At 40.5% G+C, this 121,896-nt stretch overlaps 6 protein-coding genes across 13 annotated transcripts; 2 read left to right on the forward strand and 4 right to left on the reverse strand.

Moving 5' to 3' along the window:
- Positions 1–4,076: 4,076 nt before the first annotated feature.
- Positions 4,077–18,195, reverse strand: tsku (tsukushi small leucine rich proteoglycan homolog (Xenopus laevis)). Its single transcript, XM_063493846.1, has 3 exons — positions 17,955–18,195; positions 9,728–10,039; positions 4,077–7,238 (listed from the first exon to the last, which is right to left on the reverse strand). The coding sequence occupies exons 1-3, from the start codon at positions 17,967–17,969 to the stop codon at positions 6,498–6,500; spliced, it is 1,068 nt and encodes a 355-aa protein (XP_063349916.1). The 5' UTR covers positions 17,970–18,195; the 3' UTR covers positions 4,077–6,497.
- A 4,646-nt stretch (positions 18,196–22,841) lies between these two features.
- On the forward strand, positions 22,842–33,670 carry gucy2f (guanylate cyclase 2F, retinal). Of its 2 annotated transcripts, XM_063493516.1 has the most exons (20): positions 22,842–23,211; positions 23,323–23,483; positions 23,572–24,383; positions 25,317–25,618; positions 25,917–26,271; positions 26,373–26,457; positions 26,987–27,083; positions 27,222–27,347; positions 27,591–27,671; positions 28,217–28,393; positions 28,827–28,983; positions 29,069–29,218; positions 30,405–30,553; positions 30,657–30,820; positions 30,930–31,122; positions 31,235–31,409; positions 32,343–32,441; positions 32,531–32,625; positions 32,701–32,786; positions 33,481–33,670. In XM_063493516.1, exons 3-20 carry the CDS (start codon positions 23,642–23,644, stop codon positions 33,560–33,562), a joined length of 3,315 nt encoding a protein of 1,104 aa, XP_063349586.1. In that variant the 5' UTR covers positions 22,842–23,211; positions 23,323–23,483; positions 23,572–23,641; the 3' UTR covers positions 33,563–33,670. The 2 variants fall into 2 exon arrangements, with proteins under 2 accessions (XP_063349586.1, XP_063349585.1); XM_063493515.1 differs by having other exon boundaries at positions 22,842–23,483.
- Positions 33,671–36,322: 2,652 nt separating this feature from the next.
- serpinh1b (serpin peptidase inhibitor, clade H (heat shock protein 47), member 1b) lies at positions 36,323–40,204 on the reverse strand. 3 transcript variants are annotated; one of them, XM_063493520.1, is made up of 8 exons: positions 40,069–40,204; positions 39,380–39,411; positions 38,630–38,776; positions 38,343–38,535; positions 37,963–38,233; positions 37,770–37,868; positions 37,421–37,653; positions 36,323–37,313 (listed from the first exon to the last, which is right to left on the reverse strand). In XM_063493520.1, the coding sequence occupies exons 3-8, from the start codon at positions 38,746–38,748 to the stop codon at positions 37,011–37,013; spliced, it is 1,218 nt and encodes a 405-aa protein (XP_063349590.1). In that variant the 5' UTR covers positions 38,749–38,776; positions 39,380–39,411; positions 40,069–40,204; the 3' UTR covers positions 36,323–37,010. The 3 variants fall into 3 exon arrangements, with proteins under 3 accessions (XP_063349590.1, XP_063349589.1, XP_063349588.1); XM_063493519.1 differs by lacking the exon at positions 39,380–39,411 and having other exon boundaries at positions 40,069–40,203; XM_063493518.1 differs by lacking the exon at positions 40,069–40,204 and having other exon boundaries at positions 39,380–40,058.
- A 10,394-nt stretch (positions 40,205–50,598) lies between these two features.
- On the forward strand, positions 50,599–92,311 carry gdpd5b (glycerophosphodiester phosphodiesterase domain containing 5b). Of its 4 annotated transcripts, none has more exons than XR_010095512.1 (18): positions 50,599–50,975; positions 65,301–65,474; positions 77,240–77,343; positions 79,720–79,813; positions 79,979–80,038; positions 80,419–80,517; positions 81,332–81,425; positions 82,646–82,791; positions 83,941–84,023; positions 85,266–85,416; positions 86,245–86,466; positions 86,652–86,809; positions 86,920–87,067; positions 88,329–88,411; positions 89,051–89,065; positions 90,265–90,377; positions 90,585–90,858; positions 91,020–92,311. XR_010095512.1 is itself a non-coding variant. In XM_063493509.1 (17 exons), the coding sequence occupies exons 2-17, from the start codon at positions 65,358–65,360 to the stop codon at positions 91,100–91,102; spliced, it is 1,770 nt and encodes a 589-aa protein (XP_063349579.1). In that variant the 5' UTR covers positions 50,600–50,975; positions 65,301–65,357; the 3' UTR covers positions 91,103–92,310. The 4 variants fall into 4 exon arrangements, 2 of the variants coding, with proteins under 2 accessions (XP_063349580.1, XP_063349579.1); XR_010095511.1 differs by having other exon boundaries at positions 90,585–90,849; XM_063493509.1 differs by lacking the exon at positions 90,585–90,858 and having other exon boundaries at positions 50,600–50,975; positions 91,020–92,310.
- A 388-nt stretch (positions 92,312–92,699) lies between these two features.
- hspa13 (heat shock protein 70 family, member 13) lies at positions 92,700–98,176 on the reverse strand. The gene is made up of 5 exons (XM_063493893.1): positions 98,014–98,176; positions 97,581–97,921; positions 97,238–97,451; positions 96,895–97,062; positions 92,700–94,693 (listed from the first exon to the last, which is right to left on the reverse strand). The coding sequence occupies exons 1-5, from the start codon at positions 98,036–98,038 to the stop codon at positions 94,122–94,124; spliced, it is 1,320 nt and encodes a 439-aa protein (XP_063349963.1). The 5' UTR covers positions 98,039–98,176; the 3' UTR covers positions 92,700–94,121.
- A 474-nt stretch (positions 98,177–98,650) lies between these two features.
- samsn1a (SAM domain, SH3 domain and nuclear localisation signals 1a) lies at positions 98,651–113,433 on the reverse strand. Of its 2 annotated transcripts, XM_063493521.2 has the most exons (15): positions 113,271–113,433; positions 111,632–111,799; positions 111,267–111,313; positions 110,383–110,423; positions 110,005–110,088; positions 109,157–109,251; positions 108,011–108,134; positions 106,101–106,531; positions 103,000–103,080; positions 102,558–102,686; positions 101,917–102,034; positions 101,657–101,808; positions 101,332–101,544; positions 101,042–101,189; positions 98,651–99,420 (listed from the first exon to the last, which is right to left on the reverse strand). In XM_063493521.2, the coding sequence occupies exons 1-15, from the start codon at positions 113,292–113,294 to the stop codon at positions 99,266–99,268; spliced, it is 2,010 nt and encodes a 669-aa protein (XP_063349591.1). In that variant the 5' UTR covers positions 113,295–113,433; the 3' UTR covers positions 98,651–99,265. The 2 variants fall into 2 exon arrangements, with proteins under 2 accessions (XP_063349591.1, XP_063349592.1); XM_063493522.1 differs by lacking the exons at positions 106,101–106,531; positions 108,011–108,134; positions 109,157–109,251; ... (3 more) ...; positions 111,632–111,799; positions 113,271–113,433 and adding an exon at positions 103,877–105,024.
- Between the last annotated feature and the right edge of the window lie 8,463 nt (positions 113,434–121,896).

Raw genomic sequence — 121,896 nt, forward strand, 5'->3', positions numbered from 1 at the left:
TTTATAAGATAAGATAAATACTTTAGCTACTGTAATGAATGAGTAAATATAGTAGTTACGATCGTTTACCAGTTGGAAGGTTGGACGATCAATCTCCGACTCCTGTGTTGAAGTATCTTTGGGTCAGATACTAAACCCTGAATTGCCCCCAATGCTTCCACTGGAGTAAGTGCATGTGAATGCTAGATAAAAGCGCTTAGTCATAGATAAGAGTGCTGTATAAATATGTGTGTGTGACTGGGTGATTGTAGTAGAAAGCCTTTTGAGTGCTCAAATTGAGTAGAAAGCCGTAGACCAGTACTTGTAATCTATATAAGTAGCCATTTACCAGTTAAGTATAATCATGTTTTTTTTAAACTACTTTTATTTCAGACAGGAATAATCTAAAATGTTCCAATCATGGCTTTTAATTATTTGTATACTGAAAGCGAAAGAAAAAGTGCAGCTGTGGCTCTGGACGTAGAGTGGGGCTCGGTAGGAAGGTTGACGCTTCAATCCCTGACTGTGTTTCAAAGCATTCTCAGGCATGAGGCTGAACCCCAAGTCATCCATCGACATGTGAGTTTGAATCCTAGATGAAAGAGAATAGGTGGTGCAGTGAGTGTTTGGAGGCTCAGGCCTGGACTGGTAACCTGTCCAGGGCATAACCGTGATGATCATCGAGGAATGTTTCAAATATTTTGCACTGAAACACTCATAATACTTTGATTTAGTCTATATTCTTAAAAAATAATTAATCATCCATTTCCAAGTTCAGATACTATATGACCCTACAGCAATTACAGTTTCCGCACCAATAGTCCAGTGGCTGTAGATTTATAGGAGGAACCATCATCATGAATAAAAATATCTCAGCGGTGCATATAAATATGCGTCTGGGGTCACAAATGAGCTCGTACGGTCACTTGAAAATCAGACCTGTTCCGTGCACTGCTGACATGTGGACGAGTCCCACTGTGTCTGATGAGTGTGAAAATAAAGAAGGTATTTTTAACAGTCTGAGCGGCACTCACGTGGACATTTGCTGCGACTTTTCCGTCATCTGTTCAGCACAAGCAAAAATACATAAGAGCATCTGAAGATCTGAAGACAGCAGCAAATCACAGCTGCCTCATTGCTTCACGGAGGAGTGATTTAGAGGAAGCTTTACCTCATGCGCAAAAGGCTTCCAATCAACATGTAGGCTGCAGACCGCTGTTTGAAGCATTGCCCCTTTTTACATGGCAATCCAAGTTTAAATGTGATTTTTGTTGTGTCATTTGTGCACAATAATGCCGTGGAGCAGTACAAACTTCAGCAGCTTTAGTGGCTCTCAGAACAAAAAACAAGCAGCTCTTTGTGGCCTGTGACAAGTTGAGCGGATCTTTTGTTTGTCTGGAAAACAAAACCTCTGCAGTTCGCTGACACAGTACCTTGGTGCCTATTGTTACAGCAGCACAACAAGCCTGAGGGCCTTTCAAAGCATCCAAATGTCTCTGTTGTGACATGAAAACTTGAAAACTGAAAAAAGAGAGAATAAAGAGTTAAAACCTCGCAGCGTTCAGAGCAATATGGGCTCATTGATGAAGCAAAAGTGGATTAGTTGCTTGGATGGCTTGATTCTCTGGAGGATTTCTCCGGGAAGGTCAAATTACATTTGTTTGATAGTTGTTCAAGCAAGAACAGCGTACTTAATAAAAACACCCTGGTTCTGCTTGCCTGAATTAATTATTCACAGTTCAAAGCTTCCCTCTGCTTTGAAGTAATTACATCTCACAGCCAGACCACTGCAGAGAAGCAAGTCACTTCCTTTTGAATTCTTCACTCACGTGTTCTGCGCCACTGTGCCTAAAGTCAAATAAATATTAATTATCCTGCTTAAAGCCATTGTTTTACAACTTATGGGCTTTACAATGAGGAATAAAGAGAATGAAAAGTGGTAGAAGTGGCTGTGTCGAATCTGAGAGGCAGAATGTGAGATAAATCTGACAGCTGAGGGGAGGGTTGTTTCTCTTGATGACGTGACTTCAGACTACAGATTAGATGAGATAAAACATGTTTAGATAGGTCTGTGGGGTTTTTTGTTTCCTTTGTTTTGTTTTTTTTGTTTTTTTTTACCTTCATGGGAACTTAACTTTCTTTGTACCCATAAATGTCACCAACCTCCAGTTTATTTAATTTTTTTTACGTCAAACTGAAAGATCTTGGTTGCTTTTTGATCTGTGAGAATCTTTTGCGTTGAGAGCCGTCTTGATTTCTTTGTAGCATAAATTTGACATGGTGCTGGAAACATTCCTCCATTTTGGTCCATACTGACACAGCGTCACACAGTTGCTGCAGATTTCTGAGCTGCATGTCCATGATGTGAATTTACCCTATGCCACATCATAAAGGAGCTCTATTGGACTGAGATCTGGTGACTGTGGAGGACATTTCACTAGTGACGTCACTGTCATGTTTGATATGATGTGAGCTTTGTCACATGGCGTGTTTCCCTGTTGGAAGCAGCCATCAGACAATGGGTACACTGTGGTCATAAAGGGATGGACATGGTCAACATCAATACTGTCTGGCTGTGACTTTTACACATTGCTCAGTTGGTACCAAAGGGTCCAAAAACCACCACTAGCAGTCTGAACTGCTGATACAAGGCAGGATGGATCCAGGCTTTCATGCTGTTTGAACATCGCAGCAGGAATTGCAGACTCATCAGGCTGGGCAACATTTTTCTATTCCTTTACTGTCCAGTTTTGATAACGCCATGTAAACTTAGTGAACTTCATGCGCCGAGTTTCTGTCATGTCACTGGCTGATTATTTGCATTACTCAGCAGCATATGTTCCACTGTGCATTTCCTTCTGAGACAAGGATGTACTAGTCTGTGATGTATCTTACAGATGTCATGACAGCTCATTCCTGCTCTTTTTCAACACATCTGTGCATGCCCCTGAAGACACAGAGGAACATTGTTAGGCGTCCGGTGGAATGTGTAAACGGACACATGGTCTCCATCCAGGATAGCTTTCTGCTCAAGGTCTTATTCAGATTTTCACTCTTAAACATGTTATTACACTTCACACAAACATTTCTGGACACTGGATTATATGCTTAAAATAAGTGTTATGATTATAGAACCAAAGGGAGCTTTTTTGAAAGGGTTTAAGCTATTGTGCCACTACTGAATACAGCTGGGATTGCTTTCTTTTTCTTTTTCTTTTTTTGAATTGCTTCCTTAGGTATAAACACAACACTGCATCACACAAGACAGGGAAAAAAAGAAGAAAAAAAACATCTGGAAATGTTTTGTGCTGTGGGATCAATCCACTGAGGGTCCCACTCACAAGTTACAACTGCATGACATAAGCAAACTTACCCATAAACCCTCTGTATTCTCCAGCTCATTTTTCAAGATGTAACACATGTGGTCGGCCTCTGATGCAATCTCTGAAAATCCGTTAATTAGTCACTTTTCTTCCCCCTTTTTTTGTTTTTACTTGTAGTTTAAACAAAGTGTAACAGAACACAGGGCGCAGTGTAACGTTTTTCCATCTTGGATACCACTTGTTGCCAAACACACACACAGACACACAGAAAATCTGCAAGCTGCCGTGTCGGATACCCACTTCTCTTTCCCCCTTTTCTCCTTTCTCAGCTTGGCTCCTTTGCTGTCACCTCCTTGGCAGGTTACCAGCGCACTGTGGCATATAAGCCTGACAAACCTTTGTGCGTGTCCCAATTTTTTTTATTTTTTTAAAAAAAGCTATTCAGGAGCACAAGCGTGCCCGTATGTGTCTGTGAATGCGTGTAAATAAAGTTTCTGAGTTGTGAAAGCGACACAAACCGCAGAGATCTATGCTTTTCCTCGTGTCCTGCAGAGACACACCCTTTGCTGTGAGTCAGGCACATATTGCACACACTTTCTATGAAAAACTGGATTTCTGAGCAAAATGTTAAATGCGGCGCAGACACTGACACAATATTTCCCCGCATGTGGTTCAGTTTTGAATGTGTTTCATTTCCTCGGCCGGCACACAGAATAATTGTTCCCATTCTTACGTCACAAAGAATTAAAGCAGTCAAAGGATGTAAGAATAGTCAAATTTTATATAAAGTTATATACAGCATAGTTACATACATACAAATATAAAGTCTCTGCTAATCTTTCCTCCACTTAAACTGAAAAGACTGGATTTGCTTTCAAATATCGCGCCTTTACAGATTGCAGACATCAATAAAACCCTAATGTGCAGTCTTGAGGCTGCACTGAATGCCACAGGAATGCCAAGGTAAGCACAGCGTTGCTCGATGTTTAAACATTAACACATACCGGCATCGTTTCATCACCAAGTATGTGATAACAAGTGATAATAATACTGGATATGAGCCAATCTGCTATGAAACCCATCCCGCTCAGCTGGAGGACAACGTGACCGGGAGTAACAGCGACTCCAGGTCTGCACGGTCGAGGACGCTTACGTCCTGTTTTGTAGTGTAGCTGTGGAGAGGAACAGTTCAGCTCGGGCTCAATGGGCACAAAAAACAAACAAGCAAACAAAAAAATAAAGTAATGAAATGGTCATTTTGTGGGTGTAACAAGGAAAAGAATTTTACCCTCAGCATGTGTAACAAGACTTGACTTTGTTTCCCACGCACATAAAGGAATCTGCTCCCTGGATTCTAGAGTTCAATGTTTTTTGGGGGAGTTGTTTTTATGTGAAATACTTGCGTTAACCAGCAGCCACTGTTGGCGTAGCTTAACATTAAGACTGAATACAGGGTTATACGAAGACAGCCTGGTTCTGTACAAAAAAGTGAGAAAATCCAGCAAATGAACGGGTTGTATCTCTTGTAGGTGGACTGTGTTTCCATGGAATAAGCAAAGCAGGCAAGGACATGTTAAATAAACCTTACTTCAAGTGCTGCAATGATGGTGCTTGTGATTCTTAATCACCGGCTGACGATTAAATAGGTTTGAGCGCTGGAGATTGTTAGTGCTACGCAGGAATAGTTGAGTAATAATCTGTGGGATACTGACAGAATCTGTGAATCATCTAAGAATTTGTAGCATCTGATGTCATCAAGAGCGGTAAGAAGGGCAGTTTTGCTTGGCATCAGTCTCATTTCGGTGGGAGTGCGTGGAACCAGTTTTCGGATCAGGCACCGGTAGCTCGTCGGTGGAAAGCTGGTTCTTCCAACAGAGCTAGGCTGCTTTCTCTGCTTCCAGTCTTTGAGCAAAGATAAACTTCATTCTAAAAACATAAGAGTGGTATCAGTCTTCTAAAGAAAACCCTCCCCTAACCTTTTCTGTCAAGCGTCACATTCAATGTCACATGAAAAATCTTAGTGGTCACCGGTCAACAAAAGTCCGTCAGTGCTGTCGTTCTCAGCAACGCTTTAAAGGAATGATATTTTCCAAAGGTTTAAGTGCATTATTATAAAACAATACCGCAAATCTAATAAGTGCAATTAAATCGTAATGTGGTCCACTTTGAAGTACACTCAAGGGATTTAATAACACACCACTCTACTTTTGGCCCAATTTGGGAAGAGTTTTTCTCTATTGTGGGGTTGCTTTTTTGATAATTCCCAACATTTTATTTTAGCAAAGAGTGTCACAATGCCTTTACCCAAAGTACCCCAGATGGCCACTCCTCTATCAAACACACCCAACCCTATAAAAAGCCATCATAGGTTTGGAAAAAATCCCATCTGGGGCAACCTGACCATGATCGTCCCATTAGAATGACAGAGGCAGGGCGGACCGCCAGACAAGATGCCAATGAGCAATGAGCCCTGATCTCAACCACAGAAAACCTGTGGAGTTCCTCTCCACAGATTCAGCAGCAACTCTGGGCTGCACTGACTGAAGAGTGGGCTGCCTTCCCACAGTGTTCCTGTCCATGAAGAGGTGTACTAGTGCCACAATCAATGCAGATGGCACATTCATTATGGACTGTCTTTTTTCATACCTGCAGTTATGTCACTTCAGCAAAGTATGGTGCTTATATTTTTTGGCTTTTTTTGACATTTTTTGTTCATTTGGTCATTACTAAGTTAGGATATCCATTAAAAGCTAATGAGAAGCAATATACGAGCGGACATTTGCATACCACTCAAACTACACCAGCAAATTTACAAAGAAATGCAGTGGTGTGGTGTAAAATCCCTTGAGTGTACATGAAGTACACTCCAGTACTTTAAGTAATGTATAAACATTGCTTAAGTTGTGACTTCATGACAGGTTCTCTACCAGTTTAGACAACACTGCATTTTAAAGAAAATGTGCTACATAAAAAGAGACTGCGTTTTAAAAAGATACAGCATGTATGATATTTCATGAAGGCTACCTCAGCTCTTTAAAAGATACTCCAAAATATCCCCGTGACTTAATAAGAGCAACACACACACACACACACACACACACACACACAAATAAAAGTGTTTTCATCTCTAAGCAAATAAAGGCACAGCTCTGGTATCAAGGCTCCAAGAAGCAGTCCATTCCCTCAGATATGGTCTCACAGCACAATGCCGTCTGTGTTACAGGTCAGCACCTCGTTATGCTGGACCTGCCCCATCTGCCGGTGGAACAGTCCCTGTTTCTGGGTCCTCCAGCAATGGTTGTTTCGTCCCAGTGTGATACTCTTAATGCTGGGCAGATGGGTCAGCATGTTAGCTGGCAAGGATGCTACGCCAGAACCGGTCAAATTCAGCTCCTGCAGAGAGTCTAGCCCACTAAACACTGTGGGGCTCAGGTTCTTGAGCTTCGGGTTGTTTGAGAGATCCAGAACTTGCAGGCTCTGGAGACCTTTGAAGCTCATTGGCTGGATGTGCTCAAGTTCGGGGAGGCCACTCAGAGATAAATAAACCAGATCTTTCAGCTGAGCAAAGGCTCCTTCTGTGACTTGTCTGATGGGGTTTCCATCCAGATTGAGATACCTCAGAAGAAGTCCCGCCAGGCTCGGCACGCTCGACAGCTGGTTTGACGACAGAGTTAAGCTCTGGATGTGTAAAACTCGGCCGTACAAAGCAGCAGAGACTGAAACAAGCTTGTTTTGAGACAGATCCACACTAACAGGTTCACCGTGAACCTTGGAAGCAAACACCTCCAAGTCAAACTCCCGGAAGCTGTTGTGGCTGAGGTCAACTTCAACCAGGGGGAGCCCAGAGAAACAGCTCGGCGAGAGGCTCTCCAAGCTGTTGTGGCTCAGATCCAAAGACTCCAGATAACGCAGCTTGGACAGTGCGCTGGGGCTTATCTGGAAGTATGAAGGAAGGAAACAAGTTAACAAAGATAAAAAGAAGGAATAAACACTGAGCAGTGAGCTGCAAGTAAATATTTTCATTTATTTTGTGAGACTGGTGGAGCTTGCACCATAATGGGACCAGAAAGGGCAAATACTTGAGCTGTTATCACTGACACTAGAAGAGGTGTTAGCTACAGAGCTGAATGTCCATTGTGCTCCATTAGCGGTCCAGTGAACTGTGAAAAAGGTTTTAACTGGCTTCGTCTATCTCTCTCAACACTCCGCTCTGTGTATCAGACTCCATCAATTTTGTGTCCTTGTAAAAACTTGATATATAATTTAATGATTTGTCCTTTAGAGTATTTGGAGTAGCTAGCTAACCCGACCCTTTACAAAGATAACACTCCAAACTAGCTGGCAGTAGGGAGCAGGTCTGAGCTGCGTATGTCTGAATCTAAGTGAGAATAAGCTGGTAGAATTTATAAAACACTGCAGATTCAGCCCAAGTTATACATCTTTGTTTAAAAAAAAGGCATAAAAAATTAATATGCTAGAGAAAAGTGTAATAATAGCACAAGTAAAATTCCTGACCATGAGCGAAAAAAACGCAATTTTAGGATAGTAAGGAATGCAGTCACTTCCCGCCCAATAACCTATGCGTCATTAAGTGGTGAGCAGGTTACATTAAGGGCAAGGTGTGTAGGATTTGAGCAGAAATGGAATCTACTATTCATACCTATGTTTCAAATAGTCTCGAACTGCTTGACAATTAGAGCATTTGTTTTTTTATTACACAAGAACAAGAAATTTATATTTACAAAAGTAGCATGCCCATACAGAATAAACAAACACCACTTCTGGAAATGTTTTTATCTGTACTCATTTGCTCACCTCTACAACTTGACATGAAGATTTAGGTCCAGACTTTGACTAGGCCAAAAACCTTCATTTTGTTTTTTTTTTAGCCATTTAGAGGCTGACTTGCTGGTGTGTTTCAGATTATTGCCCTGCTGCATAACACAAGTGTGTTTGAACTTCAAGGCTTGAACTGATAGCTGGACATTCTCCTTCAGGATTTTCTGGTAAATAGCAGAATTCATGCTTGCTGTAACTGATTACGGCAAGTCGTCCAGGTCCTGAAGCAGCAAAGCAGCCCCAGACCATAACACTACTACCACCGTGTCTAACTGTTGATATGATGTACTTTTTATGAAATGCTGTGTTAGGTTTGTGCAGATGTAACAAGACTTTCCACAAAGTTCAGCTCTTCCTTCGTCAGTCCACAGAATATTTTTCCAAGTCCTCGGGATCATCAACATGTTTTTGGCAAATGTGAAACAAGCCTTTGTGTCATTGTTTATGGTCACCAGTGGCTTTCTCCTTGGAACTCTCCCATGGATGCACTTTTGCCCAGTCTCTTTCTTTATTGTTAAATCATGAACTCTGATCTTAACTGAGGCAAGTGAAGCCTGCAGTTCCTTAGATGATGTTCTGGGTTCTTTTATGATCTCCTGGATGAGTTATGGAAGTGCTCTAGATATAAAGTGGTCACCACCACTGTTCCAAGTTTTCTCCACTTATGGAGAATGGCTACCAGTATGGTTCACTGGGGTCCCAAAGCCTTAAAAACAGCTTAGTAACCCCTTTCAGACCGACAGGTGTCTGTAACTGTTTCTCAGTTTCTTTAGATAGTGATTATAATGTGCTGCTTTCTGAGATCCTTTAGCCTACTTGTCAGACAGCTTTTATTTAACAGATTTCTTGATTCAACAGGACTAGCAGCTATCAGGTGTGGGTGTGGCTAGTGAAATTAAACTCAGCTTTCTAAATATGTGGTTAATCTTTGGCAAATCATGATTTAACAGGGGACAAATCCCTTGTCACGCAAAGCCAGGTAGGTTTGGACAGCTTTTTTTTTCCTTAAGAAACATTCATTTAAAAAAAAAAATAAATAAATTAAAAAAAATAAATAAATAAAAAAAAGAAAAAAAAAAAAAAAGAAACATTCATTTAAAAACTTTATTTTGTATTTACCCTGGTTATATTTTACTAATATTAAAATTTGTTTGATGATCTGAAAGAAAAAATAAGAAATCAGGAATGGGGAAAATACTTTTTTTACAGCACTGTACCAGAAAATTATTACACTAGTATTATAATCCTCCCAATTGGAGCTTTGGCGTGCTCGACGGGTTTAGGTTAAACTTTTAGGTCAAACTATTGTAACTCTTGAACTACTGGCGCAATAACAAAAATTCCAATGGCTCCTGAAAGCAGCAACTCTGCTTTTCAGTGATATAAGGGTCATTACAGTAATCCCAGGCAAGATGCCACATCAAAATCTGGGCAAATAACACTGAAAACAACACAGCAAATGACAAAAACAAAACAATTTTAAAAAAAAAAACAGTAAAAAGAACCCAAATGCCTGAAAAACCACCAGTGAAAGTTTAGTCTTTAGTGGGTCAAGGACATATATAGGAGTTCTTTAAACTACTTACCTTTGTAATGTGGTTGCTGCTGAGGTCCAAACTGATGAGGGTGGTGTAGCCTGGACCAGCCAACATGGTGTCACTGAGTGGGCCCATTTCATTGGAGGACAGGTCCAAGTGAGCAGTGTCCAGCGGGATTGGTATGGGCATGGAGGCGCTGGGTCCCAGCCCTCGGCAGTCCACTTTGGTCAAGCTGAAGCTGTCAAAGAGACCAAAGCTTTCCACTTCACAGTGGCAACCAGGATGGCAGTTCTTAACGGCGCTGGACTGGGCGTCCGCCAGCAGCGAGAGACCGAGCCACAGCAAGAGAGCCATTATTCTCTGGAGAGAGAACAAATTCACTATTTACATTAAAAGCCCTCTTAACAACACTCCTGCCTGCCAGGTTAAAAACGGTTCCTGGGCACAGTTGCCATCTGGAGAAACTGCACCTCTCACTCACCATCAAATCCAACCTTGTCTGAACTACCGAACAGAGTACCTGGATTTTAGAAATTTGAGGAGCTGTGAAGGCTTTTGTATAGCTCTGAGAAAAAGACTTCACGCTTTTATTTGTGCAACTTGAGTAGCCCCAATTTCCCCCTTCTCTGTCTCTCTCCCTCTCTCTTTTGGCTTCCCAATGGGTGTGACCTAATTTCTTTGATCAATGAGTTCATTTGCACTTTCTTAGTCAACTCACTAGAATGCATACGCATAGTTATAAAACTGAGTGTATCGTAAATCTTTGATCCATTTTGAAATTAGGGAGAAACAAAAATAAGAGAGATGTGCCCACATCCTCTGAGCCTCGGTGTATTAAGAAGACACAGTCAGAAAAAATTTCTCATTCTGAAATGCTATTTCCATGTGACTGCACTGTAAAGCACAGCAAATACAGAAAGAAACTTTATAAATGAAATGACTGAAATTTAAAAATTGCTCCACAATTTTAAAAAGCTTTAAAAAGAGAATAAATTGCAGCATAAATATATAATCATCCAATAAAAATACTGCAAAACTGAACCAAGACCAAACCAGAGAATAGCCAGTCATACCTATATTCAGCTCTTGTGTGCTCCCTCTGCGTGTATCGGAATGAATGGGAGCTTAACAGTGTCTAGTCACGCAGTTCAACTAAGGCAACAAGTATACTCACAGACACACACACACACACACACACACACTCACACATACACACTCACACACACACTCACACATACACACACACTCACACATACACATTCACACACACTCACACACACACAAAGAAAATGGACAGAGGTTAAGAGTTGTGTAATAGCTAGAAGTGAAAAGTCATGGTGAAGTTGTTGCATGCGTTACACAGAAGAGTATGTGTTAAAAGATAAAACCTGCAGCTCTGCACAAGTATAGCTATCAGAGAAAATGACACCCTTGCCCTCCTGTTTTTAAATAAGTAAACTAGAATAACTGTCACGCTGTTACAAATTTAAAAAAGAAAAAAAAACTCTTAGAAGTTCCACTTTTTTATTGGACATCACCAAGAGCACAAAATCCAGTATGAATGCATTTCATTTTAAGGCTTTCCAATAAATGCAAAATGCATTTTCAGTAACACCTAGAAAGAGTTAAAATTTATTCCCCTTACATTACGTATGAGCGTGAGGACCGTAGTTACACATTACTTGCTGTTTAACATATTCATGCCGATTACAACAGGCTCAAAGTCTGCTCAGCCAAAGCCGCTCACCTCTGTGCAGTGTTTTGCTGTTTTGACCCCTGTACACACTGCTATTGGTTAATCTGTAAAAGCGATAGAAAGCCGTGACTGTGCGTTCCAAGTGCGGACTGTGCACGTCCCCCGAGCTGCACGTTTTGACCAGACATGAAGGGGCATGTTGGAACGCTGAGTTCTTTACAAGCAGCACAGTTCACATGCAACTTTTTTTTTTTTAACTAAAAGGCTCATTCACCCAATCACACACACTCACATAGATGCATCAGGAGCAACTTGGGAGTTCAGTATTTTGCCCAACAGTTCAACATGCAGACGCAAGTAGCCACAAATTTGATCATCCAACTTTCCAACTGGTAGACAATTTACCTCCTAAGCCACAGCCGCTAATGAATTCATTCAAGAAAGATCTCTCTGAGTCTACATTTAAAATCTTATGTATGACCACTGATTGTCATAAAGAATGGCTTAGGTCTACTGATTTTCCAGTTGAAGTGCATTAGCAACAGTGTTAACTTTCACGACTAACAATTTTTATCATTGTTTTTATCGATGGCTTTTTTTCTCCAGATGAACACGAGAAAAAAACTGAAAAAACTGTGATGAACTGTACTACACTTTTGTCCTCAAATAAAAACTAGATGAAAATATTTTGGAGATACAAAATCCAATCAGAACATTCTTTTTTTTTTTTTTTTTTTTTTTTTAAAATGTGAAATGTTACAGCTGGCTCCACCCATGTGTGGGCAGAAGAGAAGAGTAGACACAAGGACACAATTCACATTTAATATCAAGGAAAATAAGACTAGGACTAAAACCGAATCAAAATTCATTAACACTGGTTAGCAGACCATAGAGAGCTAGTTTCTATTAGTTTCAGATTTGGATTTAGTTTTTATTATTTATGATTGTATGGAGGACATATGTCAGAGGCAAGATTTCAGCACAGGTATTACAAAAAAAATGAAAGCAGTTGACTCTCAGTCTTGTAGACGTCTAAAGTCTCAAAAAGCAGTCCATGAATGTCTCATAAGGCAAGTTTTGATCAAATTTAAGGATATTTCTTCCAATTTTTTGTAGTTCACAGAATCCTTTCAGTTTATTTTAATTTTTTTCAAAAGGTCTTTTATATTTATTTTAGTTACCTAAAATGTTTTTCACATCCAGTTTTAGTTAACTAAAATGACCTTGGTCTGTTTTCAGATGGAGGCAGTGTCCAAAGTATGTGGTACCACCGGTCTGTGGGCTACTCGTGCTTGTGCTGTTGCTGGTTCACCAGCCAGGCGTGGAGAACAGTGAGGTTATAACACATAAAGTCCTCAAGTGAGTGTTAGAAGCAATGAAAGTCATCCACTGCTGCCACCGTCTGTGCTTTTCATACTGTATTTTTGATATTCAATGTTTTTTTTCCAATAAGCTCAATTACACAGGTTTTTTTTAGGAGTTTACAGGAGCACATTGAACACCCCTAGATGTAGGCTCTACGTAGGCACACGGACACAGAACTTTTACTTCACCCCAACCTGGAACTACAGAGAGGAATGCTATAGGCAGACTATGGCTACGTCCACACTAATGCGTTTTCGTTTGAAAATCGTTTTCTCATCGTTTTCTCTCCGTTTTGGCCTCCCGTCCACACTGAGACTGCGTTTTGAAAACGCTCTCGAAAACGAATACACTTGAAGACGGTGCTTCGCGTCACAGTGTTGACAGCGAAAATGGAAACTTTCGAAAACGATGACGCATTTTAGTCATGTGATGCAGTCATGTGACCAATTAAACAAAGATAGCGGAGGGCATTATACAGCAGTTGTTTTGTTTGCTCTCAATTTTGACAGCCCTATTAAAGATTGATATCAGTTTGTACATGCTTCAAATAATTTAATTCTCACTCTTTTGCAACTTTGTACTTCTGTGTTACTCGCAGCAACAACTCCACCTCATTGTTAGTCCATTTAAAAAACTCGGTGCTTTTCCTCGACATTTTGCCGTGATGTTTCAACGAGCCAGAAAGTAAATAAACGGCAGACAGAAATGAGGCAGGCCGAATCTTCTTGCGTTTCACGCAAGCGCAATGCTGGAACGTAAGCGTTTTCGGCCATTTCAATGTGGAAGCACAACTCTGTGAAAATGACTGAAAACGCTAGTGTGGACGCGGAGCGTTTTCAGACGAAAACGCCATTTTCAAATCTATCCGGGCTAGTGTGGACGTAGCCTATATGTGGAAAACTGTAAAACCAAGTGCTCTTCAGCAGTTTGTCACTTCTGTGGTTATCCAGCCACTTTCATCAACCCTTCTTCCCCTCCTCCACTGTTCGCTCCCTCTGCATTAGTGCTGAACTTTCTGCGCCAGGTGTGCTTCCCAGCTTCTTGCCAATAAATCTCAGCTAACAGCAAACCACTGCAGGCAGCGCCTCCAGATCAGACACATTCTAACTGCTGCAATTATCCAACAGCAGCACGAGCTACAAAAGCCCCCCTGAGAGGGCAATTGGCAAAGGACTGTGAAATCAGCCTCCGACATGTTCTCGCTTTCAGAGGTCTTCTCACACCTCTTCATCCCGTGAAAGCCGCACATTAACCTCTGCTGGCCCCTGAGGATTTATCAGCCATTAGTTATATATGAACGCATGCACAGTGATTATTTTTATGGGATCAATCTTATCTTTGCAAGCTACATGCAGAGTTTTGCAAAATATTATCACAGTGTTGCTCAATTTGCTGTAGTGTGATCAGACTTATCAGATAAATGTGTCAAAAGTCAATCAAAAAGCATCGCTTTTATTTGCCTGCAAGCAAAATCCTTGTGTAAGTTCAAATAAAAGATCTTCTACTGTGTCTTCTTTATCTAAATGTAATCAAATTTGTAGAATACAAATATACTGCAGGCAAATTTTTAAAGCGTTACTTATCTAACTATCTCTCTATTTAGCCCTCCCATTTAAAATGTATTCATTTCCACCTGAGTCAGACCTCTTTGAGCCCCCAATGTGTTTAGCATCCTCCGGTGCTCTGATGTATTCGTTATGTCACTGAGACTTCTCTGTCCCAATTTAATCTTCAAGCTGAAGACTAAAAAGTGTGTAATTAGAAGATGGATGCTGCACTAATCCTTTTAAGCCAAATTAATGCATGACAATGAGGTGGAGACGAGAAGTTTGAATTAAACCAGCACTGCTTAAGTGTTTTAAAACAATTAGGTGCCAATGAAACGCCAGCAGTTCTGGCGAATAAATAAAATCTGAGGCAAAGAGACTAATCACATTCATCCCAATGCACTCTGAAAAGCTAGCAGGACAGTACTCCAGAATAAAAATAACTCTCTGGATGTTTATCTGGATGGCCTGTATAAAAGTAACACTCTTTACGCAGGTAATGGTAGTATGTGATCATTTTATGCACATATATTAGTAGAAATAGAGCTGGGCGATATAAGATTTTTTCATATCACGATATGTTTTTTTCATTTCTGGCGATAACGATATATATCACGATATAAGCCAAATAACTATATTTGTAAGATTTAAATGTGCCGTTGCTCACAAGTAAAATGTGAAATAATTAGCAGCTTGTTTTAATTTAAATATTTATTTCCCATAATAAGTTTAACAGGGTAGATGTACTTAAGGAACATGAGACTTCAGTTTCAGATAAATAAAGGCAAATATTGCAAACTACACAAAACGCAGCCGCTAAAGCGTTTAAGTTTCAAAATAGAACAAACAAAACAGACTACTAAATTGTCAATTCCACTTAGAAACAAAATTTTAATTCTAAAAATAAATCTTAGTTTTACAGAAGAACAGACAAAATTGACTAACTTTTGTCAATATCAAATAAACTGAGAACTAAAAGGAAATTCTCAATCTCTCCTTGTTGTATAGCTTAGCTTTTCAAACAGTTTTAACAGTGACTTTAGTCTGACACAAGCCGAATGACGAATTAGCGCTTTCAGCCAGAGATTGAGCATGCACCGGTTTATTGTATTTCCAGACTTGCTTTCGGCACAATTTACAGTGCGTGCTACTCTGTTTTTTGTCAGACTTGAAATAGCCGAAATACCTTCGCACTACGGAACTTCTATGGCCCTTCCGTTCGACAATCTCTCCGGCATTGGAACCATCATCGGTTTTTTCTTCGGTAACCTTCGCTCACGCTCTCGGTTGATTTTTCTCTAGTCGGCAAACTCATTTCCTCCATTACCCGGGCGGCCCGGCTGCAAAAACAAATACACATATGCGCCTTGGCACTTGTGCTGTACGTAACAAGTCACGTGACGTGACACTGCGGCTGTGATTGGTTCGGCTCTGCGCTACTTAATGTGGATTGGTTGTTCTTTTTTTTTTTAAGAGGACAAGAGGGATGAGGCCTATCGCAATAGTTAAATTTTTCTATCGAGAAAAAGTTATTTCGCAATACATATCATTATCGTTCTATCGCCCAGCTCTAAGTAGAAATTACCAAAAAGTTTACAAGGCTGCTAGAATAATCATCAGCAGGTACAGCATGAAAATGCTGCTTACATAGTCATGCAGCAGTAATAGTAATCTAGTACTGTAGCCAAAACTAGCTGCCTGAGACATCAGTCCGTTAGTATCAGCCCATTCAACCAGGAAAGATTAACTCTGGGTAGTTTAGAAGTAGTGCCATTCTGCAGTTTTCATAGGTTTACATCACTTGACTAAGCAGGTACTAAACACTAAAATAGTCTTTATCCTGCCAGCTCCTTACAAGGTTGGTTTGATATTTGATAACACAAATATGGAGGAAAAAAAAAACACTGGATAACTCCCCCCCCCCCCCCCCCCCTGCATGTACTCCCCAGGTGGTATCCTCTCCTAGACCATCCTGACTATTTGGAGATGGTAATTTAAGCTGCTACCCCTTTTTCCCCCAACAGGTCACCACATCACATGGTCTTTTTGTAGTGCTTTTACTGCTTTTAGCTGTCAGTGTGAGAAAAGTGCTACAAAAAGCTGAATTCACTGCATCACATTACCTGTGCCTGATAAGATATAGCACTTCTATACTGCCAGAAGATGGCAATAATGAATAAAGAAATTAAGAAAAAATGAAAAAAAAAAAAAAAAAACTAAAACAACAACGTCAGTATGGAATTTCACAAACCTAAAAGGCTACGCCTTTGGTACCACCTGTGGATTTGTTGCTGCTATACAAATAATACAACCACGCAGGAGGACATGCAAAGGGTTGGTGTGCCAGAAGAGGATGCTAAGGACAGGGTGAGATGGAGGCAGATGAGCCATAACCAAAAGAAGAAGATGAAAACACAAATAGGAAAAACAGGCAAAGCCAAACACAATTACAGCAAAGGAATTTTGAGAAAAAAATTACTAATAATAACAAATAGGCGATCTAGCACAAACTTTACTGCTGGGTAGCGCTAGCATAAAAACCCAAAACTCTGCTACAACTGTGCACTGTTGGCCAAACAGTACTGTTGCTTGAATTGCCCATCCTGAGCGAGAAAGCCCAAATTTCTCCAACACTGTCCAGATTTAATCTTGTTTTGGCCTGAAGCTGAAATCTGTCAAATAGGCCAATATTTCCCCAGCACTAGCCCAATCATTTCCACCTTTCTAATGCAACTTCAATATACTGTTTGTTCATTTTTTGTTTATATATAGAAAAAAATAAAAATAAAAAAATAAAAATAAAGAATACTCACCGATTTAACAATGACAGTATTGTTGGAGGGGACATAATCAATATCCGCTCCAAAAAAAATATCGGTCAAGCTCAAAGGAGGGGATTTGGATTGCATCAGTAAATGTGAAGAAAATGTGAGTACAGAGCTTTTATTTGCTTCTATTTTCATCTATATATCCTCCTCTCTCTCATTTATGGCTTTCGGTGTCAGTGTCAGAGTTTCCCTTCCTCTTTTTCATCGTAAAAAGCCGACCAAACGCTCGCAAAAAGTGCCGCAGCTCTGTCAGCATTGCCACAACTTAAACCGTGGTGCCATGCCCTGCGAGAGGGGAGGCGGGTACCCACGCACTGCACGGACACCTCTGTCTGCAGATCAAATTTCCTGCAGCTGTACGTGGCAGAGCTGGGGGTGGGGTGGGTTGGGGGTCTTTTGCTTAAATACACTAGAATAACTTTAAAAAAAAAAACCTCACATGCTCATTTCCAAGAACAGTTTACATACTTTTATTGCCAACCCCGCCCCTCTCAGCTGTCACTGCAGCTCTGCGTGTCACCTCAGCGCGCATCGTTCACAGCAGACAAGCACCATAAAGTTTATTTCTCCCTCTGTGTCCGGACAGCACGAGCTAACGACACGCAAGAGCCCGGTCGGGTCAGTCGGGACACCAGGGGCGGTTTCTTAAACAGAGGCAAACGTGAAATCTGAGCTGGCCAGATGTCTCACCCTCCTCTGCTCAGGGCTCTCTGTCCGACAACATTTAACAGCTTGGAAGACAAAAAATAAGCAGACGAAGAAGGGAGAGGGGAAAAAAGAAGAGGGGGAAAACGCGACTTTGTTACTTTTCTCATTACTCTGTGTTTCCAGGAACTTACTTTGGTGCCTTCCATCCAGGCAGTCCGCTTTTCGGCTGCTTTTTTTCACTTCACCGCTCCCATTTTCCAGCCCCCCGCCGCTCTCTCGTGTCCCGCTGGCTCGTCTGTCTGCTAGTCTTCATGAGCTCTGCAAAACCCCTCTGACAGTGTGCTCTGCTCCGCCGCAGTAAACTATCAGGAGCTGGAAACACCGGGACACACTCGTCTGTTCCCATCCCATAAAGTCCTCCTCCGTTCCGCTTTAGCGCCCACTTAAAAAAAAAAAAAAGCTAGCTAGAAAAAAACAGCACTCTTCCTGTTTGTTACCGCCAAAACAAAATGTTTCAAATAGAGCTTACAGAAGAATTTATTCCATTTTATCGACTATATTAGAAGCACGGGCCTTCAGGATGGCTTTTAAGTTTTTATTAGCAATTTTGTTAATAGCGGATAGTCAGCTAGGTTATCTCGGCTCCTGTTGCCATGGTTCCTGTACAGGTTAAGATGTGCCCTTAGCTAGCTAATCTCTTTATACAGCAACATATCATATTCATCTTAATAAATCTATTTACCCATTTCGTATTAGAAACGGGGATAATTTACACACTGAAACTGTTTCAGAGGTCTCACCCAGGCTCGCTCTGAAAGAAATTTAAAAAAAAAAAGCTCACGTTTTTATTTTGAAAGGATCGCTAGTACGAGTTTCCGCATTCTCGATGCCGCGCTCCGTGCGCCCTCTAGTAGCAGTGGAGAAAAACAAACACGCGCGGAAAGAAACGCTGAAAGCATGGTTGCGCAACAAGGCGGTTTGTTTCATTTGGCCTCAGCCACACGTCTTGATGAAACTGATAAAAAAAATAAATAAAGAAGTAATAGTTCATGTGAACGGAAACCCAGACCTTTCCTGTCGCGCTTTTTTTCCTAGCGTTTTTTGATGTGCAGGCAAATAAGTTTGAGGCGTACAAGACAATGCCTACAGAAACGGTTATCTGTTTAATTTGAACATATTTAATAGATATTTACTTCCAATATGACAGGTGAAGTCTGATCGTCCAAATACAAGCATGACAACTAAATAAATAACTAAGTCAACCATCCTACACAGGCCAAATCTGTGGAGATTTTGTGTTACACCCTGTTATCCTGACATGGAACACTTCTCTCATAATGCAGGAGCAAAAACACAGAGGTCAAGTGTGATAATGAACATCTGTTGGTATGCAAACAATGCTGAAGGGCCCCCGGCTCTCTCTATCTGCACCCTTAAGGTCCATTGTTTTCCTCGTGAGAGCATTACAGCACCACGGCACACACCCATACAGTTACCCGCACACACACATGCACCAGCACTCCCAGGGGTGCACACAAACTGAGGCCAGCATTGAGGAACTGTACAACTATTGTTTTTTCCCCGCAAACAAAAAGGCACGTAGTACAGTAAGTTCTGCAGGAAAGCTGGTCATATTTTTTGCGCGTTTTGTGCAAACACTGTCACATGCATAGACCTCTTGCATCTTTTTTGGCAATAAAAGGGTCTTCAGGTTTGTCAAAAGATCAGAACTTGCTCAAGACCCTAACACTAATCCTAGTCTAATGAAATCATAAGTAAACCAGCTCTCTTTCTTCTTGTTTTTCTCCTGCCATGGCATACTGCTTATTAAAAATGCCACCAAAGGATTAGAGGCCTGCTAGACACAGGCCCCTAGGCCCAGTTGGTCGAGGGAGGCCTGGAGTACTGCTTGAAATGAAAATGAAACATACACCAACCAATGAAGAGATGCAAAATGTACCAAACTGAGACAAAAACATCTGCAATAAGAGACAAAACGACCCCAGAGATACACAGAATAGTTCAAAAAGACCGAAATGGAACACGAATGTGAGATAAACACAAGCAAAAGTGCAATATAGCCAAAGCCGAGCCACACAGTCGCTGCAAAGAGATTTCAAACAAGGACACACAAAGTGATACAAAATCACACAAAGTGTCTGCACAATACATCATTGGAGACACAAAGGAAATAGAAATCACTTCTGTGTGGTTTGCTCCCACTGCCAGTTCAGGTGTTTGGGTAATATGAGTGGGTGCCTTTTGTGCTCAGGGAGCATTGTTTCATAATCTGTCCATTGTACAACAGTCATAACAGCCAGAATGCACCTAACAACAAGTTTGTGATCGCTGGGTCGTTCTGTTATTTCAATGTCAGTGTCAACTGTGGAAACAGTGCAGGCTGTAAAATCCTCCTTGGTTACAATCCCAGTGTTCAGGGGCGTGTTACAGTATCTACAACTGAAAAACATTACTTATCATTCATGCTATTGGGATTTTTTTTTTTTTAAGATGACAAGAAAAACCTTTTTTCACGTGGCAAAATTCAAATAATAGATTATAGGGTAGGTAAATGATTTTAGCAGGTGGAGATTAAACCTCCTGAATAATGTTTGCAGAGGAATAAACCAGAAGGGTAAAACCAACATCGCTGCTCAGATGTTTGAAAAGAACAAACGCCCAGTTAGGTTTATTCAGAGCAACATGCTGCAAAGGCCAACCATTTAGGTTTTTCGAAAAATATTAATAAAAGTACAAGGACTCAGAAGCAATTGTAACAAGGCGTTACCAAAAGTTAGAGATCTTGCTCATTTCTTCTGTTAGTCTATTCCAGTTATACCTGTTTGAAGTTCAAATCATTCCAATTTTAGCAGTGTCCAGTAAAGACATCTGAGAAAAAAGTTACATATGACACATTTTTAAATAAAGTTAGGAAAAGAGATTTAAAAAAAATCCATTTACTGTTAAGTTATTCTGACAGCTTTAAAGTGCTTAATAAATTCATCAGAGCACCACCGAGTGTGAGGTTTGGTTAACAGTTAATTCACCAGTATACACAAGCTCTTTGATTGAAATCATACAGTTATTTTTAAATTCACTGAGTTACAAAAAAAGGGAAAAGAAAAAATAGTAAGCCACATTAGTACTATTTTTATATTACTTATAATACATATTTACTTGAATTTGTGAACAAAGACAGTAGTTTAAGTGGTTGAATGTTGTGCTTTGGCTAAAGTAATAATAATAATTATTATAATAATAATAATAATAATAATAATAATGATAAAGAACTAAAATATTTTTTTCCTGATTTTTATTTTATTTATTTATTTTTTTGAATAGGTGGTTTAATAAATTTGTACTGCATATGCGCCTAACTGAGCATGTGCAGAGGGAGTGCAATGCTCGGGCTTGATTTTGCCTTTTAGTGTTAAGTGTTATAAACCAGCCCGTGTTTCAAATGTCCGTGGTTTTCACTTTAAGACGGGTTTAACTGTGAGAGAAACAATAATTTTCTTTACTGAGCGGGTTAATTATATTAAGTTATATTAACCAGAAAGTCTTTTGATTTCAAGGGGGGGGAAATATGAACCAGCAGTGAAGGACTTATCCACTAGATGGCACCAGAGCTCGTTAAAAAACCACTATGCGCTTAAGTTTATTTTTTTTCTTTTTTTTAAATATTATTTTTACTTTATTATTATTATTTTATTTATTCATTTTTTCTCACTGAAATCACAGAAAATAACAGCTGCAGTTTTGCTGACCCCGTCACTCAAATATAACTTGGCTCCCTTAAAAAGAGAATTGTACTTTACCTTGCTAAATGAAGACTTTGGCATGACAGAACAGAGCTCCTAAAACTCAGAACAACTTCTTTAGCATAAGCAGCATTCAAGGCAGTGTTTGGCTTGTTAGTGGGAGTTTCTGTGCCTTGGACGACCCAAAAAGTCCAAGGCCTTTGAAAATACTCTCCTCCCTGGTGTCTCCATTACTTGTCTCCTCATTATTCTATTTTATCGGTCCAAGGGCATGTTTATTCATCCTTCTCCTTCGTGCCCACACTGCATATTGTGAGAATATTTCGTGAGGAGACGTATCGTCTGACTGTGCTGATATTTATTTACGTGTGTATTTATGTATTTTGACTTGGTTGTGAGTTTATTGTCTTTCAGATGCTTCACTGTGTCCCACAGAGCTGCACTCAGAAGCAGACCTGTGCTCGCTGCTCATTGGATGGACTTTGCGCTGTGTCATCATTTCTACCCTCTATTCCTGGATGGAGGACAGCGTTGTCAAGGTGTTACGTTTAAGAGGCTCTTCAGCTTATGTGGGATATGGGTCAACAAAGGTGGACTCAACTTTGCAGCTCTATGTGTGTGTGTGCACAATTCATATATATATGTATATATATATATATATATATATATATATATATACATATATATATATATATATATATATGGCACTCAATCTGTCTTTAATAAATGTGTGAAACCATCATGTCACACAGTTTCGTTTTGGTTTTCCCCATTCCGGGCTGTTCATGAAAAGTCATGTGATGATGTTTTACGTACCATCACCGTTGGTTTGTTTGTTTGTTTTCATTCATCCACCCTCTCCACATTTCGTGTGTGGATGTGGTGACAACCAGCTGCTTCTGCCAGGCACAGGCTGCTTCACCAGTGATAGAAGACCGAAAAAAGACTGACGCAGGCAGAATTCGTGAGACCCGCAGGGAAAGCCCTTGTTAACTCTAATTACTCCCACTTCGCCAGAGTTCAAATTCATTTAATCCAAGCTGCACCGTGGGCACATTAGGCCAATTAAAGCGCTGTTCACTTGCCTCGGTGCACCTTGGCTGAGTTGTCTTGATAATGACCAGTTTGCTTGCTAAATGTTTGTCTCTGTGTGCACACGGAGGACCTTCTTTTTCTCTTTTATACGAAGAATGAGGAAAAATGAATTTGTTATTACACTTCTAGGCTAAAAGGCCTAACCTGGACCACAGCAAGGCTTTCAGAGTGCACTAAGGCCTGCTGTCAATCCTCTTATATTGTGCCTCACTGAAAATGGATTAGTGAGTAACACTGGCCCCGGGTCACTTTGGAGGGATTTGATTGAATGGGCCTGTAGCTGATACTGACCTCCTATACTAACATACTAAATCATTTCCCCTTTAAATTATTACAAAACCAAAGAGTTGTAGTGTTTGGGGGAGGGAAATTGCGCTTTATTTTTATTTTTATTTTTTATCGAAAGGAGGAGTGCAGGATTTAAAAAAAAAACCTTCGATCTGGAATACATCAAATTTTCTTTTCACATTTACACGCTAAAGAAAAAAAAAGACACGAGTGGGTTTGCGTCCTTTTTTAAGAGACATGTTGCCTGTGAACAGAGCTGTTTGTGGAAACGCGCAGGAGCCTTCAGAGACGCTGCCTGCAGGACGTAAGTAGCTCTCCAGGGTGCTAAAGTTGTCTCCACACCCCCATCTAGGCGCTTTTCGTGACACTTTCAGCCCGTAATCCCCACACGATGACCGGCCTGTGTCTTCATCAGAGCGACACCGGGGCGAACAGGTAAAGGTTTCGGGGATGGTTAGTTGGCGAGTGTGTGTGAAGACAGAAACAAAGAAAAAAGAAAAGAAAGAACGCAGATCCGAGTGGGTATCTGTAAGATTGTCTCATCGGACCCTGTCCTGATGCCGTTACAGACATGTGGTGAGTGCTTCAGTTGTGCTTAAACATCTGTGAACGTTCAAATAATACTGGGCAAAATGGAGACTTGTGTCTGTACCCCGGTTTGCAGGTGTCAGAGGTGTGACTGATAACTGATAGTGAACGCAAGGCTTCACTATCTTGGTCACCGTGGGAGGACAATGCAACATATTGCTCCAAATTTCAGATGGCCGCTGTGGGAGTCCAGCCATCCGTGTGTGCCCGTAATTAAAAACAGACACACCTTACCGGCTCTGCCCTTTTACAACTTTCTGTTATGGGTCCTGCTGGGAGTGCTGACGTTCCCTTGCTGCGTCCGCTGTTTGATATTCAAAGTGGGGGTCCTGGGGCCCTGGAACTGCGACCCTGTCTTTTACAAGGCCCTGCCTGCTGCGGCGGCCAGGCTCGCCGTGAGCAGGATAAACGGCGACGCCGCTCTAGATCTGGGCCTGAAAATGGACTTCATCATCGTCCAAGAGCCGTGCGAAACCTCGAAAGCGCTCACGGCATATATTTACTACGAGGGCATAGCAGACGGACTCGTTGGCCCCACCAACCCCGGATACTGTGTCGCAGCGTCTCTGCTCGCCAGGAACTGGGACAAGGCTCTATTCTCATATGGTTGTGTCGCCTACGAGCTGGAGAGCGCCACGGCATACCCAACTTTTACCAGGACAGTGCCGTTTCCCACCGACGTGTTGTTCGTAGTGTTGAAACACTTCAGGTGGGCGAGCGTCCTGGTAGTGTCATCCAATGAGGACATCTGGATAGACACGGCTGTGAGGGTTGCTTCTGCTCTCAGGAGCAAGGGGCTTCCCGTTAGACTCGTCGGATCTATGGGCGTGAATGAGACGGAGGTGGAGAGCACGATGAGGAAGATCCAGGATGCAGGAGGTGTCAGGGGTGAGTGTGTGAGAAAAACAGTGCCCCATAGATGATTATATGCAGTCTGTGGAGGGACAGGAGAAAAGCACCCAAGGTACAATCTGTGCTGTGTTAAAGTTGTGAAATTGTGGTATGGTTCTAATGCGCAAAGGCTCTGATATTTTGGCCATGCATTTATATTTGTTATATAAAATCAGCAGTAAAACACAGCAGTGTAAATAAGTGGCATACCCTTCTCTTTCTCTGGTAATGGACCTCTATCTGTCATCTTTCACTTACTGCCAATATTCTTGCCCAAAGGGGAGATTTTCTAAGAAAAGGACATTTCGTGTGCTCAGTTTAGTCAAACGAGGTCTCAAAATAACAGTGGCCACTGATTTATTTATTTATTTATTTTCAGTTCAATTTTATTATTAAATCACAACAGCAGACACCTCGAGGCACTTTATATTGTAAGGCAAAGTCCCTACAATAACACAGAGAAACCCCTAACAATCAAACAACCCCTGCTTTGACCAACTTTTGTTACAAAACACTGGGAGCAAACATCATTTGACATTAAAGCAACTTGCAGAATGGCAAATGCCAAACCAATAGATCACCCAACCAGAGTACTGTCACACCTCAGCTGTTCTCCAACACCTGAGCCGGACGCCATTTAGTTAACTCAGGTTTGACCTTGTGCTTAAAGCGAAGAGTGGCACCAATTTAATTAGTCTGCTTTTTTTTAAAAAAGACTTTTATTTTGACAATAAGAAGCTGCAAAGGTTTCAGACATTTCCTCTTAAATTTCTGGCACGTTTACTGCAGTTAAGATGTTTCACACTCTCTCCATTCAATAAAAATAAGGTGCTTTTCCCAACACAGCATTTGTTCATAATAGTCCTGTTAGTGCACCACATATATTCATAAGGAATTTGTAATGCTTTGTGTCTTTGCTCTTCATTTCAGTCATCGTTATGTGCATGCACTCAGTCTTGGTTGGAGGTCAGCAGCAGGCTACTTTCCTCCTCAAAGCACGCAAGATGGGTCTGACTTCAGGGAAGTATGTGTTTGTGCCCTACGACGCTCTGCTCTACAGCGTGCCCTACATGAACGTCTCCTACCTCCCTCTGCAAAACAGCAGCAACCTGAGAGAGGCCTACGACGCCGTGCTCACTATCACAGTGGCCTCGGAGCCGCTGTCCTTCAACGAGGCGTTTGCTGCGGCCAAGAGGAGCAAAGAAGTGACGCTGCCCATGGAGCCAGAGCAGGTAGGAAGCCAATTCAACTGATTTCACTCACAATGTCCTCTTTGTTTGTTATTCCATCACACATTGTTGCATATCATGACATATATTGGTGCAAAGGCTGAGTCATTAGACAGTTATAATGTTTCCTGCTGTCTCCGCATGCATATTATAGAAAAACATAATCACATGCTTTTAATAATAATATATGATTTTCTATATTAATTATAAAATATCCCTTTTAGCAGCTGTAAATGACTGAAATAGGATGCCCGTCATGTTTTCTGTTACAACCTTGCTAAGCCTTCGCTTGAACCTGCAGGTTCATCCGCTGTTTGGGACCATCTATAACAGCATCTACCTGCTGGCCAAGTCCATCCAAAATGTCAGGAAAGCAGGCATGCAGCTGTCAGGGTCGAACTTGGCCTATTTCAAGCGGAACATCACTTTTAATGGCTTCAACCAGGAGGTCAAAGTGGACACCTCTGGGAGTGTTAAGACCAACTACATCATCCTGGACTCTGACAACAGGGGCAGCAAGCTGTACCAGACCTATGTAGTGGACCTAACATCAGGGGCACTCCGTTTTGCGGGGAGGTCCATAAATTTCCCCGGAGGGTCCCCTCCTCCCTCTGACTCCAGCTGCTGGTTTGACCAAGGCATCATCTGCACAGGAGGTATGAGGCTCTGGTGTGTTTGTGTAAAGAGGTGCGAGTTTACCCAAGTCTACATTTTGTCATTTATCCATCAGTCTAATGCATACCACTATGGTCCTTAGGTGTGGAGGTCACCTACATCATAATAGCGTTAGCAGTCATCTTCTCCCTGGCTGTTGCGGGGCTCACGGTAATTCTCTATATCAGGTAAATATCCAAAGTCTTCTTTTTTTTTCAACAAAGCTTCCCGCTTCCAAGCCTATATTCAGAGATTTGAAGTAGTGTGATCTATACCATGTGGTATGATGTGGACAATAACTAATATCAGCTCCAGAATCACATATAATTATGCCTCTTTGCTTGAGAAGACATGTCTCATGTATAAAAGTTTGAGAATTATAAATGTACTTTTAACTTAAAGCTCATCTCTGGATTAAAGACAGTCAGACACACCAGAAGAATCTACTCGAAGAACTATAAGCATTCTCCTTTTTTAGATAAAATGGTGAAAATTTGGGTTTGTTCAAGCCAATATTATTTTTACTTATTAAGTCATGACAGCAGGGAATATAAATTTGTAACAAAACAGAAGAAAAAAAGCATTTTTCCAGATGTAGACATTTGAGGGAGACATCACTACTTCCCCCTGTAACCTTTCTGAGATTCAGGGAATTTGTTGTACGTGTGCACTGTGGGTGTTCTGTGCTGTTTACCTATTGTAAAATTACTTTGGCAGGAGGAGACTTCATCAGATCCAGCTGGTCAGAGGTCCCAATCGGATCCTCCTGACCTTAGAGGATCTCACTTTTATCAACCCTCAGCTTAGCAAAAAGGTAAGTCATCACTAAATTAGACTAAAGCACACCGTTCCATCATCTGTGCGTTTTCCACATCGTCACATTTAATGTCTGCCAAGCACAGCATGGCTCTCATTTCTAATAAATCTTTAAATGGTGTTTGATGTCATGCAGAAAATCACTTTAGAAGATCTGAGCGAGTCCAGGAGCGCTCTGGAGGAGAAATCTGCAGACCCCTCACACTCTGTGAATAGCATGCAAACAGAAACTCATGAGACCACTAACGTAGCTGTGTACGAGGTAAGCTGAGTTTACATCAAATATTCACTAAAGCTTCTTAACGTAAGCTGGTGAGTAAGTGAGGAAGGTAAGGGAGATCCTTGTGTAACATAAGCTAATGTCTGGGCCAGTGACTCAAGATGCTTTATATACAAAATTAACACATTTCAGTGGAAGGAGGTTGGCTAAATAAGAACCCTTGATGACTCTATCAATGCAAACGTTTAATTTCGTATAATAATAATATCATGCTTTTGCATTTAGGGCGACTGGGTTTGGCTGAAGAAATTCGAAGAGGGCCACTTCAAGGAAGTAAAACAAAGCACCTCCAGGATTTTCATGAAGGTAGAGCAGCATGTCCAACTTGATGTCACTTAAATGCAGGAGGCATGTTCTGCTTAACGTGTCTTCAGATTTTTACAAATTTTTATGACAATTTGTGGAAGAGAGTGATCTGAGAGCAAGTTAGGGTTAGAGTCAGAGGACTGCACGTCAAAGTCAGAGTGAACTCTATTGTTGTCTCAGCCCAGTATGGATATACAGAGAGATGAAATGTGACGCTCCTGGTCGACAGCATACACAGAGGGCAAATAGCAAGACATTGTGCTCTGACACCACTAAATATATATAATACAAAATATAGTGTATACAAATATACAAAATATAAATGCAAAATACTGTGTTATCAAATGGTACAAATACAAATATAAACTATACAGTGTTATTGTCATGTGTCATTTCAACACAATATTTAGGTGACATGTGCTCTCCTGTGTGACCCAATGATGAATGAGAAAAAAAAAATGAATGTGTGATTCCTGCAAATATTAAGACTGAAAAATGTGTATGATTTTTTGGTCATCTTAACAAACTGCAGCTACTTTTCTCAGATGAAGGACCTGAGAAACGAGAATGTAAATCCGTTCCTGGGCTTCTTTCTTGACTGCTCCATGTTTGCAATGGTGACGGAGCACTGCTCGAGGGGCAGTCTGCAGGACCTGCTGAGGAACGAGGACGTTAAACTAGACTGGATGTTCAAGTCCTCCCTCATGCTCGATCTCATCAAGGTGATAAAAAAGTCTTTTAGAAAAGAACCGCTTGCCATTTTTTGAAGGGAAGAAAACAGCAAGAGTTTTATTAACCTCCTAGGACCTGGCATCCACATATGTGGACATCACATTTTGGGTTGTCTAGACCAAAATACCTAATTTTACTCTACAAGGGCCTGATATCCACTTACGAGGACATTATACTGCCATTGTTCAATCAAAATTTAAAACCAATGTCCTCATATGTTGATCTCATTTTTCTCAGAAACAAAAATTAGGTAAAAATCTGGTAATTCTTTGTTTTTACATTCATCAGGTCCCAATCAGCCCAAATAGCAAAGAAAAATTAAAAATGCATACCATGAAAGAGTTCGGGTCTTAGGAGGTTAAGTGTTTTTAGTTGTTTCTTTATGATTGAATCAAAGTGTTATTTGCATCTGAATCTTTCTAGGGTATGAAATATCTTCACCACAGGGACTTCCCCCACGGCAGGCTAAAATCTCGAAACTGTGTGGTAGACGGCCGTTTCGTCCTCAAGATTACTGATTATGGCTTCAATGAGCTGCTGGAGTCTCAGAAAGCTCCTTTAGAAGAGCCCCCACCTGAAGGTACTGTTTGCTGTGCTGTGTTTTACACTCAATATACTTTATTGAAACAATGCCAGAATCTAAATGTTTCCTTTGTTGTACTTAGATCTGTTTTGGACAGCACCAGAGATTCTACGCGACCTTGCAAATTCTCGCAAAGGGACATTTAAGGGAGACGTGTACGGTTTTTCTATCATTCTTCAAGAGGTGGTGGTGAGAGGGCCACCGTACTGTATGCTGGGACTGCCACCCGAAGGTGTGTATTCATCACAGAATACTCAAAAAATTAGTTATTTACTTATTTAGTAAGGAGAAGATGGAGATATCTGATTTTGGTTTGCCACCAAAAGCTGTCTTTCCACTTCAAAGTCAGTTAACAGTGTGTCGGTATCGAGATAAAAGTAATAATAGTTTTGTATTCTGTAATTTGTTTTTAATTCTGCTTAGTGTCAGTTAGTCTCCCGTTTGATTTCTTTCTTGTTTTAGTTTAATGTTCATTAGTTTTAGTGTTAGATCTGTTTTTTAATTATTATTGTATGGAGGGCATGTGTCAGATGCTAGATTTCGGAAAATCCACAGAAGTTTTTGAAAGGATTTGTACGGTTGCGCTGAGAGGCCAAACGGACTGCAACTTAAGAAAACACCAGCAATAAGAAAAACGCTGCAAAAGCACACAAAACACAACGGAAATAGAAAAAATGACAACGGAAATAGGAAAAAACAAAACACAAATAGGATAAATGAAAACAGAAATAGGAAAAATCAGATTTCCAAAAGCACAAAGGAAGTGTTTCTGGGGAGACAATAACCCGACAGACCAGTTGCAGGAACCAAGAATTGTGCTGGGAGACACTTAAAAGAAGTGGAGGATCTATCGGTTTTGTGAGGAAAGAAAAGATGAGAGGTAAGTGTGTTAGCCTAACTATTAGCCTAAAAATCCGTCATTAGTATTATATGAATCATGATGAAACATGCCTACCGTGTTTTGGGTTCCTGCAACTGGTCCGTCGGGTTATTGTCTCCCCAGAAACACTTCCCTTGTGTTTTTTCCTATTTCTGCTTTTGCAGCGTTTTTTCTTATTGCTGGTGTTTTCTTAAGTTGCAGTCCTTTTGGCCTCTCAGGGTCACCGTACATTTGATTCACAGTGTCGTAGACCCCACAGTCTCAATAAACAATCCCTCAAAGGTTTATCAGGGAAATGTACATACAATTTTATCAAACTAGCAAACAGTAAAATTATATTACCTCTATATTTTTACTGTTTACAGTTTAGTTCACAAAACTGTTTCAATTATTTTAAAATTTTTATTTAAGGTTTTATTTAGTTGCATTATTTTTATTTCACTTAATTAAAATGTTTGTTTTACAAACAGCTTTAGTTTTTAGTTTGGTTTTAGGCACCTGTAATAACTTTGGTATTTATTCATCCCGTGTTCTCCAGAGATTATCCGTAAGGTGAAAAAACCTCCTCCCATGTGCCGTCCTACTGTGGCTCCAGACCAGGCTCCGCTTGAATGCATCCAGCTGATGAAGCAGTGCTGGAGCGAACAGCCTGACCGCAGACCGACCTTTGATGAGATCTTTGACCGGGTTCGTTTTTGCAGACGACCTCGTGGCCTCATTTCTTTACTTCATCTAAACTATTTAATGTTAAACATATTTGTTTAACATGACGCCGTACTTTTTCCAATAGTTCAAGCTAATCAACAAGGGTAAGAAGACCAATATCATCGACTCCATGCTGAGGATGCTGGAGCAGTACAGCTCCAACCTCGAGGATCTCATCAGAGAGAGAACAGAGGAGCTGGAGGTGGAAAAGCAGAGAACGGAGAAGCTGCTGTCTGAAATGCTTCCACCGTCAGTCAACACTCTCACACAATCCTGCCAGCATGAAGTTTGGAAAATAAATGTACCCCTACTCCATGATCATCTCGTTCGTCCTTTTTTTTTTTCTATTTCTGTCCAGTTCTGTGGCAGAGGCCCTGAAAACCGGCGCCACAGTGGAGCCAGAGTTCTTTGATCAGGTGACAATCTACTTCAGCGACATTGTGGGTTTCACCACCATCTCCTCGCTCAGTGATCCCATTGAGGTGGTCGACCTCCTCAATGATCTCTACTCACTATTCGATGCTGTGCTCTCTAACCATGATGTCTATAAGGTCAGGGAATAATATCGCCTGATAAACACCCAGTTTCAGAGGTTACTGGTCTGAAACCTTTGACTTCCACTTGATTTGCCCTTTCACTGAATAAACTTCTTGATTTGTCCAGGTGGAGACCATCGGTGATGCTTACATGGTAGCATCAGGCCTGCCTAAGAGAAACGGCAACAAGCACGCTGCTGAGATCGCCAACATGTCTTTGAACATCCTCAGCTCAGTGGGAACCTTCCATATGCGACACATGCCGGACGTGCCCGTCAGGATACGAATAGGAATCCACTCAGGTGGGCGTGACAGTCTTTGGAGTCATTATCAGCCTGACAAGCTTATCAGGCAGAATCCAAAGATGAATGTGGGTCGCTGAAAGAGATTTTAGAACAGGAATCCAAATAGTAGTCCGATCGTATTTATTCATTTAGAAACAGTATATTTGGCTACTGTGGTGCATCGTACAAAATAACACAACAATTAAAAAAAACACAACAAGACTATGACACAGGTAAATGTACTGTGTAGTAAGTATAAGAGCTGCAGTCTTGGCAGTGGACTTTGCAGTGCTTTAGTCTTGATGCAGAGTCGATGGACAAGCATTAGTTCAGGTAGACACAGGCAGTCACAGCTCATTGCCATGCCAGCCCACATCAGCTGATATCTCATTGTATGCCTAAAATATCCTTCAGCAGGAAATCCACGTCATAGCTTACAACATAACCACTCCTAACCCTAAACTGTAACCTTCCACACCAATCAGAGGTGCTGCGGGCTGCATCAGCCTGATTAGTAGTTGCATTTCCTTGGAGGTGTGCATCAGGTTAAAGTTACCCCGCAGGGTTAAGAGGCATTTCCGGGTATGTTATTAAGTTATTTGCTGCTAAAGCATAATTCAGGCATTATAGTGCACGTTTTAAGCTGCTTTAGTTTGCCCACAGTTGCTGCACATCTGCAGTCCACTCCGCTGCAACCCACCTCTGCCTCAGGTTCTCAATTTCATGTTTAATTGATCTCGTATTTGTTGTTATTGATGCATGCTCTGTTATGAGGTGGGACTCTTAATGCTTCTCTCCAAGTGAGGGATGTAAAACACCTCAGATGCTAAAACTTTCCTAATTGAAACCATGGGTTTCATGGCTTTCAGCCTTTAAATTAAAGCACCACTAGTAGCAGACATTTTTCCATGAGTGAATGGAATGATTGGACTTCTGTTGTGTATTTTGCAGGGCCCTGTGTTGCAGGCGTGGTGGGTCTGACTATGCCTCGGTATTGCCTTTTCGGAGACACCGTGAACACTGCCTCTCGTATGGAATCCACTGGCCTGCGTACGTGCGATCTTTGCTGCATCGTGGAATGTTTAGGTTGACTCTTTTGTCTGTATATTGTCTTTATATGCGCTTTATCCTCTCCTCAGCTTATAGAATCCATGTAAATATGAGCACAGTGAAGATCCTCCGCTCTCTTAACGAGGGTTATAAAATAGAAGTCCGAGGAAAGACAGAGCTAAAGGTAACACTTTGGGAAGGATTTACTTATTTACTAAAAGACCAACTGCACAGCTCTGAGTTGTTCTTTTTGTTGCAGGGTAAAGGTATTGAGGAGACATACTGGCTTGTGGGGAAAACCAACTTTACAAAGCCTTTGCCAAAACCACCAGAGATTAAACCAGGGTAAGAGACCGAGTCTCGCTTTTCATTCGCTCACTGCACCGTCACAACAGCTGAATTTAAAGGGAGATAATGAAATGTGTGCAACTGTCACAATTTGCCATTGAAGTCAGATTCATGAGTCACTTGTAAACATCTTTTTTTTTCAGATATATTTTCAGAAATGTCGCTTTTCATTAGTGTGATGCACACATGTAACTTGTGTCCTGCCACTCATGCAAACTGCAACTATCCACATGTTGCTTCAGGCAAGACAATCACGGGCTGAACCCTGAGGAGATAGCTGCATACAGGGAAAAGAAAGCAGAGAAAAAGGCTTGATCTTCTTAGTCCATACACAGGAGGTATAGATCTGCATGCCAGCTGGTGTTGTGCTGTAAAGTGCTACCGTGATGAGATTGTGCGCATAAATTTCCCTTATAGATTTCTGGATCTCACAAATTGCTTGTGGTCTGGCAGTGCCACATTAATCTTTTGATCTTGTCGTATCTTCTTAAGCAGATTGGGGAAAGCCCTCTGTGTTTAGTGCATTCGTTTTCATTGTGGCTGGCTGGTGGTTTTTTGTTGTTTGTGTTTTTTAATTTACTGTGTTTGTAGCAGCTCTCGTTGTGTTTTTGTGGATCCTAGAGCACTCCCTAAAATTGACAACTGCACAAATTACAGCCATGATTTTAACACCTTACTCTGTGTCAACTAGGGACAACTGGCAAGAGATGGTGACAGAGGAGATCAAGACTCATTTCCGCAAGGCCAACAGGCAGGTGGACAAAAAGTTGTGAAGGCAAGGAAGAGAAGGAGAAATGTGGAGCAAGCAAAACTAGAGGAGAGGAAAGGAGAGGAGAAAGCATCAGGAGGAGTAAGCATCCATCCAAATAGAGACAAAGAGCTGGGAGGGGCACGCAGAGGACAGAGAGCACCACCCAGCTTCTCACTGTGGCTTAAGGCAGACTTCTTTAAGAGGATTGTCCATCGACCGGCTAATCTGCCTGCAGCCAGCACAGCAAAACACAACGGTGCTAATGTAATGAGAGTTACCTGCCTACGTACCTGCTGCCAGAATCACAGGGAAGGTGCACCACTCCTTCATGATGGATGCACTCGCTCGCTCCTCTCTGCACTCACCGGCCACTGCGTGGTCACCTATTACAGGGCAATCAGAAGCTCACTTGCTGGAAGATTTGAGTGCCCCAAACGCCTATTTCAAAATGAAATGTTATCTTTTTTTCTGGTGATTTTATCTGTTTTTAGTTTGTTATAAAGCTCATAATATAGTTGTCGAGACTGTTACTTAGCTGTGGCTGAATTCAAAAACTGGTTAGCCATCCAAAGTTTGAGGCAAAAGCTGCTACTGTATGAAAATAACAAGATGAGAGGAAAAAAAGAAAGGGGTCGATCAGTTTTTTTCTACTGTCTTGAAGCACATGACAAAGTAAGTTTAAGCCCATGCCTACAGTTTTTTTTCTTGAAATATTTAACAAGTATAAATAAGGAAAAGTATGACTCATTTTTATTTCTGTCATGAGGAGGAAAATGGCCACTTCCTTTAGTGAAACATGTCACTGTTTCTAATGTGCTCAGTGTCATTTTAGTATCTATTGTCAGCACTCAAAACTCTAGTTAAATGAATCCACCTTAATGTTCTGTTTCTGATGAGGTGCTCAGTAAGACGATACAAATAAGATACATGTTGAAAATCAATAACGGACCCAGTGAAAAATTCTCAATGACTGGGGAAAAATATAATTATTACACTAGATTAAGATCTCAGACATTTTAAACCTGTAAAGCCTGAATAATGAAAAACATCAATAAATAAAACTGGAGAGATTATTCAACCTTCTGACGAATTAACAGAAGACATTGAATATCAGTTTGCATATACGAGTTTTAATTTGTATCATGTTTAATACATATGGCGTTTTTGTGAAATTTATTGCTCACAGGCACACTGTATGTGTGTCAACTGTATATACATCAGGCTTTACAGGGGAAAAAATCAAAAATGTAGAGAAAACATTATGTTTTTATTCACATCAACCAAAATTCCAACCAAACTGTTATTATTATTTAATTATTATTAACACACATGAATTTGTAATCGTGTGTCAAGTGTCATATGGTTTCTTTAAAAGATAATGGTCCCACGTATATAACTTACACATATATATCCAGGACAGCAAGGAAGGAGTAACAGATGAACAGCACCACCTTCCGGTTCAAATTAAATTAGCAAGTAAATACAATTTATATATATATATATATATATATATATATATATATATATATATATATATACATAGTGCTTGTCACAGACATAAGAGCTAGAAAGCCCTGTACAAGAATTTTTTTGGGGGGGGAATTTGGGAATGAGCGCTGAGCAGATTTTTGTTTTTGTTTGTTTTGTTTTTTAACCTCTTATTTACTTCTTTTTAGATTAAAAAAAAAGAAAAGTAATACAGAAATGCAAGAAATGTCCCTGTGCACTGTAGTTTCATTGCGGATTGCATAAGGGAAAACCTTTACAAAGTAAAAAAACTGAAATAGATACAAAATGTTGTTTAGTAGAAATGTACCTCTTGTTGATGCATGTTTTGGACTCAGCCCTAAGTATGAAGTAATCTTATATTCACCTGCTGAACAATGAAACATATTTTAGCCGATTATAAATTTTGCAAATTCTCCCACTGATCACGTCATGTTATTTTTGAAAATAGAAGAAGCATTATTCATGCTCAGTATACAAATCAACAGCTAAGTCAGTCAGCAATATGTATATTGTGTAACTTATATGATGTTTATTTGTCTTGTATATTATGTAACTGTAATGCAATGTGTAAGATCTGTGTAAATATAAAGTAACTAAATCACTCATTTGTAACACCTTAAAAAGCTTGCTCTCTCTTATTCTCAGCAACCACAAGGTGGCGGCATGCTTCTCTGTAGAAGACGCACTTGTGTCTCACAATGAGATTCCGTCCTCTCTTATGAGAGGTTCTGGTGATTTTTATTGTAGCATTCTTTATTTTTATTTCTGTCCCAATGCGTATTTGACATGCATGAAACAAAAGCCCTACAGGAATACTGAGAGTCTATGAGGCGCTCATTTATAGATGTTTATTCTTTTGTCACTGTGCTGTTGTCTTGCAGCTACATCCTGCTATGCGCAAACATCTGGAGATTAGATTTCCCACTCACCATGAGAACCCTGCACTCCAGTTTTTAAACAATGCAGAGTCTGCATTGTCAGGAAGATCCCAACAAAAGATCCCACTGGTGTTATTATTTAGGCTAGTAGTGTTTAGAGAAATGGTCCACCAAATTCCCTTGAGGGTTATCACTGCATTCCAGACCTGGCAAGACTGTTTGACCTTCAGCCAGCTGGAAAGATTGTTATCCTTTAGAGATGTTAACACTAGCGTGCACACATTCTCCAGTTCAGCTCCCTATAGCACTCTATCATCTGTATTTGAATGGCATTCACGTGGTATTCATTCAGGAGATTCTCGACAAAGAAAAGAGCCACGCACAAATATGTTCTCTTCATTTTTTTTTTATTGAAAAAGGTCCACATTAATCACAAATCACACGATTCCAACAGATTCTTTGTGGAAAATACCTACAGCAAGAAAACGACACAGAAGATGGTTTGCAACTTAAATTAAGCACCAGACGTTTTGCCACCTTTCCCCTGCAAGCTCAGTTCGTGCAGGGGAACAGTTCAGTGCAGACTGGAGGCAAAATGAGAGGGGGAATGAGACAGCACTGTAAAACAGCTTGTGCATCGATCTTTTTTCTCTTTAAACATTAAAGATATTGCAAAAAAACAAAAACGCACACACAGGTTGTAGCCGAACACACGCAGGCAAAAACAGGATGTGAAAGAGGACTCGTACTTAATATAAGCATGCTGTCTGTTGTGCCGACTGCTGTTTGTTTGTGGAAGTCTTAAAGAAGGCACGTCCGTGTTCTTTTTTTTAGATTATTCAAACCAGCATGTTCTTAAGACGAAGCTATGTAAACAGATTTGCTCCCTGGGAAAGTCGAATGTTTCTAAGCTCGGATATTCAGTCCACAGATTGTCAATTGGAATGTGCTACTGAGGTAACAATCATACCAAAAACAACACATGCGCGCACATAAAATCACACACAATTACACACGTGCACAGTTTCCTGCCATAGTTTCACAAATAATAAAGCTACCCACCACGATTTATAACTTTAAACATTATAGCTCATCACGCATTTTGTCCCCTTTAGGTTTAACCACTCTGCCGATGTACAGGATGGAGTTGGTCTTGTTGTCCTTTACCAGGAAAATGAAGGGGTGATCTACGTAGAAGAGTTTGGGGTTCCTCAGCTTCTCAGTACCAAAGATGCTTGTGTCGTATGGGTTTCCTTCGATGTCAAGCTCCAGGGCTGATGCGTGGAAGACGCTGGAAAGGTAGAGATCCTTCTTTCCAGAGATGTTGGACAGGTCAGCCTTGGCTTTGTCCACAGCTTCTGTCAGGCCCAGCTCAGCCAGGTGTTTCTGCAAAACACAAATGAAGTTGCTCAGCGCTCTGGGTTCACAGTAATATTTTCTAACACTCCTAAACGTTACATTGCATTTGAGCCATCCAGTGTGCAAACATTTACCTGCAGATTGTGGCTGACTTCCACTGAGATCTTAGGCAGGGAAATGGCTACGGCTCTGTTCTCCATCTTGCTGAGCCAAGTGTCCACCTGCTTCCTTGTCAAGAGCTTCTCCAGGCGCTCCAGGGGCTCCAGGTGATAGGGCATGATAAGGATCATGGAGGCCTGTTTCTGGCCCAGAGGCATGCTCAGCACAAAGAGTTTATTTTCTGTGTCCTCGTAGAAATCATAAAGACCTGAGAGAGGGGCAGACAAAGCAGATCTTATCACATGTGTGTACTTGAAGGCAGGGTGGCTTATCAGCTTCTGGAGACATAATAAGATCAAAAAGAAAGATGAGAGAGAAACTCACCTGTGCGGTGCATCATGGGAACTCCGACAGTAAATGAGCGAGTAACCAGGAAACCACGGGTGTCCACCATTTTATCGTGGAATTTCTCCTCCCAGTGAGCTGTGAGGGGGAAAAAAGGGGGCATGAGGTCACAACTCTGCACAGGCGTCTGGCCTCACAAAGAACTTCAGTCAGGCGTTAACGCCATACTCACGCTTGAAGAACATGGCGTTGACAATCATGGCTCCGTCTGGGTTTTGCACGTCCTTGGTGACCTCGGGCAGCTTGCCGCCTGTGGATTTGGCAGCCCACTCGTTGATGGAGTTCACTGCGCTCCTCTTGTCCCTGAAATTGATTTTGGAGTGGTCGTAGTTGTAGTGCTTCTTGCTGTTCTTCACAAACTCGTCAGCGAAGGACACAGAGCTGGGGCCGTAGAGGCGGTTGTTGATTTTCCAGGTGGTGTTGCGTGTCTTGGCGTTGCTCACCTGAGAAGAAGTGGCACATGCACGCCATTAATTTGTGATATAAGGACAGCTCAGAGTCTATGGCCTGTGGTGATGGTGGTGGAATTATGAAACAAGGGAAGCTTCTTACCTCAGTGAGGAGCTCTGACAGGCCTGCGTGCAGATGCTCATCCTTGAGTTTGTCAGCGCTGAGGACTGTTTTCACCTGGGAGGCAGTGGAGGCTTTGCCACCAAGAGCCACCAGCCCCAGAGAGGAGGCCACCACCACAGGAGAAATGATGATGTTCTCTGTGTCTTTCTCCTTTGCCATGGTGTGGTACAGGCTAAAGTGAAATTTAAAAAATTCATATATTTATATATAAATACAGAGAATATTACTTTATGTTACAAGTGCGCCAGAATCAATAATATACAAACCTGAAGGCCAAGTTGGCGCTTTTATCAGCCAGCGTGGTGGCGTGGGTGCTCAGCTTCACATCCTCTGCAGAGGCCACCAAGGCCAGCAGACAAAGGCCTACAATGTTAGTCATCCACATCCTGTCTGTCTCCAACAGCAGCTGCACTCTGTGAAGAGGAAGCAAAGAGAACGATGATGACATTATTACTTAAAAAGAAGAAGAAGAAGAAGATGAAGAAGAAGAGCATGTTTGTGATATTCAGAAATGTATTCATTTATTAAAATATATCTCAGAAAGAAAATGCCAGGGAGCCGACTACACTTGGGCTGTGGAGCTGTGGAGGCAGGGCAGAGTTGACCCAGCCCACTCAGGAGCTCTGGAATGTCCCTAGTTTGAGGGAGACATGTTTCGTGCCACGTCAGCAGCGACCGTCGCCTGAGCTGAACAGCTGAAACTCGCCATTTACTTGGATTGAACTGGATCTCGCTTCTCCGGACACATTTTAAGTGATACAAATGATTAATAGTGTCTCCTCAGATGCGAGGATCAGAAATCATCACGAGACATACAGTGCAAAATTTTTTCATGTTGCCTGCAGAGAAAGAAAAGGGCGTATGCCTGTAGGCTGCACCCAAATGATCCGATCTCTGGTTCAAACAATGGGCTGAATGCACAGCCTCGGGCTCTGAATAACCAGCTGCACTGGCATACTGTTTCTCATGCAGACTTATACTGCGTCTGTTCCTCTGTGATTGCATGTTTGTGATACCTTGAGATGTTTTCATTTCTGCGATTTTCATTCTGAAAGACAAGAGGTGTATGTAGTAATCTCTGTGGAGCAGGCAGTGAGAACATATAGGCAGATTCTCATGGAGAGAAACTCTATGCAAAGTACAAAGTCTAACCTCTCTGTTCTAGTTTCAAGTTTTCAACCACTAGAATTTAAACATTAAATATTAAGCTGCCATTCTAGTTACCTGTTACCTGCCAGCTCATTCAAGATGAGGCACTTTTCACTGTTTGTTTCTCGACCCTGGAGGGGAAAAATGCTTTGATCCAATGAGCTTTGCCACAGTCAAAGTGATACTCTTCCTAGTGGAAAGACAAAGCTAAACTGGGTGCAGGCACACTACTTTCCTGCAAACCTTTTTTTGTTTGTTTGAACTGAATGCATTTAAACTGTTGTCAAAGTTCTGACATGGAAGCAGCAGAAAGCCTGCGCCACCCTGCCAGCTGCATGACAACTTTCAGCTCTGATAACAGGTCAGGATTTGTTCCCTCCTGGAAACAGAAGAAATACAAGAAGTATTCTCTGACAGACAGAGGAATCTCAGCTGCAGCTTTCAAACTGGTTAAAATGGAGGGTAGCTGAACTGCAGCTGTAACACATGAAAACAAAGCAGTCCTGCCGCCGCATTCCTCCCTGCGAAACAAAGACCATTATCTTCTGATCCTTACCTGGCACAGATTATCGCAGGGTTGCTTCTCCGAGCTGTGTCCGGTGGATAGCGTGGCTGTGACAGACTTCCCTGGCTCTATATATCCTAAAAGAGAATTTTCTAGAAGTTGGGAATGGGATATTCAAATGAGGGTGTCTGTGTTTCCTCAGGAAGCTGGGAACTGGGACGTCCCCTCTTGAAATCACAGGGTGGGATGAAAGCTGTGCCGACTGAAGTAAGTACTGGTCCTGGATCAGCGTTAAAACTTTCCCACAAAAGGCTCCTGACTACAAAATTTGAATCCTGGTCAGTCTTAAGTTTCTGCCTCAGTCCCCTCTGTTCTTAACACTGCTTGCTGACTCAATCTTAAACTCTAGTTTCATCACATGATTGGAGATAAAGATTAAGCTGCCACTGACTGTGAATTAAATGATTGTTTTGCATGCATATAAATACAGTGTTAAAGTTCTTTTTGCACTCTTTGGCATTTGTGTGTATGAGCTTCTCTTCAAGTATGGAACACCACCATGCTTCAAAACAGTCTCAGCAGGCAGGATGTTACTCAGTAAGCATTTTTACTCCAGAAGTTTTCAGAATAAAAGCTGTAACTTGTTCCCTGGCTGTTGTTAAGCTGCTGTTTAACTTCACATGGAAACATCCAGAAAGTTTCATGCAGCAGTATTCATGCTTCCCCAGAAGTTGCAGGAGCCTCAGCCCTACCCCCACTCCCACACTGCCACGTCTCAGCTGCTGATTGCAGGGTAGCTACTAAACGATGGGGGTTGTCTGGAAGACCACTGATGTTAAAAAAAAAAACTAAAAAAAAACAAGCAGGATCTGCTTTCTTCGGAAAGAAAAGTTTCATAAAACTGCTGAGCCTTTACTTTAGCACACAGATTAATGTTATTGTCTGTATTGTGATCTCAAAATCGTACATTTACATTCACAGGATTATCTGTCTCCTGTTTCATCTCTGAGGAATATACAGAACCGAAACCTGCCTCCAGTACAAAGAAAGACATTTCATGCTATAGCTTTGCTTATGCAGATAATAAAATATTGATCTGGGTGTCTGACACTGCAGGACTAGGACCAGAGGAATTCCATCTATCTCTTGACCCCCCTCCCAGTGCTTTTCTTTTACTGCTCTCTGCAAATTTCCCTGACATGCCAGCTGATGAGTGGCTTGACTTTTTAGTGATGTGTTGGGGGAGGCATCTAGAACTTTCAATGAAATTTTGAGGGACAAAAAAAGTCCACAAGCCACTCATAGCCATGTTTAGAACTCACAAGTACCTGAAGCTGAGTTACATACATGACTACCCAACAAATGAGCTCATTAACAGTTTTTACAACCCACCCCACCCCCATGTTTGTTTGTCCTTCTGAAGGCCCAAGAGTGACAGTTTACACTGAGATTCCTCAGCATGTGCAGGCTCGAGTTCAACCTGAGGCCAATTAATCAAGACTAAATCAATAAGATAAAAATGCTTTCACTGTCTGCCTTGTGTGGTATAAAGGGACATGCATAAGAAACGATGTGGGCAGGAAACAGTTACCTGTTGTTCCCCTCACAGTGCCTCATTTGTGTGGTCTAAATGTACACCACGTGTGTGTACGTGTCTGTGTGAGCACGCAGAAGCTTCCAGAGCTTTTCCCAACCAACATCAAACACACACAACTGAATAACTGTGACATAGTCACGTTCATCAGATAGAAGATGCCTAACCGCAACGTGATGCAATTTTTCACCATTAGAAAATTAAAAGACAATCTGCAGATTGCGTTTCATAAAAGTAAGCAAAAGTCAGGATGCAGGCACGTGCCAGACACGTTTTCTCTCCAGCAGAATCGGATGCAAGGGTGGGAATAGTCTTCAGAGGGTGGAGCAACTCTTACATAACTCCAGGGAAGAATTGCTATTCGAGGACAAGGAGCCTATGCAACATCTGGACGTCATTGCACCAGCCTCAGCATCAGCAATGACGGCAACTTCTTTCTGGAGTTTCTTCAGTAAACTCTTCTCTTGGATAATGCATTATGTGTATGGCTCACTTTTACTGACAAGATTTTAACAGTGTTAGTCCAGGCAGTGTGAGGTAATAATTCTTTTTTTTATGAGCTACAATTCAATTCAACCAATTCAAATGTAATGTGCTGTTTGTGCAGCTGCTCTGCTGTTAAGCTTAAAGACAGATATATATATGGAGGTTGTGAACAGAGTTCAGTGTCTTCAGTCACTCCTGACATCTGTGTTAGTTTATCAAACAAAACAAAACCTAAGAGAGGCTTTCTCAATGGTGAGCTTCCTGTTTATCTTTTTAAGATATATGCCTGTTTGGTTTCCTCCAAACGTACTTAATAGGGCCTGAAAATCTGTTTATGGATTCCAATATATACTCCATCCAGGTGGATTAGAGAGAAGAGGAACCTTTTTGTTAAAAAAAAAAAAAAAGTAATTTACCTAAGAAAAATAAAAATGCATAAAAAGTTTTCTGCATGATTCGAAGTTCCCACATCAAACTATAACGTTTTAAGCAATTTCAAGATGATATCCACACAAACTACTAAAGGTAGGATTCCAAACTGAGAAACACAAAGTTGTCAGTGAAGAACGTAAAGCACAGCTGCCAAGAAGATGACGCAAGACCAAAGAAATGTTTCAGCTGGACTGTATGATGTAACTGTGACGGGCCTAAGCTCACGGTCAGTATCAATGGTTGGGCCTGCTTTTTGCATTCTCCTTTTCAGGTCCAGGCTCCTCACATCTAATAAAGGACTTCATCTGCTTGGTAGTCTCTATAAGCTGAAATGTCCTTTGTCTTTTGAGCAGTTTTGTTCTTGGTCAGATTTACTACTTTTTTGCTACAAACAATAATCAAACCTTCAGTTAATGTATAAAATTTGTCAATCAGCCAGTTTAGTCCACTTTTATAAAAATACATATAGGCTTTTTAATCGGTCCTTGGTTTGTAAGTCTGAAATGACTCATATTAATGACAGATAGACATAGTGGTCACCAGAGATGGTCAGTAACGCGTTACAAGAAACGCGTTACTGTAATCTGATTACTTTTTTCAAGTAACGAGTAAAGTAAGGGATTATTATTGCAAAAAAGGTAATTAGATTACTGTTACTTTCCCGTGCGACATTCATGGCAACAGCTGTGTGCAGATCAAAAATGGATGAGCGTGCAGCGTTTAAAGCGTGGAAGTACTGACCTTACTTCCACTTTTCCGTAAAAAGTGACAAAAACATTAGCGTCCGCTGTTCGCTGCTTGGGAAGAAAACTTATTTTTACAGCGAAAAAAAACCCCTAAAGTCCGAGCAAGCACCGAGTACGCTGCCACGGAATGGGAAATTCACAGAGAAACTGCCGTATCCTTCCACTGACCGCTGCGGCACACCTGCACCAGGGCAAACCTCCACCTGCCCCACTCCTGCTATACAGGTGAAAATAGAGCAACAGGACCGCTGAGTGTTTGATTGTATTTATTTTCAGCTGTGTTTTACTTGCATCTATTTGAAAGACTGAGTGTAAACACAAAAACCTATTTTATTTTATGTGCAGAAAATAGGTTTAAATGTTAAATAAATTTCTTCCAGTCAGAGAATGTTGCATATAATTTAATGTTTGCTTGATGCATAAAGTTAAAAGACTAAAACAAATAAAACAAGTTTTAAAAAGAGACTTTTCCATTTGATTACATTTTATATGATGGATTATGCAGAAAAAGTAGAATTGGGCTGAAAGATCTATTGCTTTATTACCTATTTAGGGGATAAATCATGTTTTAAAAACTAACTAAGTAACTAATTACTTTTGAAAATAAGTAATCAGTAATGCAACGGGATTACTTTTTTGGCAAGTAATCAGTAATTAGTTACTGATTACTTTTTTCAAGTAACTTGACCAACACTGGTGGTCACTACAGTGGACAGCTATTCAAAGGCTGTTTTCTTGTATTTGTGTCAGTGTTGATGGTATACTTGCACATAAACCACTACATTGAACACTGATGTGACATGTAAAAATCTTTCAAAAGTACATGTTTCAAAAAATGATGTTCAGAAATCTTTTATTTCATGCCTAAAGATGAATAGATACTTGAATGATAATAGATACTTGAATAAAAAAAACTGATTGATTCATGAATGAAGGGGTTAAACAACTGATGATTATTTTCTTATGTGTTATTCTTTCTATTAAAGTTTATTAAACACTACAGAAGTAACCCTAAAACAACCAAAGATTTAGGAAATCAATAAAACTTAACTATTTTCTTCTTCTGACTGGCAAGAGTTTGGAGAACAATCATATTCTTGTAGCATAGGAGAAGTTTAGGGCTGATATTATCCACAGAGCTCCAGATCCCACAGGACCCAAACAATCAGCTGGTCCTAATCCCCATGCCCCAATGATATGACATGCTTTGGTGGCATTAAATGATGTGACTGTGTATCCACTATTGTTTTAAGGCTTTACAGTCATAATTGGTGATGATCCCAACCCAAGTTCCAAACATTAACCCTAAATTTGTAAATTACTTTTCAAACAAGCAAACAGAAAGAATTTTTTTTGTGGGGAAACAGAATACATATCCTATAGGGTTAAATTTAGGGCTAAGGTCATCACCAGTCACGGCTTTCTCTTCAGAGGGCCTATATAGGATGAATATGCCCCCTGGTGGGAAAAATGGAATGCTCCCTTAAAACATGACCATTTTGTTTTGTGTGTTATTGTTTTTTACTGTAATAAAAGTAGGAGATTATTTTCAGGTTTGAATTCTTTCTGGAGAAATTACTTTAAATTAATTAAAAATCTTTTTCTTAAAATAAAGGCAATGTACTGAATTGCAATAAAGCTATTGCACTTTGGCACTACGGACATTAAAAGAAGATTTGCACAGAGCCATATCCCTTCCCCCCAAGACATGAAGCAGGCATGGAGGAGATCTGGGCCCCAGACATCTAGAGGCCCCCCAGAGCGCAAGAGCACAAGGAGGAGAACTGAGGGCCCTCCACACCCCAGAAGGGACCTGACCAAGCCATGGGGGCGAGGCCCTGCCAAGCAGCCACTGAGAGTGAGCAATACATACCTGGGCATCCATCCCCAGACACAGAGAACCACCAATACAATGACAGGTGGGGGCATCAGCCACCGGCAGGGAGTGTGGTGGGGAGAGATAGGCCCCCATACCTGGGGGTGGGGGCTGAGATGTACTGAGAGAGGTGAAGTCTAAGACCCAACCTGACACATAGACACAGACAAACAGGTACACACAGACACAGAGATCCATTCCCACTGTCATGCACACATCCTGGAGCCAGCCACTGACCCTGGAGCCAGCTCACCCACTGACCCTGGTAGGCACCCCTGTTCCCCGAAATCCAGCAAGGTGAGGGGGCCCGGGCCCATCCAGAATGGGGCCCACAGAAGCAGCACCGCCAAGCCCTACAGAGCTTGAGGTGGCCCACCTAACCCCATTGCAGAGGAAAAAACACCCACCCCAACATTCAGTGAACTCCCACACTACATAAGACAACAGACACCTAGGATGAGTTCATCTTCCATCTCTGTTAGCCTCCGCGCATGCACCCACAACCCACAACCCCTGGCAACAAACCAACCAGGACCCAAGCCCCCAAGGCCCAGCCAGCCCAGCCACTGGCAATCATTTCAAATTTGAAACAAATGCTAATCAGACCCACAGATAAAATGTGTGATGTGAATTAACAACCACTAGATGGCGTAAAAACACAACTTACTACATCACACCATCACACCACTGCAGTTTTTGGCAGCATCCTCAGAAATAAATTGCCAAAGCTGTAGTTATTGCTTTATTTAACTTTTGCCTCTTTTGTGCATTTTAAATCATGTGCCAGTTTTTGGAACTGCTACTGATCTTAACAATAAAACCATCGGGGGGGGGGGGGGGGGGGGGGGGGGATATTTTTAAAATGATGTAACTGTTAAATCAAAGCCCCATCATCTCATATATTATATCTTTAAGAAAATGGGTATATTCTTACCCAGAACAGCCAAAGGGAACATAATTTTTTGGCATGTCTGTGCAGAGCAGCGGGGGAACCGCAGGGTGATGCTCAGAGCAGAGCAGCCATACTGCAACCATATCTCAAACATGCATCTCATGAAAGGTATCAAGTTGTTTTGAGCCAGAATGAACATTTAGCCTATGTACAATACAGTAAGGCAGGGTCATAAAGATACTTGCAAAACAGGTTATTTTTAACTTCATAACTCATCTTTATTAAAGCCTATTTATCAATATAACCAAAAATGTTGGAGATTGCAAAAGCACTGGCACTCACGTTTTGGTAGGCGATCAGTTCGGAACAACACCAGGCTGTGGACACACTTTTACTGTCATAATTTTACTGTAATTTAATTATTAAAATGTCTTCCTAATTTATTTATTTATTTATTTCGTTAGTTATTTGTTGCCAATGTGAAGCCATTAAAAAAAAAATCTAAGCTCTGTTTTTAATCCGTTCTTTATTTACATAATTACCACATATTATCCAAAATTAATTTTGAGCTTCCCCACACTACTCTTCTCCTCTGATAATTAACTTATTTAGATGTGATAGTGATTGTGGTGGTTGTTGCAGACTTTGTTTATTAGTGAATTGTTATCAAGTTTTAGTTTTAATTTGTAATGAAATCATTTATAAAACTAATTTAAAAAGCCAAAAACTTACTCTTAAGTAATTATTTTCTCTGATTTTCTCTGTGTCAAGCTGACCTGGCTGAATGAAGGACTCCATAGTATCATATTCTGTTCTCATATAATCTTTCAGTGCATGATATACACAACCATGTTTTGCACATAATGTTCTGACCGTATTCTGTGACCATGGCAGACAGATAACTTGTCTCTATTTGTATTATTATTATACTTAACCCCACCCCTTTTTATTGTTATCTTTAAAACTGGTTTGATGTGTCATACATTAATTGTCGTTCAAGCTATTCTTTTATTTTTATTTTGTTTAGGGTTAGTAACTTGCATGCATTATTTACATGCTTTAAACTGTACCTGCTTACATTTAATATTTAGTCTTGCATTATTTATTTTGTTTATGAATCCAACCTGCATGCGTCTCTGCATTTTAAGCAGCAAAATGTGCTTTGACCTGGAATCAAATACACTATATGCAAAATATTTTGCTTACTTTCTTTCATTTTTGATTTATTACATATCAGGTATAACCATGCATACACATGCTATATATAGTTCAGTTCAATTCAATTTAGTTTTATTGAACTCACTTTTATTTATATAGCACCAAATCACAACAACAGTCACCTCAAGGCCCTTTGTGTACAGTGTTGTGGAAAACTATTTGCCTGCTTCTTGATTTCTTTGTTTTCTGCATACTGGTCACACTTACACGACTCGAAGCTTCCAAAACATTCAACCTTTGTCTCGTCAGTCCACAGAATATTTTCCCAGAAGTCTTGGTAACCATCAAGATGTTTTTCTTGAAAATGTGAGATGAGCTTTGAACTTTCCCATGGATGCCAATTTTATCCAGTCTCTTTCTCATTGCTGAATAATGAAGCCGGACCTTAACTAAGGCAAGTGAAGCCTGCAGTTCCTTAAATTATATTCTTTTGTGAACTCCTGGATGAGTCATCAATGCACTCTTGGGGAAATTTTTGTAGACCAGCCATTCCTGAGAAGGTTTAGTTTTCCTCATTATAATAATTACATGTATAATTAATTAATAATTATAATAGCTCTCACCTGGTTCACAACACCTTAGAAATGGCGTTGTAGCTCGATTGATTGATGTCACTGACTTTGTTTCTCAGCTGTTCTTGACTTTCTTTAGACTATTTCATGAAGTGTTCCTTTTGGAGCTTTTTAAGCCTGCTTTAATTTGTCAAACAAGTTGGCATCAAACAGGTAATTTACTCAGGTTTAAATTTGCTTGATCTGAAACATATAATTATGCAAAGCTGTAAGTTTGATAGTCAAGGAGTAGCACTTTCTGTCCTAATTTTATTTACATATCAAAACAAAAGGGAAACTGAAAAATCCTCCCAAAAGCATAAACCTTCAAGAGCTGACTGCTGGCTGCCAACGTCAGGAGAAAATTGCACCTCTTGGACTCTGGTTAAATATATGATGAAATCACTCAAATCCGGCCAATAACTTCATCAGCTCCTCTACAAGATATTGTACTGAGTTGCTGCCATGCTAGCTCCTCTCTGAGTTGATGTGAGAACTATGAAAACATCATACCCAGCTGTGAAATTCCAGCAAACCTACAAAGTCAGAAGAAAGCTGCAGTGTTGGCTTTTTAGTCACTCAGTCTTGACTGTCTGTGCATTTCACCAATTCATCCATATTCAAATCTTTCCTGCTCTTTTCAAATTCTGTCTCATTCTAGTGAGCATCAGTCACAAGCTCTGCCATATTACATAATAATACCTGCAGGGGAGACCCCCACCAGCCATCCTACCCTTCCTGTCTGTGCATGCTGGCTGGCATTTTAAAATGGGTGGAGTTCAAAAGCATGCACAGCAGCTGGAGCTGCTGACTAATGCCAACCTGTGGCGAGAGGACCAGGGAAGCCCGGGCCAGCCACATCAAATGGGGATTTGTCATAGGATCTCTTGCATCCTCACGCACAGAGGCACATAGAGAGATAATGTCAAGGTGTGTGTGCCTCTGGTGACTCCATGTATGTGAGTATCCGAGGTGGCTGACAACATGTATCTGAATTATTTGTGCCAGAAAACTAATGTGCTGTTTGAGAACCAACACCTACCCTTAACCCATGAGTTCTCCCACCTGACCTTTACTTTGTCATGTGACACTACATCTGCTCCCGCTGATCATCTCTCTGTGAAAGCAGAATGCATTATTTTTACTGTTTTATGTAAGATAGCTTCAGCTCCTCATCTCCATTAGCTGAGAATCACTGGCGCTGACTGTTTCCTTGGTGATAAACCTGATTTGGTTTAACCACAACTCCCACATCTCTTGACATAAGGAACACCCAAAGTTCAGGCAAAGCAATTAAATGCAACTCATCTTGAAAACGTTTGAAAATTTCAAATGCTCTATCTGCACATGAGTCATTTCTCCCACTTGTGAACTTCCATTTTCTAAGACAACCGGATCATTAACGTGAGAATAAGTTTTACTTTTATCACACAAAGCTTTTTGTGCAGAGAAATTCATTTGCTGGCTGCATGGTTTCTCCACATGTGGTCAATATTTGCACATGAGTACTAAACATTTCACAGTGCGTCCAGCGGTCGATCATGAGGGACTGCTGCCATTACATGCTGTCTCTGATTATAACTGCAGATGGTGTTTGTGTGACAGAAATCAATAAATCACTTTCGTTTGATGAGTCATAGACATGTGTCTGCATATCAAGTCTGAACTGAAAAAAGGCTGAGTGCACAGAGAAATGAGTGGTGGATTATTGTGATTTTTCTAAATGAATGTAATCAGATATAATGCTTTCAAGTGGTGCAAGAAGGTACACTGATCCAGAGCCCAAGCAATTTATTCAAGGGCTGATATTTGCTGTTTGTCGATCTGTCAAGATTGCTATTTATTATGGCTGATAAATAGAAGTATAAAAAGTAAAGATGACATGGGAGATATTCAATCATGTTATAAGTGTTAATGCTGAATAAGTTGCCCACTAGAGGGCACTCTGCAAATGTCTTTAGAGCCACAAACACAACAACCAGCTGATCTGAGCTGTTAGGAAGAGTAAAAACTAAAAAATAAATAAAGAAAAACCTACAGATAATAAACGTGAGAGAAATGTGTTCATGTTTCATATGGCTGAAAGAAAAAAGTATCAGCTGATATATCGGAATATCGATTTTTAAATGACCAAATATTGGCATCGGTATTGGTCTTAAAAATCCTATAAAACAGAGCTTTAGCTATTCACTTGGTAAAGAGAATCACAGAAAATATGGACATCAAAAAATTATGTGTAAAATGGAATTTGGCTAAATGGAAAGACATTGTACCTTAATCAGTGACAGCAAAAATAAAACATTTAAAATCTATGCTAAGACAGTTGTGATGTCACGTATAAAGCAGATAAAAATTAATTTCAAGCTCGGATGGCTTTTGTTGCACTTGTCAAACAAAGGTCAGCTTTTGTCAAGATTTCTTAATGTCAGCTTGGTGAATTAGTTATGCAGTTAAGATAACAGATTAGGCCAGTGCTCTTTGGTTTATAAACTACTGTATTTGAGTAGTGATGCATTCATGTCGCCTCGAATTTTCGGTTGACATCTCAGCTGATGGTAATGAGGGTCCCGTGTGACATCAGAGGTGTTAGTGCTGAAAGGAATTTATTTCGGCGGCATGATGTGCCCAAATTTATCAGAAAACTGGTCACTTTTTTTTTTCTTTTTGGTTAATTTAAACAAACTGGAGGGTTTGGGGGCTGTGTCTTTTTGGTGTGTCATGAACGCGCAGGCCGCGAGTAAAGTCAGCCCGGTGACGCCTCCTCACTGTAACAGAGGGCTGGAGATAAAAGGACCGACACTCACTCCTCCCACTAGTCAGTACATTGAATTACTCTGTCGGTGTAAGTATCCGTACTCACGCAGGGGAGGCTGAGTTAACAGAGAAGAGAGGGGGAAAGAAAAACCCGGACGGAGCGGCTGAAAGATAAAGGAGATAGGAGTTATTTTAGCTAGGACATACACCGGTCACAGCGTCCGCACTCAGCCGGCATTTTTCTCCTTTGTTTTCTTGGTGAAACTTCGGCTCCTCATCCGTTACCGCTGGCACGGGGTGTCCCCGTTTGACTGTTGAGTCGGGGGCTTTTTTTTCTTTTTCAACGGAAAAGAAACTTTTTACACGGAACCTTCGAGACAGCTGAAAACAAATAAAGGCACCCAGAAAGGTGAGTGTATCTATTTTTCACCTGTTTTAGTTTATTTGCAGTTACACACCTCATTAAAATATGTTCCAGAGACTTTTGACCACTATCCAGCAGTCCCGTAACGTGTCGGCGGTTAAATATGAGGCAAGTCAAGTGTCCTTTTTCACATGCAGAGGTTAGGAGTGCATGCAGTCCATTAGCTATGACCATGTGCATTTACGCATCACTTACGGCATATTGGTGGATACGCCCATGGTGATGTTTTCCCATTGGAGGGGCTCGAATCATACATCAGCTGCACTCTCCTCATTATCTGTTGGACAGTAAGATTCATAATGCAAGTGGAACTAAGGAAGCTGAACACGGGGTCCTCCATCCATATGCCCAATGTGCATTTGCTGATGTGTAGTGGACTGCTCTTAGGTTACCACTTGCATAATTCATGGCACTATTATTTTTTTCTGTTTGGAGAGGATGATTGCTGTTTGGATTTCCCTGGTGTACTACAAGAATACAAGATTACCCTCTAGATTTGTTTTATGAAGCACTTTATCGGAGGAAGTTTATTCATCTTCAGACTTTGTCCATTGGACAGCATCCATTTGGTCAACTGTTAATAACCTTCGTGGCAGCTTTAACACTTCCCCATCTGCTACTAATTACACTTTAGTAAAAAAGAAAACTAACACTTTCTGTTCAGAGCTCCAGTTAACAGATGGTATTTATTTACGTCTCACAGGCATGTAAACTATTACTTTTGAAGGACTTGGAGCTTGCTTAGACAGAGTTTCAGTAAAATCAATGACTGGGACTGAGTAAAGACTTTCAAAGTGACTATGCAAGCTTTTTGGTCTCTTATGGATTAACTGTCTTTGGAGTGGAGTATGCTGATCCTGTATTTTTGAACCTCTACGGGATGGCACAGTGTAGGGGAGCTCCTTTCCTGATGGCAGCCAGAACAATATTTTTATTTATTTATTTATCTATTACCTTGAGGCAAAGGGATTGCTCCTCTTTCAACTGAGCAAAAAGATTTTAAAGCTATGTGTAAAAATTTAGACATAAATACAACAACCTATACTATTGTTTCTTTTGAAATTTTTAAGTATAAAAGGACAGAGCTGGGTTTTTTTTATGTGTAAAGTTTATCAAATGCCTCTCACCTGACTGTCTCAGGTTTGTCTGGGCGGGGAAAAATCCAGGGGAAAGATACACTTCTTAATAGGGACCTGAAATTTCACATAATTCCCAGGTTGTTTTTCTTCTTTTTTACTTACAAAAAATAAATGAATAAGTAAAAAAAATATATCAGAGAATGCTTGAAGTCCTTAAATCAAACGTGTGTCTTTCAGTACCTAAGTGCATCAGGGCCCAGTCAATGTGACTGTCAAATCAGCCCCTCCACAGTAGATGGCATGCACATATTCGCTGCATTTAGTTACAGTTGGACAGATTATAAAAGTTCCACCATAAGCTGTGTGCAAAAAGGGAGTGATTCACTTTGATTCACACTGGAAGCCATTTGATATGACGTGTTGACCAGAGATCAAAGGAAGCCATATTTGCCGACTTCTAGCGAAATGACCACTGGTCAAGGGAAGTGGCTGGGACCCAAGAAAAACTCTTTCTTTAACTTCCAGGTGAGCAATTAAATTGACTACTAATGAGAACCCAGGATACTGCTGATAGACATATGACTTGGTAGTAGTTATATCAGTTGGTCACCTAGGCAACCACAACCTTAAATGTCTGCAAGCCACCAGCAATCAGCTTCATAGCTGTCTGCAATGAGCGATTGGTTTTGGTGTGGAAACAGCTTGATGGTTGGCCACTGGTTGGGGTGGGGGGAAAAATCTATACAGCAGCCTATTGTGACATTGTATCAATCCAGATATTGATGTTTTATTAAATATATTTAAATTCTTTAGGAATACTATGAATATCTCATGCAATTCTGTGACCTATTGCAACTTGTTTTGACTAAATGGTTGCCCAGAGATCAATAGTGTTCCTCACAGATAGTCCTGTTGAGAAGGCAATTACACAGGTTGCCTTATGGGAGGCAATTGCCAACCGGATCCCATTCAGTTGTGGATTTCTAGCGGTCTGAATCTGTCTCATGGCAACATTTATGGCAGGTTTGAGTGTTATATGGAGGAAAATCTAATTTTGCAGAACAAAAAATAAAAACAAAACCAAAATATTTTTTTTCCCCTCTTCCTCCTTCATCAATGTCTGTGGTCAGTCGCTTGTCATTGTTCTGTCTTGTGAACCAGAGTCTAGCTTTATTTATGTAGTATACATTTTCCTTATGAATTGAATTTTAGCTGCAAATATTTATTCAATTGTTTGATGCTTCAGATGACAATGGATGCCCGTTCTGAAAAGTTGTGTTGGCAGGGTGACATGTTGGGAAATGTTGCTTGTACTTCCTGACCTTGCACTCTGTGATATGTGAAAAATGTGCACAGATCATCAACTGTGCAACAATTTGTCTTATATAGTTGTTAGGCTTGTGCCTAAATTATTTGAATGTCCGATCTCTAACAGCAGATCTAAAGGCCTGTAGAAACAACATTTTTACTGGTCGTGGACTGATATTTTATTTCCAGTTTCTCATACAAAGGACATAATATTCTTTTTTACAACAGTCCAATAAGGGGGAAAACATTTTATCCATCTTTAATGATATGTGCTTTGGAAATGAGACAATGAACTAAATAATTCATATTAATATATCCAAATGACGGTTTTTCCTTTCTCATTTTTCCAACATAAATTACATATTTATATATGACAGCAAATATTCCTACTATTCCCTGGTTTTTATACACAGGGTCTAATTTTAATCCAGTGCCTTACATTTACAATGAAAAATAAAATGGTCTACTTTACAACTGAAGGTAATCGGTTCAGAAGAACTGGTGACATACTGGGTCTAAGAACAGTGAAGTGTTCATAGCAGTGATTCACTTGTTGTTTACCCTTTTCTGTGTATACACACACACACACACACACACACACACACACACACACACACACACACACACACACACACACACACACACACACAGTTCTGGAGAAATATTTAAAGCTTTTAAAAGAAACTTTCAAGTTTTATGTGTTGGAGCTCTGCTCTGTGTAAAGTTGCAGTGAAAAGCTAAACACTTTGTCTGTTTGAGTGTAGTGTTGGTTATATTTCCCTGTCAGAAAATATGCTAAATATCATCAACGATAGCTGAGATGTAGGATGTATTATCTGAAAGCTCCATATATGAGAGAAGAAAGGAAAATGTCATTGGTGCTGTAAAGCTAGAAGGAAACCACATATCAAAGTGTATGCTCTGAACTCATAGTACCCATATGGAAAAATGTTGTCATTCATTTGTTTACTCACTGAAGCTATAGCAAATGTTTAATGCAAATGTAATGGATAACTAAGTTGGATTAGGATTTAGATTTAGGGGGAAAATGAAACACTGTTTATATAAAGCTGTATGTGATACATCCAGAAGACTATAATTTCCATAGCACTTCATATTGCAACCAATTTTTCCTCAAATTTCTGGGTGTTTTTCCCCCATTGTTGAACAGACTTGCTGTCTGTAATGGAGCACATGTTGGCAAACCCAAGGGTGGAATTTGTGCTGAAGAGTTTTGAATCTGTGCTGGGTTGGAAGTTTGTGAGGTTTTTGCCTGTTGTAGCTTGCTATGGAACTGTAGTTGACTGGTAATAAAAATGTATTTTTTAAACAAGTTTGAAATGCACAAGCATCACAAGAATCTGTAGTTATTTCCTTTATATTTAGACATGAACATGGTTTGTACCAGCTCTGGATAGTGACATAGTCAGATTACCTATTTAGCAGATTTGCATTTGCAGAAAAGTCAAATCAAGCATTGATATTTGGAATGCAAGTAGCAACATCCTGTTGTTACATGGACATGTCAGTTGTCTAGCACAACATGAAGCCACTTCATTAACTATAGCTTTTGATGAATTCTGGTTAAATAAGAGGCTGCTAAAGCCCACCAGAAAATTCAGAAAACTTCTGCTTTCCTACGTGTCATCTTATTTCCAGAGTGAATTTCTGTGACTTCTCACCATCGTTAAGCTTTGAGCATGCACAAGTATGGAAGGACCCGTGTAGGTCTTAATAACGGCTTTCTGTGAATTCTCCAACTTCTTGATGGGACTATACTAACTGTGTTTGCATCCTCCAATTCCCAACAGACTAGAAATTAAGATGAGAATTACTCATCAAGTGAATTTTATCCTGGCCTTAACTCCCAGAGGAAGACTGGGGGCTTTGGTGCACCGTCTTTCCTAGTTTACAAGTTGAGCTCTGTTCAAAGCCCAAAAAGGCACGTTATTTTATCAGAGCTGAATTTCCCCTTTGAAAAAGGCAATTGTAGTTTCTTGACTGAATAATAAGTCTGTTTGTTTTGTCATGTGCAAGCAAAAACAAAATGTACATTTCTTTTCATATCTTTAGTGCCTCAGGTTATCATCTAATCTAAAATTATCATCTAATCTTATTGGATGAAAACTCAGTTCAGTAGTGTTGTAGGTGCTATTTTCCATTTATTTCTTGTTGCGAAGTAGTTATGTCACTTATGTTTAATCATCCCAAATTAAAGCAGCTAAATGTTCACCACCATGGCGGCATTGGCTTGCTTGTTCCTGCCTCTCAGCTTCAGATGGCAGTCACAGTGGAGGACAGAGACGGGTGTGATGTCAACACACAGATGGTGGAGAAGGGCCCCGTGCAGACTTACAGATGGCACCTTGATACCACATTGTAGTCCAACTACTTTTTTCTTTTTTCTTTTCCTGCTTCCCTGTGGAAAAACACAGTGACTGAAGAGGTCTGAGCGAACTAAGCTAATTGTGTGGTCTGTACCACCAAACAAGAGTATTATCTCTGCATGGCATGGACATCCTTGTCAGCTGTTTATGTTCCAGGTCACGGTCCAAACCTTTAAAGTGGTAATAATGCAAGATGAATAATATTGTAAATTGTTAAGAAAAAATGAAAGCATAAAAGAAATATTCCCAGGCTGAAAAGTGCTCGTCACAACTGGATGTCTGTTGCCTTTGGCTCCTTTCTCACAGTACATTTCGCAGATGCAGTAAATGGACTATTACCTTATCACTAGGCATTAGAGGAGAGTTATTCAAGAATAACTTAATATATTTTCCTTTTTCATTACTAGGCTCACGGGTCATTTTAATGAATTAACAGTTCTCTTTGATAGCTGAAACATTCTATTTAATGGAAGCTTCTACATGCTGGGCACAGAACCTTAAAGCCTGGCTTTCATTCATTATCGAAGCTTTGATTAAATCCAGATGAAAGTGAGACTGTAAAGCTGCTTATAAGTCACTCTGCTGCATATAAGATGGGATCCAGATGTCATACACTGCAAGCAAACTTTGACAAAAGAAACAACACGCTCTTGTTCTTTTCCTTTGCCTTTCCCAAAGCATCCTTTATAGTTCTGCAATTTTGTTGCTGCTTTCTTTCCTTTTTTAAAACACACAAGCTGTGTTTTTGTAGAGATGTTTTTACCTACTTGTTCTTTTCTTGTTCTCTTTTTGAGCCACCATAATGCTGACACTTTTTTCTTCAAGTGTAAAGCCACTTTAGTCTAGCTTACATGTTCTCGTTCTCCTCAAGATGGAATATAGTCACTTTAGCTATTCTCTGACTCATTTAGCATACAATCATTATGTTACCATTACACTGAGTCATGCTTTGTTTTTTACTTATTGGTAGATGTTAGCATGCTAATATGTTAAACTGAGATGCGGAATGTGGTAGATGGTACGTCTACTTGATAGTTGTTAAAAGCATTTTAGCACTTTTACATTTGCCACATGAAACCACGATATTTAACTTTGAAGTTTGGAGTTCTTGTGAATTTTTGTGTGCGTATCCTGGACACAGTCATAAAACTCCATCCTCATAGCTCTTGAGAGCTTGACACTGTTCTGTGGCATTGACCTCCTATTCTGGATGCTCCTCCTTATTCTCAAGACATCTGAAATCACATGCTGTTCTAAGGTTGATGTGAAAGCACAGTGCATGTATACATTAAGCAGACAGGAGTCAGTGTGATCTTTATTTTAACGTGGTAATTATCCAAACCCACAAACAATCAGCTGCCTAACCAGTTGCATGGCAGACGAGAGGACGGTACTGTCACATCACAACAGGAAGGAGTTCAAATCCTACAAGGTCGACTGAGATGTTTCTTTTCGATATTTGAATAGTTTTCTTTCAAAGTGTGGATAAAAACGGGTGTCTAGGTGGCGTGCTTTCCATACACTGACACATGTGTTGGGTATTAGGAATGCATTTACTTGATTGTACCTTAATTGCTATTGCTCAAACTGTAGCACCGTGTTTTTTATTGTGTAGTGAATGTCCCAGGAAATGCATTGCATTAGAGTATTTAAAACACTCATGACTTTAATGACCATCAATCCATACATCATGCTTCATATGTCAGTGTATTATGTAATGTGGCTTTTATTGTGTCAAATATCTTCATTAATTCTGTGTCCACACGCATCAAACCCATTCGTGTATCGAACCATATATATTCTACTATTAGGTCACCTTTAGGCCATGTAGGACGCTTCATACTGCAGCTGAAGCCCACTCCTTATTCTTACCTACATTTAAAAAAAAAAAAAAAATGGGACGTTACTTGACCCGTTTACTGATGCATCACTTGACCCACTTAACACCTTGTTTTGCCTGCCCTGAATTGAGTGGGGAGATTTTCTCTGTCCTCGTGCTCCCTTGTTTTGCTCAAATAATAATGTAATGACAATAATGTCGCTTCCTCTTTCCGCTTTCAGTGTTCTAATTAAGAGACACTGATGGACTGTGATTAAATCAATTATTTTTCATCTGATTATTGCTGACCTATATTTTTGCAGATTGATGAGCTGTCAGTTAAAAGAGCACTGCATTGTCTGAATGTTTTTGCACCCCAACCCCCATTGGCTCTACTAATTCTTCTATTTGCTGCTGAAATGATTGAAATGCAGCCCTTCTTTCAATACTTCCTCTATCTGACTTTCAGCCAAAGTAATACTCCGAATTAGCTCAGCTCTGGAGCTGGTCTTTTAAATCTCAGGCTTTATTACAGAAAAATGCTGTGTTGTCTTCATCTGTTAAACTCAGTTGGACAACAGTGAAAAATAATCATTGGCCATTCATTCCAATCACGAAAGAATATGTCGCTCTCAGAGCTCAGTGAATTCCAGCATGATGCCGTGATAGGAGGCCACCACAAGTCCAGTTGTGAAATTTTCCCTCTACTAAATATTCCACAGTCGACTTTTGGTGGCATAACAAAATGGAAGGAACTGGGAACAACAGCAAGTTATAAGAAGAGGCCCACACCATATTAAACCCTATGGATTAAGAAAAGAGATGCCACTTAAGTTCCTATGCGTGTGAAGGGCAATAAGTGTACCTAAGCGCCTGCAACTTCACACTGCATATCAACTGCTATACGGTTATAATGCATTTTCCAAAGTCCTCCTAATTCTATTCACCTAATTTAATAATTCTGTCTGTTTCAAAATTGGGGTACATTAATGGCAAATTATGACTTGTTCAAAATGTTGGTCATGAGCAGGAAAAACACCAAAGAGCCTTTATTTGAGCTTTGTTTGTGCTGTTTTCCTCTTTTCTCAGGCCAGAATGTTCTGGCGTCAGCGACTCTCTACTCATGTGTTGAATATGCAGCTTTGCTTTTGTTTTTTGTTTCTTCATCTTGATATCATAAGCTTGAGAGCACTAGGGGAGCGTGAACACTGAAGCATGTTACTGAATATGCAACAGCCATAGGGCTTTGCTTATAGGTGAACTGCATTAATTCTCATGAATACATGAAGGAATAGGCTTGAGGTCACCATGCTGACTTCAAATGACCTTTCGTGTCCCAGCTGAAACAAGATCTGCTTCCTTTTTTATTTTTTTTATGATTTAGTATGTTTGCCCACAAGTACTAAATGATACCAAGTAAATACATTCACCAGCCATTGGTGCACCTTCTGTCACACTACACACACGTTTTTATCTTAAGGAGTGCTAAGGGTGAAAAGTACTTGTAAACCATTACTAAAGTGTAACTGTTGTTCTTAGCCAAGTGCTGTTATTGTCTTACTAATGCATGTTGTGCAGTCTCAATTAGTATCTTTATGCATTAATCACAATGTAACAGAATCTGTTGGTTGGAGTTATTTTCCCCTTGCGTCACCTGAACAGTTGGTTTACATACTCATCGGCATAAACACAGAAATTAAACAGTCAGTCAACTGGCCTGTTCTAACATGTCTCCAGACTTTTGGTTTCCCAGGAAACTCACCAGCCTCTTAGGAATTTGATGGGTGTGCGTGCGTGTGTGTGTGCGTGTGTGCGTGTGTCTTTTCAGATGTCACATAACCTGGCTGATCTTTACATTAGGCAATTTAAGACTTGCAGAGGTTGTCAATGCAGTGTAATGCAGGGAACTATTTGGCTTTGTTATATTGTTTCTACTTTAATCATTATTTTTATTATTAATAAATATCTAAATGTAAACAACATTGCACTGTTAACCTGTGAATCAGATGTGGTAAACACTGGAATCTTGTGATGCAGGTCTGTGATTAAAGTGCACAGGAAGTCATGGGGTTTTCTTAACAGTAAGCAGCAACAATGATTTGTTTATATTAAACACAAGAAAAGGAGGGTGTCAGAAATGCTGTTTGAAACGCAAGACCTCTAGAATGAGCTAGCTTTAACAGCTTTGATGTCAGTGCTCTCCCTTTGCTCGTTATAATAGGCTTTATCACCCATTTGTCACTAATCACCTCCCTCACAGGCTTTTTCTGATGCCACATCGTTTAGCAAAGTCTCCACGGAGCTCAGTTACTAGGTATCCATTGCACATCTCAATAAGCATGTCAGAGTATTGGAACATGACATGCAGCTGCAATTTTTGCATTGTCAGAACTTCCTGGACCTCCTCTTGTTTCATTATGTATGTAACCCTTGGGTCATCTACTGAAAAGTTTGAGTGAGCATTTTCTCTGCATTCTCAGCAGGTCCATCCTCACTAGTTATCTTGCTTTTTTGTTTTTTTTTAAATGGTCTTGATTACTTTGCAGCAGATGTGTAGAGGCAATCCCCCCCCCTTTTTTTTTTGTGAAGTATCCTTTTAAGAATATATTATTCACAATTGGCAGGTTTGCGTTTGGTCTTGCAGTTCTCTGCTGCTTGGTCTCTTTCAGTTCCCTGACCAAAGGAAGACGATGTTTTCTGCTGGGAAACTGCTGAAGCATTTCCTCCCCTGCTGACTGTTTTCTCTGGGTGTACTTCTGATTGGAGGAAATGAGGCAGCAGAAAAGAAGATGGTAAAAGCTGTTTAGGGGTTTTTCCATGCACCCCTCTCATGTTCTCCTCCTCTCCACACAAGTTTAGACACCTTGTGACAGACACTAATGGCAGGAAGTCTGCTTCTCGTGTGACGAAAGCTTTGAGCACTTGTTGACTTTGCCGCTTAATCTGTTTGAGTCCAGAATGAGGCCATTTAGATGACAGGATCTGAAAAGTTGCTCTATTCTTCTGATGTGTTGCTAAATATGCAGAAAGCTCTGTTCTTCTTACTGTGTAATTTTTGAAAGATTTTAATCAAAGTTTCAGTTTTTGTGGCTCGGTTGTTGTGTCTGTGACTCAGTGAGTCACTGTGACAGAGCAGCCCACACTGCTTATGGTGGTTACATTTCCACACCTACTGTGGTCAGAGGTGTCACATCCATGTTGGCAAAATATGATAGTGTAGCTCCAGTCTTGGCTGAACATGTATTCAGTCTGTGGTGAACATCACGACTCGTGCTGTAATTAACTAGGCTTCACTAATTCATTGCGTCTTATTTAAGAATTAATTGTGTCCACTGGGCTGTATTTGGCTGATGAGTTTTTGCTAAGACATTGTGCTGATAAAGGGATTAATGGAAGAGCATTTCTTTCTTTTATTCAGGCTTGAGGAGACGAGCGATGGGGGTATTTAACCCCGAAGTGAAAAATGCATAAGCCTTCCATTTTAAGGTGACAAATCTGTGCTCTCGGTGCTGCTCCATCTAATTACGATGATATCATTCATCAAATAGGTGGAATTATAAAGGCCCGTTTGATGTTTATCTCAACTAAAGTAGTTATGGTGTGTAATATTTTTTGACTTTGAGAGTACAAGTGGATGTAACACTTTCATGAATGGAAGCTTTTGGGGGGTAAACAAGTTATGACATCAGCCTTTCCTGTAACAACATGGAGGTGTTTCTGTGGCAACCGGTTGGAACATTATGTCAACAAAGAGATGGCATGACAGTGCTGAAAGTGGTTGTTAGTTTGCCTTTGTGATCACACCAAACTTTGCTGTGTCAGCTTCACATTTGTTTTCCTGTCTTAAAGGCTTGGTCGACAAGCCCAAACATAAATCCATATTTGTTTTTTGTTCCAGTGTCGGCAGCAGTAATGTGAAAAGCAGCTCTTTTCAGAATTCTGAAATGTTTGACTTCTGTTCATTTAAAAAATATTAATTAAAATCATTTGTTTGTTTTGAGTCTTTGGTGCTTGAACTGTGTAATTCCACTAACTGAACTGAAACTCCAAACAGCTGTGGGTTTTTGTTACAATCCCCAGCTGACATTTTGAAGATGTCAAAAGTGTGTGTGTGTGTGTGTGTGTGTGTGTGTGTGTCAGTTTTCCTCACTGAAGAGCTGAGCTGAATTTTGATTTTGATGCCTTTTTAAGTCATTTTGACCAATCTACACTGTGCCTGATTTCAGCTAAAGCTGCTTACTACTGCAATTTTTACACATCAACTTTAGAAAGTGTTGGGGCAGTGAGTTGAGGCGTGTGAGAGGTTCCTTTCTCATGTGTATCACACAATGGGACATAATCCAATTTGCATTCTCTCTCACTACTAGAAATATTCTGGTTTAACAAAAACATGCAGGAGGTGGGACACATGGGATTCACTCATATGACCTACGCTATTTCTGCTTATGAGATTGTACTCATAAGCTTGTAGGTTAAAGACTGTTTAATGTCAGACTTTTTTTCCCACATGACTCTCTACTGATTAATGTACTTTTTTTTTTTTTTTTTTTTCCCAAGGAAAAAAAATAGGGCTGCATGTTTCAAAACTGCTTATCAATTAGGACCCTTTTGTTTGTTCATAAACAGACTTGATGTGTCGTGTGTCGTGCCAGTAAAAGAACCTGAGACATTTTTCATGTTTCATTTCAATGTGTTTGTGCATTTGTGCGCACACACAGGTTGACGCAGAGTAGCAAGTGGTCAAGTGAAGATTGTGTGAGGGTCCACGAAGAAGCCAAACGTCTTATGTTAAGGTCACATTATCTGTATGTACACCCCTCCAGAATCTGGCCAGAATAGCAAGTATTCTCTCTGGCTCTCTGTTAACATTACTGCTGCACCCCTGATGACAACACATTGGCTTTAATGTGCAGGCAGGTGGCAATTCACTTTCTTTTTTCTTTTTTTTTTATGTCATGATCAAACATGTCAGACTCTTTGCTGGCTTGAAATGAGGATTTTTATGCCATTAGTGTTTTGGCAGATTTGTAGATATTTTTCCGTAATTACACTCCTAATCATGTCCTTACAAGGCTCGGATCTCTTTCAATTTGGCAGACATGGTTTGAGAAGAACTGTCACTTATAATGGCCATGGCAGCATGAAATAGTGCTCAGTCTGATCAAGGTCTAAATCCCTTAGACTGCTTTGTAGCAGTCAGGTTGGTTACAAAGTAGTTTGATGTTGTGCATTGTGTTGGGACATAAGAAGTGAGTCTTTGTAATCATGTGATCTCTGTGCCTGGTTTTATTTGACAGCAATAATTTTATATCAGTCATTGAGTAATTACATTAACTGTGTAAGTATCAGTGAATTGATATTAGGGCTGCACGATTAATCGTTAGAAAATCGCGATCTCGATTCATACTTATGTGCGATCTCATTTCCAAATGACAACGATTTCAAAAAAAAAAAAAAAAAAGACGACGACGATTGTACCGCATGATCCGGGACGTAATCTGCATGAAAACAAGCGCTCCCTCTTCCTGCTCAACAAATGACAAGGGCGGAGCCTTATACCACGTGATACAGAAGCTGTGCCGTGATGCTCAAATTGGCAGGGAAAAAACAACGGAGAACACGTCAGGGATGACGAGAAAGTGACAGGAGAAAATTCGTCCCGGTCAACCACCCAAACATCAATAACGGGAACCTTATACAGCGCTTCCCTATACACGTCGAACTCCCGCAGGCACAAAGAAATTACGGAGGCTATTACTTATCACCTGACCAAATATATATCAACACTGTGCAAAACGAGGGATTTAGGAAAATGATCAACACCCTAGACAAACGCTACCTAGTGCCGTCCCGCAACTATTTTTCTATTGTTGCACTACCTGCTCTATACACCCAGTGTCCAGCAACGGTGGAGACGGAATTTCAAGCAGTACAACATTTTGCGGCAACCACAAAATGTGAGGCATTTATTGTTTTTATGTTTATTTATTGTTTTATGTTCAGTTTCAACTGTTACGAAGTTGATGTGCAGTTAATAAGTGCAATAAATATTTATATTGGAAAAGAAAATCGTGAGAGAATCGTGATCTCAATTCTAAGCAAAAAAATCGTGATTCTCATTTTATGCAAAATCGTGCAGCCCTAATTGATATTCATTTCTTCAACACAGTACAAGCAATGAATTTGACAAGTACAGATCTTCAGACAGTAGATAACCTTTAGCATGACTAACTGTCCTGTAAGAGTACAGATTTTTTTTTTCTTATGAAATAATGTTTGGCTTGTTAATATATAAGTTACATTTAACACTTTTCATTTTAACCTGCAAATCATTTATTACACACTGACTGTCAAAGTCTTTGCGGTCCTGCTGGGGTGAGCTAGATTCATTATTGCCTGGGTCTAGCCCACCCTTTTCAGAGCAGTTTCACTAATAACAGGAAACGTGGCCCATGCTGTAGATGCTAATGAGCAGCTGTCCAGAGACTGAGACAGCCTGATTACAGCAGGAAGAGTGCAGAATTACTCTGAAACATCAGATGCAAGTACGCTACACACTAGCAACTGCTGCAAGGAAAAGGGAATATAACTAGCTAGAAGCAAGTCTGCATCTCACTGTAGCCTCTTATTCATGTTTGTTTGCCTCTCATCGACACGGCTTGTTCACCCTGCCATTATGTATGCATCATTTGCTGCTTTGAAAACACAAAGTTGCACTTTCAACCCCAGATTTGGTTGATGTGTGTTTTGCAGCTGCAGCACAACAGGCTCCATCGTGTCCCTGGAGAGTGAGGTAAACTTGTGATAACAGTCCGCACCGCTGTAATATCATTATAGTTATTATAGCTGATTACAAAGTCTTGGTGCTGAATCAGCAGCAGGCTCATTGGTGAGGATTACTCATAACTCTAGTTATTCACACACAACACAGACTAGTCTTGCCTACCATGTTTACTAACACGACATCAGACAAGGATGAAAGGAAAACCAAGACTTTTTTTGCCTCTAAAGTATAATGTGCCTTGCTACTCCACCATGGTTTGTAGCCTTATTAATAGTGAGTGCTGGCAGTGTAACACTTTCAGATAAGGTGCCAAATGATGCAGAGACCCCCTGTTTTTATAGCACATTGGGGGGGAAAAAAAAAAAAAAGTAGTAGTAGAGAGGACAATCATGTTGCTTTACCTGGAGGTTTAGTTGGCATTTTGACCTTTTTAAAGTTTTCCAGAGGTTGAAAGGTTTTGCTAAAATGTCACAGTTGTATTATTACACTTACACTTGTTGGTATTGTTTTGTTTTGCCTCATATTGGCCTGACTAATGGGAGAGGTGGTGCCTGCACGCTGTCTTGTCCCAGACCTATTATAAGTGGGTGATATATTCATGTTCTTGGTCATTTAATTGAATGTGATGTTCAATAGATAATCAGTTTACCGAGCCCTTTTTTTTCCCCCAAATGTTCTTTACCGTGTTTTTTCCTTGATCATATTAATGAAAGCTGCTAGCAGTCCCAGTTGTCATTGGAAACATGCACAAGGTCTTAATTTGAAGCTGTGCTTTTTATCAGGACGAGCTTTTCAAGGCAGCATGTGTTTTCTATTAAAGTGCCAGACATGTTACTCCATTTTTTCCATGGGTTGTCAAACACAGCCTTTGTGGTTTCAACAATTTGTTGCGTTGTTTGCTTCAATATTAACGCTGTTTGTATTTTCTCACAGGATCCTTTGTAGCCAGTGGGATGTTAGAGCTCTGGAAGCCAGACTGACTGAAGGAGCATGGTGAAACACCAACCCCTCCAAGTCTATGAGCGCCAGCTTTGTTTGTCATGCATCACTGGGATCTATGGTTGCAGATGGAAACGCTATCAACGCTCCCATGATGACACCACCAAGGTGAGAGGCCCCTTATTAAACAATGCAGAAACCTTACCATTTCTGTACAGTACATATTGCTATCCATGAGTTTCTTTCTGTAAGAGTAATGCCTCACACTATACCATAGCACATAGTTCAGGACGTAGTACATGTTTGTTACACTGCAAAGATTTCAAGTGTCCAACAAAAAGGGATTTAAAAAATCATTTGTAGTCACCATCACTTTGTCAGTGTGGGATTATGTAAAGAAACAGCATAAAAACTTGGACAAAATAAATCCCTAGAAGTGTGAACACTTTCCGAAGTTGATTGGGACAACTTATCTGGCGAGTTACCAAGCAAACCAAGGTTTAATTGACTTTACCTTCACTGTCCATACGTTTTACAGTTTCCTGGAGCTCAATCTGGTGCCGAGTGTTTATTGTACTACTTAGCAACTCTGCTTATATTGTGTGGGGGGCAAGTCAGCTGCTGTATGCCAAGGATGGAAACAACTTGGGCAGAAGCCCCCAGAGGCTGACTTTATGGTCGTTATGTTGGCCTAGCTGGAGCAACAAATGTTACAGTAACGTCACAGTAGGTTGATTCTGTTTGACTGCTGCAACCCCCAGAGACTGTCATCCACTACCTTTGTTTGCTAGCTAAGCACTGACAATTCAGCTGACGTTACCTGTTTCAGAGTGTTAAGATGGGCTGCTGCATACCAACAACCGCGAGACTGACCTAACCAAAACTCTGCTGATGTGACTGGGAACCATATTTTTTCTATTAATTGTAACATAGTCAGAGTTGTCATTCATAATATTCCTAATACACTTTCGGGAAACCTCTGAGACAGGAGCACGCTACATGAATTAAAAGCTTTGTTGTCAGATTCAGTTCAGTTTTTTTCTAATTTTATTGCAGAGTTGCTGCTCGCACAGGTTCTTTTGACTATAAAAAGTCAGGTTACACTGAAATTAAAGTGAATTGGGATAGCTTGCATTCAAACCCATACAGATCATAGAATGACACCACCACAGTAATTGTGACCTGTTTATTTACAGTATATTCTCAGATTTGTCTAATTGTTTTTGAGATACATACTATCGACACTAACAGCCAGTCTGTTAAAAGAAAGACCTGATTTATTTTTTTTTTTCATTTCTAACAGAGCTTTTGTTTGTATAGAAACTCTTACGATGGCTGGATTAGTATATAGATTTACATAACACTGTGTACAAGAAGGACATCAGTAGGAAATGGAGTCGATGCTGTCCCTGCTCTCATTGGTTGTTACAAGAGAATTTGAAGCTGTTCACGCACTCACGTGTGCCAGCGCACAGTTGTGGATGAATGAGATCCGATCATCTTGTTCTGTGCGCAATTTATTTTACCAAGGTCAGTTTCCCACAGTCCTTAGAGAATTTCACTCCCTTTCCACAAACATGGTTTTCTGTTATTTATTGCTTAGTAATTAAACTCACTTACTTGGCTTTTTTTATTGATCTTCCAGTGACCTTCAACCTATATTTTAAGAGTAGCATCTTTATTAAAAGGTTGGCGTTTCTCCTTAAAGTTTAATTGCTAAGTTTAAAAGCTATTATTATTGTATTGCTACAGTAATGTGGTGTGGGTTTTTTCTTTTTCTTTCTTTTTTTCCTCACAGCTCTGAATAAAAAGCTGGATGTGTAGGAAGTGGAGTTTTTACATTTTCTGTTGAATATACTACTAAAAAAAATGCATAAATCCTATAAAACTGTTCTTATTCTTCCAAAGAGGTGTGCTTTTATATCCACACCATGATCTCCAAATATCCTAATTTACATACTAAGAAAAATACATGTGACCATATTATGTCCTTGCTGGCTTCTCCCTCATTCAATAACCTTGAGCTTTCTATGGTCAAGCTTGAAGTTATAATACTCCATTGTTTCATTGTTTCTACCTGTATGTCATCACACATACAATCTGCACCTTTTTTTTTTTTTCTTCTTTTTTTTTTTTAAATTTAAAAAAAGGTTGAATTAGATTTTGTAATGGTGTGTGTGTGTGTGTGTGTGTGTGTATGAGTGTGTGATTATTAAACTTCAAGCCTGTCACGTACAGAAAACACTGCAAGCATTCTGTGGAAGGGTCCCATTTATCACTGAAAGGTCAGCAGACTTTGGGGTCCAAGTCATTTGTAAGTATAAATGCCTACATGGGGAAAAACATTTTAAATAATTTAATTTTGAAGGCTCATTTGGCTCATTTTTATAAAATTGCAGCACCATTACTATTAGCTGGATGCCAAAAGTATTGCATAATGTGATCCATTTGTCCTGACCTTTCTTTCTGCTATTTTGGAAGGACACTTGGGTTATGTTGCTCCAACAGACTCAAACACACAGCACATGTCTTTGTGTACATTCATTTATTTATGCCCATATAATATACTCTAAACTGGCAGAAACAAAGGGCACAAGCACACACACACACACACAGATCCACTGATAGGAGCAAATTACCTACATAAACCTGTTTAGGTATATAAATAAACACACAGGAAGGCAAAAAGGGTATATTTACCCGCATTTCATAAATGGAATACACTGGACCTCGTTTGTATTTTTTCCTCCTGTTTGGAGGGACCTGGACACAGTGTAGCTCTGTTTCCTGTTACAAGCACAAATGAATAAATGGTGCCAAGTCAGCACCCCCAATCCCCCAAGGTGCTCATCCTTTGTTTTGAGCCTGTGGTGCTGGGTAGCACTTATCTTGACTCCAGTGCAAAAATAGACCCTTCAGTCTATTTTAATTCATTTGGATTAATTTAATATTTAAAATTGTCAGTGCTGATATTGGCAAAAAAAATGACTGTTGATTTCCATAGAGAATGTTTCTTAGCTTAGACTGTGGTGATTTCATAAAAAACTGCACCTTCACTGATCTCTGTAAGCAAACTGCGACTTGGAGCTGGTGTCAGGTATGTGTAACTGGACCTCAGCGAATCACAGGAGCTTGACAAGCAAGCAACAACTATAGGCTCATTTATAATCCACAAGTGGGTTGTGTAGTTTCTCTCCCTTTTTCATCTTTGTTCACTCTAATGAGTCGTTCAGGTTGACTGGCTGCCTTAGTGACGCTGCCTCCTGTCTGTTCAAGGTGCTTTGTAGGAAGACTGCCAACGTCACACAGTGCAAGCCGATCTGGCCTCTCAGTAATAATTGAAAGTATTTCCATCTAGCCAGTCTTTACAATTCAGTGGGACAAAGGCTTCAAAAATAGAAGCAAAGCTTTGGTAATCTTGTGGTCTACATTTGCCCTGGCTTGTGAAATACTGGACAGGAGCTAGAGCTAGCAGTTACTTGGAGCGATTGCTGCTCTGCAACATTGAATTTTTGTACTAGCAGATAAAAGGGGAAGATATTTGAAGACTGAACAGTATTAGATTATAATAGTTGTTCCTTTTCTTTGGAACTGATAAACAGCAGCTTATTTTTATATGAGTTTTAGTTTTTGGACCAGTGATTTGACAGACTAGACATTTAACATTAGTCTGTTTGCAGCATTGGACCAGTTTGTCCCTCTCCTACGCACTTGTCGGATTAAATATATGTGCAGTGTATTTCTGTTCTGGACTGTTGCCTTGGACATGAACATTTTGCAGATATGTTTTTTTCCTCTGCATTTACAGTCTTTTTTTTTTTCTTTTTTTTTTTATGGCAGACGCAAATTATTATCATTAAGGAACTGAAACAAAGTACCGCAACTCTGCCAACATACTAACTTTACCTGCTTTAATTGGAAAATCCCTGAGCTTCTTCCCAGTGTGTGCCTCCTCACCCCTGTGATCCAAACAGTGACTTTTCGACAAATTCTAAAATGTGTGGCCTCCTTCAAACAAGTAACATCTAGTAAATGTCTAAAGTTAGAGCTATTGGACAGTGACACATAGTGTAAATCTGCTTCTGTACACAGAGGATTTTAAATCAATCAGTATGTAATTGAAGTGCACATAACAAATTTGTATTAAGTGTTTGGAAATTGTTTGGGGGTTTTTTAGGATTTTTTTTTTTTTTTTTTTTTTTTTTTTTTTACACGTGGTCTCCTATCCAGACCTTCCTATGGTTGGAAACGTGTTTGAACAACATTTGACAGAGAGTTTACTGATCTACGGGGTTGAGATGGGTGTACTTCATGTTTCAGGAAGAAATGCTGGCTGTGTGTACATTTCTCATATATGCAAAATTACTTAAACTGAATCTTGTGTATGGAATTTGTTTGTTTTTTTATGATAAAAGTAGTAATGTGGCCTTGAATGATTTTTCCCACTCATGCTATTGGCAGGCTGGTAATATAGCTGCATTTTAAAATGCTTACACAGCTTGTGTGAAATGCCAGAGACTTAACTGGATCTGCTCAGGAATGTGACAAGTGACTGAGGTGTTATGTCCAGTAAAGATGGAGGCAAGGAGAGCAGAGCATGTTAGGTTGGAGTTTACAGGAAAAGGGGTTTTTTTGTTTTGTTTTGTTTTTTTTCTGCCTGTATTGATCTGTGGTAGCAGAAGGAAATTAAGCAGCATCCTGCAGTGTTGGCATGTTTAATTGCAGCATACTGTGTCAAGCTGCCATGTCTAATTAAATGTATCATTTAATTGTTTTCTTGCAGAGCCTGACCAATGTCTAGGAAGTAAATAAATCTGATATCTGTTGAATACATTTGGTGACACAATATGCAATATATCCAAAGCGTTAAAAAAAACCAAAAAAAAACCAGACTATTAAAGTTGTGACATTCCACCATTGGGCAACTGGATTAGCTTTTTCTTTTCTTTTCTTTTTTTTAAATTAATCTGTAATGTAAATGTGTATTTAAGAGAAGCTGTCATTAACACCAGAAATAATCTGAGCAAATAGAGTGAAATCCAGAGCACAGCAGCCAAAAATGTTTCAGGCCTGAGGAGGTGAAGCTGCAGACAGAGGAGGAGCAGAGGAGACGGGCTGCAGGTTCGGTGATCAAAGCAGATTTGGACAAGATGATGAATTTTGACTGTTTTACTTTTACAATAATTATTTAAATGTTTCTTTCTTTTTGTAGCTAGGTCAATTTAAAATGTAGTCTGTGAGAATGTGTAGTTCAGTCTGTCTCACAGTGTGCACTCTGTTTTTGTACAGTATTTATTTTAATGTCACACATCATCAAAATTAGTTTTTAATTTGTGTGTTAGTTATTTTGGTACATCTTTTATTTATTAAATTTTTAGGGATTACATTAGATTATGATCTCAAATACTTGTTTTGTCAAATCTTAATTAAAATTTGACAAATGAAATGAAAATAAACAACTTGAAGAAATTAACATCTTTGCTGTCACTGCTGTTGTTGTTGCAGGATGGGGTCACAATGACCCCTCCTGACAGTTCCAGTGTTTTAAAACTCTCCATTTATCATCTGTAGTAATTTAGCAGGTCAATATGTGAATCTGAATCCATTTTTTGTATATTTATGGCCATTAAAATATACTGAGATGATCGCATATGGAAACATATTGATTAGTATGTGTGTGTATAGCGTGTAATCGACTTAGTTATTTTGCAGCTAGCACAGTTAAATCACATTTGATTAAATCACAATGTATAAATAATAACCTGAGCACAAAAGGTGCTCTGAAAGCTGCTTTGTGATACTGGCGTGCAATAGTGCTGGGCGATATGACGATATATATCGTGTGGACGATAGAAAAGTGTCTATCGTGCCATTTGTCTTCTATCGTTTATATCGTACTAACCCAAATTTTATAAATTATTACATGAAATATATAATTAACCCTTTACAACCGGTCGGAGCAGGTACACTCCGTTTTACCTAACTATTTTTAAATCCCTGTAGAACTGGAACCACATAAGGTAGTGCAATAATTTTTTTTTGCATGTGAAACCGGAGTTGTACTTACATCTTATGCCATTAGCTTGTCCAAAGTCACGGTTTCCTTCCACATATAACTTTGCAAAAATTGCATAAGAAGCACTTGCAGCAACAAAAACACAATATTCCAAACTTGCAGCAACAAAAACACAATATTCCAGAAACAGGCTTTGCCGACGTTCATAAGACTTCCTACGTTGGCATATACGTCAGCGCGAACTATCGCACGTCCGGCATTACCTGCCCGAAACCGGAAGTGACGTCATTTTCGCGAAAGGGCCTTATAAGCCTATGTTGGTGTTTTTAAAAGACATGTTTGACTTTATGTTTTTCTGTATCGTTTCTGGGATGCTTAGAACTCAAATTACACTGTTGGAAATAGTTTATTTTGATGCATTATAATATTTATTTTCATTTTTCCTGTAGTATATAAAAATTAGTGTATCTCAAAAATAAAACTATGAAGACACTCAAAATAAATTTCTCGTGGTTGGAAACTTTTGTATTTACAGTTTTGAGGGATACACCTCTTAAATTTTTTTTTAACTAGAAATATATGTAAAAAACAAAAAAACGATTTTCAATTTTTTTGTAGTTTATTGCACTACAAGTTTTTGCAATTTATGTAGTTACTATGGACTTAATGCATACATATTATTAAAATTTGGGCTATAACGGTTGTACTGATATATGGAAACTTGAAATACTCCCACAAATGGCACTACAGCATGTAAAAACATAAAGATAAGCTCTGGCGGACTTGGTTCTATGGTAGGTCTTAAAGGGTTAAATAGCCTGTGGCAAATATATTAGTGTTGTCTTCTCACTATACATGCTCTTAACTTTATGCAAGTAAATAATATGGTATAAAAAAAATGATATTTTTCGCAAAGAAACTCCGTCTCGTGGTTTGCTGCTGTACGTGCACCCGGATTTGCGACATACTTTACGGTAACTCAAAACAAAGACTGCACCCTCGGCACTCGCTGTTTACAGACTGCGTACTTTCCAGATGACCACAGGTCAGGTCGTATATCGTGATATATATCGTTATCGTGATATAAAATAATTCATATCGTGATAAATATTTTTTCCATATCGCCCAGCACTAGTGTGCAAGTGTTGACAGCTTACACTGTGTCACTGTACAAGGAGACATACTGTACGTGACACAAGGACAGTTTGTCCATGTAGTGTTCCAGCAGACTCCTCCATTACAGAGTTTATTTCACACTGAGCTCCTATAAAAGGAGTAGTAGGCAAATGTATACTGTTATTATTAGGGTTGTCATGATACTGACCTGGCACCATATTTTTGTTGCTGATCAGATATTTATATATTTATTAAGGTCGGCTGCCACTCTGTGACTGCTGGTAGATTTTCTTGGCATCAATCTAGGACTTCAGCTGAAAAATAACACCTTTTCGACATAAATAATTGTGATTTACCTTCAGCATTAACATTACAATTTTATTTTTTTAATTAACCATAGCCACTACCTTAATAAGTTAACAGACAGCCTTTGTGGTTAATCACTAATAAATGTTTTTCAGCATTTTTGTATCTAAAGGTATTGAAAGTGTCAAATGTGGTGACGTGGGCCTGTGGTATGTACTGCTGATCACGTAGCCAGAGGTAAGCTCAGAGTAACATGCTATATTTTTATCCATTCTACAGAACTTAACATCCTAGTTCTGTCTGGGCTAAACTTACAAATCAGATGCAAATAAAAGTATACACAATAGGCCATTTGCAGTTCTGTATAATAATCACACATCACGTGTTTTCTTCTGTGCAACCCTGTCCAAGTGTTGTTGTAGAACAGCTCATGAGCATAAATAGTTACCATCTTGAGTGTGAAACTGTGTAGACTCGATCCAGTCTGGCATATTGAGGCATTGTTGGAGAACACAGAACAGATTGAATCAGCCATATTGGCAGTTAGCAGTCACCCTTACAGTGAAAAGAAGGATAAAAGATCAAAACCTCTGTAACTGCTATAGGTAGCATATTACCCACTGATACCTTGATTGTGCCGTCTTGTTAGATATGATGATGTTCAGTATTTACCCGATTTCCTTGCTTTAAATTTGACTGAGAACCAATTATCTGTCACAAAGTACCAACTAGAAGGAGCGAGCAAATCTCCACAAAAGCTACCACAGTGGATCTGAATGATGCAGTTTGGGAATTAAAGACCTTTTGAGGTAGTCCATCCAAATTTACAAGTTCTAAAGTAGATTCATAATATAAGGATTCCCTTTAATGCAAATTCATTTGCTGCCTAAAGTATGGAACCCATGGGCATGACCAGTTGCTGAATTTGCTTTCTTGAGATTCTTTGCTGTTGTTTTTGTGGATTTCTTTTTTTTTTTTTTTTTTCTTTTTTTTTTAAACCCCTTATTTATGTCTGCAGTAAGTGTTGGTTAGTTGGGTTGAGTTAGGTTGATTCATTCCCACTTAACATTCCAAATGCCTTTAACTGCACTCTAATGGGAATATTTACTAAGCTGCAACAAAGGGAAGACACTGAATTCGAGCTGACATTTTGAGTTGTTTTTAAACCATAAAATTCAAAAGAACATTACTGCAGACAGAGGAACAATCCAGTAGGCTTTATTTAATATATCGTTGGCTGCTGCAGTAATAATCCACTGTATTGGCCCTGCTGTGAGCAGTTAAAAAAAAAAAAGCTGCTGAAGAAGGAGGTGGGGAAGAGTAACTCATATAAATTTGTTTAGACTTCTTTTTATTACTTTTATTTTATCCTGTGCAGGGGTTGTTCACAGCCCTTGGCCCCATAAGTAAGTCTATGTGCAGCTTTTTAATTTAAAACAGCAATGTTTTCTCTGCTTTCAGCCGTCTTGGAAAAAGAGCAAAAGGTATATTTTTTCACACCACATACGGTTTGTGCTCCATACCTGCCTTTTCCAGATATGAATTCACTGGTGTCGTTTTCTTGAGTGCAATAGAGAATCACAAATATTATTATTTTGACATTATTTAATGTTTTCTTAAGCAACCTGTGTATATATATTTTTTTGACAGAGCATAACGTACAGTACCATTTCATAAATGATGAATGCTTTATGTGACTGAAGGGGTGTTGATGCTTTGTAGAAGCAGCATATCAACATTGTTGGTAAAAGCTTGTTATGGCATTTGTCTCCACTACTTGCAAAGAGTTTAGTGAACAAAGTGCAAGCAGAGGATTTTCTGGAATGTATCCTTTTAAGGTTTTAACATGAGTGTTTATATGCTGCAGCAATATTTTCCTTGATCCATTTGATCCTTCTATTTTTAGCAGTTAGCTCTGCCACTTCCAAGCTTTTCAAATATTTACACTTTTTATTCAACATTTCAGAAATGCATTTGATTTAGTTCATTATGCAGTATGGACTGCATCATATATGTTGTCATTTTAATATGGTCATTTCAGACACAGGCACAGCCAAGATTATGCATATAAGATAAATAAGCATAACTTAGAATTTAAGTTTGATTACATAACTGGTCTTCCTCAGAGAATACGCTCTTGTGATTTCCTAAAGAGTCAAACAACTTAGCACTCTACTTGGAAATGTTGTCATAATAAAGCCTGGAGAAGTGCTGGAGTGCTTTTCAAACACTCTGGTTCCCAGAGCTGCTTTGTATTTTCATAGATTTCCGTTGGCCCGCCGTTGGTCTGTGTCATGTGTTCTTCTGCCCGGATAAAAAGCCAGCTGTGCAGAATGGTAATGTGACGTTACGAGGGCAGGTCAAGTCATCTTTGACTGAATGAGCTCTGCTGCTGAGTGAGCTGGGAAACAGGAAGACAGACTAACAGACCCAACAAGATGATCTTTTTAAGAATTTTCTTCTTGACTTGTGGTTGTCTTGTTTGATTCCTGGTGTGCCATATTCATATTCATTCAGCATTAGTAGTAAAGACTTTGTGCATCATAGCAGCTCTCTCAGGTTCATCCAAAGAAAAGGAGAAGGTGGAGCATTTAATGAGAGGGAGGGGGAGGCCAGGTCGAACAATGGCTCCTCTCAAGAGCAAGGTCTGCTCTCCCAGGTGTCTTCAGGTAGTCATTAAGGGCCATGGGAACCCGGGCCAGACCTGCCTGTCACACACAGCTCTTCCTCCCACAGAGATCAGTGTAACCTCTTTGTAACCACGCTGAGCTGTTATCTGAATGTTCGGAAGGCTCCAGGTAAATGTTTGTTATTTTGCAGTGGAAGCTAAGCAGTATTTGTTTTTCAGAAAATAACTGAGTGTTTTTGAGAGACTTATTTATTCATTATTATTCTAGTGTTTTTTGTTAGTGAAATAACATGTGCTCCATCAGGAATTTCATAAAAGTCTGAATATGATCTCCATGCTGAAATTTAAGGAAGCTCTTAAAACTAGCTTGAGGTCAAAGTATGGCATTTAGATGCTGTGTTTAACATCATTTTAAGCTGAAAAGCTTATTCATGATCCACAAACTTTTAACTCCAGCTTTTGGAGAGCTTTGTGAATATTTAAAAAAAAGAGAGAAAAAAAAAAACACCCACACACCTTGAAAATGAGAGCTTTTAAAAACAGGTCAGGCATACTGCCTTACATCAGCTGGTTGAGGTGATAATGATCTGATCCTCAGCACTCAGCAGTGGTGCATTTTAGCTGCTTAGGCTATTTAACCAAGTGACTTTATCTTAACACTACAACCCAAATAAAGCTCACAAGTTTTTTTTATTCTTATGTTTTTTGATGTTTAGGCCAAAAGCAAGGATACATTCATCTGTTTTTTGTCTATTCTTTCATTTTTTTTTTAAGATTAATTATTGTTATAAAATATTCATAACTGGTTTCAGAAGATAAACAAATACAACAAATAAAGAAGCTTAAACTAGTAAAAACAGTTTTCTTTTATTAATCAGTTATTTCATTAGTTGGACATAATTTTTATACATACCAGATTCTATAAGTAACATCTTTAAACTTCATGCAGATCGTCTCAGACTTCCTATAGACACACCAGACATGTACATTTATTACAGTTGCACTACAGTTACAGACACTTGTTTCTGACCGAGGGGCAGGTTTGAAAAGTCGATTTTCTTAGTAAATGTGTATCATGCAGTTGGTCCAGATTACACAAAACTCTGACTTTTTATATAACTGTGTGATCAAACGGTGTGTGTGATTTCCACAAAACTCACTGTGTGCCACTGGTATCAAATCATTTAAAGTCCCATTACTCTTTAACCCACGGGGTTTATTCAATCAGCTTTGTGTGCGTGCGTTACCTAAGGGTTTGTGAGCAATCATTGCTGATGCTTAGTTCATCAGGGCGCAATGAGCTTTTCTTAAAGCAATCTTCTTTGCTTTAAGAAAAGGTCAGAAGGTTTTTGTCTGGATAATAGCACAACTGTAGATGTATTTAAAGTTTGCTGAGAAAGATGGAAATGCCTGTGTGCTCATCTCCTCTTATGCATGTCCACAGGGTCTCTTTCTGTCTCTGTGAAGATTTAGCCCATTTAATATTTGCCATAGTGCTAAAGTGCATGGCAGATGAGGACAGTAATTAGTCAGCTTGCATACAAACTTTATTAAAAGCTGTTCCTTGCTAATGAGCAAAGTGTATAAGGGAATACTCGGGTCAGTTCGGTGCCATGTGCTCAGGTAAGTTTAGGAAAAGTTAACTTGTTATGAACTCTGCTGGTCTCTGCTGTGGTAGTTAAATTGTGCCTGTCTATCCAATAATTTATACAGAGTGTCTCTATTATTGTGTGTAGAATTCAGCAGATTGTTTGTAATTCAGTTGTTTTTATTATTGTCAAAATGACTTAAGTCATCTTTTCAAGTCTGTTATAATTAAATATGGAGGAGCCACATAAATAATTGTTTGTGTGTCTGTGTGTGCAGTGGGAGCTTCTGTGGTCCCTGATCCTCCTCCTTACCTTCTGTCTCCTGCTTGTCTGGTTCTACTTCTGGTGGGAGGCACATAATGACTACAGCGAATTCAACTGGTGAGTACAAAAGTGCCCCTGTGTGTTGTCAGAGGCTGCCAGCATATAGTTTTGGCTGTAAACACATTCAAGCCTTACTTGTTGGCTTGTTGTTTTTGTAAACCGTCAGTTTAACCTGTTTTCTGCCAGGAGCCTCAATTATACTTTCTGCACCTTCGATCTGCTATGGTCCGCTCGGATCTGACTGACGTAAATTTCACAATCAGTGAAAAGCAGTGAGCGCAAGGGTCTGTAGGGACATCTGCCTGCTTGTTTTTGTTTTGTTTTTTTGTTTGTTTTGTTTGTTTGTTTGTTTTAGCATTTTGTGACTATGCGGTCTTGTCTGCGAAGAATTTATTCTACAATGCACCAACTACACATGCACCACAGGCCACGAACGTCAAAGAAGTCAAATAGGAACGACCACTCGGCTCTCCAGCTGTCCGTGTCTGAAAAGGAGTATAATCACAGCATTATTAATCTGGACAGAGACCACCCAACCCTGTGCAGATTGCACCATTACGTCACAGAGGTCCTCACCCATCAACTTCCTGTTTTGTACACCACTCAGTCCTGGGCCTGTATATTTGACGATATACATTTGTATTTGTTAACCCACTACTGTTTTTTGGACAACCACTTACAGCTTCTCACAGAGCAGACACTACGGCCGCATTTCCCAGAAATTGGATTAAGTTTAATCCTAGACTAAAAGAAAAATTCAGTGAAGGCCTCCTGTGTTTATGGCTGAGGAATGGGTTTAATCAATGTCTGTGGAAACCGAGCCTTTTAAGATACTAAATGCAAGGCAATGTTAACTTATTAGCGACACTGATGTTTCCATTTTAATGCAAAATCTCTAAAGAGCATGCAGACATCACATGATTTCAGATGAAAACTTTCCCCTCCCTCTCCTCTCTCTGTTCTCCTCTCAGGGATCTCTGCAACAATGTCACCTTTCCTCTTATTATCATCCTTTGCTTCCATTACCTTTCCTCGTTTCTTCACCTCTGTAGTTTTCAGCGATCTCCCAGCTCTTTTTTTTCATTTAGCCCAGATTTTGATTCACAATTAATAACATGGTTCTTTGCAGTTTAACTGAAAGCAAATATCCCTAAAATGACCACCTTAGGTGCACAGCTCACCCATTTCCTGTTTAGATCGAGTTTGCGAGGGGCAGCCAGACAGCATGAAGTTATATGAAAGGGAGCTAAAATGGGCTGTTCCAGACAGTGGTTGAACTGAGTGGCTGCACCAAGCCCAGGGCAGGATAAATAAGAATTATTTTTGAGTCATGCAAAACAACCCTAGTAGTATCCAAGAATATATGGAGCTGTAGTGGTGTATAATGGGCCCTGTTTACCTTTTGCTTTGGCTGTGTTTGCCATCGTCTTTGGAGCTCTGCAGACAGTCCAGTTTTATCTGCTGTCTTACTTGTGTGTATTTATCTACATTTATCTCCAATAGACATTTGCCATCCCTCTTTATAGCAAATTTCCTGCTTTTTTTCCCCCTGCTTTTGTGGGGTTTCCAGAGATGATCACATCAATTGCCATCCCTGTCTTTATGACTGAGTGATTTAGCTGCAGGGAGTATCTCTGTCCATGTGTAGCATAAAAAGCATTCACAAAGGGCTGAGGAGCATCTGCACTAAGTGACCCTGCTGTGGCTCTGTGCCACTAGAATCATGCACAAGGCTTTGAATGTAAAGGACCTAGCTGTCATTTAAAAATGCGCACACACACCCAAAGAAATGCACAGAAACAGATACACTTTGTCTTTTCTCTGCAGCTGTGGACCTGGGGTTACACCCAGTGTCACTCTTCAGAGGATTACAACTCAGGATAGATATGTGTCTATATATAGCTATATGTAGTTGCATGTGATAGTAAAGCATCCCATAAGACAGAAGCCAGTCCTCAATAATTTGTCCAACCATCCATTAATAATGTTACAAATCGCTTTTGTCAGTTTTTCCCTGTGGCACAAAAACAGTGTCTGTGGTCACTGTGCAGAGCCTGTGCATTATTGTTGCTAACACAAAGCTTGAGAGCACTTTATTGATGTCTGCCTGTCAATCAGAGACCTTTGGTAAACCAATAGTTTCCATTTTCAGCTTTCTACATCCATGTCATGTTTCAACTGTAGATTGCATCATTTTGCCAGTCTCTTTGTACAAGACTGTTTCTTTGTGGACTTCTGCAGCTAATCTAACATAATGTTGTTGGTAGTTTGTCAGTCATGTTTGTTTTGTAAGAAAGAAAAATGGCTGATAATAGGTGGGAGAAAATAGGGACACATATATACACTGACACTCTATTCTCACAAGCCTTCACACCCTTTTTTTATTAGGTGTGATGAAGACAAGAAATGTTGTTATCCTTCTTGTTTCTGCAGGTTCCTGTACAACCGCTCTGGGGAGTGGAGTGATGGCACTGTTCCCATCCTAGCCACCACCGCTGCTGGCTTCACCTATATTGCTTTTCTAATTGTGAGTCACAGATCGCAATTGCTTCGTTGAAGAGATTTTTAAATTGTCTTCATGTGTTGCCAGATATGGTAACCACTTACATAACAACGGTTAGCAAGTTGAGATCTGTAAGGCAGCAGGCTTGTTCTGAACGTTGTTCTTGTTTCTTTCTGTCTTTCTCTTCAGATTTTAGCACTTTGCCACGTTGCACTTGGGCAGCAGTTAAATTTGCACTGGCTTCATAAGGTAACATGCCAAATGTGAAGCTGAGCAACTGTTAATGTGTCTATGTGTGGTTTGTGAAAAATGGGTGGTAGAAGGGGGGCGGGCGAGTTTTACATATGTATTTTTAACTCTGTTATGTGTTTACTTAGTGTTTGTGTGTGTCGCTGTGTCCAATCATTGCTGATCAGCTGAACTTCCCAACTTATAGTTTGGAGTTGTCCCAGCAGAGTTGCAAAATCCCAGAAAACAAGCTGTTCAGAAATGCTGTCAGCAAATCAAATACAGTTACCAAACACTGTTTGAGATGTGAAAGAACTGCGAGCTACTCTGGGTTATTCTGGCGCATATGTGTGTCTAAAGAAACAACCTCTTTTGGTGTCTCTCCCTCTTTCTCCACACAGATAGGAGTTACTGCTGCCTTGCTCACCACCATCATTGGGGTCATATCTGTCAATCAAACATGGGCACAAGAGTGGGATGTCATCCCCATCTCCCTGCAGGTCAGCAGACTTAAATCACCCTAAACTACTTGTGATGGGTAGACATCACAGCTGGTGCTTGGGCTCCGTACTAAAGTGAGTGTTGTGATCCACAGGCGAGAGGCGCCGTGTTATTTTCACACAACAACCAACACTTTGACCAGAGGTTGTCGGCCTTGATATAATAATGGCTCAGTAATGGAGCTATAATCATTTTTCTTTCACAGAGACAGCCAGGGTGGACTGAAGTGTCTCTCCTATGTAGTGCTGTGGAGGTTCGCACATGCCCATTTAAACTGGTGTAATTCCTACACTACACATCAGTGTCTACAGCAATCAGTCCATCTTATACATCCATATACAGCTTTTTTTTCTTTTTTCTTTTTTTTTAAATGTCCCTTTAAAATAGTCATTGTGTGCCAGCTGTAGCAGTTGATACTCTGCTGGTTGCCATTTGGAGGAATGTGTAATCATGTAAACTGTCTATGCAGTACTACAGCAACTACAGTGTCTCTAAAATTAGATTACATCAGAGAAGTTTAAATAACCTTATAGTTAGTGTGTCCGTTTGGGATTATTGCACCACCAGAAATGTGTGATTGAAGTGGACACATGATTTCACTCAACTGTGGCCATTAAAATTAAATGCCAGTACAAATTACAGCTATTATCTCTAAATAGTGTTGCCAGTGCTTCAACCCCAGATAATATCTGTTATTCCATGTCTCTCTGTCTTCTTTGTCTTTGTTTCTCTCCTCTACTCAATCGTTAACTCTCTCTAACCTTTTCTGTCTACATACCCCCGCATTCCTCTCTGTTTCACACCTCTGTCTAGGCTACAGGCCCGTTCCTGCACATCGGGGCTCTCGCTGCAGTCACGGCACTATCTTGGATTGTGGCTGGACAGGTCACCCGTGCAGAAAAAATGAGTATGTGTGCTTCTGTAACACAACACTCAAGTCCATTCTTACCTGACGTTACCATCAGCCACAGATCAAACACACAAACACACACATACACAGGAGGAGTTGTGAATGATTAACACTATGTAGACAAGAGGCCAAGACCTCCACCCAGGGTGTCCAAGATAACGAACATTCCTCCGGTCTCATGTGATGTTTTCCACCCAGGACACTTTCAATTGTTTGTCCTTGATTTCAGGACTCTTTGTGGGGATCAGTAGCTCTGAATATGTGCTCTGTCTTTACTCTCACTGCTACTGGTGTCTATGAAGCAGACACCTAAAAAGAACTTGAAAGTCTTTGTGATTTATGATTTCGAGATTTTGAACAAGGGGGAGCCACAGTGTTGGCTACCAAAAAACTGATGCATTAATGGTATATCATTAACTGCTAATTACTTACAAGTCATTGTTTTTTCAAAGATAAATGTGTCTTTAGTGATAAAACTTGATACATCTAAATGATCATTGCTCAAGAGAATTTGCCCTTGTCTCTTTGAAAGATGGAAAATAACTCGCCTGACTGTTTAGTTGTTGGCTTCATTTTTTAGGTTTATATATGTGGGTTTTTTTTTTAATATACTTGATGGGGTGAAAAGGTCTTGGCAAAATTTCTCTTATTCAGTGCAGAACAGCAACTGCATATCAAAGAGGGTATGAGTGCGTGTGCGAGTGAGAGGGTGGATGAAGGTTGTGTGAGTCTCCTGTGTGTAACAAGAGTTGGCTACTGAACCCCGCCCCGGAGCTGACCTTGAAACAAATACATTCCCGTGTGTGGGTGTGTGTGGGTGCCCACTTCCAGCCATCATTACACACTCATACAGAGGTGGACACAGGGTAATCTCTATGGCCCCGATGGATGTGTTGTCAGCCACTGTGTAGTTTTAAGCACTGCTGAACATTCAGATATTTACTGCCTTTGCACAGAGGTAACCGATTTTGGCACACTCCTAGCACCTAGCATCTTTCACAAACTGTGTATACTGTTTACTGTTTGGTGAGCTTTGGAGGTGCTGAATGGTAGATTTTGTGTTACCCATTTCCCCAGTTCCAGTTATTATGCTGTACTCCTATTGGAGTGTTCTGACAGTCATCATCATAAAAGCAAATTTCCCCAAAGTCAAACTAGACTTCATTATATCACAGCTAATAACTGTAACTATGTTGATGCTGCATATCTTCTTCCAGTGTTCCAGGTGGTGGTGGTTTTGCTGTATGTCAGTGTGTTACTAGCACTCTACATGGTGCCCCTACACATCACCTCTCCCTGCATCATGGACCCAGCCACCCTCAAACCACGCCCTGCTGTTATTGGCCATCAGGGAGCCCCTATGGTGAGTCAGCTGATGCCCAGCTTCCATTCTGAATGAGAATTTAAAACGAAATAAATAAATAAATTGATGTACATGTTCTTACAGTGACATACGGAGTCCTGATATTGGCTTTGCAGCAAGGCTCCCAGAGTCCCAGGAAAAATTGTGCTGCTTTATATTTTTATTTTTTATATTAGTCCCTTGTTTTGTTTTATTTTTCTCACTTTTCTGAATGAAAAACAAAAGGACTGTGTCAGCATGTTAACTTGTGGTTGTGCAACTGAAAAATAGAAAAACTATGTGAGCTGGGAGCGCTCCATACCTACATTTTCTTCTGGACTGAGGTGTAACCCAGCCAAAGACAAAGTGTTGTTTGTAGTTTTTTTTAAGCACCAGTTAGACTCTTACTTGGAGCTGGAATGGCTAGCCACATTAACATATGATCTGTACGCAAAGTGCATTTTTGCATGATTGATTTATATGCTTGGATTAATGCCATTGCTTCTTAACATCACCTGCAGACAAATTTAAGCCCTTGGCAAAACGTACTGTTGAGTATTACACAACTGTTAGAAGGAACGAGAAGATGGTTATTCAGAACAGTTAGTCACGCACACGCTCAAAAACACACCCAGATTTTTGTGCTATTTGTGCAAGGCAATCGATTCTCACTGTGGAATCTAAATTTAGGAGTGGCTGTGCAAGGCTGTGAGACTCCCACTGGGAAACAGTGATCACATCACTGGACTCTTTGTCCCAGAATCACTCTGTATTGATTATAGCATCATTCCTTTCCTGTGGTTCCCAGGCAAGTAGCTTTACTCACAGGCTTTCATAGGATGATACTGTTCTAGTAAGTGATGGTATGGTATTGATCATACCCTCGACCAGAAGAGTTAAAGGGCAAGCTGCAGCTGTGACTTTTTTCATTACACACAATCCTTTGTGTTCAGAGGACAGAGTGTGTATTTTTTTGTGAACAGGACAGAGTGTGAAAGCTTTATAAATACATGTAAAAACTTGTTCTCTGTGTCATTTTCTTATCAAGAGATGTAGCTCCAACTTCAGAAAAGTCAGAAGTTGGGTCATTGTTACGGGGCTATGTGTTTAAACAAAAATAATAAATAAAAAAAATTCTGTGCTTGTCCTTTACTGTGTGTGTGTTTGTAGCTTGCTCCAGAGAACACAATTTGGTCCTTCCAGCGAGCGCTGCAGATGAACGTCACTGGGTTGGAGGCTGACGTGGCTATCAGGTACGCACACACAATCAATACAAGAGAATGATAAAGCAAAGCAAATAAAAGGTTTAGTACACCCCCCCCCCCCCCCCCCCCCCCCCCCACACACACACACACACACACACACACACACACACACACTGGGTTTCATAGATTATCACAATCACTGGCTTTTCAAAAATTTCTCAATCAGTTCAGGACTAACGTCACACAGGACCACATATCACATTTAGACCTGCTTGGGATTTTGTTTTTTTGTTTTTTTAATTATTATTGTGTACTCCAAATGCCAAAAGGACAATCTTAGGCATTATGCATTGAATGTACCGCTGTTAAGTATAGTCGCAGTCCGTAGTTATCAATTCCTGCATGATTTTACCAACATAATAAATGAAGACGGGCTGAGCTCAGAGAGGCACACTTGGAGGAAGGCAGGAAATTGGGTGGGTGGATACTCCAGTGGCCGTGCTATATGATGAATAGTGGGTGCCCATGTCTACTCATGCATGTACGGCTATGGAGGATGAGTGATTGTGTGGAGGTGGAGAGTGATGCCGGCCACAAAGTGTGTGTTTGTGTTTTAGAGCTACATTTCATAGTGCAGAGTGTTTTAAGACCGTCAGTGCATCCTAATTTGATTAGATGTTTTTGCAGCAATCTTGGTGCAGTCTGTTTATGTTTGTGTGTGTGTTCACTGTACAGTCCTGAGAGAGGTGAATGGGTGTGTGATGTTCAGGCTGCTGACAGGTGGGCTCCTAACGGTGCTGAGTAATTAGACCTGATGACAGCCAGATCCACAAAGAGACTCCACTCCTGAAGCAGACTGGAGACAAATGCTCATGTGTGCACGCATTCATACTATATAACATGATTTTTATTTATTTTATTTTTTTTCCCACGCATGATGATGATGATGATGATGTTTTGGAAACTAACAGTTCAAACACAGACAAACACCCACCTATATGTGTTAGCAGAATATTTGTTAGTCAAATGCTTAGTTTGTTTTTCCGATTAGTATTTGAATGACAAATACAGAGAATGGAAGGGCTTTCTCCTTTTGTCTTTTCCTGGAAACGATCTTGATGTGAGCTCAGGGTTTTTTTATTTTTTATTCCCATATTGGTCAGCAGCAGCATTTTCCTTTTTTGGTATGATTTCAGTTCTTATCTCTTCTCTGCTATTTTTGGAACCTTCATCTCTCTCCTACACATCAGCTGCAAATATTAATTACTTCTTGACTCTTTTGTTTGCTAGCATGGATGGTGTTCCTTTCCTGATGCGTGACTTTACCCTGCGAAGGACCACAGATGTAGAGAAGGTTTTTCCAGATAGACAGATGGACGAAGCCTCACTTTTCAATTGGACGGATCTGCAGCAGCTCAACGCTGGACGTTGGTTCCTCAAGGTAGTTTTTGGTTTCTAATAAGGACTACATCTGTGAATTATTTTAAAGCAGTCTTAGCTTTAGCGTGCCGGGATGCACTGATGTGCAACAAAAGCCATTATCCCAGTGAGCCATAAGTATTATACGACATCGCACATTGATCATTCATGATGTCGTTGGCTTTCATCAAAATGTTAACACCCACTGAAACTTTACTGGGAGCTGCGGTGCGATGAGTGCATTGTTTCACTGTCATCCTCGTACATGAAACAGCCATCACTCGAGGACTGCTTTTCCATTAATCTGTCCATGTCTAAAAGTGCAGGTTTGTTGCTTTAAAATGTTTCCTTCTTTAGCTTAGATCTTATGAGATGAGACCATGATGTGCAAAGACTCAGATGTGGCTGTCTGTATTTGTTTGAATCTTCATTACTTTCCCCTCTTGTGTTTACACTACATGTGTGCACACTGTGTGGATGGATATTGCATTTCTAAGAAAAGCCGTACCACCACTCCATGTAATTTTAACAATGATTTTTCATCACCTAATCTGTAGTGTATATATATTCCACAATATATAAAAGGCAGAAATGAAGCGTTTTCTAGTCAAAAAAAGTGAAATGGCATCTTATCATAGAGTAAAAGAATCTTCTCAGTATCTTCTCCAAAGGGAGTAAGCAGTGAAGTGAGAAATGTGGCGTCCTCCAACGATGTACTGAATGATCTTTTGAGTTTTTATGTTGATAAAAGTGTTATAAAGCTGTATTGTAACCTGTATTTTTCTTTCATTTAAACTGTAAAGCTGATGATCACTTTTTTTTTTCTTTTTTTGTGTGTGTGATGTTTCAGGATGACCCCTTCTGGACCGTGCACACACTGCTTCAACGTGAGAAGGAACGGATCGCCAACCAGACCGTGTGCAGCCTGGAGCAGCTTCTAAAACTAGCCTCATATCACAACAGCACGGTGGTTTTCAGGCTGCGTAGACCTCCTCCCAAGCACCCCTGCTACGACAGCTGGATCAATGATACACTACAAGCTGTGCAGCAATCTGGGGTTCCTCAAAGCCTGGTAATTATATAGGGATTAAATGGCAGTGTGTGTTTGCTCTTTTTCACTGCGTGATGTCCGGTGTTTCTTTGTTTGCATGCTACATGCAAAATGAATGAGTTCAAATGCAAATCCTATAAAAATAGTTGTGTTGGTGATAGAGTTTCAGAGCTGTAACTGTAACACATCACCTGTGCCGTGTCCAGGTGATGTGGACGCCTGATGACAATAGAACCCAGGTGAGACTGCTAGCACCTGATCTGATCCAGACCTCAGTGGTGAAACGGAGCCCTCAAGTTCTGGAGCAGTCCGGCATCAGCAGCCTGCTGCTCAGATACAACCAAGTCAGTAGAGAGGAAATCAGGTAGGAAGACACACAACCCTGATGTTGTGTTATCAGTCTGCAGCTTCAGCACAAAGATTTATAAGTGCCTGAATGTTTTCCTTTTTTTTTTTCTCCCCCTTTTTTCCCAGGAACTTCTCCGAGGCCCACATCAATCTCACCCTCTACACAGTCAACGAGCCCTGGCTGTACTCTGTGCTCTGGTGCAGCGGGGTGTCATCAGTCTCCTCAGAGGCCCCGCATGTCCTCCTAAAGGTGCCTTACCCCATCTGGTTAATGGTAAGGACTCATCACACACAGTATAGTTTTATATAACTCTTTTGGATTCACATTTTGTTTTTAAGTTAAGTTGATCTTTGGCTGATCTTCTATTTGAATGATTTCCTTTTTTTCCCCCCCACTTGCTCCTTTTCTGCATTGAGATTTTTTCAGACCTTTTCTGCTCTCCAAATCTTGTTGCAGACCTGTCTTAAAATATGTGTATTCAGCAGGTGTTTTATTAATTTATAGAAAATCAAAGAGAATGACACATCCCATTTATTAACTGTAAGTATTAGCCTCTTCTTCCAACCAGCAGGCATCATGTAGATCTCTTACTGTTTAAAATTCTTACTTTTACTCATGTCTGATCGCTGGGGTTTCTCTCTAATATTAAAGGCTCTTTACCTGTTTTTAATTGGTGCCAAACAAATAAAAATTAAATAAAATTGTATTCAGAGCCTCAGTTATAGCAATCGCTGATTAGCTCGGCTCTATCCTGCTTCAATCAGTGGTCCTTAAGATGCTACTACAGCTCGAGTGGAGCCCACCTGTATCTTAATTTAATTTGGACCTAATTAAGGGAGCTACTAGATACATGCTTATTGTAAAGGCTGCGAGGGCCCTCTTTAACCTCCCTCTCCTTCAGCTTCATCCTCTCTTTGACTAAATTAGATTTTACTGATTGATATCAAAAGGAGAGCCTAGCTTTGAACTGAACTCCTGTTTGCTGTAGTGTCATTCTTTTCTAGTTCAGTCTTCCTGTTGAAACTTCTCAACATGGGTAGCCTCTCTGCTATCCTTCCACTCGCCCTCATATGTGCAGCGCGCCAAACCGCTCCCCCCATCTGTGGCACCATACGGGAACTCTGCATGACAACATGTGGACATGACCTCCAGCTCACTGCTACGGCTCAGGGACAGTTTAGGCTTTCGTAGCATCTGCGGTGCTGTCTGTTAAACCCAACTGTGAAAAATATCCTCTCAAATATGTTATGAGTTGTCATTAAGACCAACAGAAGGTAATGGGGAAGGAAGTAGAGATTTGCATTTAGGTTTGTAGTAAATGATAATGTTGACAGTGTCAGTGTTTGTTTAAAAAAACTGCTAGTGGGTTTATTCAGAAAAAAACAGTTCAGCACAATTCAGCTGAAATTAACTGTATTCTTTGGCATATAGCGCCACCCTGTGATGGATCCTGCTGTAAATGACTTCAAGACAAAACTCAGATCTATCATGACTGTGTGTGTGTGTGCATGTGTGTGTGCGTGTGTGCTTCCAGAGACCAAATGAGTACTGCCTGGCGTGGGTGTCCGCAGACCTCATCTCCTTCGCTGTAGTCATAGGCATATTCATTTTCCAAAAGTAAGTACACACACAGCAGTCAGATCATTAAAGCGAGCTCTTATACAACAGCTAATGTTCCTCTATTTTTCTGCAGGTGTGTTATTACTCTTTCACACTTAAATACACTCATTACTGCTAATTGACAAACACATTTACTCAGTAGACATCTCCCTGTCTGGAACACATCAGCAGCTCATACATAATGATGCTGTTTTTTAATCAAATGAGAATCCCTTTAAAACACATTTTGTTTTGTGGCATTATAAGCCGTCATGTGTATTTCTGTTGTGTCCCAGGCCGGAGAAGGGTGTATGTTTTTATATAAATGTGTTTTCGCTTTGCTAAGCCCTTCACACTCCCTGCCCTGCGTTTCTGCTGTGTTAAAAGTGCTGTTTGTTTGTTTCTCTGATGACCCCAGAGACAGATGGCCTGTCCTCCTGTCATCACTGGCACCAAGGGCATTGATTTATTTATTAATCTATTCCACAATAAGGGTCCAAAATGAGTCTGCTCTGATTATTGGAGCTATTCAATAGCTTCTGCTGGCTTCTAAACTGATCTCTTGTCTCCCGCCTTCTTTTGTCCTTTCTCTTCTGCCTGACGTGCATGCTCTTCTTCCTCCTCCTCCTCCTGCTGCATTCTGGCATCTTCTCTCAGCTATCACATGATCAGGTAACTGGGTCGCCTCTCCTGACCCAAAGTCTTTTTTCCTTTCACCACCTTCCTATCTTTCATAATCTTTACCCATCATTCCTTTGATGCATTGTTGATTTCCTCTTTTTTTTTTGTTTTTGTTTTTTTGCTGTTACTACATCATCCATCTCATCCAGATTTTTTTCTCTCCACCTTAGTTCCATTTCCTATATTTATTCTCACCTTCTTCTCTGTCTCACCTGAATGGATGTATTGCACTGCTGCTGCTTTCCTCTATGACAGCGACGACTTCTCATCCTCATTCTCCTCTGCTAAACAAATGAAATGTAATCTACCCACACAGCACAAAAAATAGTCCACAGTGAGAGTTTAAATGTCTCATCAGTCTTAATAAGTTAACGACTAAATGTCCAAAATGAATTGGAGCTCTCGATTCATCCGGGAAAGGCCTCAGGATTGGCTTTCTGAATCCTGGCTTGTTTGTGTTTGTGTCTCTAAATGCTTCTGTGCATTAGTCACAGTTCATTGTGACTAATGCTTCCAACTTAATTGAATTGAAATCGGGGCTGTTTTCATTAAAACGAGGATGAAGTTGTGGCAGGCAGGAAATGAAATCAGTGGCCTGTCAGGAACGATAATCTAGCAAAGACAAAACAGTGCTAAACAGCTTGTATAAGAAAATATTTTATATGTTTTTTAATTGTTAACGAAACATTGTTTTGTTTTTCTATGAGTGACGGTATATTTTAAGAGAACAGTAGAGCAGTGAATATTGACTCATTAATTAAATGATAATTTTGCCAGCAAAATGCACACCTTTAATGAAATACCTTCAAGTGTTTCCAAAGATAAAGGGGTGATGCTTTTACCTTATTACTCACAATTAAACCCGATCAGTACCTATACATACATGTATACACACTATGAGAAGTCTGTGTTGTTTTTTGTTCGTTTGTTTTGTTTTTTTCTCCCAAATTGAACGCCATACTTGATACACATGACCGACATCGGTTGGATGTTGCATCATAGCACGTGAAGTATCAAACAAACAATTCCTGAACATAATTTGTTCCAATCTGTACATTTTAACAGAGTGAGGCATGCACACAGACCAGGTTGCTTATTACAATTTGAAATGTCCAGGCTGTAATCCAGTGCAGCTGTCTTTAGGGATGTCCTCGTGGTGATTTCTGATCCAGCCTGTGCAAACACTGCAGGTATCGGATGAGCGGTATGCGCAGCTACAACCCTGAACAGATCATGCTGAATGCTGCGGTCAGGAGGTCCAGTGGAGACATCAACGTCATGAAGGAGAAACTTATTTTCTCTGGTAAGGCCCGTGCAATGAAATAAAGAAAAATTGAATTATTTACCAGTCTTTATTTATTTATTTATTTTTCATTAATTTGGGCTCTTGAACCTCAGCAACCTGTTTTTTAGACTTCAGGTGCCCAAATAGCATGTCAGTCCATCCCAGCATGCATCTGAGTGTCTGTAAATCTTCTTGGTCCTCCTCTTCCTCTCTTCCATGTTGAAGGTCAGCCCCAGTAACAGCCTCCCTCCTACATCCTCCGTGTGATGTTCAGCACCTTTTCATCCTTCACAAGCAGTGACTTCTTCCTTTGTTCCCTTCATCCGTTGCATCCCTTGTTACCTTCCACCTCTCTGCCTACTTTGCCCTTTTTCCTCATCATCATACCTGCATCCATCCATCCCTTCACACATCTGTCCTCCCCAAAATCCTGCCAGGGGAAAATCATGCCCCAGTCTGTGTAGACAGCCCTTGGTACTGGAGGTCAAAGGTGAGTGATGTAAGTGCCAGCTGTTTGTGGTTCTTTATCATTTTTCCAATCCTTTAGTGTTGTTAACCTGCTGGGGAAAGGTGTTTGTGTAAATGAGATGAGGTCAGAAAGAGCTGGAAATGTATCATTGATACAAATTGTTTTGTTTCTTGTCCTTTGGCGCCCTCCAGAGGTGAGGAATGGAGTTGGCAGTGCCGAGGAGCTCTATGGAGACAGCTACGACTACTACGCCAATCAGGGCATCAGCCAGTGATCTTGGCCTCACAGGATGAAAACAACACTACTCAGTGATCCCGTCATTCCACTTTATCAGTGTAAAAGTGTCTCTCTGCCTCTGCTGCCCCGATTAACCGGCAGACTGCAGTATCCTTGTGTATACTCTGTAAATAGTACTATTTTTCCTCCCCCTCACACATGTTGTACAATATCAAAGAGCACTTTGTACTGATTGAATTTTGTTGTCTCCTCCTCCTCTCACTTCCAAATGTTCCTCTGAGTTCCCATGGCCTGTTTCTTTACAAAGATCAACTTTCTTTATTTCTTTCGAGCTAATTTCCCAAAGCAGTTCATTCTTTTAAGCGCCATCAGATATTCTTCAGATGAATTTTTTTTTTTATCGTGGCTTTATCGCAGCATGGGGCTAATAGCTTACAGCCCATTGTATCCTGCCTCCTGGCAGCACTATGCTGTAGTTTATAGTAAACTTACCAACAGTAATGTTTATATTTAAATAGAAAAGGAAAAAAAAACTCAAACTGTTTACAGAAGTCCTGCCTTCTCCTCCAGGTGACAAACTCACATGGTGTATGTAAGAGAATTATTTTGTTAGAGGCTCAGAGCCCTCCTGTCCTACCAATGCATGTAACTCTAAGTATCCCTTCTACTGACTCATGTGAGCTGTGCTCCCAGTACAACTGGTTTAAATGGTCCGGGGGGGGATGAAGACTTGTGCTCCTGTTTTTATGGTAAATGGTGAATGTACATTTTTAATGTGTATTGTGTGTTTTCTGACTGGGTATATAAATGTGTGCAGTGCTGAGTGTGTAATTGTATGTAAAAGGTGACTAATGCGTGAGATGCTCTAGCCCACAAAGGCATCTGAACTTACGTGACAGTTTAGCAATAGTCTGGTCCTATTAGATTTCACTTCCTGTACAGCCTTCGAGTTCAAGTACAGCAGTCAAGTCTTGTGGTATTTCAGTGCAGATGAACAAAATGCATCTAAAGCTTGGTTGCTGGTGTGAAACTGACCGCTGTGAGGTAGATGAAGTGGGCGCCAAATGTGAAAATGAAGCTGCAAGTTAATCTAAGGGATACGACTGTTATCAGAACAGGTCAAGAGATGGATTACCTTTTTGTGTTTTCTTATGTTGGGTATTACTGTGCCTCAGAAGCAAATGTTATAAACTCTAAATTAAAGTCTTAAGGAATGAAATAAAACAAAGTGTTTTGGGGTTTTTTTTCCCTTTTCTCTTGCACAGCTTTTGAAATCATGTTTGTCTGGATAAGTGTAAAGCGTGTGGGTTCAATAATTCTCAGAAGGGTGCAGTGTCCTCATTAAGATCTTAAAAAGGGTTATTTAAGTTATCTGGTAATAGTCACTTGGCACAAGTGAAACTATGTAGGTCAGAGCTTAAATGTATTTATGTTCTTAATGGGAGGTATTACAGCTTCACTCATCTCCTCTCTTAACTTCTCCGCCTTCTATTAGAGGCCTCAGATAAAATTCAGATTAGTACATGAGCTTCATCTGCATCACCCCACCCCAGCACCCGACAGTCATAAATACAAAACTGAAAAAAATTTGACTTTTCAAAAGGAAAGGACGGTGAAGAAGAAGGAAACTCATTTTTAATAGGTCAAAAAGCAGACTGTTGACATTTTCAGGCAAATACACTTAAACTTGATGAAAGTTGCAATATAAAAATAGATCCTGGTATTATTCCTGTTAGGAATTGAAATGATTCATACAGTATCTTTACTGGAGGCTCTAACACATCAAAATGTGAAATACAAAAGCAGGTGTGAATACACCTATTTATGAATTACAACAGGGGGGGGGAACAGAGTTTGCGATACTTCAAAGGAATGTGGGCACACTGAATTCTTGGTTGAAATAAAGTAAAACTATCAGAGCGGCTTTTCTGTTTGTTTTCCAGAGATGAACTTCCACATTGGATATACACCAAAAATTTTTCTCCACTCTTGTATCTCGTTCAAACACGTTTTTAAATATCCAAATGTGACAGGAACACATTTCTCAGCATCAAACACACAAGGCACCGATGAGTGACGCTTTGGTCGTCCTCATCTTGAACTACAGCAGCAAAAGCAGTCCGTCCTCCCAAATATTTAAATAAAGCAGCTCTATTGCACAAAAAAGTCTCATTGGTCAACATGTGGAGTCCTTAAAGTGCAACACTGAGCACGTTTCTTCAGTCCCTTTTAAAGGCAAATAACCTTATGTGGATTTTACTCACGATGCTAATGATTTACAGTACTGTAAAAAAACAAACAAAAAAAAAAAAACGAAGGCTTTCTACAGCACGTACCTTCATCTGTTGACTGAACTCTGCACCTCACAGTCACACTACATTTATGAGTGTTTTAAAAGCATATGGACACATTTTAACTGGTCTCACTTAGTTGCTGTGACTTCTACAAAATTATGAGCAGGACGAAAGCCTCTGAGGGAGCAGGTCAAACAATGTAGCAGCTCCTTTTGAAAGGCATGTGCATAATTAAGAACTCAAATTAAAGGTCAACTAAACACCTACACGCATTGTCTCTCTCACACGAACACAATCAGACCCACACAATTAACACATAAATAAATAAATAGCTAGAGCAGTACTGGCTAGTCTTGATGTTTTCTAAAGGTGTGGCTGTTCCCTGAATTGAACACAAGTTAAGTATCTGATGCCACTAAGCATCAACTGCTGAAGCTGAACGGGGCAGCAGATACGTGACAGAGACACTGTCGTGCTGTCTTACTGCAAGTTGGCGCACAACAAAAGCAGCTGTCACTCAGAATGTGAAACCAGACGGTTCACCTCTGATGTTACAAGTCGCTGTAGAGGAATGCTGTTTCAGTACACCGTCTGCTTTCTCTGATGTCAGCACCGATTTCCACAACCGAGCAGAAGGACCGTGTGCATCGTAAGCTTTTCGGTGACGGGTTTTTTGTGTGTTTTTTTTTCTCCTCCCATCAGCAGATGTTAAAGAAGCGCATTAAAGAAGCATGAAATACTAATAAAACACTGGAACATTGATTAGCTGAAGTTCGTCTTGCGCAGATGTTTGTTGGGTATTTCTATGGCACTGACTTGTAAAGGCCAGGAGCCGCCCATGATGCCGGCCTGTATGGCCACGCCAGTGACCACAGCCAGGTCAGGGTCCACTGATGTGTTGGGCTCCTTTCCAAAGTACTCACTTATTAGCCTCCTAATTCGCGGGATCCTGGTGGAGCCTCCAACCAAAACGATCTCATCCACCTCCCCCTTGTCCAAGTGACCCTCAGCTAACACGGTCTCCACCGGTGCCAGAATCTTCTGGAAGAGGTCCTCATTGAGCTCCTCGAAAAGCGTGCGAGTGATTACGGCCTGGAAGAGAACTGGAGGCGGAGTGGAGCTGTCTAAGCTGTCGAGAGTGCGAAGGTGCAGGGGCACCCGGATGGTTACGCTAGGTTGGAGGGTCAGGTTGAGCTTGGCAGCTTCTACAGCCTGCCGGAGATGGTGGATGTCCTCCTTAAGGGTGGGTGGGACTCCAAACTCCTGCCGGACTCGCTCTGTTGTGTACTGGAGCAACCTCTGGCTGAAGTCCTGACCTCCCAACTTATTATTGCCTGAAAGCAAACAAACAAAAGAGCCCTTTAACATTATAGACTGCTAGTATAGAGGTACAGTATACACAATACAACACTGTCACAATACAGAGTATATTAATAAGAGTAAGTGCTTTCATTCTGCAGCCATTCACCAGTAATGATTGAAACAGATGGGATTTTTGAGTATCACGTGGTTGCCAGTAGGAAGCATAACTTAATTGCAAGGGCGATCGTGGCTCAAGAGTTGGGAGTTTGCCTTGTAATCGGAAGGTTGCCGGTTCCAGCCCCGGCTCAGACAGTCTCGGTTGTTGTGTCCTTGGGCAAGACATTTCACCCGTTGCCTACTGGTGGTGGTCAGAGGGCCCGGTGGCGCCAGTGTCTGGCAGCCTCGCCTCTGTCAGTGCGTCCCAGGGTGGCTGTGGCTACAATGTAGCTTGCCATCACCAGTGTGATAATTATACAATTATTTGCAAACCTTTGACATTCTCAAAGTGATTGCAGTCCGTCCAAGTCAGACTGCAACTGTTTTGCAGAAAGGTTGCCTCCTATCAGACAACCTGTGCAACTACCTTCTGTTCAAAAGTGGTCAGGAATGTGCAAAACCCAACAACGTAGTCGCCACAAGTTATAATATGTTGTAGATGCGAAAATATTCAATACAATCACTAGGCAGCCACCAATTTCTTTGTAGACATAAACAAGTTGCTGTCCTATTTTTAATTGAGTGGCTGAGCTATTAACTTGCTTTGAACAAGTAGGTAGATTTGTCAAAGCTAGTTGGATAGTTTTTAACACATTCGAGTGGACTTCATGTAAGTTTACTTGGCTAACATCATCTCAGGAGTGCATGAGGTGAGCCCTCTTGTTCACAGTGTTCCCAAATTCTTTTCATTTATTTAATAAAATGTTGAATACGGTTGTCCCTGTATCAATACAATGTCGCCATACAAAATATCGCAATACTATGCTGTATCGATGCCCCATCCCCCCCACCCCACCCTTAGCGTAACGTTTCTCTGAGGTGACACCACAACAACAGTGAGACAGTACTCCTGTAATCTTACATAACACCACTTTGAACCACAAGATGGAGTAGTCACTTATTTGGTAGTCAGAAGAGCAGCAGCTATGCAGCTTTTTAAAAATAAACACACAAACATGAGGTCATTTAGCATGCAAGGCATATTTCAAAGACGAAGACCACTGCTGAGCAAAAGAAAAAAAGACTCGTCGCAGTTTTGTCAGAAAACATCTTGATGATCCCCAAGACTTTTGGAAAAATACTCTGTGGACTAACAAGACAAAAGCTGAACTTTTTGAAGGGTGTGTGTCCCATTACATCTGATGTAAAAGTAACACAGAATTTCAGAAAAGGAACATAACGCCAACAGTAAAATATGCTGGTGGTAGTTTGATGGTCTGGGACTGTTTTGCTGCCTTAGAAGCCTGGTAGACTTGCATCCTGTCCAGCCACCTGTTCATGACCTCAAACTGAAACATGCTTGGGTTCTGCAGCAAGACAATGATTCAAATCACACCAACAAGTCCACTTCTGAATGGCTTAAGAAAAACAAAATGAAGACTTTGGAGTGGCCTAGTCAAAGTCCTGACCTGAATCTGATTGAGATGCTGTGGCACGATCTTAAAAAGACGGTTCATGCTCAAAAACCCACCAATGTGGCTGAATTACAACAATTCTGCAAAGATGAGTGGGTCAAAATTCCTCCGCAGCGCTGTAAAAGACGCTTAATTGCAGTTGTTGCTGCTAAGGCTGTCCCAACCAGTTATTAGGTTAGGGTGGAATCACTTTTACACACAGGTCCAAGTAGGTTTGTATTTTTTTCCTCCTTAATAACAAACACCTTCATTTAGAAACTGCATTTTTTGTTTACTTGTCTCATCTTTGTCTAATATTTACATTTGTTTGATGACTGTTGAAACTGATGAACCAAGTGTGAAATAAATAAATAAATGAAATGATCAGAAACATTTAAGTGTGACAAACATAAAAAAAGGTTCTAGAGTACATAGAAGCATGTAATGTTGCTTGTTTGTTACCATGATGTTTTAAAATTATATTTTACAGTCAGGAATGGTGGGGTTTACCCCAGCTGCCACCGAGCGAGAGGCAGGGTACACCCTGGAAAGGGTCGCTAGTCTATCGCAACTTTATTACAACTATACCCAACTTTTATTTCTGGAGCTGTGAAGCACATTACCTGCCATTGCCCTAGTGAGGAACATGCCTCCCTGTTTGTTGAGTAAAGACACATCCAAAGTCCCTCCTCCCAAGTCCACCACCAGCACGTTAAACACGTCCACCTTGTGCAGGCCGTAGGCCATTGCTGCAGCCGTGGGCTCATTGATCACACGTAAGACCTCCAAGCCTGGAAGACAGCGAAGGAAGAGTTAGCGTGCACACACTTATAAGATTAATGTGGGGTACGAGTTGTTTTTAATGATGCCTGAGAAGAAGAGCTGTAATGGATTCAAAGACTGGGTAAAGCTCTCTGTAAACCCAGTTGAATTATGTGCAGTCTTGAGACTCATTAGTAAACTGACCAGCGAGGTTAGCGGCCCTCGCTGTGTAGTTCCTCTGCCTCTCATCAAACTCTGCGGGCACTGAGATGACGGCCTTCTGCACCACCACACCCAGCTGTCGCTCGGCCATCTTCCTCAGCTTCAGCAGCAGCCTGGAGCCAATGAACTCTGGCGTAACAGTGAAGGTGTGGTTGGTGTAGATCTCAAACTCTGCACTGCCATTGTTGTTTATCACCTATGGCAAGAGAAGGATGAGAGGATGCTTTTTTTTTTAAGTGCGGATCTAATATCACTGCATACACATAGTTAGGAAAGGTGGCTAAATTGGTTGCCTGTCTGAGCTGAAAAGCCCAGGATGACCCACCTTGAACGGGTACCTAGCGCTCTCCTTCTCTAGGACCTCTGGCTCAAAAATCTTCCCGATGAACCTTTTGGCATCGTAGATGGTGTTTTGGGGGTTGATGTCAGCTAGGTCCACGGCTTCGTGTCCGGCCAGCACCGCGGTGGTGGTGAAAGAGACCGCGCTAGGGATGCTCTTCCTCCCCTCTTCGTCCGCTATCACCTCCACCTCCCCGCTGCCCGGGTGGAAGACCCCCACGGAGCAGAAGGTGGTGCCCAAGTCCAAGCCGATCACCTTGGGTTTTGGGGGAGGCAGGTACTGCTGACCCAGGTAACCAGCCAAGAACAGGGCCAGAATCACCGAACCTGTGGGACGGTAACAGCACGCGCATCACAGGTGGACCAAACCATTATTAGCTCATGAATTAGGTCCCTAAAACGGCTATGCGTCTACTCACCAATCATGGAGATTTCTCCGGCCATCGTCACAAGCTGTTACGAAGTCAACGGACGCTTAAAATTCACAAAAAATTGTATTAAAAGTTGTGTCGAAACCGTGTCCGGCTTTTGACAACTGGATGACGACAAACGGGAAATTTTCAGTTCACCAACAAAATACACGTCAACTTTGCACGACTCGTGGGGAATGCTGGGTAATGTAGTTTACGTAGTTTACGCAAACGCTACCAGAAACGCAGAAAATGGCCGCTTTGTACTACAAATCCCATATAGCTAGCAACGTCAACCGCAAAGGGAGCATTTTGAAACGTATGCACGAGGTTAACCAATCAGGGAAAGGCGAAACATTTTTTTTATTAATAGATTACTAATTAAATTAATTAGTTAATCAATACAAAAATGAATAACTAAAAGTAAAATAATAATAAATTCATTATTAACTAAATATTATTATATTATTAGTTGTAGTACTAGCAATAGTGGTATTAAAAGTAGACCTTAATTTAATTAAGCTAAATTCATGTAGAGGTGCAATCCGTGTGTACAGATGTACTTGTGGACTTGACTCTATCAGAGACTGTACTCTTAGGCAAACTAAATGAGTCTTTAAATACACACAAACCAGATATTTAACTCTATTTTTAAAAACTTTTATTTACAAAAAGTTTTGAAAATAAATGAATGCTCCTTTTCACAGGAATGCTCACACACAGGCTCTCTCACACACAATCTCATTCAAATGCACTTTCAGAAAAAAGTATACTTGTCAATCTGTAGAGTATGCATTATAGACAAGATCTGAATATACAAACAGCTTTCAAATCACAGGAAAGGAAAGTAGACCGAAAGTTAAACAGAGATCAGACGTAACGAGAAAGGTAAAAATGATGCAGCTGTGATAAATAAAAGCTTTACACGCAAAAACAATTCGAGATTTAGAATGCAATAAATACAAATGACATTAATGTGACAAAATTTCACCTCTGTGGCAACTTACCGCCAAAACTCAATGCCTATACCTATCATAGTGATAAAGTGACAAAAGGATAATATGAAGTTTAGAATATTGTCTCTTCTTTGTACATGCCAAAGCTTCCACATTAGAAAAGCTTTTCACTGGAACAAGGGATACAATTGTGACATTTTCAGAAAGTTATGGAATAAGTCTTTTAAAACCATTTTCATCAAAGTCATAAGAAAATGTGCAACTTTTAAACTCTGATCAAAGTATACAAATGACAAACACGCGCTTTAGGACTCCACGGCGTCTGTGATGGGCTCTGTGTCCTCCTTGCTGTCTGAACACTCTGATGGGATGAAGCAGCCCGAGTCTCTGGGACAGTCGCTGTCTTCCTCCTGCAGACTGTGGGAAGATTTGAGCTCCTCCGCATCCCTGACATCATCACCTGCAGCCACAAACCAAACTGAATTCAATCAAATGTCATAATATTCAAATCTGTACTACTTTGCAGAATTGAAGCCATATTTAGATGCGGAAGGGTGACACTGTTTGATTTTAATATGATTTATTGTGATGATAGTGATGCATTATCGCAAATGTTGCTTATTGGTGTCAGACCAGAGGATGTGCTGGTGCCTGTGAGCTGTCACATGACCCAAATACATATGAGTTTGAACCAGGAAACTCTAGAAGAAAATATGTCACCTAATTTTTGTTCCAGTAAACTGTAGAAATATTCCACCGATCTTCCTCATTGTTTTTTAAACTCACCAACAGAAGCCGCTAATCCGACTAATCTAGCTCAGCTTGATTAAATTACTGGTGTCTAATGTGAGCTTGGCAGGGTCACGCTGCAGCAGCTGCCATCTGTTTAGTTTCACTGTCAACCAAGCCGAGCTAAAAAAGAAATTACACTGACATTTACTTTGACTTTGTGCACATCTGCTTAAATTACACAAAGTAAAACATGAACGAAGCCACAAAAAAGGTCTGTGGATGTTTTTCCATTGTCACTTTGGATTGTTTTGGAAAGTTTTGCTTTCATTCATGCAGGGATTTCTGATAATCAGTCAGACTGCTTCCAGACTTCAGATTACAGGAACACCTTCTGTCATGTTAAGCACTTTCTATCTGAGTAACAGGAAGTCACCAATAAGCCTCTCACAGTGTGCACGATGTATTTCTATTCTCTACGGCACAAATGTCTCAGCTTTTACCTGTTCTCTCTCTCTCTCTCTCTCTCTCTCTCTCTCTCTCTCTCTCTCTCTCTCTCTCTCTCTCTCTCTCCCCCCCCCCCCCCCCCCCCCCCCCATATTTACAGAGTGGACCCTTTTTTATTGTCCCACAGAAATAACGTGACAGAATTACACTTCCATTCATTTTATATTTATGGTAAATATTGAATTTTTTTCTTAATTTAAAAAAGAGAGTTTTTATTTATTACAATCTTTAACTTATCTTGCTGTTTATGTGTCATGTGTTTATGTGTTTATATGTTAAGTCATTAAAGCTCTTTGTAACTAGAGATAAATTACTGTAGGTACAAAGCTTTGCTGAATGCTCACTTCTGATTGGCTAATGAGTAAATTCTACCATGTTTTAACCATAATCAAACAAAGCAGCTCCACATGCTGCCTAAAAGACTTTAGGGATGTTAATATTTGATTACATATATATATATGCCATTAAATAAAATTGTGATTGACAATAAGTGAGGTAGCTATTAGCTTCTTTAATATACAGTCTCTGTGAAGACTGTATTGTATTTACAGCTGCTTTACATTCAGTGTGGTGTTACTTTCAGGCTTAACATAACACCGATTTAGCCTGCTAACAAATATTGTTAGTCTCATTTGCTGACTCCTGTATCTCTGCTGTGAGCCAGTCTGTGCAGGCCACTTCTGAATACTGAACCCTTCATGAGAGGATCTTTATTTTTATTTTTCAGAATGTTCATTTTTCAGGAGTGAACTCTTATGAAGCAGTACTTCCCTTGACTAAGTGCTGCATATTGTTACTTGTTAGCATTAGAACCAGTCACAATGATTGCTCGGTGTGTTTCTGACCTTCTGTGTAGTGGTATTCAGCAGCAGTGAGTAGCTTCTGTCTGTGCTCTGGGTCTTTGACGTTCAGCTCTATAAGATGTTTCTCCTGCAGGTGCATCAGGGACTCCACTGTTTCATAGCCGTTTAGCATCAGCGCAGAAGCATATTCCTAAAACAAGAGCAACCACCGACTGTAAAACTAAAGCACAAATCTTTAAATGTTTTGCTGTCATGACTAAGTCTTTGAAAACTTTGTGATTCGTCCCCTAAACTAAGACAAAAGATCCCAGGTGAGCAGATCTGGTCCTCACCTCCAGATTCAAGCGTTCCAGTAACTCCAGCAGTGTTTTAGGTCGAGGTCTTTTGCACAGCTTCTGCTGTCTGATTTTGGGAGTCTCCTCTTCTTCCTCTTTCTCCACCAAAATGTCGACATAGATGAACTTGAAGTTGCCCACTTTGTTGTTCAGCATGCCTGTCCAGATGCCCATTGGAGGCTTACTGATGATGTTGATGATGTCACCAACCTTGGAAAAAAAAATCTATTAAAAGATGGTTGAGACTGCTTCATTGTTTCTGCAGATGTTTCCCTGTCTAAGTACAGCCATGTCCATGTAAAGCGTGGACATGGAGAGTTACCTTGAGTTTGAGGGAGTCCGTGTCATATGGACTGGGAACAAAATCCGTGTGGACTCGAGCTCGGCCACAGAACTGTCCGTGATACGAGCCGTCCTCCTCCAGCCTCAGACTGTCTCTCTGACCAGAGCCATTGGACTCACTGGTCACACCACCTGAACCCACAAACACAACACAGCACAGGAGGATTACACACTTCTGCTCATCTAAGAGTATTACTGGTTAAAACTATGTCTGGGTGTGCATTATGAGCAGATACTTACTGGAGGAGCTCTGGCCACTGTAAAGACTCTCCAAGGAGTTGCTTGTCTGTGTGGAGTTTTTCTCAGCTGGAGGGCTGCTTTCTGTCTCTGCATCTGGCTCTTTGTCTGTGTCATCGCCCTGAAGGAAAGCAAAAAACGACCAGGCCCACGGTTTTAAATGACAGCAATGTTACATAAACAGATAAACAGGGACGGAGTGTGCACAATTAGGCAGACTAATCGAACGACTCCATGTAAAAGTGGAGGTGGAGGTGTAGGCTATGAAATTTCCAAAGCTAATCAAAACATCTTATCTTTCAATCGCTATTTGAGAAAAACACAGAAACTGCAGGAAGACACTTTTCGATGCAGATGACAGCAAACAGTCATCTAAATATCGCCAACAACCGCGTCACAGTTTGAGGATGTGGTTTTTAGAGGAGATGAAAGTGATAAACAGAGCAGGTTTGCAGTAAGTGATGTCCATGGCCTCGAATTTGTTGCACGCTGAGGGACTTTTTGATCACTTGCGCACAAATTCTTTAGAATAAAGCAGCGCTGGAGAACTAAAGCTTTAATGTGTGTATGTGAACGGTCAAAAACCTTATTAGAGTGCTCGGTTAATTGATGTAAAAGTGTGTGTGAGGGATTCAGTGACTCACCGTCTCCTCGGATAAAGACTTGGCATGTTTTTTGCCCATTTTTCTGCGCATGGTCAGTGAAATCTCCTTCATCTTCTTCCTGAGTCCAGCTGAGTTGTTTGGGTCTGAACTTTCACATTCTTCTGTGACCTGTGTGAAGAAAAATGGTTTAGTACAAACTGAACGGGGATATTAAGGAATAAAACCTAAAATTAAAAAAAACAAAAACACCAACTCTTTTTCTTTTCTACAATTCTACAATTATATTTAGTATTGACAACATGTTTTTCTGTTCTCAAAAAATCCAGTAAAATGTATCGCTTTCAGTCCGATTTTTAATGTATAAATGAAAAACCTGCAATAAGTATGGCAGTCTCATGCATCGGTTACACTATTATTGCTATTGAAGTAAATTTTGCTGACATCAGGGTTACAAAAGTGAAAAACAAGCACATCTACAAACCATAGCGGTTCCATTTTCCTTCGGTTTGGCCTGTGATGAGTGATGTCTGAGACCCTCAAATTTGCCAAAGCTTGTGGAGCGCTGTGGGGAAGATTAAAAAGAGATGTCACACAAAGACAGCTAAACAACATCTGAATAGCACAATCGTGCTGTGACCTGAGATTTCACAGGCCAAATATAATCAGTTTTTCATTAACAGTCTTAAAACATCTAGGACAAGATGAAAAACCAACAAGAAAAGAAAAAAAACACCTTCCTTTAAAATCTACAATTTTAAGTCAAGTACACACTAAATGAGAGCTTGTGTTTTAAACTTAAACGAATACACAAGTACGTTGATAAAACCAGTTTACCCTCAGCGCACTGGTGACACGACAAGTCGTTGCTGCTCTGGCTCAATTTTAATTCTTTCCGTTTCCCCCCCCCCCAGGTTTTCATAAAACTAATAGTCAGCCTAATCTCTCCCAAGCCTCCATCATCTCCCCAGCACAGCACCAAAAATAATCATATAAATGAATAATCCCTAGAAATCCTGGTTAAATATGAGCTCCATACTCCTAGACAGCCCTGTGCAGACTGATTTAATGCAGCTCTGAGTGCACTCTCTGACTGAAAATACACTGGCAGAAATCAAGGTTTTATTTTAAAGGCTTTCTTCGCCATTTAGAAAATGAACTGTTACATATTCTCCAAAAACATCGCTTCCAGCAGACTGTAGTTGTGGTAATTCAGCTTTTCCCTGTTTAAATAAAAAGTCTGCACACTCATGCAGTTGGCGATGTTAGATTGAGCCTCATCTTCTACAAATTTGTAACGGAGTCGATGTCACAAGTGAAATTTGGACCCTGAAGCTTTGATCTTAATTGTTTTCACCTACCTTTGGTTTGCTCCTTGCTTTGTCTGACACATTAGATGCGGCCCTCTGTAACATTTTCTAACTTCTTCTTTTTTTTTTTTCTTTCAAGGTGTTAGTCGGATCTTAGTCCTTTGCTCTTGTCTTTGCTGTACTCCTCTACAGAGAAGTGTTAACTGACACACAGATTGTCTGTCTGATGGGCTGGCTGGCTCACTTCCTTAGAACGCACAGGATGTGAGGCAATTCACACTGTTTCTTTCACTGCAGCTCTGAAAGGGGAAAAATACGAATGCTTATGTGTGCATTTTGTGGCTGGCTCAGCGAAACAACTAGAACCACTTCCAGGAATAGCAGCACTTCAGTTTTATAAATGTGGCATTTGCTTGTTCAAACACCTGTCTTGTATCTGCTACTCGTCTTTTAGGCGCTGATGGTGAGCCACACCACCATGTTGGTCTGTAACTGTGCATAAGTATGCCACAATCATATACATGTAGCCACTCAACTCAGGTTGCTCAATTATCCAATGAGGCTAAAAGCTTCACAGTGAAAGCTATTTTATGTAGTTCAGGAATAAAAAGAAGACAAAACCTCTTTTATTTAATTCAATTCTTCTTTCAATATACCTCAGATTTTCCCTTTTATCAGCAATGGGGAACTCTGTTGCGGTAAATGATGCTGGAGTAATTATTCTTCTGAGTTCATTTCCTAATGTGGGGCAGAACGCTTTTGAGGAAGTGTGGATTTATGACAGAGGAACAGCTGAAAGTGGCAACTTTGGTGTGTCGAAATACCTTCCGGTCGACCTCCCCTCTCGGTGTGGAACTGAGGGTTTTTTGACTTTATGTCTTTTTGGATACACTAAAACAAGTCACCCTTTTTCTAAAATCAATGACGAATGATAAAAGTTACAAAACTGTTATCTACAAACACACCCACACACTCATAGTGTTTCCACTGAATCAGAAAAGGTGAGGGAGTTTTTAGCCTCCACAGGATTCCACCTTGCCTCTCTCATGTCGCCACATTGGGGATTTGCCACTATGTTTACACTGCGGTCGGTTGTGGAAAAGGGAATTCTGCAGACCTAAACCTCAGTCTAATCCTGTTGCTTGCAATCAACAACAACAACAACAACAAAAAAGAAACTCCTTTTGTTCTAGATCAAGATTTAAAATTTCTTACTTTAGGGGTTTCCTGTCTGATTTAAAAAAAAATCCACCCTATCTTCATTGAAATATTTTGTTGAGATACAGTTTTATGCCAAAAGTAGATCAAAACTGTTTTGTTCTGACATGCATTGTGTGCACTGTTAGTTCTGCAGAGCTAATGTTAACTTCCCCAGTGACAAAACAAGAAATAAGCAAATTCAGAGGAAACTGAATTAAAACCACTTCACTTGATTGTTTTCTTTTCTTATCACTATCTCACGGGAAGTTCGTAAAAGGACAAGATAGAATCTTAACACCCTGCACCATCTCTGTTTATAGTCCTCTGGGGATTTATTCTCTGTTAAATGACTTTCTGACTCGAAGAACAAATGACACCATGGATCCATGGGGATTTTGTAATCTCTGCACTGGATGGTTGTTTTTGTCAGACAATTTTCTCCCTAGTCATCCTGGGCTATGACAACTGTTTTTGCGCAACACATGGCTCACACGCCACACGTGCTCACCGAGTATCGCTTAGAGTCTAAAGCTTTGAGAGATGTCATGTGCGCGCAAATGTGCACTCTGTTGCGTGATGTTAGCAATGAGCTACGCAATGAGGAAAATCCACAAAGTCATCAATTTCCACACCTACATCTCAATGTTCAACCAATATTAGCATCTGTAGGAGACGTTTTTAAAGAAAATGCAAAATGTTTTGTATGGGAGGAGGCTGGGGACATGTCAATAGCACTGACATAGTGACCAGAATTAATTCTCATAGACCACAAAATGTCATCAGCAAGGCACCTAATTGGTCTTAAATGCATTCGACTGCATTTGACAAACCACAGACAACTATCTTGAGTGACAAGACAAATAGGAATCGTACAGCAGATCACATGTCCACCACAAAACCCTCATCTCAGCGTCATCCAGTCAGCCTGGGTCGAAAGGCAGTTGAAACCGTCAGAGGAAGTTCTCTCGGGACAACCAATCTGCTGAGTACCTTGAAAAACTGTTGCCATTTTTAGTTCACTGCTCTTTGTATAAAATCAGTCTCAGTACTGTGTGGCAATCAGCATGAAACTTACATTTGGTTCTGACAGGTCCACATCAGTGATAGATCGCGGCACCCTTGGGGGAATCTCAGGTTTACAGTCCTGCTTCAAGCAACCATCCTGGGCCACTACCTGCCGGTGCTCCTGTCTTCCTTCCCACTCCTTCACGTGCGCCGTGATGAAGTCATGGGAGTACACGCGATACTCTGTGAGAGGCCTGCGGCAGGTGTGCTGTACGGTCCCCCAGGCTAGACTGCTGTCAGCAGGGTTACTCCACCGCTGGTGGTGGGTGGGGGTCGCTCCACCGGGAAGGCTGGCCATGTCAGTGCATCGGCCCGGGGTTGTGTTCTCCTGAGAGGGGAGGGTGGAGAATTTACCCGGGTAGGGCCTCCTGTCTGATCTGTATGGCACTTCGGGAAAGTGGTGTCCCATCTGTGGGCTCATCATGCCAGGTGGGGAGCACACTGAGAGAGGGCACAAGAAAGAAAGTGACTTAAAGTCAACAATTCTCACCATTCTCAAACTGGGATCAGGCTCAGGTGTAACTTTATTTAACTTCAGATGATGCAATGATTTGCTGTTTAACCCTCATCAGAGTTAAACTGAACTGAAATTGACTTAGTCAAATGAGACAGTTCATTATGAGGATCACTTTACATGTTGAAGCAGTACCGAAAAGAGAGAAGGAGGAAACGGGAAGATGACCAAACAGTTTGGTCAGAGTATGTGTAGTATGCCCTTGGCTTTTGTAACCCTCACATCCTGAACCGCTGTGGCCCTCTGAGAGGTGTGAGGACACCGCAGACACGTAAGTTGAAGGTGCTGCAACTCTTAAAAGCAGAAGTACAATTTAAAGCTTATTACTTTTTTTTAAAGGACATAAACTGGAGTTGCCACATAACTGTAGCTGTTCTGCTATTTTGAGCCAAAATCTTTCTTAGTCATAACTGAGTCATAGAAATTCTAGAAACGTCAGGAAGGACAAAGGCAAGATAGCTTGCTGGGAACACATCATGAATAAGGATAACCAAAAATAGTTACAAAGCAGGTAATACATTTTAAAAATAACAATATCATAAAAAAACCCCTCCAAAAACATTCGTTTTACCATTGTAAAGTTGTAAGCAATGTTTCTGATCTTTGTTTTAAGGCAGCGGGGTGTAGGTGTAGGTTAGAGTAAATGCTGAAAAACTGAATTTTATTCACTAGTGTTTTAAATAGGTTCAGGAAGAGACTGTGGTTTGGTTTAAAATGCAACAAGTTAGGAGCAACGTCACTATTGTTACAACAGGTCACAGTGGCGACACTAAAGGATGTCCTGTGCGATATCAGTGACTTTGACTAAACAGTTAAAGTTGACCCTCTGGGAATGAAAACAGCAGCAAGAATGAAACCTGTTCTACAAAACCACAAAAACCTTAAGTTGTAATTAACAGATACACGAAATTTTAGATGTTTTCACATCATCATAATGTAAGTATTACTCTTATCAGCTATGATGTCAATGCATAAAACAATATATTAAATGCTAAAGTTGTTATTTAGTGTGCGCTTGCCTCATTTACCCATTCACACACACTCACAATGCAATGAATGCATCCTGAGCAGCTCGGGGTTCAGTAGCCTGTCTTGCTCAAGGATACTTTAGCATGCAGACATGGATTGAACCACCAATCTTCCGACATGTAATTTGTACTGTGAATACACTTTAACATTACTGATGATTTCTAGACATTAATTCTTTTATATTAAATATAGTATAGTGGTTTACACGTTTGCATAACGAGCTAAAGATACCTGGTTTGATTCTAGAAGGAGACACAAAGCCATTTGGGGTTGTGTCCGGTGTAAAATATTAAACAGCTGACTGCTGTGTTAACCATTGTGTATAAAGGTGCAACCAAGAGTTTGAAATGATGGTTAATGTTGGTGAAAGCTCCTACCTCTGGAGCTGTTTGTTTTCTTTGTCCCTTCTTTCCCACTTTTCCCGCCTCCTTTCTTGCTGTTTTTGGGGTTTCTCCTGACAGCAGCTTTGGACTCTGTCGCCACTCCATTGGCATGGACACTCTGAAAAGATAAACAAATGCACACACATTCACCATTTAAACACTTTCATTCCAGAACCTCTAAAATCCCACACCCCTTAACATTGATTCATTGTGTGGGACCTTCTATGACATGGCAGGGAGTGTTTTACAGCCTTGATGAGAGCAATGGAAAATTTAGTGGGTTAAGTTTGGATTCTTTCAGCTGGTCCACTGACTTCTAGTTTAGATCTGTGAGGAGACAGATAGGGAGGGTACCTGCTCTCTGTTAGAGGGGAGAGCTGTACAGGACTACTACAAACAGGCAGAGTTGAATGGGTGAGGAAAATCTCATTACCATTAATAGTAATGAGATTCAATTAACAAAGGATAACAGGATTTAAAGATTTGTAAACATTATAAGTCTTTGCAGATATGTGCTCGGCGATCATGTGACAATGTCAGTGTTGTCATAATGTGTTTTGAGGAAGGAAAAACTGCTGCTGAACCGGTTTTGGCAAGCTATGCTTTGTTTTCATTTAATTATGATGGCAATAGGTAGATTGGCCACTGAGAAACCTGGCATGAGGCCTCTAAACCTTTCTAAAAACACACACACACACGCACACACACAGAGTTTTCACATCCCTCTCTGCCATGTGGTCCAGAGATTACACAGAGAGGTGCACCCCTCTTTGAACCATCTGCACTGTATTAAAACCCAATCAGCATTTGTGCTAAAAGATTATGCCATTTCGGCCAGCGGTAGCTCTCAGGAAGTCACATCAGGTGGTGGTGTCGGTACTGTTAAATGCTCTGCTGTGGTGTGTTGAAGGTGCTCAAACATGTTGCTGGCACAGATTTATCGGCCTTTTGGGAGCAATAAACTTCAGAGTAGGCATTAAAACCAGCCAACCAAATGAAGTTGCAAAATGGTCTCAAAACCTAAAACCAAACTGATACCGCTGTGGTACCCACAAAGATCTGAATGCATTGCATGACTGAAACATGTCTGCAGAGAGGGTTTTGAGTGAAACAGTCTAAAAGTGAAACTACTCTTCTAACCTGGCTTGAGGTCTGTTTCTCCTTTTTCTTGGTGCCAGAATGATGACTTCCTTTCCCACCTCTGGTTTCTGTCCTGTGTTTCGTCTTTCGCATTTCTGCAACAACACAATGTGTACACCTGAGGACTTTTTAAGGAATTTGCATAAATGATTAGCAACTCTTAGAATCAAATTCAACATTCTCTCACTTGTTGTTTTCGACATCATTGCAGATTGTCCCGACCAATGTTAAACATAAGGCCTGGGGACCAGAATCAGGCCCTAAAATGACTCCAATCTGGCCCACTGGACAACTTTGGAATTTTGATACATTTTACAGCTTGTCCTGCTGATAGAGACCTCCCTCCACTGCTGTTCATACTACACCAAAGTAACTAAGTAATAGGTAAACAATTGAATGATCTACTATAGAAACTCTGCAAAAGAACTGGGTATTTCCATTAACAGTCTGGACAATTAGCATCCAGAACCTTTTCTGTATTTGTATTCATTTTTTTTCCTAAAACCTAAGCACAGAGAGTTGTGCTGACAGCATTTTTTCCATTTCCTGCATCAGCATTTCTTTTTCATGTAGACAAATAGAGACAGTTTGCTAAAATTGCACTTCTTCTTCTTATATTAAGACATCTCAGGGTTTAAATGGGTTGTTAAATTACTTTATACTAACAGAAAAGCGAATTTCAATGGTCCCGCCCATTTAAGATCACAGTGGCCAATAGTCCGGGGTGTCGTTTTTTAATGCTGAATTGGGTTTGAAATCCCCACCCTGCCTTTGAGCGTCCTGCTGGGACTCCAGATGAGCGCTGGCATAAACTTTAGATGAGCTTAGCCTCTTTATTTCCTTCTTACCTTCATTGTGATTGTTGGTGATGTGAACTAAATCTTCTCTGCTCCTGGCATGCTGCCACACTGCAGTATTACAGCCGGGGTTGTCTGCCGTGGAGAGAGATGAGCGTTGGAGGTTTTAAAGTGAAAAGTTGGGGTGAATGGAAGCCACTGATAGTAAAATCATTATCAGCATTATGAGACATGGACATAAAGCCTGGTAGCCGGAATTTGAATATAAATAATATTAGAAGCTTCCAAAATACACATTTATTTCATCGCAGTCTGCCTCAGGGTTTGTGAAAGGGAGTCAGGGCTGTAACACATGTTGTAAACAGTCATTATGCACAAGTTACACTTTAGCACTAATAAAAAGTGAAGTTTAGAAATTGTTATACTCACCTAGTGTTTCATTATCTGATGCAGATTTGGATATATGTGTTCTAAAAGTAAAATAACAAAGAAATATTTCATTATGTTGGATTATTATTTTTATTTAGAACAAATTAGATATTATTATTTTCTTCACAACACAAAGTAAAGAGCCTGGGACTTCAAAAAGGCAACTATAGAGCACATAAACCACAAAACATGAGCTTTAAAACATGACCACAAGACTGCAGACTCATGCTGTGCAGATGTCCACTGTGTTAAATCTTTCTATGCGTTTACAGGGTCAACAAAGTTGTACGTTGTCCAAAGAAAGGCCAAGGGAGTAAAAGGTGTTGACCTTGAATCCGCTTAGTCCAGCTAGCCCAAAGCTGTAATCTGCCTTCTGCTGGCCCAACAGTGTGAAGGGTCCTTCTTCTCAAAATACAGTTCTCTGCCAACAAAGCTGAACAATATATAGATTTTTTTGGTTCCTATTGTGTCTTATGGACCGTCAATCCCGCTTCTTTAAGCGCAGCATTCCAATTTATTCTGCTCTGCTGCAGGAAGGATTTACAGTATTAACCCACAGCGAAAATAAACAGGGAGCCTTTCAAGCCATATTATTACTCAATGGGAAAGCTCTGTCACTGGCAGGGCAGCTTTATGCTTTCTGCACGCTCGACCAACAAAAGAAAGAGAAATAAGGCCACAGCACGCACTAGACGAACAGAAGCCTTAATTCCTCCCAGGATTACTTGACGTTTTTAATACAATTTTCCTGTCTGTTCAAAGCAGAGTGACATACATAATATGTGAATGGAGATAGAGCAGATTTGGCTTAGAGCTTAAAGCAATGTAATGTGGGGCATATAGGATGATTTTATGATTCTTGAGTAATTTACTTCTGAGCTCACCTTCTTTTCTTCTTGTTCGAGTTGGCTCTCTGCGTCTGAGGCATCTCCTGAAGGAAAACAAAGCATTTGAGGCTTAAGACTCTGTACTAAATGAGCAACTTTATGCCACATTCAACAAAATCCTGCAGCTGATTCATGTAGAGATTCACTGAAATTGAACATTTGGCCTCGCCTCAGAGGCAGCTGTCAACTGGTTCTGCTCATCATTCAATAATCAGCTTTATTTTTTTTAGGTTCAATCTGGTTACATGTCACAGCTCCTCAGGGCCGTGACCCCATACAATCTGGTCATGATTGTTCACAAGCCTGCACCGCTCACAGTCTGTACAGCGTGCTTCAATGTATGAGATTTTCATGACACACACCATGGATATAGATCTTCCAGAGCCTCGCCACTTTGTGCCATCATCCAGCAAGACTGCCGGGCTGCACGAGCGGCTGCATGAGCGGCTGGAGGAGCGGCTTGGGACAGGCCGCGGTGGGCCGTCGCTGGAGCTCTGCACCGCCTCGTACAGGCTGTCCATAGATCCCTCCTGATGCCCAGTGGACAGACAAAAAGACACACAACTGTTAGAGAGCTGCAGTTTGGCAGCCAGATATGAAATACATCTGTTTCCATCAATGTTTCCAGCACATAAATCTGCATTTCATTGTAATCAGATGCAAAATATGAAAATTGTAGTTATGAGGATTTGATATGAATGCAGGGAAATGTCACTAATGCTGTTCCAAAGCTCCTTTAAATTTGCTTGTCAACCATGGATGAGGGAAGGATTGAATTTCGACAGAACTGATTTCAGCGTGGATTAAATTTTGTTTGATTCGTTGGGATTCCTTCTAGGAACGCATAACCAATTTCTCTCGTCAGCTCATCTTGACTGTACTGTGACGTCTCATCGGTGTACATGATAAAAGATGGCGCAGAGTATTGATTTTGTATTCTTTCTCTACTCAACCATTTCTGGTTAAACCAAACCACAAAATTCTTAATGAGTGGTCTGAGACAGAACTGGAGTTCTCCATCTCACGCTTTAGAAAATCAATCCCTGACTCCAATGACTGCGGGTCTTTACAGAGTACTCAAAATGTAAGATGTAGTGCGAAATGGTTTAAACAAAAAGCTTCCAAATGAAGTGTAAGTTCCTGTATTTGCAGGGGAACAAGTGCGTATTTTGAGATGCTGCTGCTTTTTTGTGTTTGGTTTTTCTCTTTTCTAGATTTCTCCCTGGGTTAACGGGCTGCACGAAAACTTGCTGTACGTGCTATTTGAGCAGAGTGGGTAAAAGGTGCGACATCCGTTAGAGATTCTAGGCAATGATGAATCAGTCTGATCATTTGTAAACATCCCCAACATCTGTGCAGAGACAAGTTTAAAGTATCCAACCACATGTCACATCCCCACGTGCAGCATGACAGCTGCAGGAGCATCTGAGGTACCCATGTGTATATTGTGCACACGTGTGTATTCCTGCTTCTTATCTTAACTCTTGTGGCTTCATTAATAAACACTTTTAACAGCACTTGTAGGCATAAAGAAATGATACAGTAATGCATAAACTAGGACTTCAAAATACATACTGTAATAAAAGAACTGCTGTGAAATGTTGCTTAAAACTTTCATGGTGAACAAAGCTTAAAGTTTTAAGACAAAGGAAGATAAGAAGACAAGGTCGGTGTCAGGAGGACTTGTCTAATGATCAAACTTTCTGCAGCAGGTTATCAATGATCTGACTATTTACCGAGAAGACGTAGCAGCAAGCATTCTCATTAGATTAGTGCCGCGCTTTAGCATCATGTTTTGCTTATTTGTAGGAAGACTGCGATTAAAAACCTAGATAGACACTCTGTAGCTTCCCACACATGGAGGTATGCATAGTGTGTTATTTATTGATCTTCACGATATATTACTTGTGGCTAACCTCAGATTTGCAACTCGAGTTTCTCTTTTACTCTGCGACTCACACATAGACTGTTTTGTAAAGAAGACAAATGCGTGCATCTTACCAGAGAAAAGCAGAAAAGGTTCATGTTGGCTGCGAGGTCTCGGGTTCAGTTTGCTTTGGTGCGTCAGATGGAGGACAAACAGCGAGCCGAGTGAAAGCCAGGGGCTGAAAGACACAACAGCTCAGTCTGAGGCCAGCCTCGGTCGCCTGCTGTCTTCTCAGATTAATACCACAGTGAAATCCCTCCACTAATCCAATAGATGGCCCACCATTACTCTAGCAGCTAAAGCAGGATTCACTCTTGACAACAAGCCCACTATTGGTGGATCAGCAGACTCTGTCTTTGTTTTGATTCTTTTCTTTTTTTTTCCAGTAGGGAAGCAGTGAGCAGCCATGTTATTTATTTATTCTGACCTAAGTGAAATTACAAAAACAAAATTTTACAGGTAAATTTCCTCATTAAAGGCAACTTATGAAGACTTAAGACTAAAAAGTCTTTTGCCTCAATAATATTATCAATCATAAATATTAATCAATGATTATGAGGATCACTGGTTAAAGGTAAAGTTAATCATTCCATTAAGAACAATTGACTAGAGATGACATTAGTTTTTGAGATCAATAATATATGAATGTATAAGCAGCGTTTTCATGCCCTTTATTGGAAAAGTGATTTTCTTATATCCACTTTACTCCAGCGGTGCACATTGTATAGATTGGACTGATCATAAAGGTCATGGTTTAAATCTGGGCACACTGAGCTGATTAACGGAGTGCAAGAATAAACATCTGGACCTGCCGGGGTAATCTTTAAAACATATATTTTTTTAAAAAAAATAAACATATTCTGTGATTCTGAGGTAAAACACAAAAACGCAGATTCAAGATTAAAGACTTTTCATTGTCATTACGCAAACGTAACGAAAATGAGGCATTAATCCCTGACATGATGCAAGGTAAGTAGTGGAATTTCTTTACTTTCTGTCATCATCATCTATAGCTTTAAGTGCTAAGATGTGTGGGAATTTAATGTAGGTTTTACATCTACAGCTGTAACGCTGTAATCAGTTAGCACTAATACAAAATTGAAACCAAATGTACTAGCCGATTAACCACCTGCATCTTTATACTAGTCAAATTACACTGACCTATAAACAGATTGTTTACATAAAGTTACATCAAATACTACTTACGGTATGCTGTCATGGATGTGATGGCAACTATATGTGCTTTAAGTATATGTAAGCTGTGCTTTAATGTAGCAGTTGGAGTAGTTTTGAAGTTGCAGTTTATTTTTCACAGTTATGGGGTGATCATTTAAATACATGTGCATTGTATGTGTTAAAATCTGAACTTGAAGGTAATAAATGTAGCGAGGTAAAACAATGTGTATATCTGTACTTGGCTTAACAAGTTAGGAATTTAAAGACAGCATAGCAAAAGGGAATGTAATGTGTGGAAAAAACGCACTTGAAAGGAGACTGTTCATCTGTGACAACCATGCCCTCAGGCAGGTTTTTAGACAATAAAACAAACACTACAATGAGCGCGCTGCACACAATTTCTCACGTGCTCAGTAACAGCTCTTTCCTGTGTGGGCAACAGTTGCAGGCAAGTATTTTTCCACAGCTTCGAAATATTTAAAGTAACTTTTTGACAAACCACAATAAATGTAGGAAAGTTTTCACATATCAGTTTGGTGAGGCACAAAAAATATAAGGTTATTTTGCATGCAATGCATTTCTTCTTCTTGTTTTTTGTTACCTAGAGACTAATCGATCATCCCTCTGGAGTGGTTCAAAGTGCACTAACTTGTAACACATGAAGTGTGAAGCTGGTGCTCTTTTAATCCACAAATCATACTGTCTGAGCTCCTCTAATGCAGAGCAGAAAACAGCTGGAGAGATTAAAAAGTATGACCTATATTTTCACAAACATGAAAATAAAAGAAGTACTTCAAAGAAAACGACGTGATGCTGAAATGTATTTTGCTGCCTTTCAGCTCATTTCAATTATTCATGTCACTGTTGTCTTCTAGTGTCAGATGTTGTGGTGGTTATGCCTTTTGCACAGCAAGGTAAGTGAAATAATGGTTTTTAATGTGGCACAAGTCCTAAATGAACCACATAATCACTTCATGGCTGACTTCTGCCAACCTCCCATGATTTAATGAGCCTCTTTAAAATGGCCTTCTAGTCCGTATACAGTTCTGCGGTATTTTTAGCTCTCCATCAACAAAACAATGCACAGTGCAGCAGTGCATTGTTTCTGAGAACAAGTCTGGCCTGTTGCATACTGTGGGTTCTTAACACCAACAGGTGTGACATATCTGAAAACAAAGCAGGATGCGTGAATGCTGCTAGGCGAGTGACCTGTGCCAACCACAGGTGTGACTGTGTTTACATGCATGTAAAAAAAAAAAGGATTAAATGAAAAATCTTAAATCATTTGAGCATCGAATCATTATAGACCTCATGTTGAACCATTAAAAAGAGATGTTCATTTTATGGTCCGTGGTTATCAGCTCAGTTTCACCTCACCCAAATGAAACCAGTGAGGGAGTCTTACAGTGGCCACATGGGGGTTGTGGCTGTGTGAAAATGCATGAAGCTTTTAATGTGTGAAACAGGCAAGACACTTGTGCCCTGTAAGAAAAGACAGCTGAAACAAATTGATTAAGAGAACAAGTTTTAATGTTTTTTTTTTTAGCAGTTTAAAAAAGTAGTCCAACTTTTATTACAGTGGAGATAGACAGTGACCCACATAGCATTGCTTATTGCTCTGACCCACTAAGTCACTCAGGAAGGGATTAAGAGGGTGTGGGTGTGTTTCGCCCTGCTTCCCGCATCTATTCATTAAGAAAAACAAAAAAATACAAGAAAATCCATGACCGTAATCACCAGTCATGTATTTGGGATCATAATGAATGAGAGCAAGTCAAACTCTAATCAAGTGTGTGTGATTTTGATAGATTCCGTTTGGATAAATGAACAAATGACATTGCATTCAGATTAATGTAATTTCATTTTTTTCATTGTATTTGATTAAACAGAAAGTGAAAGTGAATGGGAGGGGTGCTTCAGGCCTAGCACAAATCCTCTCTGCAACAGGTTGTGAAATAGTCCTCAGCACAGAACTCCTCACATGATCGAGAAATTCTGTCACCTGTTTAAAAAGAAAACAAAATAAATAAATAAATAAAATCACTAAACCATCACACCATTGTTGGAATTGTATTATTTTACAAGATATATGAGCGCACATATTAGATCATGAACATGAGAACAAACAAAATGAAAGTAGAAAAGAAATCCTACGCACCTTTCTGGGTGGTTTTACAGTACTGCGCTGACAGTGGACAAACTGTCTCTGTCTTACAGCTTGTGTCATTTTCATCCTCACAGATGTAACAATTGAGAGTGAGCACTAATTTAAAAAAAATTCATCAAAACATGTTACAATACTAAGACAACAGCCTTCATCTCAGTCAGGAAGTCCAGGTATAATCAAATGATTCCCTCAGATCAAACCTATTTTCTAGCCCAATCAGAAATTTGCTTTTAAAATGGAATATAAGCTAGAATGACATGGCCTCACCTTGGGTGCTACACAGCAGCACGAAGAGCAGTGTAAGCAGCAGGACCTTCATGTTGTCAGATGGTATGTGGATAATCCTCCCGCTCAGGTACTTTTATACTAAAACACCACATACCAAACTACAACTGAATCATGCACTTCCTTGTGATGAATGTGCCAGTAAATTATGTCTAATGTTTTTCTTTCAACTCTTTTGTCTCAAAGAAGGAGAAAGCGAAAGACTTTTTACAGTAACAGATTAACATGGATTTTTTTTTTTTTTGCAGAGTGTATAAGAGCTCCTAAAGTCTAGTTCAACCTGCTAATATGAATTATTATCAGTGATGTGATATTTACCTTTGGATTTCTCTGATGAGATCTGTGATTAGTTTTGATCTATCTATTTGTATTTCAAAACACATATCCCACAGCGAGAGAACACCTTTTCAGTTTTGTCCTTGTTTTCTTATCACCCAGTGTCCAAGGTTACTCTGCAGTGCATTCATACTATGAGATGAGAGCAGACTATTTGGGGGTCATTTTCTAAAGATTATTTTTTAAATTAATTTCTTGACTGGACTTTTTATGGTTTAGCTTTCAGCCTGTTCAGTTTAATCATGTCAACTGCTTTGTAAGGCTTTTTGAACGGTTAACACAAGAGTGATGTGAGCTAAATGTGAGTCAACACACAATAAACAACATTTATGATATGTAACAGACAATAGGCTGCACAAACGATGGACACAGCAACAGAAGCATCACCAGTCTGTTTTTGGACTATAGTTCTAAAGCACTTAGTTTGGCATTTCAGGTGTTCCCATATGATCATAAGCCAAATGTGACCATATTTGGGGAATTGCGTCTCAGTAGGAATTCACCAAGCAGCAAACTTCACGGCTAAATAAAAAATCATGTAATGGCTTCAAAGGCTTCAAAGTAAGTCAATCCTCATACATGCCAATGTTAACGTTTTACAACATTAAAAACATATATTAACAGAATGATCCATCTGACTCTCTTTGAGCAGGCTGGACTGGGACAAAAAAAGGTTGGTTTTAATCAGTTGGTACAGCTTACTTTCGATGCACTGAAGCATGTGACAATTAAAAGTCACACTTAAGCTCAGGTGTGGGGGGCCTCAAGGGCTGGTGTCCTGCAGGTTTTAGATGTGTCCTTGATCCAACACAGCTGATTTATATGGCTAAATTATGTCCTCAACATATCTTGAAGTTCTCCAGAGGCCTGGTAATGAACTAATCGTTTGATTCAGGTGTGCTGACCCAGGGTGATATCTAAAACCTGCAGGACACTGACCTAAGGGCCTGGAGTTCTTCACCCCTGCTTTAGCTATTAGAAGTGGACAAAACTCATTTGCCAGAAATTGTACTCTTTTTCATCTTTTGTTCAAGTACAAATCCTCCCTGCAAAACCGTCCTGGAGGGGGGAGAATAACTGAAGACTTCATCGTTAATATGTAATTAGGAGTTAATGATTTCGGATCCGAGGGATCATTAAGATACTCCACACTTAAGGGTCTGCTGTTAATGATGCCATTGTCTCGTAAAGGAGTGTTCTTAGACTAGTTGTATCAAGCCTATTTGAGGACTTGTCTAGCATTGTTGTTAGTATGCTTCATACTGTCTGAATTTGGCGTTCCCTGATACCTCCCATATGGCTAGCTGATGGAAAATTCATTACAAATTTTCATATCTGTGCGGTTCCATCTTGTCGTCAACCAACAAGAGTTTCTGAATTTCCATACAGTCATTGAGAACCTCTAATGATTTTATTTGTGGCATCACAGCTGCACAACTTCTAAGGAAGTCAGCAAACTTTCTCAACTCACTTCCATCCTTGGAGCTTATTTAAGGCTAACTGTGAAGTTTGTCTCTAAAGCATTTTCTGTAGTGAAAAGATGTCCAAAACGCTTTCCAACACTTCCCAAGCTGAGTTGTATGCTTCATCTCTGCCCACTAGGAGAAATCCTTCAACCGCTCTCTTTGTGGGTCTACCGAGTTACTTCCTGAGATAATAGTCTTTCATTCTTTGAAATGTTTTTTCTTTCAATCATGGTTTTAAATGACAACTGCCAGACTTTTAACTTTAGAGGGTCATCAGTTTGACCTGAACCACTTTTAGACCTTCTTGATTTTGACCTTGATTTGGTACTTTGAGATCCTAAGCACGACCCAACATCTGGCCATGGCTCTTAATCACTATCTGCAAAGTCTCCTTGTAGCTGTTTTTCAGCTCTTTTAACAATGAATGAGGAAAGTGAAGTACATACATCTACTTTGGGTTGCAGGGGCAGCAGCCTAAGCAGAGAAGCCCAGACCTCCCTGTCCCCAGCCACCTCCTCTAGCTTATCTGGGGGAACACCAAGGCGTTCCCAGGCCAGCCGAGAGATATAATCTCTCCAGCGTGTCCTTTGGCGTATTTGTTCATAAATGGTTTGCACATCTCTGGAGGTGACATTTATGTTGTTAATCACCTCATTCAATTCGCGCTCTGAAAGTTTCTCCTCTTTACTCTTTCACTTTTACAAACAGTCTGTAGTTAGAATAGAAGAATAATCCTTTAATTGTCCCACAAGGGGAAATTTGGTTGTAACAGCAGCCAGAAAGACACATATACAAACAAACAGTACACAGGACACAGAACAGAAACTTACACAATTTTTCTTACATATTTACATCAAGGACAATGGTTACTATAAACAGAGTATATAGTAACCAGTAAATTAAATAAAATTAACTACAGATAAGAGGCAAACCCAGGTTGTAGTGTGAATCGGTTGATTAAATTATTGCAGTTACAGTGCAGATGTAAACATCTATGATTATTGGGAGCAGTTTTGATTGTACAGTCTGACAGCTGCAGGGAGGAAGGACCTGCGGAAACGCTCCTTCATGCATCTAGGATGCAGCAGTCTGTCACTGAAGGAGCTCTGCAGTTCAGCAACATTTACATGCATGGGGTGGGAGACTCCATCAGAGATGTTATTTTGGCCAGAGTCCTTCTGTCTCCCACCACCTGCACTGGGTCCAGGGTGCATCCCAGAACAGAGCTGGCCTTCCTGATGAGTTTATCCAACCTCTTCCTCTCAGCTGCCGATAAACCGCTGCTCCAACATATAACACTGTAAAAAATGACGGATGCCACCACAGAATCATAGAAGGTCTTTAAAAGCACTCCCTGTACTCCAAATGACCTCAGCCGCCTCAGCAGGTAGAGTCTGCTCTGACCCTTCCTGTAAAGAGCATCAGTGTTGTGGCTCCAGTCCAGTTTATTATTCAGGTGAACACCCAGGTACCTATAAGAGTCCACTATCTCAATGTCCACTCCCTGGATGTTCACCGGTGTGGTGGGTCTGCGTCTCCAGAAGTCCACCACCAACTCCTTGGTTTTCCCGGCGTTGATCAGCAGGTGGTTCTGCTGACACCAGTCCACAAAGTCCAGAGTCCACTGTCTGTACTCTGAGTCGTCCTCACCTGTGATGAGGCCGACTATGGCAGAGTCGTCAGAGAACTTCTGTAGGTGGCAGCGTGGGGAGTTGATGGAGAAGTCTGCAGTGTAGAGGGTGAAGAGGAACGGCGCCAGCACAGTTCCCTGTGGGGCCCCCGTACTGCAGACCAGCGTATCAGAGACACAGCCCTTTGTCCTCACATACTGAGGGCGTTCTGTGAGGTAGTCCAGTATCCACTGGGACATGTGGTGGTCCACTTCCGATAGCTCCAGCTTGTCCCTCAGAAGTCGTGGCTGGATGGTGTTGAAAGCACTGGAGAAATCAAAGAACATGATCCTCACAGTGCTTCCAGGCTTCTCCAGGTGAGTCAGAGCTCGGTGCAGGAGGTAGATGATGGCGTCCTCCACCCCAATGCCAGGCTAGTAAGCAAACTGCAGCGGATCCAATGAAGACCTCACCAGGGGGCGCAGATGGTTTAGAACCAACCTCTCGAGGGTCTTCATCAGATGTGATGTCAGGGCTATCGGCCTGTAGCTGCAGAGGTCCTTGGGATGGGAGGTCTTTGGTACCGGTACCACACAGGATGTCTTCCACAGCTGTGGTACTTTCCCCAGTGACAGGCTCAGGTTGAACAGATATCCCAGGATGCCACACAGTTCATCTGCGCAGCACCTCAGGAGCCTGGAGCTGATGCTATCTGGACCTGCAGCCTTCCGCACCTTGATCTTGCGAAGCTCGTTCCTCACTTGCAGCTGCTCTTCCATCTTACTCCTGTAGTTTTCCTTCCCTTGCCTTATCTTCCACTTCAGCTTCTTCTGGACAACTCTCAGCTCCTGTTTGTCTCCAGATCTAAAGACTCTCTTCTTCTCCTTGAGGAGAGCCTTAATTTCAGGATTTATTCATGGTTTGTTGTTAGAAAAACACCGTACCTTTATGCTGGGTACGGTGTTGTGCACACAGAAGTTCATGTAATCCGTAATGCAGTCTGTGATGCTGTTGAGGTCATCCTCCAGGGGGCTGCAGAGGTTGTCCCACACAGTAGAACGGAAACAGTCCCTCAGGGCCTCTTCAGTCTCTGCCGACCATTTCCTTATTGTGCGTTTCACAACTGGTTCTCTGTGTACTAGAGGTTTATACACAGGCTGGAGATGAACCAGGTTGTGATCTGAGCCCCGCAGGGGAGGGAGAGGTGATGAGCTGTATGCCTTCTTGGTGTTGGCATACGATAAGTCCAATGTTTTATTGTCTCTGGTGTGGCAGGTGACATACTGGGTGAAGGTGGGGAGAGTGGAGGACAGGGAGATGTGATTAAAGTCCCCAGAGATCAGGAAAAGGGCCTGAGGGTGCTGTGTTTGGAGTCTGCTGGTTACAGTGTGCAGGACCTCACAGGCTGCTGCAGCGTTAGCAGAGGGCGAAACATACACAGCTATCACAATAACGTGTGTAAACTCTTGCGGTAGATAGTACGGTCTCATGCTAACCGCTAGCAGCTCAATGTCCTTACAGCATAGCGTCTCTTTGATAGATAAATGCCCAGAGTTACACCATCTATCGTTCACAAACACAGCCAGACCGCCTGCTCTCTTCTTACCACTCTCCGTTGTTCTGTCGGCCCGGATCAGATGAAAACCATCCATGTTTACGT

Source organism: Pelmatolapia mariae, linkage group LG14 (genome assembly GCF_036321145.2).
Source record: "Pelmatolapia mariae isolate MD_Pm_ZW linkage group LG14, Pm_UMD_F_2, whole genome shotgun sequence".
Taxonomy (NCBI): domain Eukaryota; kingdom Metazoa; phylum Chordata; class Actinopteri; order Cichliformes; family Cichlidae; genus Pelmatolapia; species Pelmatolapia mariae.

Coding starts and splice junctions, on each gene's coding strand:
- tsku (XM_063493846.1), bottom strand. Junction 7,239..9,727: donor GCAGCAACCACATTACAAAG/GTAAGTAGTTTA, acceptor TCATACTTCCAG/ATAAGCCCCAGCGCACTGTC.
- gucy2f (XM_063493515.1), top strand. CDS start 23,642: ATGCAACATATTGCTCCAAATTTCAGATGGCCGCTGTGGGAGTCCAGC. Junction 24,384..25,316: donor GGATGCAGGAGGTGTCAGGG/GTGAGTGTGTGA, acceptor TCTTCATTTCAG/TCATCGTTATGTGCATGCAC. Junction 27,348..27,590: donor CTAACGTAGCTGTGTACGAG/GTAAGCTGAGTT, acceptor TTTTGCATTTAG/GGCGACTGGGTTTGGCTGAA.
- serpinh1b (XM_063493518.1), bottom strand. CDS start 39,465: ATGTTCTCACTGCCTGCTCCACAGAGATTACTACATACACCTCTTGTC. Junction 37,869..37,962: donor CAACGCCATGTTCTTCAAGC/GTGAGTATGGCG, acceptor TCCCCCTCACAG/CTCACTGGGAGGAGAAATTC. Junction 37,654..37,769: donor TCCCATGATGCACCGCACAG/GTGAGTTTCTCT, acceptor CCCCTCTCTCAG/GTCTTTATGATTTCTACGAG.
- gdpd5b (XM_063493509.1), top strand. CDS start 65,358: ATGGTGAAACACCAACCCCTCCAAGTCTATGAGCGCCAGCTTTGTTTG. Junction 82,792..83,940: donor GCCATCAGGGAGCCCCTATG/GTGAGTCAGCTG, acceptor GTGTGTTTGTAG/CTTGCTCCAGAGAACACAAT. Junction 87,068..88,328: donor CTTACCCCATCTGGTTAATG/GTAAGGACTCAT, acceptor GTGTGCTTCCAG/AGACCAAATGAGTACTGCCT.
- hspa13 (XM_063493893.1), bottom strand. CDS start 98,038: ATGGCCGGAGAAATCTCCATGATTG. Junction 97,452..97,580: donor GCGCTAGGTACCCGTTCAAG/GTGGGTCATCCT, acceptor CTCTTGCCATAG/GTGATAAACAACAATGGCAG. Junction 97,063..97,237: donor GAGGGCCGCTAACCTCGCTG/GTCAGTTTACTA, acceptor GCTGTCTTCCAG/GCTTGGAGGTCTTACGTGTG.
- samsn1a (XM_063493521.2), bottom strand. CDS start 113,294: ATGAACCTTTTCTGCTTTTCTCTG. Junction 110,089..110,382: donor ATCAGATAATGAAACACTAG/GTGAGTATAACA, acceptor TCTCCACGGCAG/ACAACCCCGGCTGTAATACT. Junction 101,545..101,656: donor CGGACTCCCTCAAACTCAAG/GTAACTCTCCAT, acceptor TTTTTTTCCAAG/GTTGGTGACATCATCAACAT.